The sequence below is a fragment of the Buteo buteo genome, chromosome 2 (assembly GCF_964188355.1).
Source record: "Buteo buteo chromosome 2, bButBut1.hap1.1, whole genome shotgun sequence".
NCBI lineage: Eukaryota > Metazoa > Chordata > Aves > Accipitriformes > Accipitridae > Buteo > Buteo buteo.
The window spans coordinates 16,741,485-16,869,910 of record NC_134172.1 but is presented as its reverse complement, the minus strand read 5'-3'; the positions used below and the strand labels follow the sequence as shown (position 1 = coordinate 16,869,910).

General features: G+C 40.8%; 1 protein-coding gene and 1 long non-coding RNA gene across 15 annotated transcripts; one reads left to right on the top strand and one right to left on the bottom strand.

The window, feature by feature from the left end:
• The first annotated feature begins 3,950 nt into the window (after positions 1-3,950).
• Positions 3,951-10,806, top strand: LOC142028611 (uncharacterized). Of its 3 annotated transcripts, none has more exons than XR_012649642.1 (3): positions 3,951-4,069; positions 6,865-7,046; positions 9,205-10,805. It is a non-coding gene; the product is annotated as an uncharacterized LOC142028611 (long non-coding RNA). The 3 variants fall into 3 exon arrangements; XR_012649640.1 differs by having other exon boundaries at positions 3,961-4,069; positions 6,694-7,046; positions 9,205-10,806; XR_012649641.1 differs by having other exon boundaries at positions 3,963-4,059; positions 6,694-7,046; positions 9,205-10,806.
• Positions 10,807-23,423: 12,617 nt separating this feature from the next.
• On the bottom strand, positions 23,424-103,698 carry ARHGAP12 (Rho GTPase activating protein 12). 12 transcript variants are annotated; one of them, XM_075046341.1, is made up of 19 exons: positions 103,577-103,698; positions 96,710-97,464; positions 68,829-69,092; positions 62,689-62,829; positions 61,014-61,094; positions 52,533-52,658; positions 48,849-48,923; positions 45,949-46,010; positions 44,243-44,324; positions 42,077-42,199; positions 37,134-37,238; positions 36,690-36,788; positions 33,995-34,097; positions 32,860-32,979; positions 29,879-29,977; positions 27,695-27,772; positions 26,703-26,837; positions 26,317-26,419; positions 23,424-25,888 (listed from the first exon to the last, which is right to left on the bottom strand). In XM_075046341.1, exons 2-19 carry the CDS (start codon positions 97,376-97,378, stop codon positions 25,714-25,716), a joined length of 2,640 nt encoding a protein of 879 aa, XP_074902442.1. In that variant the 5' UTR covers positions 97,379-97,464; positions 103,577-103,698; the 3' UTR covers positions 23,424-25,713. The 12 variants fall into 12 exon arrangements, with proteins under 12 accessions (XP_074902442.1, XP_074902433.1, XP_074902446.1 ...); XM_075046332.1 differs by having other exon boundaries at positions 103,573-103,695; XM_075046345.1 differs by having other exon boundaries at positions 32,860-32,976; positions 103,573-103,695.
• Between the last annotated feature and the right edge of the window lie 24,728 nt (positions 103,699-128,426).

The following is a 128,426-nucleotide window of genomic DNA, read 5'->3' as shown; positions in this document are numbered from 1 at the left end:
CCATCCTGAGTGTTTTCTAATTGCTGTGCAGAGTTACTCCTTACCCTGCAGCTTGGTTTTCATCACTCCTTATTCATAGGTGCTTGACTCCCTGCAGTCATACAGCGTGCAGAGAGCTTAGGGACAAAACTCAGGGCGATGGCTTCTAGTTGGCAGATAAGGTCTTAAAAACCTTTTTTGCGAATCTAGCCCTGAGAGATGTGTACCGAGTGCATGGTGTTGGTAGGAGTTTATTTCTCATGCTTAAGCACTCCTGATCCATAGCTGTCTAGCACTCTGCACTAACACACGCTGGGGTCATTTTTAAGCTCCACTGCAATTTTTTGAGAGCTGTTCCAAGGCGTCAGTCCGAGTCTGGGGCGCTCCTTCCAGGCACTGTGCAGAGGCCAGCTGTGTTAGCTGACTTGCCTCCTCTTGTATGCTGTGATTGGGGCACTTTTAGTCCCCAGCCCAAGAGGAGGCTGCCTGAGTCCCTTCCCTGTTCTGCTCACAGGGGAGATGGCACCTCATCTGCTTCTCCATGCACCCACCAGATCGATCAGGTCTCAGAAACTGCTGCCTCAGGTGCAAAGGCAGCTCTCCACCTGCACGGTCACAAACACTCAGATGTAGTATCTTGGTTGGATAGGGCGAAAGATCTTCTAAGTTTAGCACACCCACAGTCCAACTCCCTTCTCTTTAGCTGCTCCAGTAGCTGCTTTGACTTCAGTGGGACTATCTGGAAAGACAAAGTGAGCAGTCTGGCCTTTGACATAAGAGACGGGGGTGTCTTAATCCCAAGCTTTCTCCTGCTGTTCTGTGTGTCCGCTGATTGGGTTCATTTGCATGACACACAATTCCTCTTATAACTGGGTACTAAACCATGCCAATCTCATCGTAAAAAGTAACAGATTCCAGGATCAGTCCCTGCCACCTCTGGCATGAGTTGCAAGGTGTCTAGTGGGCTCCAAGGCGCAGGTCCTGAGCACGGACTGCACGAGAGCGGTTTGTGGGGGAGAAGGTGCGGATTATCTCCCTGCAGCCCCCTGCTCCGGCGTTCCCTGTGCTTAGGTGGGCCTGGGTGTCTGTAGAGGTCCATTAGGCAGTGAGCAAAGAGCCTGAATTTTAATCTGATGTGAGACAAACAAATCACACCTTAGATACTGGAAGTTTCTCTGTTTAAACTAAAAGGACTGTGTGTTGTTATCATGGATTTATACTTTTTCAATACATCAAGAATACCTAGGAATAGTGCAATGGCTGTCCAAGTCCTCACACCTTGAAATACTTTGAGGACGAGATAAAACAGAAAGTCTTGTATTGGCAATAGAATATTTTTATAAGCCAGAAAAATCTTTGGGAGGAAAATGAGGATAATTCTGTGTGTATGTTTACTTTATGAAGAAATTACCTGAGGACAACTCACCTTTGCAAAACTGTTACACTATACTACTGTAATGGATAGTTAAGCTTCAGCCAATTTCTTTCAGTTCTGTAACTTCCAGGCGTGCATTAGGCCGTAGAAATGTCCACCTGCCTTGGCGCCTGGGCTTCGCTCTGTCTTCCAACTGCTTCGGGTTACATTTCTCGTGGTTTTTTTGTGTACGGCTTCATTAAAGGCAAGATACCCTGAATCCCTCTTGATTTTGAAGAACATGTGACATCTTGCTGCCATTTTGCAAACAAGCAGAAGTGTAATACTTCTTCACTATGAGGAGAACTGTAGAAAATTGGGAACATTTGTAAAGCACATGATATTCAGGCTGAATACAATTTCGATGGGTGTTTCTAAATTCAAGTAATGATGACCTAAGTTAATTTGACCCTCATTCTCACCTACAATCATGTCCTGCATTTTTCCAAATGTAGTTTTCTGTGGCTATAGTTTAACAAAAAATTAAGGCCAACATTGGTCAACATGTGTTTGAATACCAGCAAAAAGATACCTAAATGCTAATCCTGAGGAGCTGCAGCTTGTGGGTGCTTTACTGTGTTAGCCTGATGTGATTTACTGGCCTGAGAACAATTTCATGAACCAGGAGTAACCAAGTCTGCTCTTACAGCATCAGTGCGAGTTTAGTAGCAGAGCTTGGCCACTGAACTGCATAGCACCCTCTCGTGGGAACTTGCACTGCTCCTCTGCTCCCTTCAGACAGAGTAGTGCAATCATCATTTTCTTTGCAAACCTGGAGGCTGATTTTTCAACCATAGCATGTCTAATTTCCAAAAATCCATTATGGTGCACCTGCAGATGTCAGTATAGCCTAAAAAATATATCCTTTAAAAGAGGGCTCCTAATTAGTGAAGGTTAAGCCATTCACACAAAGCTCATGACTTCACTCAAGGCTTGAGGTTTTTTGTAAGGGAAAAGACTCCTGCAGTAAGTGTCCATACGTTTCAGTCCACAAAACCACGACAATTGAAAGGAGACAAATGAGGCTGGGGCTGGAGAAACTGGCCTGCACAGCACAGGTAGGAGAGGGTTGGGGCTTTTAAGTTTGTGCAGCACTGGCTGTGGCTCTGGAAAGTGCAGGCTTGACTTCCCTTAGAGGTGAAGCAGTAGTCCATTGGTGCACCTATGATTTCTCTTTTGGCCATATTTCTAATAGGAACATGTGCTGAAATAGTGTTTCAAGATTTGTGATTCGCTTCTAGACCCCACACCCAGCTGGGTCAGCCTGTACTGTCTCAGCCCAATACAACATTTGCAGATAAAATATGGGCATTTTGAATCACCTTTGTGTGTTTGTAGAAGGTTAAAAGTGTGCCTTTGGGTGAGAAGCTGACTCCTTTTTATTTCATATGATTTCTGCCTTGGAGAAGAAGGCAATTACGGAGGTCAGGTTTCCTGCTTCACTCTGAATTTTTAGAAGAATAATGAAAATGGGATGGTTATTCTTATTTTGTAACTCATGAAGTTAATATCTGCTGTGATCGAGGCCACTGCCTGCCTTGTGAGCTGATGGCTGTGCATCAGAAGTGCTTCTTTTACACCCAGCACACGGACAGATTATGGGTGGACATGCAACAGTATCACTAGCTGCAGCGGTTCGGGGAGGACATGGGAAATAGGACTGTGAGGGAGCAGGTGGAGAGGAGGAGAGGGTGACCGTGATGGCCACATGAAAAGGTAGTCAGGATGGCTGTGATCGTGTATCTTGCAGCAAGGAGGTGGTTGTGGCACTGCACCAGCTGTGAAGCATGGGGTTTGATGGCCTGCCAAAATAGCAGTCTTGTTTCTGTCGGGGAGGACAAAGCGCTTTGCAGGAGGGTTGCAGAGGCATTTGCTGGGTTTCCCCTGCAAGATAATATCGGTGGGTTCACAGGCAGGGCTGAGTTAACTCTGTAATGTAAAGCTACATGTATTTACGTCATAACTCTGCAGTCTGTCCAAGGTAACCTTCCGTGGAACTGAGAAGCGGATGAGTGTGAAATAACTTTCTTATAAGGGACTTCACGCTACGCCTTTTAGGAGCCTAGCTTACAGCAAATACCATGGGGATGTAACACAGCAACAAACAGCCTGTGCAAAGAGCTGGGACAATTCAAGCGTGGTGTCTCTGGAGATTACTCAGAGGAAAAAAAAAGACTGTATCTGGCTGAGCCCACACCTGGACAAGAAAGTGCCTATGTGTGTACATGTGTCACTCTTTCCCTCCCCCCCAAAAACAAGGGGGTTCGGGGGTTTTGTTTTGTTTTGTTTTGTTTAAAGGTTGGGGGACTGTAAAAATGAGTGTCAGCCAGCACCCCTGATCCTGCCAGCAGCCCACATGCTAGCACATGGTCTTTGTGCCCAAGTAAATCAGTGCAGGGATGCCTGGTAAGGATTTGCCTCATCCGTAAGCTCTGTCTTGTGCCAATAGTCTGTTGTTGGCTAAATAGGGCTGCAGGAAAATGTGTGAATAACAAATGCCTGCATGTCCTATTTATAGGTTTTCGTGTCACAGGCCCTGGGCTGAGTTTGCCTGAGGCTTTTGCCAGGACAGACATTGCAAGTACTTGGTTGGGGTCTAAAATTATGCCAGGAGATCTCAACGCAGGTGCAGACACAGACCAAATGGGACCACACAAACCTAGAAGGTGAGTCCAGGTGAGTAGGACATGGATGTGTGTGGTGGTGCTTGCCCATGAGTGTGATGGCCCAGCTATGGCTAAGGCAAACCCGCCCCTACACCAACAGTGGCATGCACTGGGAGGACCGATGCTCCCAGGTGTGGAGGCTGAGCTGGCAGTATGCACTGTACCACCATCTGCTCCAGCCTTGCGGAGTTTGATGCCTGTTTGTTGATTAGCTTATCCCCTTAATCTGTGTGTTTTAATCCAATAACCTAGTACATGCAGGAGCCAAAGACAGCAGAGGAGTGAAACAAAAGCTATTTATTCTACCCAAAACAGTGACACTGAGCAGTTTAAAGCTGACAGCACAACAGTAAACAACCAGTGTGTGTGGCTCTGAGAGTTTGCCCTAAACTGAATGGAGCTAACAGAAGTCCCCCAGGACAGGGTTTGTTTTCTGCTTTGGCCATCACCTGTTCATGGGCCAGAGAGGGAAAACCTCTGTGGTTCCTCTTGCTGACCTCTCTACCCTGATGTGGGAGGACACCAGCCTCTGCTGTTCTCAGGCTGAGTTGAAGGATAAAGAAATGACTGTAGAAAAAAGAATCTGAGTATGTTTTGTCTTGCTGATCTACTTCAGATCTCCTGGTTTTGCATATGAATAATATCAAGGTGTATATCAGACTCAGGTCATACCCCAAGCCCCAGGTCTAGACAGAAAAGCAAGCCCTTTGCTCTCTCCTAGGACCTATTGCATCACCACTTGAACTGCTCTTGTCAAGAGTTTCTGAGGTTGTGGGAAATTGGGGACCTGCAGCATCCTTGTGCCTGAGGTTGGGGCAGCAAAGGAGAGGATGTCAGGGGAGGATGAATCACCAGCTGCATAATGCTCTGCAAAGTATCATTTTCCCTCCCTGAGCCCCAGTGGAGCAGCCGGGGCTGTGCCTGCAACTGAAACAATGGCTTTTCAGGAGCCACCTCAAATTTATCCCTTAGGATAAACCCTGTTCGAGTTGCCCAGTTGCCTATGGCTGGTGGGCAATAGTAGATGCTGAGAGGAGGAATATGATGAATCTGTCTATATTGTAAGAGCTCAACATTCATTCCTACCTGTTATTCCCTGTATTTGAAGTCCACCTTGATGTACTCAGTAAACTTCAGTTAAAGGACAGGCCCTGAAATCATCTTTTTTTCTACTAAGGAACACAATTTGATGAACACTGGTGGTGCTTAAAAGCCAGGTTTTGCTGGAAGTGCAGCAAATCAAAGAGGCAAAAGGGTGCTAAGCTGTTGCATGGCCTCGTGTGCCTGGAAAGGGTTGTGTGATGCTGAGCTGCCTCACCCCAGCTGCTCTCTGGTGGCTCAGGTCCTGACTGAACCTCTAGCAGCTCTGGATCCTACTGCTCTTGCAAGCAAGACTTCAACCAGCAAAGCTGCAGACAGGCGAGAGTGAGAGTCCCAGAGGAGCACTTCCCAGCATGGGAAAAATGTGCAAAAGAGGAATTTCCAACTGGAGTGCTTTCCTCCTATTAGGTTTTCGAATAACAGATGTTTCCCTCTGACATTTCACAAAACCTCCTCTGTGAGGTTTTTGTTGCTTTCAAGACAGTTTCCAGTTAAAAGAAACTTATAAAATTGCCTACTGTTTAACACCTGTTCAATATCAAGGCAAGTGGAAACGCATGAAGCCTGTACTAGTGCTAAATGACCACTCTCTAAACATGTCACTTCCAGTTTCAGCTCCTGCTGTGCTGTGAACCAGGACACGGTGGCATCTTTGATCTCAGATAGGGATGGGGGGAGCGTAAGGATGCGTGCAAATACGGAGACTTGCAGGAGGGTGAATTCGCTGTACTGAGTGGTCTGACTATGCCAGTATGTGTCTGTAGCAGCAGTCAGTCAGTCAGAAGTTTTAGAGGAATTTCATAGTAGGTAATTATAGAATAACCTTACTAAGCCTTGTCACTCAAAACCTGTTTAGATCTTGAAATATATAGGCTTAAATGCCATGAATGAAGTGGCCTCTTATTTCTTTAATGATATAAATATACAGCATATTAACTTGAAGGCTTTTGGCACAGCAAGCCTGCGACTTTGTGGCTTATGCCGCAGGGAACAGAAAAACACTGTGTTTTCAAAATACAGTGCTGGCATAAGAGCAAAATGACGATGTAATTGCTATAGTCTGCTTTGCGCTCCGCTCATGCTTATTGACCCTTCCCAGCTCCATTTGGCTTTTGCCTGTTTCCTTCCTTGTAACCAACTCTTGCCCACCGTGATCTCCTTCTATTGCTGCATCTTAGGTACTAATTTCTAAGGTGAAAAAAAAAAAACGCCTTTCTTTAAAACCCTGTGTCTCAATAGAATTCTTTTGCACCAACGTAGTTTCAGGGAGCAGCAGCACATAGGAGAAGACAAAACTGTTCTTTAAATAGTTCAGTGTTAGTAACCCTTTTCTTTGGGCATGTTCATTTCCTTTCAAAGTTGTTGAATCCACAGCCCTACTTTCCCCGCTTGCCCAATGTGATCTTCCTTCCTGAGAGTGTTTTTCGTGTACGTGTAGGGGGTTTGCGGTGTTAGATCATAGTCAATGCAAAATTTCATGGCTTTTGTATTGCCCTTATGCCGACACTTAACTGTCTTCCTTTTATAAATCAGCTAAGAGGCGGTAGAATGCTCCATGGAGGTCTCTCTAGCGAGCCGTTCTTCAGACCCTTCCAAAATGCCCAGAAGAGGCAGTGAGAGAGTAGCAACAGTCCCACGCCTTTCTGCATAAGACTTGTAATGTTGGGTTTGTTTTCAAATTCACTCTGTCTCTCGATACATCAGGAGACCGAAAAACACAGGCCTAAAATCCAACCATGCTTCGCTGAGGTTCCCAGTGAGCTCCAGTCTGCAAGCATCAGCCACGTCTTGCTCAGCTGGGAGCTGAAGAAGTTGGTGTGCTGCATACCCACTCCTAAGGTGCTTAGACACTTCTCTGACAACCTGCGATGTCCAGACATAGCAAGGTGAGCTAAGGGTAGCTTAAGATAAACTTCCATTTTCCTCTTCCCTTATTTGGACTTACAGCACAGTCTTAACTTTGTTAATCACTTTCTTTGGCTTGGCAGATTACTGTGAGCAGCACTGTGCTGAAATGACATTATAATATTAATCTCTCAGTGAAGGACCAGTTTAGGGCTTTATGTATTTTCTGAGATGTTCCCAACATCTGTTAATAATTTGGGCACGAATGTTCATTTTGTTTTGGCTGTGGGTACAGTCACGATTCCAGTAGTCAATAAACTTGTGATGGGAAGGGAGGAGGCTAAAGACTCACCGCCTGCCAGCCGCCAAGGAAGCCCTAGCAAGGTTGGGTTTTATTCCCCTCCGCTGCTGCTTCTTTGCAAGAACCTAAAGTCTAAGTGCTCAAAACGTTTTGGGTGCTGCAATGCCACTCCTTGCAGCACCCTGTCTTTAGCCATCTGTAATGTAAAGCCCTTGTTCAGCTCTGCTTTCCCTATGATGGGTGTGTGGTCCCCATGGAAAAGGATAATCCAAGGGGGGTTGCATGACCTGGCACCCAGGAGGTATACTGCTTAGGGCCATGGGTCCTGCCATCTGGGGCTTTCATTGCCCAGACTTTTTCCTGAAGTAATTGCTGAGGCTGGGCTGAGAGAAAAGGCTTTTCTTTCCAGACCTGGCCAAAGGAAGACAGGATGGCTCCAGCACTGTGCTGCTGGCAGGAGTAACACCTACCAGTTTGAATTGGGGTTTGAATGATAATTGAAGAAGTTGAAGAAGTGGGGTTTGAATAATAATTCCCCCTGTCCTGGGTGGCCATTATTGCTTCCCTGAGCTCTGGTCCATCCCAGGCCAGCAGTGTGGCTGTGCTCTCCTGTCAAGGTGCTCCAATCCCAGAAGAAGAGTATCATGGTTATCTAGAGGAGGGATGAGGAGCAAGCAGAGGTGCTGGGCTGCGTGGCCTGTGATAGAGGATGACTGCTGTCCCTGCAGTTGTGGCCACCGCATGATCAGCAATTGGAAAGCATCCACAGCATGGGGGCCTCTGGTACCTTCTGAGCCAGGCAAGGAGCTGAACGCTGGGCTTGTCCATGCTGCGTGAGTGCCCTGATGGTGAAGCTGGAGGAAAGGAGAGGGGGGTACCAGCAGTACTGATACTGCCATGAAGTGCTTATTTGGTGGGAAAGGGGACTTTCAAACACTGATGTGTTTTCTGTAGGGTCTGAACTGAATATAGAGCAGGCCTCCTAGATCGCATTTCTAAGGAGCAGCAGGTGGAGAGGGGGAATGCCAGGTTTGGGTCTTCAGGTCAGATTATGTATGTGGTCAGATTATGTATGTGTCAGATTATGTCTACGGTTTCAGTTCAGGCCAGCCTGGGGTGTCATGAAGTTCAACAAGGAGAAGTGCAAAATCCTGCCCCTGAGGAGGAACAACCCCATGCACCAGTATATGCTGGGGGCCACCCAGCTGGAAGGCAGCTTGGCAGACAAGGACGTGGGGGTCCTGGTGGTTACCAAGTTGAATATGAGCCAGCAACATGCCCTTGTGTCCTGGGCTGCATTAGACAAAGCATTGCCAGCAGGTCAAGGGCGGTGATCCTTCCCCTCTACTCAGCACTGGTGAGGCCAGACCTGGAGTGCTGTGTCCAGTTCTGGGCTCCTCAGCACCAGACAGATATGGACTGTTGGAGAAAGTCCAACAAAGGGCCACAAAGATGATTAAGGGGCTGGACCATCTCTCCCATGAGGAAAGGCTAAGAGAGGTGGGACTGTTCAGCCTGAAGAAGAGAAGGCTCGGGGTGATCTTATCAATGTATATAAATACCTGAAGGGAGGGTGCAAAGAGGAGAGAGCCAGGCTCTTTTCAGTGGAGGCCAGCAACAGGACCAGAGGCAACAGGCACAGACTGAAACACAGAAGGTTCCCTCTGAATATCAGGGAACACTTTTTCACTGTGAGGGTGATGGAGCACTGGCACAGGTTGCCCAGCAGGGTGGTAGAGTCTCCATCCTTGGAGATATTCAAAAGCCATCTGGACATGGTCCTGGGCAGCCCCTTCTAAGTGTCCCGGCTTGAGCAGGGGGGATGCACCAAATGACCTCCAGAAGTCCCCTCTAACATCAACCCTTCAGTGATTCTGTGATTCTAACTCTGTTTCCAGCGGGGCAAAGCTCCGAAGAACCTAAAGCCACGGATGCTGGTGCCTCCAAAACACGGTGGTACTGCCTGCCTGTTTGGACCACAGGACTCCTGTAATGCTTCCATGGCTCTTCACCAACCTGCTGCTGGAGTTACAGCTGTGGCAGGAATGTTTCGTGATGGCCATCGACGTGGCTGGTGTTTCCAGAGCACCTCGAGTTAAACGTGCCAGCCTGGGGTTAGACACAGGGCGGACGCTCAGGAATGTCCCTCTGGGTCTGTGTGTTTCAGTGCAGCCTGTAATTTTTTGTTCCTTTCCAATTTTTGTAACGTGAAATAAGCAAACATGGAAAATCTTGTTTCAATGCCCAGTTCGTTGTAAAAGATCAGGAATGTCAAGGCTGTGTAGCTGTACTTGTTTGGAGGGCTGTAAACAGCCTGGAGGAATCTGTGCTGGGTTAGAGGTTTGTCCTCTTTCTCCTTAAAGCTTTTCCTTCTGCTCACTGTTGGGATTAAATAGAAAAAAAAAATTAGAAGCACAACAGCCCTTTCTTCCTTTGTAGGCTTTCTATAAGTAACCTTGTGTAACATTTCTTGGTGTTGCTTACGGGCATTTCTTTACCTGGCCTGGCCGGCTCCCGCCTGCCACCTCGCACCGGGAGGCTGCGGACCCTCGTCAGCAGCCGCTCCCCAGCCGCCTTCCGCCGGCTCTGCTCGACGTGCACTTGCCCGACATTTCAGATGATGGCTTCGGCAAAGTTTCGTGCGTTTTGACCCTTTTATAAAAGCAGGCCAATTTCTACAGCAGCCATGGTCTCTGTAAGCTGTAAAAGCAACACAGTGCCCTTTCTTCATCTGGGTTATCTGCGGCTGATGTCACGGTAAATGCAATCCTCCCATGATCAATGCATGAGTTGCAGGGGGGAGGGGTTGGGGTTTTTTTTACTGAAATGTCTTATCTGCAGAAACATTTCCTGAGTTACTCTCTCATCCTGCCTTGGAGATACATTCGTTTCCTGGTGTGGGTATTTTTGTTTTGTTTTCTTTTTTTTTTTGCCTTGTTATTTTTATCCCTTGCTTCACTTTTACAAAGGTTTTTTGCTGAGCCTGGTTTCCAGACTGCTTGCGGGGAGAAACTTGCTTCTGCAGACGCTGTCTCTCACCCTTCTTGGCATTCCCCACCCCCAGCTTTAACCTGCTGGGCTTATCTCCTTTTTACTCCGTATCCCAGTAATTTAATATTATAGACAATCTATGATAGAGCCCAGCCAAGATGAGGTTATGCCAATTACACAAGCTTTTTCTATAAAGACATCATCTCGCTCTTTTAAGCAACTCTGTTACTTGAACAAGCGTGTAAATCTTGGCAATGCAGTGCGGAGTTATAAATAATTAAACAATTATTTTCTTGAACAATAAAGACACACCTCTGATATTTTTGGTGACATGAACATGTTTCTCGCAGAAGCCTTATTTTTTGCATAGTTTAACTCTAAATACATTGAATATTAACTTCTCCAATGGCTCAGTTACAGTGGGAATCTTTACCTTGTCTGCAAAGCTTCAAGTAGGGTTGTTGAGCCAAGCACTGAAATAAAGGGAACTCTAAAATTAAGGTTGCTAAAATATCTTTAATTTGGTCCTTTGCCCCCAGTGCTTGTGACCCACAAGGGGAGGTGTGGAAAGCTCAGCTAGCATCTTCCTTCCCCTCAGCTGGAGCATGTTCAGTGCAAAGATATTTTAGCTGGCAAACTCCAGCTGGCATTTATTGCCTGTGTGCACTCTGAGAGTTTTCAGAGGCTCAAAAATTGGCCAAATTTAGTCAGGCCACATGGAGATGGAAAAGACCCATCACCAACATGAGGGTGATATCTCAGCAGGTTTGTAAATTTCTGCCTCAAACAACAGATGTGCTGAAGTTCCCTAACGAAAGCTCTGTCACCTCAGAGCCTTCCCCTGAGCTCCTTCTGAGGCTTCTCTGGGCAGGTTTTGTGACGGCTCCTCTCAAAGATTACAAACCAAAACAGAAATCCCACATAGCAAACCTTGCCAGACTTTTCCAATTTTGATAGTTTTATAACCCACTGGAAGATGGTCTTGTATTAAGGAATTTGGGACAGCCTGAACTGTTGATAGTTATAAATACTGAGATGCTTCAGGAAAGGGGTAGGGGAAGGTGAGTGATTTTTGCTGAAGAGTGGGAAACACAAAATGCAGGGTGATGAAAAAGAAATGGAAGGAGATGGGGAAAACAAAGAATGGCTAAAAAGAACAAAGGTGAAGGCAAATGGTAGCCTTTTGCATGTATGAAAAAAAAAAAACCAAACTTGTGCCAATGGTTGAGCTTGGACGAAACACCCCTAGGCACCTTGTCTAACCATGTCCCACTCCCTGGTCCTGCAGCACACCCAGCTAGTGCCAGCTGCTGTGATGGTAAAGCAATATTTACCTCTTCTGGTGCAAAGCTCATTTTAAGCTCTGTGTGTGAGTAGAAGCTGCTTTGAACCACCTTCTAACCAGATAGCTGCTCCTTGGCCCAGCCTGGGTACGTCCTTCTGGGAGGGTGAGCTGGGATGCAGGGAAGATGCTCTCTGTGTGAGACGTGAATGTGCTTCACAAGCATGGTCTGTGTCTCTGGCACACTCCTTTTTTCTTCCTTGCTCTTTTGGCTTAGCACGTTCAATGGCACAGAGGTCTTATTTCTTCTTCTTCCCCTCCCTGCAAGCTGCTATTATTTTGGTGTCTCACCAAATACCCCTGTTAAGACTGGGCAGAAGGTGGTAGTGCACTGTGTTGCTGACTGGAGCGGAGGGGGCTATGTGAACAAAGTTATTTTCTGGCCAAAACAGTCAGAGCAGCACTAGTCAAGCCAGTGCTCCCCCCTGTCGCAGACAGAAACCTCGTCTGCTCGGCCCTGCGCAGTGGCAGGGTGTCACCAGAGGCCTCTGTCACGGACAAAGAAGAGGACCAGGAGCTTGTGGCAGCTGTGGCGAGAGGCAGCACAAGCCTCAAGTGATCCTTTTCGAACTTGGTGCAGCATCTAAATGAAATGCCTCTCTATGAGAACCACTTCATACTTCCGATCTGTGCTGACTTGTGGAGCTGGTGCAGTACCTTCTTTCAAGCAGGTCTGCTCTGTTAGGCTGCCTTTCAAACAGATCTTCCCTGCAAAGATAAAAGATGCTAAGAAGTAGGTCTTACGGCTGCCTTTCAGACTCCACTCTCTCCTGTATTAATCCAATAACATGTAAGATGATAAACGGGAGTTCTCAGGAGATGTCATACAAAGAGTTCACTTTAAAACAAACAAAGACCAGTCCAGTTTTCAAAATGAATCTGTTATAACTCACAGCACCTCTGCCCCCGTAGCTCTGGCAAGCCTAACTTCAGTGGAGATTTAAGACTAAACAGTGATTAAATACAAACAGACAAGAGGTGCAAAATGTGGATCCAGATTGCATGGCCACCCAGACCCAGGACCCAGGCTTGGGAGGGATGGAAAAGTCAGAACTAGGTAGCTGCACTGATTTGCATGAGCCTAAAGCTGATTTTCATCCTTCCTGACTTTTGGGGCCTTTTAAATATGCAAGATTTTTAAAATAATGCTTTGGAGTTGTCACACTGTTTTACTAGCTAACCAGTTGAAATAGGTGGCGGTTGTTTATGACCTTAGTGAATCTGTGCTTCAGACCGGGAGGACTGCGTGTGAAGCTTAATGAAAATTTGCAAAGCGCTTTCTGCCCCTGAGTCCCCCCGAGCCTCTGGTGCAAGGTAGGAGGGACGTCGGGGCCTCGCTGCTGAGCGGGGATGGCAGAGAGGAGGTGCGGAGGGTGACACCCATCTAGGAGCGGCAGCACGCTCAAAAGCATTCCCATGGGGCTGTCAATGTGTTAACATCAGAGCCGAGGCTGCATACGAGGGGGGGCAGCTCCCAGGTAGCCAGTCCAACAGAAACCTTTTGGCACCAGCCAAGGGCAACTTCTAAAAAATGTGGTGGTGTCCGTGCGCTGCTTTTATGCACTTGCACATCTTCGTGTGCCAAAAGGAGAAACAGGCGAATTTTTAAAACATTTTCTATTTTCCGTGTTTGCTCTGGGAATGGGCAAATATTTCACATTAACTGTGTTCTGCCAATTTTTGTCATGAGAGCATAGCCTCCAAATTGTAGAGCCTGTGAATTATAGTGGTAAACGCTGTATTGCTTTGACCTTTTGAAATGTCTCTGGCGTGATTGGCTGCCTGTACTCCCCTTCCCCCAGAGGTCAGGCAGGTTGTAAATATAGGCGAAATGGAATAGCCAGATAATCAAATTGAACCTATTTCACTGCAGTGCGGTGCAATCACGGCGCAGTGAAATTCCATCAGCATCAGAGGCTGCATTTTGAGTGCCACGGAAATCGCTTTGTAACTGTCCACACAACTCGAGGAGCAGTGTTTACCATCTGCAACACTCTGGGCTCTGCATTTTTAAGCTTCCTTTAGCAAAGAAAAAAAGAAATCCCAAAGCCACATAAAAAAGAAGGAGGAATAGGCTGCCATTGGAAAAAAGCACCTCATCTGAAAAAAATTACCTTGATATATAGGATGATTGATATGTTTTATTTGCCTTGGGGTTTTTTTCCTTTAAAGACGCTAAAATGATTCCTCTGCTCTGGAGCAGATAACAGAATTGCTTGCTGCATCACCTGAGCTCACCTTCTTCAAAGAATAAGTACTTTAGTCATTATTTTAGCAACAGCATTGAAGTACAGCACATAAGCAGTGGTACAAAAAGCACCATGACTCTAGCTATGCATGAGGATGATATTTAGGAGCAATGTCCTCTGACCAAGCGAGATGAAAATCTGGACGTTGAAAACTGTATAGATGATTTTTCAGTAGTGGGAGCCAAGTGCAGCGCTGTGCTTCTGTTGCTTGCAAGCCCAGCAATGCTAGCAGTAGGGTAGCGGGGCATAATTAATGTTTACTTATAATCAGCTTCTTTCTGTGCCAGCAATCATGGCAGACTGAAACTAAGCAGGGGAACCAGAAACCCTGCTGCTTTCAGCTGTCTGGAACAATAATTACACAGTGCCACGGCACCTCTGGGAGTCTGGCACCATTTATCCTCCCCAACTCTCGGCGTTGGTTACCTGCCACAGAGCAATCCCCAAAGCAACCAATCCTCAGCATCATTTTCATACAAAAGGTGGAGAGAATGATAATGGCTATGCTATTGCTCTGCCTTCAGAAAGCCAGGCTGATGGCTTAATTGAGGTTAAAATAAGCTCCAATCAGAGAGGTAAAAACCTAACAGGGCTACTTAATCTTATATAAATACAAGAGAGATACAAGTGCATGAGGAGAGAATAATAACTGACTCTGGTAGTGTTTCTATGGAGAATAATCATTAGCCAGGCAGTGAACAGATTGGACTGGGAGCAGGCTATTTAGCATTCATGCCCTGGTGGTAAAGGCTTTGAGCTGGAGGCTAATTTGAATTTTAGGGTTGGGTTTTAAAAGAGAAAAAACCCTCTTGTCTGGAGCAAAGCAGCATCATACTCATTTTTGCCCTAGACTGTGCTGAAGAAAATCAACTGACTTTTACTCTGTGACCTAAGTGCAGATTGTCTAATATAAGGGAGGAGTAATTGCAGGACAGAAAGGTGTTTGGTTGACTTGGGAGCCAGGATTTGCCCTGTCCAGGGCAGTGTCCCCTAGCCCTGTTTGTACCCCCAGCCCCCCTGTACTCTTTGTAATGGGGGAAAAGGCAGCCAGCCCGCCTGCCTTCCTTCAGCACCACTGGGAATGCTACCAGAAAAATAAATGAGAAGAGAATTCATTTTTTTGCCTTACAGTTTCATTCTCAGAGCTAATTCCCTTTAAGAGCTTGAAACTAAAATATTTACTCTTTGGCAAATTGCTGGAAAGGTTTGGCAAAACTCAGATGTTTTTATTTTTCAGGCTTGTAGGTGGTTGCTCATCTGTTTTGGTAAGTTCAATTAGACGTTAGATTTCAGAAGTATTTGAAAACACTTCTCGCATGCAACAGCATTTCAAATCTGAACTGAAATTTCAATCCTTTTCTGCTGTGTTTGTTTACCAGCTGCTTGCAAGAGTGGTTTCTGTTACAATTACTTTCTTTTAAACAGACTATGTGAAAAAATGCAATAACTAGCTGAAGATATGCAGATCCTGCCAAAGTATGATTTCTAGGCTCTGTTTTTCTTAGTGTGTATCCCAGAGAAGAAGTGATGTCTTTCCTACACCAACAGCTCAGCTGACACAATCACATACCAGCTTCAGTGGGGATCTGGCCTCTAGATCTGTAGCTGGAGACAGATAAAGTTAGAGGCATATATGATATTGCTGATCGTATTTCAGAGTTTATTTATTTTAATGTAACTTGAGATGCCTTCTTTCCTGCTACTTTTTACTTATAGCTTAGTATTTGGTAAAGCGTATCTGGTTATTGTACAATTTCAAAATCGTGTTACGTCCACCATGAGAGACTCTGTGGTTTGCTACGAGCTTCTGCAATAATTTGCTTAATAGCTTTGCTTACGCCTCCCCATTTTCCCGATCTTAACTGGAAGTCCTTCAGCTTATGTCCATCAAGACGTAAAAATAAACTGTAGGCTGCAGCTCGGTGTAGCTGGATGCTCCATTACTGTTGCGAATTGCAAGAGTCCTCAGGAAAGCAATGAAAAATTACCCCTCTCCAGGCAATGAAAAATGTCAGGAGCCTCGCGGTCTCTGAGGCCTTAACGGAGAATAGTTATGCTGTGAACGGATTGCTGCGTGGCGGAGACCTCGCAGCACTCTCAAAGGGAAGGCTACGAGACCCCTTTAAAAGGGCGATCAGAGCCCTCGCATGGGACTTTGGGGGAGAAAGCAGGTGAGAATAAAAAGACCATATGCCCAGACTGGCTGGCTACATTGAGGTGAGCGGTCCTGTGCCTTCCAGGACCACTTGCAGCCAAGAAAATAAAGGATAAACATGGCCCAACAGCTAATTGGATGGGTATTTTTAACAGACCGAGCTGTGACCTTAATTCTGCCAATAGCCAAGACCTGCAAGACAGTTGAACAAAGGGAAAAGGAGGGTGAGGGCTCAGGCAAGGACAGGATTTGGCCAAAATGTCCCTGAAAAACCCTCCTGTCCGTGGGCTGCCGAGCATCACCTGTCTTCTCCAAGGCACTCTTCAGCGCGAGGATCCAGCCCACCCTTGGCCCAGGCTGTTGCTTCCCACTCGTGCCCAGCGTGGCGAGGGCCTCCGTGGGGTCACCCTCGCCGCAGGTTGTGTCGGCTGGGTTGGCGAGGAGCTGGAGCCCTCCTGCCCACGTGGAGCGGCGTCCCGCGTACTACTCGAGGAGCGGGACAAGAAGGGGGGGTTTCTGCAGCCTGGTAGCATTCACGAGCGCGCTCCGCAGAGGAGAGGTAATGAGGACGACGACCAGGACCAAGGACAACTGATGCGATCAGGTCGAGGCAATTCTGAAGCGGCTTGTGGTTAATGGGTAACAGGGGCCAGGATTTGTTAGATATTTCACCTCCCTAGGAAAGAGTCTGACAGACCCGAGTTCATTATCCCTGGAGAAGGTGACAGCGCTGTTCTGCTGGATTGAACAGGAGCAGGGTTAAGGTTGCAAAAAGAGGACTAGAGTCCTCCTAATTATGTCTTCCCTCTCTTTTCAGCGCTTTAACTATAAAAAGTGACTCTGTGCGATAGTGCGAGATGCTGTCGGCCAGCTTGGTGGGGAATAGAGCTTGGGGGGGGGGGGGGGCAAAAACTTTGCCAGGGTTTGTTTGCAGGGCAGGTAGGAGGGGGCCCAGATGGTGGTATCAAAGGAGCAGTAACTCAATCACTGTGACTCCGCCATCTGCTCTGCCCTGGGTTATAATTACCAGCTTTTCCAACTTCACCCAGAGTTTCATGGCTAGATTGGGGAACACTTTGAGTGAATAAAAAGGAAATCTGCTTTGCAGACCTTGAGCTATCAGTCAGGAAGGGGACTCAGGCACATCTTCCACACAGCAATGCACTGAGGGGAATCATTACTAGCTCCCAAACTACCACTGCATGGCTTTACAACATTTTCTTTTCACAGTTTAAATCACAGTTTCTCAGCAGTGTGCAGCCTTTTCATGGGTGCCTGGAAATGAAAGGAAATTCAGGCTTTGCCATGTTCTTCCCAGTGATGCAACTGTAGCGCTCATCACCAGCTCAGGTGAAATAGTAATACAGAGATACATACTTTTAATTTGTCAGAGAAGTCTGCTAGACTAGGCCAAATCTGCTAGTATCTTATTTCTTCTTTAATCTTGGTTCTTAATGTTCAGAGCCTTGATTTTTTTTTACATAATTATAAGATGCTGAACACCTCTCCAAGTTAAATACTTCATTGTCACAACAAGCTTTGTCTTGAAAATTATAATCAAGCTACAAGCATTCAGTGTTTCTGTCTCCAAAACCCTCTTCCAGCTGCCACAATGTAGCTAACAGCACTGTCCTTCAAGTGTTGGCTTTCCTGGCATAAGTAGAAAAGTAATTCCAGCTTTTCCTTGTCTCCCTGGTGTGCGGCTGGTGGGGCAGCTCTTGCCCAGACAACCTGACTCACAGAAGCCACAGGTTAGGGCAGGACAACGTGGCGGGGGCCATGGGTACCACGGAATCGCTGCGGGAGCCGCAGAGGGATGCAGTGCTGGCGGCAGGCAGGGAGGGGAACCCCCCCCAGGGTCTGTCCCAGCCTGTGGCGCTGGCCCGATCTGGGATGTTAGGGAGGCTTTGCAACGCGCTCTAGGGAGACAGCAGCAGGTTGTGCTGGGGCTGCTGCTTTCGGTGACGGCTTCTGAAAGCTGTTCTTCCCTCTCCAAAGTCTGTATTTTGGGGGTCGGTGCAGTGCCTTTGCAGTGCCCTGGTGACAGCCGGGGAGGCAGCTTGCTAGCGTTGCTTCAGGCTCCATCATCCTTACCCACCGGCCAGCCCTTGGAGCCGCGCTTTCTACCAGTGCTCTGGTCCCTGGTGCTTCAGCAAAGCTTTTGTTCGCGTGGACAGCGAGATTTGTGGTTACCTGGATGTTGATATCACCCAAACCTGTCATTCTGGAAAGGAATAAGAGTAAACACGTCAGCTGCACAGTCCTAGTGCAGCTGCCCATGATGCTTTTCACTTTCCTCCTTGTTACTTAATGCCAGTTTTCCTTGCCAACACTTCTGAGTGGATGCGTACATTTTGGAGCACTTTGATATATGAGCTCTTAATCTGAGCTTTTGCTCCTTGCGAGGATGTGTCCCTACAGATGTCAAGCACACTGATTTGCACACCTTTCTCCCTCAAAACCCTACCAGGGCAGGTAGGGACCTCCAGCCTGCAGCGGGTGCTAGGGCATGGTAGCTACAGCACTTGCCCTTAAGCCACTCTGCTGTATCTCAAACAGGGCATAGGTGCCTAAGTGCTGGCTAATTGCTTCAGGAAGCAAAACGTGCCTTGATTGCTGCATAGCTCCAGGGGTTGTAAGGCCTCTAGTCCCAGAAGTGGCTGGAAATCAGGGATTCAGGGATGGATTCAGGGACACCCAGACCAGAGCTCCTGTGGCAGCCGACAGTGGGATTTTCCAGGACATACCAGTGGGGTTGGACAACCCCATAAAGCAAAGGCTGGGGATGGCCTGGAGGGTGGGTATCAAAGGGTGAAGGGGAAGTGAAGAATATTCTGCAACTTACCTTTATTTGAGCCCCAACGGCCTCTCCTTGAGAGCCTGGCAGTGGCTCACAGCTTTGAGGATTTCTTTGTATCTGATGCAAAGCGTTTTAAAGAGAGAAGCCTTTGAGGCTGCAAGCACCCAACTCTCATATCTCAGGCTGCGATAAAGAAAGAGTAACTTTGCCAGGACTTTATTGAGCTCATGGGGACAGTGGCAGCACCTGGTACCACCACGGCCATCCGCGTCCCCAGGAACGCTCCAGCACAGCAGGGCTGTGGGTGCTGCCGTGGGTGACGAGACAGGTTTGCTCAATTAAGCAGCGTTACTTTAGGAGAGAAACAGGAATGAAGCTTTGGCCAGGAGAAGTGGTTTCATTTGATAAAGGGCATGAATGGTGAAGCAGGAACAAGGAAGCCAATGGCTAAATGGAAGGCTACGTGCCAACTTCATTCATAGATTCTTTAAAACCAGAAAGGACCATTATAATCAAGCTGTCTGGCCTGCAACATGCCACAAGCCTTAGCTCATGACCTAGCAAATTAGAAAGGCAGCAGGAAGGAAGGAAAGGTGCTAGTTCCCACCTCTGGCTCACACAGCACAGGCATCGCTTCTGCCGTCTGAGACAGATGCTGGCAAAATGGAGTTTGCCTTGCCAGCGACAGTGGCACTCAGTGTTCCATTGCACTGCACCCTGCCCTCACATGCTCAGGCTTTCTTTTTATCTCAAGGATGTAAAGAAAGCCCAGAATGCATTAGGACAACCACCTGGGGAGTTAGTTATGATTTTTAAGAGCTAATGATGCCGCCCACTGTTCAATGTTTATAATAAACAGTCTTCTCCCCCTCTTAACTAAATTGTGTATATACAAGGGAAGAAACTGTACCCATGGACACCCTGAGCACTTGGCTGGCTGCACAGAGCTGCTGTACTCCACAAATAGGAAAGGTGGAGAGAAAGTTATGTATTTTCATGCATTTGAATGGGGCAGGCTGGGAAGCTCAGGCAAAAGAAGGGGACATGTATGATCCTGGCCTATAGCCACAGTGTTTTAATGCAAACCTGAAGATTGTGCAGTCCTCTTGACAGCTGGCTCACAGCTCAGCCTGCACAAGCGATATGGTTGGTGATTCAATGGTTGCATGGAATTACATTGCTTTCCCTCAGTCTTTGCCCAAATATAATACCTAATTGCTTAGCTTATGTACATTTCTGCAATACAGGAGAAGAACGGGCACTCTGGGAAACAGGGGAGCAGCATGCAGCCTGCTTTAACTATTACCTGGAAAGGACCATTTTTTTATTCTTCTAGTCTGTGCTTTTCTTTTTGCCCCCCCCCCCTTTTTTTTTTTTTCATTTACGTTACCATTTAGCATTAACGCTGATGACTGCTTTTTAATGAAGCGTCTGTGGCTGAGTGGCCTGTGCCTCAGCCTTTGCAGGCGAAGCAGTGCTCTGGGCAGAGCACATCACATTCCATCCCCCAGGCTCTGGGCTGTTGTACAAATAAGGAAGCAAGAGGTTCAAGTCAGATTGACTTTCAGTGCAGAAGGAATAGCAGGTGGGTGGATGAAGGAAAAGGAGAGATTAATAGGAAAAGAAGTCTTATCTTTAAAACTGCAAAGGCAAAACTTAGAGCAGGACTGGTATATCAGTGAGAACAGTACTTCAGCTAAGAAACAGCTATTTCATAGTGGGAAAATACAGTGGCGTCCTTCATTGTACAAAATGCTTTAAGGGAGTGCTAGAGGAGAGGCTCTCTCTCTTGCACAACCACGTCTCCGTTTTTCTTCACAGCAGAAAGCTAAGTAGAGTGGGTCACACGTGTGCATTGGCAGGGGCCTTGCCAAGGCCAGCACCCACGGAAGATGTGCTCGCTCGGTCCCACGGAGAGCATCCCTGCCACAGGCCGGCGAACCTGGTGGCAGCACTGGGCAGCAGAAGGGACTGTGGACAAAGCGCTGCCCAGCCCAGGCCGATAGGAAAGTTTTCTTGGAAAAAAGGTGGTTTTCAGTTCTGTTTCTAGGTTAGGTACCTCCTTTTACTGAAACAAGTAGCTAGGCAGGACACTCACATGCAGAAAGCCGACAAGCCACCAGCAGCTCAGCATCACCCTCTCGGTGAAGAGCAGGCAGAGAGCACTGCCACCTCGGTGGCCGGGTAACACCCTGCCAGCGGTTTGATTCCAGCCATTTGGCTGCAGCACATGATGAACTAGACAAGCTGACCAACGTTTAACATTTATCTTCTAATGCCTGATGTAAAAAATGACAGCTTTTAATTATGGTATTTATTTTTTTAGAGGACAGCTGTTTCTTTCACACTATGAATTAAGAAACTATTCTGAGCAGATTTGTACCATACATACAAATCTAAACTGGTTGTGAAGATAGTTTAGCTTGGGCTTTTATTTTTTTCCGCATACTCCCACTTTTCATCTTCATGCATTTCTTTCTTCTGGTGTGCTGAGATTGTAACAGAGAGGGCTGCCCTTGCTCTTCAGGATCTGGTGCCACAAGGTTTGGGTCTTGGATGGGGCACTCGGTGCCACCAGAATGCTGCTGCCACACTGAGAACAAGTTTATTTTTGTATGGCACAGATACTGATTGTGAATTCACAGTTACGTTAAAGGAACATAGTTCTTGACTCCCATTAGCACTCTGGTGTTTCTGTCAAGTGAACCTGGACACAAGCGCATCACTGGGGAACCAACACATAGAAGCCACTGTGGAAAAGTCCAGAGAGAGGTGGGCACTGCCATTTTGCAATTTCACTTGAACTCCATCTGTTTACAGAGCAACTTACCCTTACAAAACACAGCCAGGCCTTCATCTGCATTGTATGAAGTGGAAAAAGAAGAAAAATAGAAAAGAAAAGAAAAAAAACCCAAAACCAATCCACACTCTTGGCAGCCTGGCTTTCTCCCAGCTCTCTGGCCTGGATTCCTGCAGATTTTCTAAGTGACTGTTTCTTTGCTATCTCGCTTGTCCATCACACCTGCTTTGTCTGGTTGCCTTCAGTGTTTTGCATTTACTTATTCCCACACTAAGGATCTGCTCTCCCCTTCCCTAGCCAACTACATTTTAGTGCAATAAGCTACAAGATGAGGTTCTATGAGAAATAAACCTGATGCTATCCCTGCTTGTTCCACTTTGCAGTTCTGAGTTTGCCGAGTTTAACACAAATTTCTTCTCTCGAAAGAAAGTAGCAGCTAAGTACCTTAACAAACTCACATCCATTTCAGGAAGTTGTAGGAAAGTAGTATTAGAGCCACCATTTAATTCTCAAGGCAATAAAAAGGACCAAGAGGCCAAGTTGCCTCTGTCTTTCATGTCGGTTTGTTACACAGTGTGATCTTGTTTTACAAGTGCTCTGTTTACAAGAATGCTGGGGGGGAATGTTCATTTAAATCCCACAATCACATAGGGCTACTTTTGTAAAAGTCTGATCCAGTCCTACCAGCTGCTTGCCCACAAAACTTTGCAATTGTGGAGGCTAATTAAGATTCTTCAGAGGAGCTCTCCTCTCCCCGGCAGTTGCAGAAGGCCTCATTAGACATGCTGTACCTCCCCCTTTGCCCAGCAGAATGCCCCACTGTGCTTGGTTTACGTTATGGCTTATGAATTAACCGATTGATTCTGAAAATATCATTACTTTGGGCCTAAATAAAGCAGTTCCCTTTAAGGGGAAGAAGTCAGGGCTCCACATAGGAATAAACTGATACTGTATTACCTACAAACTCCCTTCTCTTTCATGCTGCGAGCCGAGGATTCACTTGCCTGGATACAATGGGTTCAGTACAAAGGGAATTCATCGTGGCTTTCTGTGAAGATGGGGAGGAAAGTCTGGGCCTGGCAGTAAGCGTGACCTATCCACTTGCACGCAGGAAGCTTTATTTACATGCAACTCTGATTTAAAAAAATTAGTTTACGTGAAACGACTGTGTATATTTGTCTTTTTTTTGTGTCTACTTCTCTCTCCAGCTTTAAAGCGAAGAAAGCTGTAACTGGTATAGATCAAGCACATCTGAGAGTTGCTTGCTACTAACACTGTGTAGCAGAACTATAGAGCTAAACACAGCTCTAGTGCTGGAACAAAACTTCAACTGGCACCGATACATAATATTGGACCTCCAGTATCTTTGAGTGGTTATTGCTGCAAGAGCTTACACTCAGTCTTTAAATTGGTTTTAAATCAGAACCAAAGCTGATTTAAAGCCCAAACTGAGGAATACATAAATTTGTTCATCTAATACAAATAGCTTTCCCCTGCTGTTGTGCAAAAATCTGTTTTTGATTTTTTAAAAGAAAGCTAAGTGCAGGAACAAGACAAGGTATTTCAAGGAGCGAAGAAACCCAATGTGCTGACATACACAGTTTCAAGTTGGTCACAAGCAGCATACCGTCAGCCTGGCTGGCCTCCTCTTCCCAAATATTTCGAGTGTTTAGCTACACCTCTTTCAATTAGAAAGAATACTTTCCCCTCCCCAAACTAAAAGTGAGAACATTAAAACATATGACAACTTCACTGCACAAAACCATGCTATATGTTGTAATAACAAAATGCTTTATTTGGGGGAAATACAAGGAAAAGTGTGACATCCTCATTATCAAATTGTTTTAAAAAGGTATTCTTTGAAAAACATAACACTCATACAGAAAAGGTGGCCTCTGGAGAGGCCCTCTCATTTAGCAGTGGGAATTCTTTTTTATGTTACAGCTGAATTTGGGATTTGAATAATCTACAGCAACAGATTTCAACTTTGTTGATATTTTCTAGTAGTTTGGGGCACACCTGCCACTCAGCACTGCTCTGGTTTGACAACCTACCAGGAGATGGAGCTTTCACAATTCTCACCCAGGTTGCTTTGCAACAAACCACAAGACTTCACCATTACCACAAGAAGACAGTGAGAAAGCCACAAAGTAACTCATCTTCTCTTTTATCTCCAAAGACTTTTCATGCAAGCCCTATGCTCATGAAATTCTCGTACCATTCATCTGATTACACCTCAGTACTTCACCACACATCCCCTTTGCTGTAAGCCAGAACTGTGTTGTGAAAGGTATACAACCTTCAGTTAATTAATACAATTAATTCCCCAATGTATCTTTCTGTACAGTAGGTTCTTAAGTTGGGATACATTTTAAAGACCGTAAATTTATATCCATAAATTACTTTTGCCCTCTCTGAATCTTATGGTAGAATTTAAGTTGTTAAAGAAAAGGATTAGGAAGTTCCTAAAATCATCAGGTTGTAAAGTAAGCATCTGTCTTTTAACCCAGCATGACAACTCTCTGCCACAAGTAGTATCCATGCTAAGCGGTAAGATACGTCGGTCGTATTATTTAAAGGGGGTTCATGTTGTCTGAAGCCAGAGTGGCAAACTCTAGAAGAACTAACGGGTTTGTTTATTCAGGTTAGACATAACAAATATGTCAGATACAGCAGTTAGTCTAGAAAAATACATTTAAAAAAATCTTCAGCAGACCATGCTCCCTGTAACAAAATCTTTCAAAACCAATTTTACAAATTATTCTACATTAATGTAAAAAGAAAATCTTAAATTTAGCATCATGGATTCCATCAAACATCTATCTATCAAAACATGAGTTTCACTATTTGTAGATGTTAGAATTCTTAATACATTTTTCTAATGTATCCTGTACATATTAAATAACCTAAAAGGCTCCTCTTGTAGTGCATTAACAATTTAGCAAGCACACTCAGTATTTCTCCAGTACCATTTGCATTACAGTTATTTGTCTGCAAATGTAATTAACATCTAAAAGTGCACACAGTTAGGCCCCCCCCTCCCTCCCCATAACCTGTTTCCCTGCTGAAACCCAGACATCCACTGGAAACATTATGCTACTGTAGCTAATCTACCCATGATTAGAAATGTGTGACTAAAGCATTCTTGAACTATACAGGAACTGAATTATATACAAGAATCAAAAGGACAGCCTGTATTTACATCAAGAAACTTCCACTACCACAGCATTATACCAAGAACTCAAGACAGTGTTACAGTTGGTATTTACTTAGGATTTTAGCTTTAAATCAGTATAACACAAAACTTAGCTCAGGAAATACCCAGAAAAAATGAACATGTTTATTAAATATGACTTCTATTATGCCACAAGACAAATATCCGTTGCTAGATCTTCTCACAAGTTCAGTGTTTGAAGTAGTGTGCTGCTCTATAAAGCAACTAAGAAGTTCCAGAGAGGTTGTTGGGGAAAAAAATGGAAAGAAAAAAAGAAAAAGGGGAGAAAAAAAAAGGAAAAAAAGGATAGCAGATATCAAGTGAAGAATTAGATTTGAATAACTAAACCAAACTGTTAGCACAAGTTTAAGACAGTCACTGCATGCAGAAACCCCTTGGAAAAGTGTCATACAGATCTGAGTAGGTTGTAATACACAAGCTTAAGATGTAACTTCACTGAATTTTTCCATACCAGTTGGTAGGACTTTTCCCTATCAAGTGGAAGAATTTTAAGATTAAATTCCAGATTATCCAGTTTGAGATTAATAGCTTTACTCTCCAAGAAATCCAGTGTATGAACCTATATTACATTTTTCCAATGCTACTTTAAAAAAAGCAAACTATAAACTTTTCAATTCACTTTTTACATTGAACTTTTCAAAGAAATCCAGAGTGTTGTCTTTAATTCGCATTGAAGTGGTCAAACATTTCTCCTGCTTCTCCCCTCCCCAAAAGTGCAAAAAACAAGTTGCTGCTTGGTCCACAAACATAATACATCATGTACAGTGAGAGATTTTCCTTCTGATGGAGTACTGCTGCCAACCCATCACTTCCAGTTTCTACTCCCAGAAAAATGTCAGCGTCCAAAGATGGAATTTAATTCCAGTAGAATTAATTCCACAATCTGATTCTGGTATACTGTGTGGACTGCTATGTTACCAGTCTCTTTCTCTGGTTTTAATAATGTTGGACCAAAAACTATTGCTACACTTTGATAGGTCATTCGGTTCTTTTCTCCATTTTCTACAACTCTGAAAGATAAAAAATAAACAAAAAGAGGCTTATCAGTGTTAGAGTAATAGGATGACAGGAAAAAGACACAGTCCAAAGCAAATGACTATTCACAGTATTTATTTAACGAGTAGTCTTGTTATTAGGACACACAGCCGCTGTGATTCCCCTCTCTGCAGAAAAGTTTTGTTTTGAAATGCTATTCCTGATCCTCTCACAATCCCTCGAACAAAAGGACTTGGCAGTAAATATCAGAACTATTACACATACTGTCTAAAGTCTGTTTTGTGCTCTGCAAGCTTGTATAAATACAGATACACTGTTTTAATCAAGTCCAATATAGGCAAGGAAAATGCAGTGGGAACAGGCACCTAGTACTTTTAATTGGATTATTTAGCTTTAAGGGAAGATCAGCAATACAAAGCCTCTCCTTCTATCTGCTACTTACCTTTTCAGGTGTCTAAAGAGTACCTGCATAGTGTCCTGATTTGGTTTTGGCAACTGTTTGATTAAATCTTTAACAGCATGGACACGCTGCCTTGGTTCTTGTTCTGCAAAAGGATGAGGTGTAGAAGCAAAAATTTAGTAGTTTTGTTTAAAACTTTAGTGTAAAATTTAACAGACTGGGAATAAAAGCAAACGTTTTGCAGTGCTAATATGAGATAAAATACTGCCACCTCCTGACCAGACCGTGCAGTACTGACAGGCAGTGCTTTAGGTAAGCCTTACACATGTTTATAACCAAAATATTCTTTTTACTGTCCAAAATAATTGTGAATTGTACGCATTGAGCAGAACTTACACAAAAAGCACACACATGTTTTCCAGACTTACTAATTGCATTGACAAAGTCATTGAAGTGATTATAAGTGAACAGCGGCTCTGGCAATTCTCTGAAAAACATCTTTAGAGCTCCTGTGATGACATGTATATCTTCCCATTTACTGTCATTCAAGTCTAGTTTCTCATCTGAGAGAGAAAAATGAATAATTACTGTTACTAATTTAACTATCAAAGCTTTTTTTCAAAAAATAAACTTAACTACTCTTCTGTACTTATTGCTTTTAAAGCAGTGAATACTCTTACTCCACTTCAGCCCATTCTGTGCTGGGATACAGAACCACAGCAATATAAAAGGGGATACAAAAACTCAACCACAACAGACAGAGATGGCCAAACTCTGCCTACTGCACTAAATGCAGCTCCCCTATACCAAGGGCATTTTCCAGAGGGGAACAGGAGCTGCTGACATAACGCAGAATTTACTGTTAGACCCTGTCAATCAGGAAATGAGAGGTCAGCTTGTAGATGGGCTACTGTCCTCTTCCTACTTGCAAGCTGCCTATTGATTCCCACTGAACGAAACACTAAGATAAAGCCACATGAAAGGGTTTTATACACAGAGTATGGCGAAGAAGAGGTAACCACCCCTATACTAACAGACAGTGGCAAATCTCGCTAAAAAGCATTAACTTACAATTTTAATGGCGGTGGAAGCTTAACATGCTTACTGTTTTTCCATAAGGTATGAAGTGATTTTGTTTGAAATAATTCACCCCACCCCAGTTCTATTACCACCCTTTAGAATTATGTTCTAGAAATGCCTCTATGCTCCACATAAGACCAAACTTTCAGGATGCTAGGTTTTTCAAATGATGCATATTACACACTAAATTCTGCAATTTTGATGTAAGTTTACTTCAAAGAGGACAGTCATTTCTCATGGAAGACTGCAGTTATACATTAAGAAATTTCTTCCTGAGCTTTCTACGAACTTCAACAATCTGAAAACATAAATAATTGTAATATAGTTAAAGGAAGCTTACCGTGATTGACTGCAAATCTTAGCTTCTGTATCACTGCAAGATTGCCACTAACTCGGTATAAGCCATCAACATCTAATCCTAAAACAAAAGCATAAATCCATTTTAATACCTCACATGTGTATGAATTCTGAAATCATTAGGCTGCTTCTTTATAGGTATACTCAGCAAAATTAAAAACAAAAGAAACCCACCTTGTAACAAAGAACACTTGGTTCAACAACAACAAAGGTTAAACTAGCTTTTTTGATGGGCAGGGCATATCAGAGGAGGTTTAGTTTGCTGACACAGGTTTGGGAGCGTCAAGCTCAGCGTAATCTCTAAAACTTCCTACACAGTAGAATAGTTGTAATGAGGCAACAGCTCCAAGTTTCCCCAATGAGACTAGGTGTGTAGTTTAAGATGCTCTTGGTAGGCCGGCAGAGAGTATACAGGAGTTCAACATGCAAGAACCAAGTATTTTGTGGATGTTCAATTTTTTAATGCATTGTTAAGAAAAATCAAGTCAAGTCATGCATAGAGAGCATCTCAAAGTTGTCAAGTGACCGGGTTTGCATGGAGAAGGAATGATGTGCATGCACACTCATCACTACCCAACAGCCTACAAAACTAAAACGGGTAGCCCTTGCCTTTACTGTATTGCACACTCAACCAGAAAAGAAAACTGTGTCTCTGTGGTTGCTACTGCAGTTACTCAGAAGTGATTAGGAGAGCAACAATTTAATTGAAATGCCACTTGAATGCAGCATGTGAGTCAGTGCCACTGAGAGGATGAGTGTTGCCAGAATACCTGCAAGTCCCTGTAGCTCCTCAAGGAGTTGTCTGATGCAACACAGCACAGTTACCAGCACCATCTGACATATCCCTTTTCCCCATAATCCACTAGTCATTCCTTTACAGAAAGAACTGATTTGAAGTGTATTGGCAGTAGGAAGAAGAGTTGGAGAAGTGGGGAAAAAAAGCTATTCATTTCTGTCAGCTTCCCCTCAGGTATTTAAAAAAGGAAAACTTCACCACTATCTTCACTGCAGTCCTGCCTTTAAAATAAAAAAGAAATTTAAAAAAAAGAACAAAGCAAAATAACCCCTTTCTCACAAACTGCAGATCACAAACGGAATAAAGCCTGCTGTTACAAGCAAGGTGGCACTTTGTCAAACTGGAGTAAGGCAACAGAAGCAGTTATTTTTCCCCTCCCAGGCCATAAAATAGCAGCATTGAGAAAGAGGACTACAGGATGCAACAAAATCCTAAATGAAGTTCCCATGGAAGATGCCTTAAAATTCACACGTAGTATTCCCCTGTAACACTTACCCTGATTCTCAAGAGAATGTTCTCAGATTAACAGACTGGTATATATTTGAATGATGATTATGGAGATTCCATAATCCCCTCTCAGCCATCTTTTCCAAGGACAGGGCAACGACAACAGCAAGAAACAAGCAAGAAAACCAGCACAGACTACAGCCAAGTCAGGAGTCGCAACCAACATCTTTTCAACAAAAATGTGAAGATGTCCTTTACATCAGACAACCCAGAATGTCACATGTAGCTTTCAAACATGATTTTCTCAGTTATTAGGTAAGAGAGACTTATTTTCAATGAAAGCAAACAAAAATTGAGTCAATATGCGGACACTGATAATCTCCAGAATTGCATAAAACTTTGCATAGCCATTGGTGTAGCTGGCTGAAGGGCATCAAACCATAGACTTGGTCTTCTGGCAGTCAACGCATATACAGAGCAGGAACACAACTTTTTCCTAGAAGTTTGTTTCAAGGAAGCTTTAATATAAATGATCGTTAGCATGCTTACACCCTCAAAGAACAAATGGTTGCATTTTGACAGTCACTCTCTTTTCATCTGGAAAAATACGTGATGGGCTGAGCTCTTCTATTACTTCTTGTAACCCCTCTTTCCTTAGAGCCTTGCTGCTAGGAAGCTGTCCTGCCTTCTCCTCAGCTTGAAATATACTGTAGCAGATCAATTTCTCAGATATAAGATTTCCTCCCCTCTCTCCATTTTGGATCCGACCCACCTCCCCACACTTGAAAACTCATTGTTAACTACAGATACAAGTTTCAGATTATTTTCCCCAAATAAATCTACAGCATTTTAAGGATTAAAAAGTTCAAAATTAGATAGTGTGGTGAGCAAGAGAGATTCGGAAACAAAAAACTTCAACCATACCATGTTCCTCAACATGCTCAATGCACAGCTTCACGAACTTTGGCACCGTGCTGTTTTCTCTTTGACACAAGCTGGTGAGATTGGAACCAAACACTTGATCTGGAACCAAGTAAAGAGACTGATTTACAGTGGAACAGGACTCAAGTGACAGAACTAGTTCAGGTTAAAACAAGCCTCTAAAAAGGGCAAAGACTACTGGATACAATTGTCACAGTATTAGAGTGAAAATAGGAAAGTTTTGAACAGAGTTCTCGGCAGCTCCCAGCAAGAAAGAGCGTCAGCAGTTACACAAATGTGAGTCTCTAAGTAAGGAACTTTTGCTACTGAAATAATTTTAATTCACCAGGAGATACTTGGGAGAGTCATATAGTCATTACTGTAATGAGAAATTTAATGGATTCGAATGTCCTGTTACACTCCATTCCTGTTCTGAGTTCAAAATACATTTACTGTAATCTTTGTTAAAAATCTGAACAGAGATAATTAACCACAGTGAAAGCTTTTGGCATTGCTTGCAGAAAAAACCTGTAAAATTTCATCTTTCATTGCACCTACTGTTTAACCCAGCATTACATATTAATTTACTTTAATGTAGAGTCTTTAATTTCTAACATTTTTAAGTTCTGACATGGATTTGTAAATGACAGACCTTTACATCACAGAGCTCTGAATGGGTGCAAGTATGACTATGCATAGGCAACCTGGCTGCAAGGTTGGAATCTAAATAGAGATATTTATGGGCAAAGGTAATTGAGTGTTGTTTTCAAAACTATACAGTCCAGGGGGAGTGTTTTCTACCAAAAACTGGAGCAAAAATGAAAATCAGCTTGGGCAGACAACTGATTCTTGCAATGTCTCAGTGTATTTCAGCAACATGTTAACTCATCTTGTTCAGATTATGTTATTACCAAAATATCTCAGACCCATTTCTATGGTTTTCATCAAAGATGCCCAAATAATAGATGGCCTCCCCTGTTCAGATGCATGATGTTGAAATAGGGTCTTGAGTTAGAGAAGCAAAGCTCACACTCTTAAACGGAAGGAAGTTTTTGGTGTTTTGTTTGTTTGTATTTTTTTAATCTGTTAAATAAGGTATGTAGGTGGCCATCTTCGCAGTACCTAGTAGATCTTACTTCAGAGAGAAACTGCTCTTGCATTTGCATCATGCTTAGCACCTAGCCCATTTTTCATATTTAGTAATTTAAGTAGATTCATTAACAACACTTGCATCTGACCACTGCTTTGGGAAATCCAAACAGCACACCAAACCAATTATACAGTATGAAAACTGGCATGTAATGGTATTATTAGCTGTGTACGTATAATGCCGGTGACCCAAAACACCTCAGTCCTGCTGCTGCTACTCATGCAGCCAGCTGTACAAGCAGAATCAGTAGCAAGGGATTGAAAAAGCTCACACAGTAAGAAAGCAAAGCTAGCATGCAGCTGTAGCAGGTAAAGCAATGCAAATTAGGTAGCACAAGACAATATTAGCATGTAACAAACTGATTTGCTACAATTGCCTCGAACTTTAATAATTTCCACATATACAGGAATCATATTTTTTCCTTTCATCTTAAAGTAACTTCTGTAATTTTGTTTTTCCATGTAACAAAACTTTAGCAAAGTTACTTCTCTGCTTAGTGCATGCTGTTTCAAGTGGTTTTTTTTTCTAGAACTTTTCATTATTTTTTCTGCTTACACTGGGTTTGCCAAGTTTTCTGTTTACTAAGCTTGTTCTGTAGCAGCCACAAAAGTACACTGGGCTTTTACATAAAGGCTTCGGTATTTTTCATTCATACAGTAAATGTAAAACTGTACAGCACAGATCCAACTTTTAAAATTTACACCATGCTTTTAAATAAAAACAAACTCTTCATTCCTTAACATCTTTATTAAAAATCCAATCATCAGCACGCATGTGTACAAATTAAACTTGGCTTAGCATTCACTGTTGCTAATGTCAGAAGTTACGTCACTGAACCATGACATGAATACTAAGCTGTAAAGCAGAGCAGAACGTCAAAGTCTGGGAATAGTGCTTCCTTATCCCAAACAAAAATTCTGTAATTTACAGTTAAATTATATTTGCAGATACACAAATATATCAAATGCCACATGCAACAGAAGCACACCTGTTAAAGTATGTAGTTAGGCAAATCACAGTAGGATTTGGTCTGATATTTGCCTACCCATATGCTATTTTGACCCTAGTAGAGCACCACCTACAAATCCTGCTAAAGCATACAAATAAATAAATAAATGAAGTTTTACAGTGAGTACCAAGTCAATAATTTACACAAACACATTAACTTGAAGCTGTGCAAATACTGTTCTCTCTAAGCTTCTACAAGCGTGACAAATGGAAATCAATTCTTTCATAAGTTTGATTCAAGAATATCTGTAAGACTCATTGTTTGTGAAACAATTAAAAAAACGTATACATTCAAAAAAGGTTAGGAAAAAAAGATGTTTAAGTTAAGATTCCATTAGCCTCATCCTGGTTTGCCTAAACACTTAATTTCTTATGAAATGGCACATGATTGTCTGGTTCCACTTAGACTAAAACACCCTAGTGAAACAGATGAGCACATGCACTCAGCTTTGTACCCAAAGGACTCTTCTTCCCTTGTATGCACAAACAATTATCAGCCATCTGAAGTTTCCAGCTCAGAACAGCAGACCAAATGGACTCTCTAGCCAAGAAGCACTCTAAGTCCAAACAGGCTCCTGGACCCTCAATTTTCACTGCAGTTTTGCCAGTAATGAGCTGAATGAGAGGACATCCTCCATGAAGTTTAGTGGTTAGTAGCAGCGCTCAGAAGAATGACAATCAATTACCAGTTCCACTATACATCCAAGACTTTTGTTAAACCAGCTATTACACGTCTCTAAAACTAGACCACTTTAACCCTACTTTACACATGAACTACTAAATTCAGCTTTTCAAATTATTTCCTTTGTTAAAAAGGTTCATTTACCCTTAATGTATCCTTTTTCACGGACAGCTTGTAACGTAGGGCGCCGTGTAAGAAACTTCTTGAGCTTCGTTTTGGTCTTTTTCTGATCTGTGGTATCTATATTGCTAGGTGCTTTCACTGCTGAAAAGAGAAATGCATTTGGCATGAATATCCACAGAACCGACACAGCATTTATCTGCTAATAAACAAACAAAAAAAATTAAACTCAAAAGCACATTAAAAACCTATCCAAATTTGCAATGCATCCACATATTTTTCCTTACCTTTTTGGAACTCCTTGTAAATTACATCCATTTTTCAAACCACTAAGAGACAACCCAGTCGCAAAAATCTTATAAAACCAAGTATTGCCTGTGAAACTAACTAAATGGTAGCTTACATATGGAATTGATGTGGAATTTAAAAAATATACCCATGTTTCAAAACCGGTCCTGCCTTTCATTAACTATTTTGAAAGAAATAAATACTTTCTTGCAAATTACATATAAGGCCTGCAAGTAAAAGACAATAAATAGTCTTCCTGATTAATATCTTTCTGTGCATGGGAAGAAATTTCTGTGGCTAACAGAAATTTAGCTCTAAAATTCTGAACGTGTAATTAAAACTGTTTAGCTTCTCTAAATGGGCCAATATAACATCATTAGCAACTTAGTGAAATTGCCGTTTAAGTTAATGCAAATATTTACAGATGCTGTACCACAGACAAAAACCAAGTAAAAGAATTCTAATCAGTTTTGAACAAGTGAAAGGACAAAAGAATTCTTATTCAAAACCATTTATAAAAGTCAGAGAAAACAAATGTCTAATTACTTCTGTGCATTTGACAATACCTTGAAAATAATCCATCTCACCACTGCCTAGTTTCTCCTATTTTTCATGTGTCATGCAGCAGGAGCTAAAGACATTTGGTACTTTTTTTTTTTTTTTTTTAAGTATGATTAATAAAACATGGAAGAAAAATCTACTAACTGGCACCAAGATGTAGAATGAACTATACAAAAGCCTGTTTCCAAACTTGAATAGTTTCATTTCTAGCTGTCTTTTTGAACTCTTCTCTATTTACATATAATACTGACGATGCAAAAAATAAGAATTGGCATTGCTAAAATCAATTAATGGAAAATTTTCAACTCACAACGAAGTTTCTTAGAGTCTTTATTCTCTTTCTCTTTGTCTTGTTTTTCCACCCCAGGGGAATCTGGTACATCATCTTCTAATGCTTCATCAGACTCTACTACCTATTAGATTTAAGAAGATACAGTTATCAATTTGACAACTCATAGAATATAGCATGAACAAACACATTTCCTGTAGACAGTTCTACAATATATATTTTTTCCCTATAATAATATTCAGTTGGTTCTTTCCCGAACTCTAGATGCTCCAAGTATCTTCAGAGATGATACCATTCTCACTGTCAGAGTGAATAACTTTGAGAAACACTATTTGATCACAAGACCCAATAAAGAAAGTTTTGCTGGACATTGAACAAAGTAAAACCAGCCTTTCATGAAAACCATTACATTCATTACATCAACCAACAGAAATGTTGGTTGTTGGGTTTTGTGGGTTTTGTTTTGTTTTTTTTAAATCCAGTAGACAAACATCAGCTATTTCATGGTCTGCTACAGAAGCATCTGCTTGATAGAGTCTAAAAAACAGTTCTAGAGCATTTACCCTACTTCTGATCTCTGTAATTAAAATTTTCTTAATAGAAAACAGAACTACCAGTTGGAAAATTTCACCACTGTCAAAACATACACTGAATTCACTCTGAAAAAGTAAATATACCAGCACCTAAAATTCTTGGCCTGTGTTATTGTGCTCTCAGCATATTCTCATTAAACACAGTCAATTGAAAACGTAGATCATGTTGTAGCTGTGGAGACAGATACCAGAGTCTGTTAAACTGCCCACCTGCAGCCTCATACCTATGCTACACCCACAACTGCAGACATATCAGAAAATAGGAAAAGAAACTTCCTCTAGTCTCAGTGCAACATACTCCCTTCCAAAACAACGTATTTCCAGCTTCACTTCTACTGAAGTGACCTTGACTTCTACGCAGTTACAAAAATCTGACTGTAAAGTGTCTTTTGTTACAAGGAAAGACATTTTAAAAATAAGGTAAAGTTGTGCACTCCAGAGCACTGAATGAGCAGAAGCACGACTTCACCAACTAAGTTGCACTTTAACTTGAAGGGTAGATGTTAACACCCTCATTCCTTGTGGCTTTTCAAAAGCTTTGGATAGCCTTTTTACACATCAAAGATCAATATATTCAACTGCCCAATTAATGTCCCCACTAAGGATCCCTCTGCCACTGAGACCATTTAGACAGTGCTCTCTTCAAGAGGCCTCAAAGCTTTTTAGGATTGATAAGTTTTAAAACCATTAACTGCTTTGAGGAAAAAAAAAAATCACCTGCAATCTAGTTTGTATTATGGAACAAGTCTAATCTAGTAACTTGGAAATCTCTGTACATAAAAAAGAGCAGCCACATCCTTCGCAGATAGCTATTCCTCTTGTACAGCATATTGCCACAATAGCAGCATGAAGGAGCAAAGAGACCAGAATCTCATTTGTACCTTCTTTTGAGGAAGATCTCGTCACACTAGAACTAGCGCCTGTCCTGGGAAAGAGATTCACAGCTACTACTACCATAAAGTTCCCAAAATTAAGTTTGCTTCAGACTCGATGGATTTTTGTACCCAAAGGTTCAGTGCTCCAAATTATCGGGTAGTTTAATAACCTACTTTAACTTTTCCCTTGGAATCTTACGTGTCTCAGCTCCCAGCAGTAATACATCACCATTTCCTCCTGAGCGATGATAAACTCTCCCTACTCCACCACCCACTTCCTCAACCTAACACATAATACCTTGCTCTCATCTCAGCATGTCTCAGCCTTTCCATCTTCCTTTATATTTAAGCAGGGAAGAAGTGGCCTCAGTTGCATTACATGGGGCAAACAGGAGATGGGTATTGCCAAGTGACTGCCTTGCCTGGTTAAGAGTCATGACATTTTCACACCAGGAGAGAGCAGAAGATTAGGAGCCTAAACCACAAGCATTCAGGAAGAAATTAAACCATTTATATTAGCCTGCTGTGTTTGTGCAGAAAACACCCATATGTGGAAAACACTATTAGAGCTAGGAGAAATGAAGGCCACTGACTGACATCAAAAGCAACATAAATGCAGCTTGTGGGTAGCAGCCAGGCCTGTAACTATAAAAATTAAGAACACGTGAAGTCAACTTGATAGGAGAGGAGTATTTTCTCCAAGATCTCCTCCAACTTCTTCTGAATTCAAAGATGGTAAACCTTGTTTGGCAATATCAAGAGGAAACGCTTGATCACTTTTCTGTGATTAAATAGTTGGCATTATGCTGTCTGGTAAGAAGAGATAATACAGTATTTTGCCAGGGCTTTTAATTGGTACTTTAGTACAGCCTTAAGTAATCAGCATTTGATACTGCTATTCAATGTATGTCATGAAGCACTCCCTTGGCTGTGCTCCCCCCTTTACTCCCTCTCTGTCAGAACCTTTTAGGTCACCGAGACAGAAGAAATATTTGGCCACAGAAGGAAGCTCATTTCTGAGCTGGAGGTCAGCCCACATCTCCTGGTTCTTAATCCAGTGGACCATCCTTATTCCTTTGCAACTATTAATTATATTTCACATGTCACCACCAGGAACTGCCATATACTCAACCTCCTGCCCACAATCAGGAAATGAAGATGTATGTGAAGCACTAGGAGTCGTTACATCAATTATTTTACTAAATAACATTACCTTAAAAACAGAGCCTTCACAATTCAAACACATACCTGATTGTTGATGGTATAGTTAAGAACTTTATACCATTCGTTAATAAAGCTGTCATTATCAGATTGAATTAAGAGCTCCGTTCCTTGGCGGGTTTTTAGCTTTAAAGAAATAAAAACAGAAATCATCAGAATTGATAAACACACTGGAATTTAAAAGTGAAATTACCTAAATCTTATTAAACTTCTCCCTGGCATAACTTTTAGATAATATATAGCCACTCAAGAACACTTACTAATGAAAACAGTAAATAACAGCCTGCTTAAAATTTAAAAGCATATCCCATACAGACATATTAAAAATGGGCATTTCTTGCAGGTACTAAGATATATCTACATTTGAGCAGTAAGAAATATGAAAAACTCAAAGTTTTTATTTTAAGTTTAGAGAAAATTTCTTAATTCATTAAATTACCTATAATTCTGCACTTAAATAAAATAATTCACCTCAATAACATTCTTTTTGCTGGATTTGTCCTTTGAGGCCCAGTCAATCAACGCCCCTTTGAGATCCACTGTAAATTCTGGCTTAGACTGATTGACACCAAACTTCTGGAAAAAAAGGAACAATGATGACAAACTTAAAAACAAACTCACTCCTAACAGGTATACAGTCTTGCAATCCTCTAAATATAACACATGTTATTTAGACTCTATACAACTTAACCCAAATACAGTACTTTGCCACAAATCAACAGGCACGATACCAGGAAAACAAAACCCGAACAAAAAACACACACAAAACACCCTTTAAGAATGACTATTAAAAGCTGCTCAGCTTAAAGCCCTTAAAATTCCATAATTTCAAATGCCAACCAGATTCCAGCTGAGCTTTTTTTCCTATCACAAATGGTAGAATTCCACACAACATTTGATTGTAACTTGATTTTAGTAAAGATAGTCCCAAGCTTTAAACAAAACTGGCTAATAAGTAAGTGAACAACAACAACAAAAAAAAACAACACACCAACCCCCCCCCACCCCCCCAAACCACCACATGCTGTCAGTTAATCAATGGTTGTATATAAAACCAAAAATCAAACCAGAAATAGTAGTTTTGCAGATAGGAATCACATCCCTCCTGCACTGAAAGAGCACTTTCAGTTTTCACATCTTCATGAGAGAGATATAGATACATATATATTTCCAACAATGCTTTTCACATTATTTTATATTTTTCTGTAGTGCTTCTATTGCAATACTAGAGCATATACTAGCAAGCAAACAGAACTCAATTTCACTGTCTATCTACTAAACAAACAGCAAATAACTGAAGTGATAAAAAAAGGCATTTAACCCACAAGTAACCCTGCAAACAATTTGGAGGAAAACATCAGGGAGCTATTTTTACCTACTACTTTTACATTTATACTAGGTATCACAATTTTTTAAAATAAAGTACTTTTACTGGGGTTTCAACCTACACCACATAGCTTTGAAATGTCATTCCTCAAGGAAACCAGTTCAGTGACCCATACAAACAAAGAGCTCTAATTGTGAGTAAAGTAAGTAAAACATGGAACAGGGAAAGCTGCAAGTCACTTGGTTGTAGCACAGAAGTTGAATGCTGTAGAGTTCTAGAGGAGCCTTGCAGCATCTGATCTATCAGAAAGGTTCTTTTCTATTTCTTTAAAAAGTCTTTGATGTGCGAATGCTGTTTGTGTGACAGCTCTGGGGGACGTAAGCCCCAAGACGAGCTCCTTGCTGCGAACACAAGTTTCCAGCCTGTACAAGAACAGCCATATCCAAGGGGAGAAAAAACAGTACAGAAAACACAACTAATCTGCTGCTCCTGATTAAATTCCCAGCATGGATGTTAATTAATGCTAATCATGTTTTAGAAAGGCTGTTTACCACTGGAAAATCTCCCTGCCTTGAGTCCTAAGGGCAATTAGTGTTGAATGGAAAGTAGCATCTTAACTTCTTTATTTTGCCTGTGAAATATCATAATAGGGGAATATTTCTAATTTACCGAATGCCAATTAGCACTTGGGAAGAAAACCACCAACAACAAAAAAAACCCTTCCGCTTTCTAACTTAATTCTCAGATACATCCAAGAACGTTTCTTATTAATTACAGTAGAGGTTTTGAGAGGGGCCCAGCTCGGCAGTGGAGTCCACAGGAACAATCTCTGGGCCATTATGGCTCTTGCAGTTGTGGGCAGCTATGCAGCAGCTGCCTATTTAAGAGAGATTCACATAACTGCTTCACATACAACCAAAGTGTCCCAGCCATACAATTCCTGACAGCCTAGATCAATCTTGCTCTGTGTTGGGGGTGGAAATCAATTTATAGAGTTTGGCACTGGAGAGAGCAGGAGACTTGTGCCAAAGTCCTCTGCAGGATTGGGGGGAATTCGTTAAAAACACTGCCCAGATGATGCTGAGGAGCACAGGAGATGACCTGCTACAGGTGAAATCAACAAACAACAACAACAACAAAAAAAATGTAACAATGACCACTGCTTTGACCAAAAGGAAAGCCCTCTAATAGATCACCTTGCTGAACTCCCCACCTGACAGACTGCAGTACTACCTCAAAACACCTTTGCACTCTACCCATCTTCTTGACCTGACTCCCTTCAGCATTTCAGAGAAGCACAGAACAACCTGAAAACTAGAAGCTAAATTTCTCAGAGGGGAAAAAAGAAGTCTTCCCTCGCTCGTTCACACAAGCAGTGCCCAAACTGCTGTGTGAGATCCAAGGATGGGGAAACCTATGCAAATAATCCAGCCTCTCTGCAAAGCTCCTCTGACATACCGACATGTTATATACTCATCACAAACTTTATTTCTTTATTCAAGGAAATTTTAAGTTTACCATGCAGGCTCTCCTATAAGCTTTCCTGTCAAGGTTCTTTTCTGCTCCTGGGTGTATGAAAACAAGATGCCAACAGCCATTTCCCTCCTTGAAAGCTTCCAGGAGCAAATCCTGTACAAGGCTGCTCAGATGCCCTGCATACAAGGGTTAGCTAAAGGCAATCAAACCCTCCTGAAGCAAGCAGGTTCTGTTGAGAGCAGTAAAAAGAAAACCTTTCTCTTTAGCACCTGCTGCCACCTAAACATAAAGTCTGCCTTCTCAAAACAGAGTGCGCTACCAAGTCAGCACTAGTAGGGTTAAATTCCACCCTTACCGAGCAGCACCTTTTTCTTACTGGATTTCTCTTTTGAGCCATCTGGGAAGTTTGGAAAGGGCAGCAGTGCAAGACAAAGAGGGAGAGGTCTATACATGGTGCTGCCAGCTGTCCTAGATATGAAGCTGTCCTAGAGTCACTTTCTAGGAAAAAAAAGCATAGTGATGAGATGTGCTTATGGTAGTTATATGGCAGAAATAACTTCCACTTTTTGGAAAGAAGGGGGCAGGGGGCGAGGGTGCCATAGACAGAGTAGATGTTGTGTAGTTTAAGGACTGCCTTGATGTGTGCTGACACTAATAAATAGAAGTGCTTTTCAGTCTTTTCAGGAGTTTTCTCCAACTCCTGGAAGCCTCCACAGGACAAGCCACACAGTCTGTACTGTGATATATTCCAGCATTCTTTGGAAACAGAACTGGGTGTTATTTGTGGGAAGACTTTGGATGTACAAATGACACCTGCCATTCTCATAATTCTGTTTCTAATCAGAGTCAGGTAGAATGTTTTAATTTCAAGTCCTCCTCACCCGCAGACAGACTGCAGAAATAGAGCTGAGGAGACAGATGCTCCTTTGTGGCTGGTAGGGAAGCTTCAGAACTTACAGCTTTAACAAAAAAAAGAAAAATATAAAAGATATTCTTTATCGTCATAGCAAAATGATGGAAGTTTTTTGAAACCAGACTGATAGTTGTGTTTGCCTTCCAAATAGTTTTCATGATAATCATCTGAGCCCCCATATAATCAGCTGTGCAATACTAATGAACTGTAGTAATATACATACAACATCCTTGGCTATAAACAGTGGTATAACACAGTAAACAAGAGTTTGCCAGATGAACCTTGAAGAGCATTTATTTCCTTGATGTTTGAGAAGTTTACCACCACTGTACTTGACACTGAGGACGTGTGCCTATTATAGAAGGCTGACAGATGAATCCTTCCAAGCAGTCATCAGTTGCTGTATTTTTGAAGCCCCATTGCTAAAATTTGGCAATAGCTATTACAACCCATTCACGCCATAAGTTGAGAGACACCTTCTTCCAACAGTTGAAAATTTAAAATTTCTGTGAAAAGACACGTTAAAAACTCCAGATTTCCTTACAGAAAGTAACATTTTAAAGGATACCAAACTGTGTACAAATTATCTGTTCCAGGCTTCCACATACATAGCAATGAATTTGACAAAGAAAAAGCATAATTTGCATCATTTTTAGCACAAGGTTAATGGAACAAGCCTACAGTTACTCCCCATGACAGGGGAAAAAAAAAAATTAAAGGACTGGTCATCAAAACAGTCATTCTAGAAGCCTCAGGAATCTTAAATGATCTCAAAATACATAGCTCTCTCGTCACTCTTCAGGAAATACAAGTCAAGATACCAAAATAGTTTTAAACATCACTGACACTTTCAAATTGTCAAGAAGTCACATTATTGAAACATTGCTTTTAATGTCGTCACATATGATTTTTTCCATGAAAGCTTTAGTTTGATAAGAGTGCTGAGAAAGCAATATTAAAAACCAATTATTCAACCCATCAAGCCTGTTTGTTTCTTCTAACACTAGTATCATTAAAAATTCCTCCTCATCCACCTTGAGCAACAAGCTACCATATCAGCCACCAACATTTTATCAGTTTCTCATAAGCAGCGCTTCTATGCTTGACATCTACACTTCAAAACATGACTAACTACAGATGCTTAAATTATATATGGAGTCCTACAAATTTCCATCAGCTTTCTGTATGTGGCATATAGCCAGAACATCCTTGATCTCTTTTCCTTTCAGCTTTTTATGCGTAACATTTACATTTTTGGGGTATTCCAATTATAGCTAGAATTAACCAATAACATGTACATCATTGTATCAAAGGCATCATAGGCACCTTACAAACATCCTAAATTAGTTATGTTAGAAAGAATTAGACATAAAATATCTGTTAAGAAACCGACCACCATATCATGCTGTTTATTAGTCAAGACGCTACTGGTTCAAAAAGTAGGCAAATTTGGGATTATAACTCTGGCACTCATGAACCAGATACTCTTTCTACTTCCTTCCATTAGAACAATTACAGGATTATTGCAATCACTTGTGTTAATTCACATCTTGGATGACTTTCAGAAAACAGCAAACAGGATACACAAGGTGTTATATGAAGTGACAAAACTTAAATCTTGGGAAAATTCAGATTTACTTTCAAGATTAGTGGTAAATAGCCGTACAGTGACAAGAGGCATGCAACAAGAACACATACAGTGATAGCTGAAACTTGGTCAGAGTTTACATAGGTGACAGCAGGTCGACGACTGAGAGCATTTTTCCAAGAAGAAAGCAGCGAGAGCAAGAGCTCAGGAATTGAGCCCCCTTGGCAAAATGACTTGATGAGAAAAAGGAAGAAAAGTGATGAAGTCACAAAACAATGCACCAAAAAAAATATGGTTATATCAATCGCTAGACAAATGCTAAACAAATGTTCTTCTCCTAAGATGAAGAAGAAATGTAATTCTCATTTTATGTCAAACTGTTAAGTCTTAACTTCACCTTATTAAAATACTGACACAGATCAAAGTTTGAGAAGGGAGGTGGAATTTTTAACACCCCCCCCCCCAAATTTCCTACACAGAAAGCAAAAAGAGTGTGTGCTGAATATTACATATTTACAAAGCCAACCTCACGTATGCAGGTATACAACACAAAGTCCTTGAAAGAGCTTCTCCCTCAATATTTCCAGCTTCAGTGTATTCTGTTCATGCTGTTGATATTTATTTTGCTGACCTTACTCCAATACTTGACAGTACACATACCCAAAAGTGTCACATAGAAATATCATCACTATGATACTTTTGCTCCACTTAAATTTCAAAAGCATTTATGCCTTTTTTTTTTTTCCTAATGACTGTATTTGGAAGGTGTAACATAACTTACACCTAGTATCCCTAAGCAATAAGCAGAGTTGCATGATTACCTTTTATGGATAATTCATTTAGACACACATTCATTCATAACAGTATCATACATTCATAAACAGTATCTTAGTTTAGCACTGTGTCTTTTAACTATACCACTGTATAGATAAAATAATGTGGTTTTTGAACTACAGCTACATTTGGAGTATTAGTAGCTGTAATTGAGATTTTGGAACTTGATTAGTTACTCAGGTGAAATGTTATACTTTCCAGACATGCATATTTATACCTGTAAAACTACAGTACTTTTTGGATCCTATACTATAAAAGTAAGTTGCAGGAGTCACCAAGTCCAATTCCTACCAGAGAGCATACTTTACCTTATCTCATGCCTTTAATTTCTATTCTTTTTCCTTCCCTTCTCTTTTCCTTCTGCTTGACCAACTTGCCCAACTTCACTCTTTCCATTCTCTTCTACCCTAAATGTTATTTATCCATCCTCACCTATTTTTTTCCAACCACCCTTTCTACAGCAACAGAAGGGCAAAAAGGATGATTACAGCTCTGAAATGAACTTAATGTTTTAGAATAGTCAATATCAATTCACTACCCAAAAAGAAGCACAGCCGGAGAAAGTGAGCCAAGTAGAAAGATCAGCAAAGAGAAGCAAGATAGCATATATATGTAAGATGCAATTTTGCTGGAATTTGCATGATAATACACTGGAATAACAAATACTGAATCTGACCTCTCTTTAGTTATTATAGGAGATCCACAGAGTTTAATGTCAGATCTCCAAAAGTAGGTAAGCAAGGTGTAGATAAAGAACCATTTCTATATGTATTAATGTAGGAATGCAGCTGGATAAATATAGCCAATTTAATTATAGTACTAATAAACTAGAGGTGATATAAAAATTGAATAATCTTCATCATCTTCAGTGTGATGTTTCTCTTTAGGTCTTCATCAGACATCAAAATAGATACAAATATTTGTCATGCACTATGCAGATTTAAAACAAAATATGGAATCCAGAAAGGCAAAGACTAAGCCAACAATACTACATTATTCAAATAGTCCAACACAACAAGCCAAGTTTCAGATGATTTTCTTTATTACGTGTATCACATTCAAAATTACCTTAAGTTTATGAAAAAAATAACCAAGAATGGTAAAACAAACAAACTGTTTAGACAAACGCATTAGTAAGGAACACAAAAATATTTGGCCTGGAACAAAAATTTCAAGCTTACAGGGCACCTGAATACCTCTTTATCAGTTTCTTTCTTATCACATATAAAATGTTTCTGAAATATAAGAAAGTAGAACTGGTTTTCTTCTCATTCTACATCATAATTGTTACATTAAACTACCCTCCTGCTAACTTACACACATTCATCTTTCCTAAATTATGCATGCATATCAGTAGTTAAGCCCTACAAATAAGAAGGCTTTAATATATTGTGCTTTGTGGTTAACACTTATATGAGGGTGGGGGTTGTTCCTGAGCTTACCCAGCCAGTTCCACTTCCTTGGGTTTTAGTGAACAGCAGTGATGAACCTTGTAACACTGCCCATGATGACATCCAATTCTTTCTGTAAATATTTGTAAACAAACATAGGATAAATTGACTTTGAAAGTAGATATTTAAGCTGTTGATCATTGTTGCCCAGCTGACCCGTATGTTAATATACTTAACTATATATATGGTCATTAGTGCCATCAGTAAGTCTTAATTGCTATCATATTTGTAGAAGGGAACATATGTTAACAGTCCCAGCCTGACCATCAAAGACTAAATCAAAGAGAGCTAATTAGTAGTGAAAGCAGTTCACCAGGAGAAACACCATACAATTATAATTTCAAAGGGGCTAATCTGGAACACTCAGCCTACTGTTTACTTAGTAGATTATGTCAAAGTACTGCATAATTCTGAAACTGATTAATCACCTCTAACTGGGATGCAAGCATCCCACGTTTATGTGATAAACTCATTTATATTGGCAATAAAACATTTGCTACACATCTAAAAAATGCAGAAAAAGAACAAATGAGTTGTTCCAGCTGTCTATTTGCTTTTATGCCTGGGTACCCATCTTCCTGAGGTTAAAAAAAATAAAAGTCTGGACAAGCCCTGACAATCTATTCCCATTGCTCAAACATGAATTATTATTCAACAGCTCTTAAAGTGATAGGATGGCCACGTTGCATCTTCCTGTACAGTAATCCAAATCAATGACTCCAACAGATGCAACATAAATGGTGACAGTATATTGTGCCAGTAGCAGCTTACATGAGCCACTGTCCACTCTTTCCTACCAAGCTCTTAGGAACAGCTCTAAGGAACCAAAGTGGGGGTCATATACGCTGCCAAGCTGCACTGTACTAGGTCAGGGTGGCTCTAGAATATCAGCTGGGTGCTGACTATTTAATCTTGAGGAAAAGCATGCTACATATATCAAAAATCTGGGAAACACTGAGCTAGATATAACACAGTATTAGACCTAAAAGATTAAATTTTAAAAAGTTTAAAAAAAAGTAAAAAGTAAACCTAAATTAAATCTGAGGATGTGCCACACTTATGCAGTATTTAACACTGACTCTTAGCAAAACACCAGAAATGTAAGTTAGACAGCATTACTTGATTATACATTATGATTTATAATGTAAATGCCTGCCTGTGAGGCAGAAAAAAGAAGTTAGAAATGAGGTCATTTGTCTCCTCCAGGGAGACCAACATTGGGTGATACATTCTGCTTCAAACCCTTCACAAGCAGAGTGAAGGAAGAATTAGGGAGCACATGACATGTACACTCCTTGGAAATTAAAGGAGATGAAGTGAAAGTCTGAAAGCCCCTCCTACACCAATTCTATCCAAGGAACAAGACAGGCTATAACCTATACAGGTTTTCTCTTAAATAAATACATCAATCCCATTTTTAAAAGCTGTCTCTCATCAGTACACTTCCACAAAATCACTGCCCTGTGTGGAGCCCTGGCATACACAAGCCTCTGGCTCTCTAAAGTCCGTTATCTTTAGCACACTGGGAGAAACACATACTTTGGGATAAGGAAACGCTGTGTCCTACAGGAAAACCTCTAAGGCAAAATCGGACAGAAAGTAAGAAATTGCAACACCCAGTATGCTGTCCCAATATAAAAGTCAGATACCTTACACAGACGCTTATGCACATGTAATTCTAGAAGTCTAAGACTTACCGAACTTTTTTCCCATTTTCTGTAATTTTTGTCACATTCAACAGCCCATACTTCTCTTGACCCTGTAAGATACAGTAAGACAGAACAAATATAAAAGAAAATCTGCTTCTATTGCCATCACAGCACTGAATTCAATCCCCCAAATAATCCATTTCTGGCAATCAGTCATCTTTCCCCATGTTATAACTTCAAGAAACTGTCTTAAGTATATTTAAATAAGCAGAGATCAACAAAATCAAAATTCCTCTGGGAAAGTACTCATTACCATTCATAGGGTAAAAAGCTTTCATTCTTCAAGGCCTATGTTTTTTGGACAAGCCAAACTAAATCATTTGTGGTACTAGACAGTAGAAATTTTAAACATAAATTTATAATAATTTGTGTAATAGCACATTTGTGTTTGTGTTCTTTACTAAAAAAGGAGATGGATGACAAACAGCCAGCCTAAACTCTCTGACAAAATTCTTCCAAGTTATTTTAACATAATTGCATATTTTAATACAACGTGGTTGAAATGCATAAGAATATTAACATATTCATTTCAAAAAAACAGATGAGTGAAACATTTCTTTGATGTCCTATTTTTTCCTACCCCCAAGCAAAATATTAGAATTTTAAACTACTTAGTTCTGTCTTGCTGATGAAAATCATTTATATTGGTATGCCTGTGGACAAATTTGGAGATCACTCAGAAATGGTGGAAAACATACCACTGAACAAGAAGTGTATTTGCACGTTTCAAATATTTAGAATGAATATTTCTAGTTTCTACACAAAAATAATAAAATATAAAGGAATGTTTGAAAAACCATTCTGAGATAAAAAGGAAAACCATTGATTTATACCATTTGTGACTCTCAATACGAGTAACAAATTCTATCATTTTCTCCTGTCCTTGTCCTACCAACAAATGGTGCTAAAGAAATGTTAAATTTTTTTTTTTAAATGAATTCCTTTTCAGTATCAGCTTGTAACAGTTCCTAATTTAAGAACTAAGCTATTAGTTGAAACAATCAACTAGGGAAAGGATCCAAATTAGTTTTATCATAACGAAAACGTCCTCAATTCTAGATCCAATCAAATAGAAGATATATTCTCTTCAGCATTCTCCTCTAAATCTCAAATTTAAGTGGACCATAACTGCAAAACACAGTATCAAATAGAATTTTTTTGCTGGGATACTGTGACAACACTCTTACCAAAGACACAGATCTGTTTTTCATGAACCTTAAAAATTCTACCTGCATGTTTCAAGCACAGCACATAAAATAGAAAAAAGACATGTTTTCAAGGATGATAGTATATAGCTGGTGGTTCAGATGCTATTTCAGTCCAATGGTAACTGCTACTCTTTTGTTTCAGTCCAATGGTAACTGCTACTCTTACTCAATTTAATCTCTCCATTGTGCTGGAATGTTTTCCCAAGCCAGTGATAAATACATTATTTTACAAAACTGATACATTCAATAGAAAAAATGAGTCACTTCCCTGCTCCCCCCTGCCAAAAAAAGAAAGAAAAAAAGCACCCATTCCTTAGATTTCTTTATTTGTGATCCACGCAGACCACCTCTAACAGTCCTATGCATTGCACCCTTGTAACAAACCTTTGGCTTTAGTAAGTAGAACAGCCTGTCACCATCTTTCACAGTGACTGAGCAACCCATGCCTAGTCTCTCAAATAAATTATGGTTTTAATAAATTACTCATGGAGGAACCGGTGGGAATGCTCCAAAGAATTATTCAGACAAAGCATCGTAATGCCCTACTTTGCAGCAACACTAGGGGGTACTAATGGGAAAATTAATGTAATTGGGGAAAAGGAAGCGGAAAGCAGGTTAAGGACCAAAATACACAAAAATTCACCAGCTTGCTTTCTAATATTTAAATCTCAGGGGATAGCTAAAGAAATATTAAAAAATAAGCTGCATTTATCTAAAGCAGCAGTGAGCTCTTCTACAAAATACAATTTTAATAATGCAAAGTTTGAGCCATATTTAAAGAAATTAGAATACATGCAGCAATAATTGCTTGTGTGTAAGGCTATCAACTATGCTTGCTTAATAAACAATGTTTATTTTATTGTGGAAAACCATTTGAAGAGTTGTAAGAATGGATTAGCATGAATAAGCCAGAGAACCATTCCTCTGTGTGCAGAATAAGAATGAAATAGGAGAAGTTGTGCCTTTGATGCCCTGAGCTACCTACTAAAGGGCTGCTAAAACTGATCAAGGCACATATTTCAATGCTACTGTAGTACATTTCCAAAATTAAAAAAAAAAAAAAAAAAGATAAAAGCTTCATTTTTTGAATTATTTCCCACTGTTTAGAAAGCAATGATCACATTTAAAGTATAAACTGAAGCAAAAAAATCTGTTAAACATTCATAACAAGTTTAACAAGCTTAAGTTTTCTTCCCAGTAGTTATTCTACTAAATCAAAAAGACATAGTTTATTTATGTCAGGTCCTCCATGTCTTTCAGTCTCCTTGAAAAGACAAGTAAAAAATAAAGATATGAAATACTACAAACTATTACTGACAGTGAGAGATTCTGCAGAGAATGGGGAGTTTGTTTCTGTTTTTACCTTCCAATTTGCTAGGTGAGAAGACATGACTGTTGGAGGAAGTAGGTCAAATTATGTAGAATTTGGTTTAACTTTATTCCGTTGTGAATTTTTAACTTAATCTCCTATTGCCAAGCTGTATTTAAACCAAAGACATTTACCTGTTTTCTGAAAGCACAGTTGGATACAATGCATTCCTTTTAAAATGTAATACCTTCATAATAGTTTTATCCCATTATTTTTCTCAATAACAAGCAGGCTTACCCTCAATTCTCTAATCATGAATAGCCCAGTTTCTACAACATCTACTTATCTATTTAAACACATTGCATACTGACTGTGGCTTGATGCTTTGGTGAAGAAGGAGAGGACTCATTTTCAGGAAAACTGGCCTTAGAAGCAGTTGATGATTCCTATAAAATTCAAATAGGCAACATAAGTTATTACCCTTCTTATAATTCTTGTACTTTTTTTACCCCTAAAGATATTTTCTCTCTCTCTCTATGCACATTCACACATTACCAAAAAAAAGTACTTTTTTTTAAGCATTCATTATATTCTCAGATAGTTATATTATAAACCTGCTTACTAAACAGTGTTCTTACAAGGTTTACAGACAACACTCAAACTGGGTTAATTAGCACATATCCATTTGAAAAACAAATGTTAATACATACAGTATCAGCTTAAAGCAAAGCTTTCATCCTTATTGAGGGACAGATTTTTTTTGTATGACATTGCTATCAAATTATGAAACACATTTATAATACTAACTTATTACAGGGCACCATATATAATTACCAAGACTTTAAAGAACAGATTATGCCTCTGTGTGGTTAGTAAATATAAAATTAATACAATAAATTGTTATACATGTAGAAAATCATATACCAACTCTATTAATTTTTGTGAGTCATGATCATTAATTTCCTTATAATCAAGCACTGACAATTTCTAGAGATTCAGGTTTTTGTCTTAAACTAGACATTAACTATGGACCAAAAGAGAGTAGTAAATCTCTGAAAACTGGAAAAATTGCCCATCTGGAACAAAAAAAGGCATGTGCGTTTCCTCTGATGTAACGATTGCTTTGCACAAATACACTGCTTAAAAATCTGGCAAAGAATTTCAAACAGAAGAAAAACATCATTTGTTCTCTGTTACTGTTAACACTTTTCTCCCCCTCCCTCTTTTTAATCCCCTTGATACCTCTCCCAAATTCAGTTTGCTTTTCCTGCATTACATAATGCTCTGCACACCCATGCTTTAAAATTCACTTGTAAATCTACCTACAGAAGTGGCCCACTAGTTCTTTTAGTAGCATAGTAACAGACAATATTAGCAATCCTAAGAACAGCCTAAATGTTCCATATTTTCAGATGTTGGCGCGGGGGGGAGATATGTTCAAAATTCAGAAAGTCAATGTTGTCACTCCCAGGAGGGTATTTTTTCCTCTACTTATCAAATTTTTTAGCTGATGGCTACATACAGATAAGTGCTACAGCCGATAAACAGTTAACAAGTACATTTGGTATCATCAAATTCTCATCAGCCATGGCAACCCATACTTTCACTGACACATTTCCAGTACTCTTTTGACTGGTCTATTTTCACAGAATTCAGTTGTGTTGTTTTTCCAGGAAAAACAAATAAGGAAAATAAAAAGAAAATAGCTTCCCTAGGAGTCAGCTAAAAAGCTAACTTGGGGTTGATGTGCCTATCCAGACAAATACCAGTTGTTTTTCTCTCTATTTCATTCTGAATTTGAGATAGCTTTCACACACTAAGCAACTCTGAAACAAGAAATCCAGTATTTATGGTCATCAACTATTCCCTTTCCACACACTAATTTAAAGCAGAATACATAACAGTGTACCTGCCAGTGGTAATAAAATGGGTACATCAATGCAGTAAACAAATTTTCTTTCCACAAAACACTAGTTTATTGCTGCACTACACATTTTTAATTTTCTCCAAGCATTAACATTGTGCTTTACATGAGCTACATAGTCTCCTTACCATTAAAAAAATGCATGCTGCATCTTTTGAAGCTGTTAAAGGAACTTTAAGCTACTGACTTAGACTGTACAAATGTGGCTTATATATACAGTTTCTTTTGGTTATCACACTAGGCATTTGTACACTTCCATGTTTGCTTCACTAGGTTTAAGGTCTTGGTATTTGAACATTGGGTCTTGAAGAAAAGTAAACAGCCCACGTATTCAATGTTCTACAAGAGCTTCTTCATTCAGTGCAGCACTACATAGAGGTTGTTTCAAAACAGAAGTAAATCTTACACCAAAAAATAAAAAGATAAGTCTTCTTTTAAAAGTGAGGCCAAAACTTTAAGCTATCTCCAACAGAATTGTTCATACCTGTGAAGCATAAATCGCACATGAGGCTAGAAGTGTCCACTCAGCTTTGATTTATTAGGAGTCCATCTAGGCTCTCTCTCATGCAGTGCCACAACACACTCAGTACAGAAGGATGCGTAAGAAGGAGTTGGGAGGGGAAAGGAGCAGTAGAGGGACCTCAGAATCGCTCAGGCTAAACTAATGTATACAGGTGCAAGGTTTCCAGCCAAGCATGGTCCACTGCCTCCTCAGCACCACTTATGATATATTCTAAACTGACAGCTCAAAAGCTTAACATCAAATCCAATAAATCCTACCCTGAGGAACTAAGTCAACTCATGACAACCCACTCTCCTATACTCCATTTCAACAAGGAAAGCCATTAAAACATACTGGAAACAAAAGCTCAAGCAAGTAACATTCTGGGCAGCAGATCCATTTTCATTACAACTACTGTGTTTTGTCCATTTAAGTTTGTCTTTAACATACGCAATTACACAGGCTCACTTATAGGCTTTTCTCCATACTTCCAAACCTACATTCATTTCATTTTTCCCTGTATCTTTAGAAAAAGGGAGCTTACAATGCCGTTTCCTGGTATATCATTCTCAGTAGTCTGTGCTAAGATTTCAGCATTACAAAGTATTTCAGTTTCCATGAATCTTGGGGTGGACTGCTGCAAAGTTACAGAAACCAGCAAGTCACTACATTACAACACCCGTTTCAGTTCTCCCCACTCAGCTCACATCAAGTCTCCTCACCCACAGGCAGCACAAGCAGAAATGGCTGGGACAAAAATCAACCCAGAGAGACGGGCAGAAGGGAGAGCAAGGGAGAGGCTGTGCCTCCTTGTTGGCCTAAACAGCATCCATTACTGTACAGTCCAAAACAGACTATCAAGAACATGCCCTAAGAACAGGCAGAAAACAGCTTTCGTTGTTACTGACCTGCAGCTCTTTTCAGACTAAACACCCAGCTCAGCTCTGGACAGGATCAAAGCCCAGCATTTCAGCACTTTCAGTACTGTCCTCTGTCCTTCAATAATAACAAGATTACAACCCTGCTGTAACCACACACAGCTTTTCGTCTTTCCTTGACATATTAAAGTGGAGATCAATGGAATAGCCATTAAAGGGATAAATCCACTATATAAAATCTACTATTTACATCTTTAAGTCATAGTTTTTACTTTAGCAAGTGCAACTTTTATTTTATTTCAATTCTGTATTTCAGTTATTCATCTGAAATCTTTCAGGTGTATTCCTACTTGGTGTTTCCTACAGCTAAAAACATCTGGCCATGAAACATCACTATACCTTATATGAGAACCTCACCCACATCTGTAATTCTTGAATTCATACCCTAATTACACTCCATAGCCTAAACTGAATTGGGAGATTCCCAATTATAAGTGAAATGGCTGTACACGCCAAACCCTGAACTAACACTAGTTAAAATACTTCAAGGATAACAAGAAAAGAGCTACTACTCACAAAAGAACAGTAGTAAAGTTACCAAACAGCCCTTGGTTTCACTGAATGTTACACACAATGATACAACAGAAGAAAAATGATATTTCAGTAATTCATGCATACTCATTTGTTAGATCAAATACTTCACACATCAGAAAGAGTTAGTATTCCAGCATGCTGTTTAACTTGCTCCTACCTTATCATTGGTGTCCAACACAATTGTGCTGTGCCTCCATTTTGTTAAAACTATTGGTTCTTGTAGCCTCCTGTCCAGACTCCTACTCTTTATTATATCTCTCTGCTGCTGTGGTGAAGCATTATACTAAAGAAGAGAAAAATCAAACTATAAGTAGAATCTAATTCATGCAAACAAGTCTTGGACATACCACTCATACACCTTAACAGTGCAAGCTTTCAGATTCCTGATATCATCAAGGGCGTGAAAATAGCCTTGGTTTTATTCTGCGTTTAGTCTTCAGAACTGTTCTTTTTGCTGTAGTCCTCTCCGAGGCAGTAACTAAGACTGGCCTATTGTGATAATGCTTTCCATTGGCAGATAGATATTTGATTTCTTGTGCAACAGCTTAATGCTGGTTTTGCAACCAACCAGCATATTGAGAGCCACCAAGGAATTAGAATAAATACAAGATGCAAACATTTGCTCTTCATATTGCACTGACAGTACTATACCACCTGTCCAGCTCTTGTGTAAGAAAAGGAAAACCCTATTATCCTGCGGTAAGGTATTTAGATTGAGAGTTATGATTGCCTGGATAAGATTCTCTCTAACCCAAATGGTTTGGGATGCCTAGAAGAGGAGACAGGAGGGTGAGGACTTGCTTTTTCAAAATAATCACATTAAATTACTTATAAAAGGATTTGCTGGTGTGGAATGTACATAAGCACAGAAAAGAAATATTTAGCAGAAAATAATTTTAAGACTCAGCAGAGCTGTAATAGCCAAGGAGAGAATGCATTTATCATAACATAGGTTTTCTAATAACTCAATAGCATCCAAAGATGTACAGGCTAAGAAAATGTGAAGGTCATGAGAAGGACCCAGCATTTAATTAGATCTCAGCATTGCAGCATACTTACCTGCCATTTTAAATCATCACCACCAACACTAAGGTAGCATTATAAAGAATTATAAAAATATTTCAACCAAAGTTTAATACTGAAAATACAAACAAGAAAAGACAACATCAACATATGGGGGTTTTAAGTCATTAAAAATCTCATTCTTTCTATTCCACATCAGAAGACTGAAGTCTGCATGTAGAAAGAATAAGGCAGCATTTGCGGAGTCATGTAAAGGACTAGAATCCACTGGGTAAGAAGTAACAAAGGAAAGTCAAGTGTCCTTTTTATTTAAAAAGGCTAAAGCAATAATCTTTGCAAGTACACTGAATTCTATAGTTTTGCTACCAATTCCTACTGTAAGCTCAGAGCCTCAGGACTTCAAAGACAGAATAACTACACCTACACATTCCAATGAAGCATGACAAGGTTTAACCTAAATAACATAAAAGCTAAGTTTAAGCTAAATTGCATAATGCAGTTACATTTATTGCCCAAATAAAGAACCAGCCTTACTACTGCCATGGCAGACACCATGTTTGTGTTAGCTTTGTATTTTACTATGAATAGAGTTAATGCTCCAATAAGTCAATAGATGCTTAAAGGTAAATAACTTAGTGTTTCATTAGATTATTTCAATATCCACAAGAGTCGTAAAATACTCCCAGGTGAATGGATCTTGCACTATTGAGGATAAAATTTGGTAGTTCACATACAGAGAGAAGCATATTTGTTGTCACTGGAGAAATTAACTTTCAAGATTGCACTGACTTTGTACTGGGTTCAGCACATTTACACTCACATGACAACAATGGTGAGGTTTAAGGAACTCTCAGTTTGTCCCCTTGTTAAATCAAAAGCTGAACCATCATTCATGCTGCAAGGAATCTAATACTAGCTTACTTTCTTGTGATGGGAATATCCACTCTGCAGATGTTCCTACAACTCAAAACTGCAGCAGCAAGATAATCAATATGCAGCAAAACTGCGCACCATACCACAACTAAAATCTAAACAATTTTCAACGAAACTATGTCTAAATTGAAGAAGGTTGCCAGAAACAGCATTCCTTGCAGCAGTTCCAACTCATTTAAGTGGGCAATTCAAACATATTTCTTGCTATGAAACAGAAATGTTTATTTCAGAAATAGATTTACAATTCAGTGACACTGGTGAGTATTATTTATGGAAATCCTCCATGCACTTTCCATTTAAGTAACTTGAGGAATTTAAGTTTAAGCAGTCAAAGACTTCAAGTAATTTATCTTGAATTTAAGTCTATGTTAAGAGTTAGAGTATGATCTATAGGTGATCTACATTTAAAAAGGTGCCTTTGATACCATCACAAGCCATAAGGAGTTAAACTTATCTAACAGACAACCCCCATCTTGAAGGGGAAAGGACCTGTAAAATAATATGAAATTCTAGTTTTACAAAACATTTAACAAGAAAGCAAAACAACAGTATATGGAGTTCATTAAACAAAACACTGCTAACAACTCAGGAACACTGATCTATATGCATCTTAGCAGCTTAAATAATTTGCATTGGTGATACAAGCAGTGTTAGTAAACTGGCAAAGTCTCTAATGGGAACATTTGACATTTTTGCCCCATTTTGTCACAACAGAGGTGTCAAGTAAGCATTTTTCACTCAGGTGTTTATGGGGTTTTTTTTGGTGGTTTGCTGGGGAGGGTTGAGGTGTTTTTGGGGTTTTGTTTGTTTTATTCATTACAACTAGTAGAACACACTACTAAGGGTAAAAAAGACAAAGCTTATATATTTCTGGGCTCAAGACAAGCCTCCACTTCTAAAATAAATGGATTGATCTGTGACTTCCAAAAAGAATCACAGTGAGATACAGATACTGTTTCAGATTCTGCATTATCCAGCTGAACTAGCCATCCTCTAGATCAGGTAGAGTCCACTGGCTAGAGAGAAGCAGCCAGAGCTAGTAGCCTAGCCAAGTCAGATGACACCACCCCTGCTACTCTTTGGTCTCCGCCGACCCAATCTTCTCTAGTTCAAAAAGCCTTGCAGAACCATTTCAGGTCAGATTCACTTACTGACACTCTATAGGACTCCTACCTGCAAAGCTGTTGCCTCTCCTACAAGCTTTTACAATGATACTTCCCCTGTTTATCAGCCACAATAAGCAACTAGGCTGGACTCTCCTTGCCTCATGCAAAAATCTTATTTTTATACAACTCAAGCAGGCTTTCTATGCCTAAGCCTTGGTGTAATCTTGAAGACTGATATCTGGCAAGGGCTGTACATTGCAATAAAACTGGCCCATTCAAGACTACACATTGCCTGGTAGGACAATCTCTGCTACACCACGTGCCTTAATACCATCTACTTAGGGTGCGATGTTATTTTCTTAATTCTAAAGCTTTTGATAATGTAGCACACAACTACAAATATACACACTACTGCTCCTTGAAAATCCTCCACAAACTCAAATTTATCCCATTACATTAACCCCTCCAGCACATCACCTAGGTTTGTTCCCCATTCCATTGGGAGCACCTCCTATACAAAGGGAGGACAGGAGCAAGTTGCTCATACTCTGACTGTGTGCACCAAGTAACCCAGACTTCTTGTAACAGCTCTTGGTGTAGGGTAAGGACACCAGTAGTGTAAATTTAGGTCATACAGGGTTACGTTCACTGCTGAATTTGTTCAATGCCTTCATCAGCTACTTAAAATCTTTCTTTGCCTCAGTATAAAATTTCCTAACCCTCTCAACTGGCCAAGTGATTTGTATTTCATTTTAACCTGATACATGGCATGGCTCAAGGCTCTGTCCTAGCCTAATTGTGACTGAAATAAATGTAACACCTCTGAGTTATTTGTAGCAGTTGTCCCCGTTTTTATGGGGATGACACAGATCTGTCAGCTTTAAGAAACAGAAAAAAATTGTTCTTGGTTTGCGTTAACAACATCCTCAGCCAAATGAAAGGAACTGGGTGGTTGAAGGGAGAAAAGAGTGGGAAGCAACAAACAATGAGAGTTAGTAAAGACCCAAAGTTAAGCGTTTTACTCTACCTTCTTGCAATCAGAGATCAAAACAGCAGCATTTAAAAATATTCTGATATCCTAGTACCCTTTAGCACCTTATGTACTCTACCATGTTATTTGTAGTTGTTCCAACAGACTGTCTGAAATGGAAGATTTTTAAAAAAAAAATTTAAATTTTGCCTCAGAACAAAACCACTCTTTAGTGCTACTACTGTCATTGGCTTTGAATAAACTTTTTTGGTGCTGTAACAGACATAACACCTATGTTATAGCTTTTGCTTTTCTTCTCAGCTAAATCAGTAACACATTTTTCTTAAACCTACATTAAAAAAAATCATTTTTGTCTTCTTAAAGACTTCATTCCCTTTCTTTCTCTAGGAAAGAAGATTCCTCACTCTCTGCCATAGGATGCCTGGGTGGCAGCAGTTGGAGGCACCAGCCGCACTAAAGGAACAGAATCTACACAAAACGAGGAGGCCGCTGGAACAAGCAGCTCTATCTCAAATGTACAAGTGACTGAAAGACACCTCTGGATAACCCACTTTATTCACTTTGCTACGACATCCATTGCCTCACCGAACCCTCACTGAGATCACTAAGACTGCTCCAAGTCAGCACTGATTGCCACAGGTCCTGCTGCTTGCCCAAGCAAAAGCTGGGGGCACTTTCCCCCCGCTCCTCATCTTACTTGGAAGGAGGGGAAGAAGGTGGGAACCACCAAACACCAGGACAAATGAGAAAGCCCAGACCAGGCCTCTTGAGTACAAATATACACATACATATCTCAGGTTTGTCATATCACTTGCGCTTTTGTCCTTAAAAAAACATCTAGATCCTCACATCAGCTGAGACTATCTCAACTTTTGCCAAGCAATCCCAAATTTTATGACGAGAATATGAAGATGATTCACTACTGCTAATGATACTGTTTAGTGCATTGACTTACAGTAGATATGAATGCCAACACACACAGTATGTTACCTCAAATCGAGTAGCACAGCTCAGAACAAGACAAATTTACCATAAGACAACCAGGCCCTATTTACATGTTCTCATCTTTATTTTCTTTCACCATTTCATTGCATGATATCTTCCTGATATTGCCTGCATCGTGTTTTATTGTAATTTTTCAGCATTCGGGTCTCCAGCAGGAAAAATCATTCACCTCAGTATCGGAATTGAGGCCCAACGTTGACAGTGCACAGAGAGTGAATTAACAGACTGCTGGTCTATTAAGACTGCCAAAAATGAAGCTCCTCCACCTAGCACATTCTCTGTGGATACAGCAAGGGCACCTAATGCTGCAGGAACTTCTGAGAAGAGAAAGTGCAACTGCAATATCACAGTCTGTAAATATTAACACCAAAGCTATGAGTTCACTCCAGAGGCTTACAGTGTACACATTTTCTTTCAAAGTCTACTCTTGGATCAGAGAGCTCAGTCAGAGGATGGCCAAGCATCATGCTATTATGCCAGATATCAACCTAAGAACGCATTTTGAAAATCTGAGACACCATTAATCTCTAATTCTTATTAGGTTGTCCTCTCTACTTCCCCTTTGAGCTCCTTATTCATTATTTATTACATAGTTTTCCTCACTTTTTTGTCATTTTGATAATTACCTTTTTTAAACTTTAGAAGTTATAAAGTTCTTATTCCTGAGATGAAGTTAACTTTTTTCCCCACTTAATACAAATGATTTCTCATTTGCTTAAATTATAAAACTCATATTAGAAAACTAGGTTTCTGGAATAGGGTTGTAGCCTTTTTCAACACAATTTAGATATTATTCATTCACTACACAGGAAATAAACATTTTTATCACAGTGATCTACACAGGAATGAACTTTTATTTGCTGGGGGTTTTGGGGGTTTGTTGTTGTTGTTTTAATAATTGGCAAGAACCAACAACTGAATGCAGCAGAATGCATAGGCATAGCAGAAAACTCAAAGTCTTTTGCAAGATATAGTACAAATTATGGTTAAAGATTATTATCCATTTTAAAGAATAATTCAGTATGTTCTTCTTTTCCACTGCAAAAAGCTGGGTCACACTCATCATGAGCCTTAATAGACCTTTCAGCAGTTGTCAAAGCTACTCCACCTGAGATGTCATTTTTAAGCAGAGGCATTCAGCTGTTCCTAGATGTTATTCAAATATACATGACTGGAGGGCTTTCTGTGAGACTGTCTGAAGTAATTTGTTTTGTAACTGCTCTCCCTCCCCAACACATACCCTCACAATTTTTAACACACAGACAAGAATACTGGAAGTGTTATTCCCAAGCATGCTCACATTTACAGTTAATGCTGTAACAGTGAAGATTTTTAATGTTATAGCATTAGCTCAGCTCATGTGCTATTCCCAGAAACCTTCAGATGATACCTAGTTCTAATGAAGTCCAGATTATTAAGAACCATCTAACAAAAGGATTCTCCTCTTTTTCTGGTTTAACAGCACTACATGACCATGCTATGCCATCACCTTATTTCACAACAAATTTTGGAAAAAACTGACCCAGAGTAGGGTTTTTTTCCTAGGAACTTAATTTTCATTTAAGCAAGAGTTACAATGCTGAAGTCTTTTTACAGTTTTCTCACCATTCATGAGAGTTTTCAATATAGATTATTTTTCTTCAAAGCAGTTCTGCAGTCTACATTGTCTTTCCAATTCATTTGTTTCTAAGCTCTTTTGGAACCAGCTTCAGTAAGATTTTCAAGAGACTAATCTTCAATCATGCTTCAATTACTCACAAGTGTAACATCTCTGCTGCATGCTCTTCAGATATACAGTTACATAAACCAGGTAAATCTTTTGCTGAAATATTTAATCTATTCCACAGTATTTAAAGATAAAAGCTAAGGATTTCTGGAAATACATAGGCTCTTGGATCATGAATACAAGAGTCAATTGCTCATTTACTTCTGTTAACCTTACATTTGCTGCCACCCAAGATTTACTAGTTTCAAGAAGGAATTAAAGAGTACATTCGGCCCAAATGGCTTATAAGAAAATTTTCAAGGAACATTTGTAACAGCAATAGGTGATGATTTTCACATAAACAAGAACTAAGGCATATCAGATCACAAACTCTGAAATGGATGCTATATTTCATTCTGTAGGTGGCTGTTAGTACAACAGAGCTCAGATATCTATTTAGAACCACTAGAATATCATGGACTAACACACAAATACTAGACCAAATCCCTGTATGTTTAGAACCACTAGGATATCATGGACTAACACACAAATACTAGACCCAATCCCTGTATGCTAATATGCCTCACGTAGCAGTTCTGGATTATCTTTGTGACTTATTGCAGTTGGATTAAAGCCAACTTAAATTGCTATTTAGTTCAAATCCAAATCCATTCTGTTTTAGTGGAAAGCAACTTCTTCACAGTCAAAACTTTCTGCATTGCAGAAGTCACAGAATGAAGTATGCAAGACATTATTTCCCAAAATTCACTTCCATTATACATACTGAACTAACAATTGCTTCTGGTAAAACCTGGTCTAGCAGATTTTCAGACTTCCAATTAATCTAATCACTAAGTAGCTTTTTAAAACCAATAGTTACAGATTATATTGTTAGGTTTATGTATGTTACAAAATTTATCTAACACAATCAGACCAACATACGAGAATTCACAAAGCTAACTCAACTCTTCAGTGACTCAGATACAATTCTTTTACCAACATAAGAAAACAGTCTAGTATATAGATCAGTTCATAAATTTCAGTGTAAATATTTTCTCACAAGTATTATGAAAGCACTATCTATTAGGGTTGCTCCTTTATAAGTGGAAGTGACTTCAGACACCAGGTTTTTGGACTGATGAAACAATAGAGAAACATGCTCTTTCATACACTTATGTACACAATTCTGTGTGAAACTTTTTTTTTTAATGCTGAACTTACTATGTAGGATTGAACAAACATCCTAACGGCAGGGAAGACATATACAACTACATCATTATGACAAATGTTCTATAGTTTTTTCAAAGTGAAAATGAGAATTACATAGTATTAGACCTCAGACCACCAACTGTCCCTAGCTCTGGCACTTTCATACAAATTCCCATTTTCATTATGAAATTAATAAATACCAGAACACACTTTTGGTAAAACTGTGTCATCCTCAAAGATACCACAAAACTCTGCTGAAACTTTTGTTTTTCAACACTTGTTTGTATAAGCATTTTGGAGGGTACTAAAAATAGACTACAGTTTCTCAGGAACATTTTGTAGTTAAAAAAAATTCTTTTTTCCTATAGAGGTTTTCTTTATCACAGCAAAATCACAGATACTATTCTTCTGCCTTGCATGAAAAGCTCAGTTCAGTAAAGATACAAGATCTTCTCTGACATCTGAATAGTTACATCTATTTTTCATGTCCTTGAGCATATTTTTTTCTCTTCACAATCAGAAATTCCACAAAAATGCAAGAAATAACCAAGTGCAATACATAAGTCCTCTTGTTGTGAATAACTCCCATTAAAGACCCCATAGAACTTTTATTGAGGAGGAGGGGAAAGCCCCAAGTTGTCAAAGTTTCTTTTTTAGGTCACTCACCTTAGGTAACTCCCATTCTGATCGGGAACCATCAGCACTGTAGTAGTATGGTCTACCTTGTTCATCTGCGTGTTTTATCCACTGTAGGGAAAATGCGATGATAGGAAATGTAATCAGAGTGACAGTCATAACAGTAACTCTCTCATACTTGCAATTTGAAGTTAAATTTTTAATAAAGTGCCATCCACTGCAGCAGCGTCTAGTGCACAGCCTCCATTAACTAACCAAGGTTAGTTAGCAACGAGAGCAACACAGTTTTCAGCTTCCTGAATTGGGTTAACTAATATTTTTTCCTTCTGTAACACCTCAGAACATAGTGCTGTAAAATCACACAAGAGATTGTGATAAACAGATATTTTTGAAGATGGCATATCTCACTCTTATTGACATTACAGTGTCAGTTTAAGGAAGCACAATCTTTGCATCATATCTGTGTAAGGATTTTATACATAAGATTACAGAATTACAAGAAGCTCAACCAGCAACTGCTGATAATTTAAGAGATAATTGCACTTGAACAACTCTGTTTTTAAAACATCAACAGAATATGAGATGCAGTTCCTAAATAAATTAAGAAGATAATATAATTTCTGTAACCTCTATAAGCAAGTCCCGCAATCAAAGAGGTAAAACTATGACAACTGTGACTTGTTATGCAGAAAGGAAAGAATCATAATGAGCAAAAGTCTACAAGATCACACAAAAATATGCACAGAAGCACTCACAGTAAGGCTCTTGGGTCAAGCAGGTTTCACGAGATTGCCTTCCAATGAACTGTTTGTGATAGGAAACACTGTTTCCTATCAATCCCAGTGTAATTAAAAAAAAGTTTGCATATTTGCCAAACCATAAGTATGTGCTCTACAGATGTTTAGCAGAAATAGAAAGCAGGATAAAGTTCCAAAACTGACATGAAACTCAATTATTTAAAGACTTCTTTCAAAAAAACTTGCATACATCAACTGGAAAAAAAAAGTAGTGCTATAATAGGATAGACAAACTACTGTTTCAATGAACACTAAGTTAAAAAAAAAATGCAACTTTAGTAAACAAGTAGAAAAAGGGACTGCTTTACAAATATAAACAAATATTGTCACTTATCCTATGTGGGAGAAATTTTTATTATGTGCTCAGAATCACAGTAAGTTGTCCGTAGCAATTAGATGATTAAAATAGAACATAAATCTGCTGATACAGCTGTAGTTAAATTAAGAAGTTTGTCTACATCTGAAAGCAGTACTGAAAATCTCTAGTAAACGATGAAACTGATAAAGCAGCATTATTTTCATTTCGAAACCATCCTAACTGGAATGCCTACGTAGACAAGAACAGCTCTTAAAAGACAGTAAGAAAAACACTATATTGGTATGAAGTTCTTTCCTGAAATGTAACTAAGAGGATAGGGGAGGGCAGGATTTTAAAAAAATTATACATTATATGTTCATTTAACATAACCTGATACCCAACTGGAAATAAGAAAACTTCTTCTAAATAACGAAGACCACACATAAGGAAAAAAAAAGTCAGGTCAGTTGCTAAATTTTCGTGCATATTTAAAAAACAAAAGAAGGTACTGCTGCGGTATGCTTTCCACTTCTAGAAACAAAATCTACATTTCTAACAGTGAATTAGTGGAAAAGATTTTGAACATGTGATGAGAAGAAGGAAAAAGTACCTTTTCATTAGTATAGTCATTGGTATATAAGGTTTGACCATGTTCATCCAACTCTTCTGACCAACCCTTTGGAGGAGAACCATACTGACTATCTGACTGGCTGTAACAAGAACTGTGGTCGTTTTCTTCTGATGAAAGATGCTACAAGTAGTCAGAAACATACAAGGCAGTTTTAAGAAAGAAAGTGCTTTAAAATCTGAAAGATCAAAGATTATTTGACTAGAAAGAGAATAGTATTAAATTCAGGAAGTTCATATTTTTATATCTTACATCAGAGAATAAGAGATGCATTTTTATAGTACAGAAATATTTGACAATTGCTAGGCAGTTTTCAAAGTATTTTCAGAACAACTGGTTTATACTGATAATTTTTTTTTTTAATTCTACTATACCAGATTTCAGCTACTCAAATTTAAATGCCTTTTTTTTTTCCAATCTAAATTTTATTTCCCACAAATTTACAGTACTGAATGATGAAGAGAGTTAGCTTTAGTAATCCGCATTGCCTCAAAAAACTTGGGAGACCTGCTACCTTGTTTTTCTGGCAACATCCCAACTTTCATACCTAAATCCTTTTCTCCCCTTCCCAAATAGTATCTGGAAACACAATAATCATTAAGGATAACTTGAAACTCCAGTTGCACCTTTGTAGGTCCCAGCACTTTAAAGTACTTATGCAAGGCATCCTAAAATATTAGGAATTTCCACTCTCCTCTTCCCAACTCTGAAGCGTGTGACAACGAGCAATGCAAAAGCAACACTTTCTACCAGGCACAGCTAGCTGAGGTGTAAGATCATTTTCTGAAGGTAGAAGTGAATTATAATGTAAGGAACAAGTTTGACGTGTAAAGCAGAAAAAAGATTTTGCACACACACGTCAAACAATTGTCAAACAATTTCTGTTCCCTCATACACCTTGTTCATCTCCTTGCTAATTTATTGTAGTATTATTCAAAGCATCCATTACATGCATAAAAAAAAACATCTCTCTGCATTTATCTCCCACAACAATATCTCTATGCCACAGTCTCCTGAGGAGTTCAGTGCAGATTTCCTTTCACGCTATCTTGGATCCTTGGCTAGTAGGAAGCATAACACTTAAGAGGGAACACATCCTGCTATTCAGAAATTACAATAGTTAACTATTGACTAAGGTTCAATAACACAAGTATAAGGGTTTTAAGGAAAACTATAAAGCAGAAGAAAGGCAGAATTTCAATTTTAAACTAGAAAAAACCTCCCCGGAACAACTTAAATCTTACCAAAAAATATCCAGGTATCAGAAACTCACTAGTTTTAAAGAGTCAGTGGTTTTAGAGACAACATGTTTAGTGACGTTTCCAAATGATTATTACATAGGTTTTGGGTGTTACCTTTCTGAGTACCTTACCACTTGTGTGACACAAACTGCCTATGCTGACATGAGCCAGCCTACCAAACATAGCAAAATCCATGGGAAATTTTCAGATCATTAATAAAGTAACATGAAAAAAAATGTAAGCATCCTCTGCAGCCTACAGAAGGCAAGAATGTAAACTACAGATTAAACAATGCTGCCTCTCTTGCTACCTCTCTAGCACATGGGGTAACATGAAATTCTGAAGTGCCAATTCCTAACCACTGGGGGAAAAAAAAAAGTTTTCAGTCCCATTTTTTATGCTTGAAGAATTAAGACTGAGGAGTCGATAAGAGTGCTATTGGCCCCATTTGAACTACTGTTTTATAAGATAGCTATATTGTATACACATATTTAAGTTTACATCATGTTTTAATGGTTAAATATTAAGTGCATTGACATATGTTCAAACAAAGTAGTAGACTTTGCACATTATTAACAGGAATTACGGCCAAATAACATAATGCATTTGTATTTGCCTCTTCCAAGCAACTCCTGATACTGAGGAAACACTGTAGACATGTAAAACTAAACAGAAGACTTCAAAATGAAAATTCTCCTAGGAAGAACACTGTTGTTCAGTAAGAATGACTGTTAATGCGTCTATCTGTAAGGCAACCATATAACAATAGTCTTGATGCTTCCAGACTTAACTACTATCACCTACCTTTGCAGACCTAAACTTAAACAAAATTCCTGAGTTGTTACAAAGTTTGCCAAGCCAAGGCATTCCTTGTCCTTCAGCTAGTAGGAACAACTGCTCAAGCTGCATCAACAGGGGTTAGAGAACACTGGCCAAACCACATTCAACAACTTTCAATTTAACTTTCAACACTTTTTCAGTATTAAGTGCCTACATGCTTTTTATGTAGCATCCATGCTTTCCTGTGTCCCATCCCCAATTATACTATATCACATTTAAATAAAGCCATCTTAAGCAGGCAGCTGCCCAACCTTACACCTTCTAAGAACTTTGCTATGACACTAAAGAGAATTACAGAAAAGGTCCCCCACATCATCACTTCTACTGTCTGTCTTGGCTTTTTTCCATTTACATGGAAAATTCTTGAGGGCAGACACCAGTTCATCACCATGCATTTAATAAAAAAAGGAACAGTTACAGTCTCTCTTCTATCACTTAACCAGTCTAGTTGTGAAAGTTACTACTACTTCTAAAAATCAAAATAATAAGAAAGAATACTTACTAATTAAAGGAGCTAGCATCCCTTTATCACCCTTTGTTTACTTTGAAACAAGAAAATGGGGAACAAAATTGCATCTTAGCCACATGTTTTAAATGTAGTTTTCAATTTAAATGAAATCCTGTTGCTTTTCTACAGCTTGCTGGTTAATTTGTTGGTCTCTACTTCACATTATGGTCTCCTAGCTAGGTATTAGAATTTTGCCCTTCCCTGATATGATAACATCTCATTCCTTTTACAGTACATCTTAATTAAATCACTTTACTGACAAATTTCTCCCAGTTACAGTTAAGCACTCCTTCCTCAAATACATTAACAAGTCACTACCTCTGATAAATTTTACCTGTAATTCCAAAATCTTATACACTTTCCTAGAGGCCCTGTTGACAGGATTTTACGGCTTCCCCCTACCCCATCCAAATAACTCCCATAACCTACAACTGTTTTCTTTGTGCCGTATCTGTTAACAACAACTTTGACAAATTAGGTACAATTTTGCCCCTTCCTAATTATCCAATAAAATTCAATTTCTTAATCACATAGTTCTAAGACCAACTATAAGCTATTTCATGTTCTAATATATTACACATATATTAGAATATATGATCATTCACAGTTCTCATTTTTACATCATCTTGCCATTTTGCCACCTAATACAATACAAGCTACTCTGAGGACAAATCAGTAGAGATACAACTAGCATTTAACTTTCCTGCATATGCTCTTTTATTACTAAATCTGAAGGGAAGGAGCATAACTCAGACTAGCGTATAAAAGCCAACTTAACTTCATTCTAATAAATTAATCTGTTTTTACTAATTATTAAGGCATATTTGCTCTAAGTCTTCACAAAACAAAATTTGGGATGTCCTATATTTTACTATAGCTTAGGCTAGGATCTCAACCTTTACTCTAAATATTTTGGTTTAAGTACTCAGAGGTCAAACAAAAGGGTGAACACAAACAGTGGAGTATGAAGTACACTCCCAAATGCAGAACAGAAAAGAAAGGAAGGGGAAAAAAAAGGCAGCTTCAAAAACAACACAACTGCTTGAAAGTGGATTGACATGACCGTGCAACATATATCTCCCTAGACTCAAACTTTGATAACCCAGTCAGAGAGGACACAAATTACTTAAGGAACTTGTGCTACTGGAAATGCAAACTTATGTCAAGTTAAAAATTAACCAAAACATGCATCATCCATTGGTCTTACTAAGACTGAAATCTTGATAGATCTAACTGTCTGAAGGCCAATCTGTGATACCTCAAGCATCACAAATAAACAGAAGAACTGACCTGAAATAATTTATGGGCAATAAAATAAATTAAAAAAAAATATCAAACTTTCCAAACATGCAACCATGTGGTGAAGTTGTGGTACAGCTATGAGAGAGTCAGAGCTATCATTTGCAGATGGGGAAGGAGAAAGAACTATTGGAAGTCCTTCCACGAAAAGAAGGAAGAATGACAACAGAAAATCAGTTACACTTGCTACAGGGAAAGTTACTACTGAAAAAATCAATCACTTTATCCAGACTAAAAACAGAACCTCATCCAGCAAAAGAACAGCCAGTGAGAAAATAATAGAACATTGGCAGAGATACCAAAGTGACAACCACAAACATTTCACCAGTTTACCTGTTGCTGCCACTAGCCTGTGGCAAGAAAATTTGGCTGTTTAAATGCCTGCGGATGTCACAGCTGCTATGAAGGTCACTGCCAAAGGCAATGAAAGGGTCCCTTTTTCCTTTGTCTCCTGTTTCTGGCACTACCATCCCAGAGGTAGACTTCTGTGACAGGGATTCCAGCAATCTAAAATTTCTGAGCAGTCCACAACTAAATTTTAAAACTAAACATTCTGATAGGCTCAGGAGGAAATCCACCTAAACTATACATATTTGAAGAGGGTATATAAAAGTGAAATATGTAGAAGATTTCTTGATAAATGTTTGCTTTTTCTTTCAATCAGGAAACTGATTAACCCAAGTACTGTTTGAACACAAGAGCACTATTTTAAGTGTATTTAAATAGTAATATCCATCTCCCACTGCAGTTCAGATAAACACACACCACTGTCTGGCTCTCCCTAGCAACTGGCTGCACAGAATATATCTGCACCTCAAATATTAGCCCAAATCATCTTTTAACATAAATAACTCCATGATAAACTTCAACTCTCTTAAGCAAGGTCTGCAGCAAAGCTTTGCCAAAAAGTTTTGCAAAAGCAACAAAAAAAATCCATTGTGATACCTAAAGAATATGTTTATGGCCTGAATGTAATTTAGTCAAAAGCTCCTACAGCTAATTGCCAAAAGCTAGGGTGGATTTCCTCCCCCATCAGTATTTGCTACCCTTGCACCTAGACACTTGGCTAGGCAGAGCTTCTAACACAGTAATTTTAATGTTCTCCTCTTCTCTAGAATATCATTCACAGAACGAAGAAAAGGATTTTCTCAAAGTTAACACAAGTTGATAACAAAATATTTCTCCTTTAACTGCCCTTTCTCCTAGATTGTTCTACAGCAACCCAAGGCAGAAATCATTGACAAGTGTGTAAATTCAAATCTCTTCAGCAAATGGTTAAATAAATTGCTGCAACAAGTTATCCAGCTAAACTTGCTTTTTATATTCACTATAATTATTCCACCTCTTCAAGAATTCATTAAATAAAACTCAAGTTTGAACAGTCACATATGCCACTTAAAAAAAAATAAAATTTTAAAAGAATCATAGAATATATAAATTTTTAATAGTATAAATCTAAGTATGAAAATAAAAATCAATATATTTTAATTTGATAGAAGCTTCAATTACGCCAATATTTTTGATGCAGATGGAAACTGCTGTGAACTCCATTAAGTCTGGTTTTGAGTCCAGAACTCTGGAGTTCTCTACATCCATCTTAACCTCTAAATCCATCTTAATTCCTCCCTCAAAAATATTTTCCTCTATAAGAAAAGCATCTCATATTCAAATTTACTGCCACAGCATTAACCAAGCAGTAGCAAACACCTGTATATCCCCTGCCTTTGTTTTACTGTGTATTTAACTGATATTGATAACAATAAAAAATTCCCCTTGCCTTTTTCAATGCATCCCCATAAATCCTGCTGCTAGAAGCACTGTCACATTCCCCCTCCTTCTCCCCCCCAAAAATGTGGCAAATACACTGGGAAAGAGAACGCACTCCATGTCAGAGAACTTAGAATGGTTGTCTTACTCTATCATCATTTATAGTCCTATTAGTTTCAAAATATCTTAGTTTTCCTTTACCTTTAAAGGAAAAGCTGCAATACCTGCTGAGGGACTGTAAGGCATTTTTACAACTCACTCCTCTTGTACACAGTTCGTGTATGCATTCTTCTATACAAAAGCGACTGAAAAGCTAAACTGTTTACTGCTTCATACCAAGACACATGACCAGAAAGACAAATGAAGACACTCCTTGACACCTTGAAACTCAGCGATACCAAATTCCATAGCAAAACAGCATTCATATGCATTACAATCTCATTGCTTGTGATCTCAGAAGGAACTACCTCATGATCTGCATGGCTCTGGGAATCCCCTTTATTAATGCTTGCATCTCGGGCCCACCGTGGAGGTTTCCAGGTTCGTTCCTGTGATCCTCTGTTGTAGTAATAACAGCGTCCTGTCGTATCTTTATGAGTTTCCCATTCCCCATTTATTTGGACCGGAGCACTTGTAGGTAGTGGTGGAAGTGCAGACTGAGATATTTTCAGTTCTTGTAAATTAGCATAAACTGGTGAATCAGGCCTCCCTTGGCTTGGTGGAGTAGTTGGCTATTGAGAGAAGAAATGTATTGTTAAAGAGCAAATGAGTTTTAGAATGCTCCCTTGCAAATCAGAATATATTACAGTAGTTAAACAAACCAACAAACTCCCTTTTTTGTTGTTAAGTACAAAAGCACAAAGGACAGCCACAAGATGCTGGGACGTGAAAAAATGAGATTATTAACTATAAGGTAGATAGCACAAGCTATATTTATTTAATACTGAAACAATTTTTCAGCATATCTCCAGACGACAGCTGATAATTATGTCTTACGGTGGATTTGAAATACACTGGCATCATCACGAAAATAATTATATCCTTGCCTTATTGAAAAACTTCAGCTTTACAGTTCAGGTATTGCTCAGGAACTGTGAGTAATGTGATCTTGTTGAAGACAAAACATAGCATTTCTGAGATGCCACTTGTTAAGCAAAGATGGTTCCCCAACCTTTCTCCCTCACTGCTAGTACAGATGATGGTGAATGTAAAGCAGCACTTCTATCTTCTCAGGCAGATCTAAACAGACAGTTCAGTTAGAAAGATGAGCACAATGTTGTGACTATGAGACTCTGGAAAACACCTGGACAGTTTACCTGTAGGCCCTTCCAAACAGATGCTTATTTAAATATTTTAGGCAACATCACCGAGTGTTCTAACTACCACTCTCTTCTTGTAACAATTAAGTGGATATTCTTATCCACCTAATTTTATTCATATACATGTACACAAGTAGAACAACAAATACCAACAAGAAAACAAACCCCTGATTTCTCATTAATAAATAGTTTGCTAACATGAAGGCCAGCAGAAAGCATGGTTAAAAGTCCATGGCACTCACTGAAACCACAAGTACTTTCAAATAAGCCACTGAAGTGTTTAGGAGAGAAATAGACTTTCAGATGTTCCACTTTTAAGGTATAATACAAGTATATAAAACACACCAGGTAGAATATAAGAGCTGTGATTATGAGATTGGGAAAGCAGCTTGTTATTAAACCAAATCGAATAGTTTCCTGGTAAGGCACTGCCATCTCTGTATTTTAGGACACAATATTTAGGCACTCTAAAGGAAGGAACTATATAATTTATACCATCCCTTCCCCCTGCTTTGTTTTAATTCAGCAGCTTTGCTGTAGGCAATTTCTTGTGCCTCTTGTTGCATCTTTCACAGGAAAAAATAACATATTGCATTACATAAAAGATCTTTTATAATGTACTTTTAAACATTAAAATCATAAGCTGCTAATCTAGGCCACATCTAATCATAAATTATCAGGGTTTGCTCAGGCAAGACAGCTTAGCATACCACACAATCAGATATAAACTGATTGCACCATAGCTAGAACCAAATATGGGCAATACGCACAACCAAAAGGGAAATGGCTAGAGAGGAACTTAATGAGATTAAAACAGGCATGGACTTGTTTTGTGTGCCTTTAAAAGAGAAAACACAGCTTACTAGATATAGCAAGTACAGTATGTTTAAGGCAAACCACAAGAGGGAAAAAAAAAATTGCAGCACTGGCAAAATAAGAGAGCCAAAACCAATTAGTATCCTCCTCTACCTAATTCAAAGGAAAAAAAAAAAAACAGCTGTTACAAAACTTGATGAGCAGTAAGAGGCTATTTTTCTACTATCCAGGACTCCAACCCCCAGGTTTGGTTTTTTTTGTTTTTTGTTTTTTTTTTTTTTTTTGAGGAGGAGGGTAGAATGGCCACCTTTGGTGGAGTTGCTCCTGAAAGCAGTAACACCATACAAAATGCTACTATGAATGAAACATCACTCCACTGTCTTCAGGGATGAACCTCGATTCCCTGGGATGCTGCGAGAGCAGCCTAGAGGTTCTCCTCTTTCAAGAGGCAGTTTCTGCATTCATCTCCCAACCGGCCTGCAGAGCTGCATTTCCCACATAAATCATCCTGCCATTAAACCCCTGAGCTTGTCATTTGAAGCCACAACATACACCTGCACCTGCAAATGCACAAACCTTCAGGTTCTTCCTCTGTTTCAAGGAATTGGCAAAAGCAGCACCACCAGACACCCTGGCTGCTGCAGTGGGAGGCTGGTGGCTTGCACAACACTCCCGTCCTCCTACAATTGCTCTTCCACACAAGGCAATAAGAAGGATTTGCTGTCTGGCCTGCATTTGCCAGTTGCTTTTTTGTTTTAATTAAGACATTAAGTGCCATTATTAAAAGAACAGTTCTGTGTATTAATAAAAGTGTTTTCCAAATAGAAAGCCTATGACACAGAATGCTCAATATAGTTTTTAGAACAGTTCCTCAAGCAACACATAGGAATATGGCTCAAAGGTTTCACACTGAGGTTTTCAACAGTTTTAGCATTATACCCAGCACAACTCCAGATGAAACTGCAGGACATGTATGTGCTAAGCCAATACTGGAAGCTAACAGCCAGCGTACTGCCACATAATTCAAGCAGCATAGTAGTTAAGTTTAAAACAGTAACATGATATGAAAGCATAATGAGGGGTTTTCTTCTGAATGCTCAGTACTTCCAAACTCAATATACCATTTTCTGGTTTTCAAGGGAAGCCAGAACTTTTGTCCTGAACAACAAACAAGACAGCTAACTGACCTGCCAACCAAGCCTCCAGCTACTTCCATTCCCTGCTGCACTCTCTTCTGACAGATTCTTTGGGGAGAATTGCAGGACTTTTGAAAGGCACCTGTAAGTTACTGCTTTCAGCGAAGCATAAGAAAACGCAAAGCCATCAATCTAACTACAACACGCAGCTTAGCTTATAAGTACGTCTTTGAGGGATACAACTTTCTTACCAGGAACTATTTTAAATAACCACGTAACAAAATAATACTTCCTCATACCTTGAGCCACACAAGGAGGTACGTTGTTACGTCTACAATAATGCTCAGTTCAACAGCACCCAACCTTATCAAGGGTAATTCTGTGAAGAATTTCTCATTTATTGATGAGAAAAACAGCTTTTAGAAAGCTCAAAAGTTTCCTGTAATTAACTTTAGTGTACTTTCTACGTCAGTGTCGACAGGAAGGTCAATCCTCTCCCCCTAGCAGCTTGGGAAGGAGAGTCCTGCAGAGAGGCAGGTCCCACTAGATGTCCCTATAGAGCTCCCCGGCCCTCCACCATCTCCTTTCATTTCAGATGCCTGTTTTAAATTCCAAGGCGGTGTTCTGCAAAAACCTTTAATAGTTTCAAGCCAAAAAGCATATTAATTTAACTGTATTCCTTTCATTTACCAAACCCATTACTCATTACCAATGTATAAATCCGAACAGAGAAAGCATTATTTAGACCAAAATAGTTTCTGACCACTTCCATGAGCGTTTTCCCAAAACCAGACATACACCGTTAAGGGAAACTTAAATATATGCTAAACACTAAACAGCTCTGTATGTACCTGAGGACTTCCAGATAGAACTTCACTCCCTGAGCTTCACTTTTGCACTAACAAGCTCCAAATGCTCATAAACATGGAATTAAATCTATCAAAAGAGACTCTTTGTTTTCTCACTATCAGAATCACAAGAACACGTCCTTCAACAGGCCCATACACGCACACACAAAATGCCTTATACTCAAAACATTTCAACATTCATTTGCTATTTGATATGGATTTCACAGTTTTTCGTGTTGCTTTCTCCTGCTAAGAACAGTGAAGGACTCTTGCTAGAAATGTGATAAAGAAAAATTAGAAAGCAGAAATACTTCTATGATGCTACAACTTGAATGAAAATGGTACATCCTATTAAGCACTATAACAACTTTATGAATATAAGGACCTCTCCCTGAGCTCAGTAATGCTCTGTGTTTTAATACTTTAGAAATCTGCCATATATAAGTTCAGTTTCACAGAAAAGTCTGCTGGCACTAAATCCTTGCAAATTGATAAGGAAGACAGTTTCATGCAGTCAGGACAAGGTTTCTAGGATCAACACACAACATTCTTCAAACAGAGACTGTACACACAGCTTTTTCAGAACATAGTTTTTATACTGGCACAGTAGGAAGCAGATATGTGCCTTTAAATAAAACAACCTGTTAATCATTCATGAACGAACAGTCAACATTTTCAACAAAGGCCACAGACACACTATCAGGCCTCTGAGCACTTGAACGCACTGCAATGAAAAGCAAACGTACTATACTTCACAAGGTACTTTTAATTACCAAAATGCGTATCAGCTTCCCAGAGGACACCTTAAATTTTAATGTTACCTTATACAAATGGCTTTTTTCAGATGGCAGTATTTATGTGTTCAAAATTAAAGGAAACTTAAAAAAAAAAAGGGGGGGGGGGGTGTCAGTGCACTCCAACAGGGTAAGACTGCAGTGCTGGGATAAGCAAGGACTACAGAACTCTTCCCTATCCACCACCTAAAAATGCTTTTGGTTTATTTTCATGCAATGAGAACACACTGCATCGAGGATGCCCGCAATTAAAAGAAAACATAGTTTCCTCGAAACTGGCAATTACCTCTTTCCTTTTATAGCACTTAAATCCAAGACAAAAACTTCTAGAACATAACTGCAATACTAGCCTGCAAAATGACCTACCACACGTGATTTTCCCTCCTTTACAAATAAATTGCTTTAGTGTCGTGCCTCCGTTTGCAGCTTTTCTTAGTGTTATGAACTTAAAATCAAAAGCTTCCATTTCAGTAGCAGCATTCCAATTGCTGAAATCAGCTGCTAAAAATAATTTTAAAAAAATTTAAAAAAGCAAATCTCATCTTAATACTCTTTATGAAGTTACAAGCAACAGATGGTCCATACTCATACAAAAGAACAGCATTACGCTGAAGGAAAACAAGTGAATACTGGCTCTCTGCAGCAGCAAGCTGAAGAAAGGATAACAGGCACATCCCACAGCATCCCAAGACAGGCAATGAAGCATCCCAGTTCCCTCAACAACCGAGCTTCTTGCCAAGGAATCGCCACTGTCCTTTTAGGAAGGCCTGCGACTTCAATACCAGCTTTTATATCATTCCTGTTGAATAAAGAAATCTCAAAAACTCTACAGTTTCATTTTCACAAAGTGACAGCTTCAACTAGAATAATTAGCTCATCTCCTCCTTCCTCTTTCTGCTCTTGGCTTATGTTTTCACAAACATGTTCTGGACGCTACTTACTTTCTGACATATTCAGGCACATTTAAAACTTGCTGTAATACCCAAAAATCCATGAGGGAGACTTTTCAGCAAGTCCTCTACTATGTCAGAGGTGAAGAGAGCAAACTAATTTAACGAGCCAAATTGAAATGGGAACCCAAACAATTTTTTAATGCACTAACCTTCTCCAACCTCAATGGGATAATTCACTCTCTAAGTTCTAAAGGAATGCATAAAAAGACGACAGTAAATATTATAAGCCTGTTACTAGTTGACTATAAGCTATAGTAATGCAAATATTTAAATACATTTAAGTTCTCGTGTTCAGTTGATTTGCCATTATAAAGTGGTAGGAAAAAATAAATAACATTACAAAGCAATGCAGAATTAAAATCATCCCATACCAAGCATTCAAATAAATTTGCCTAGTAAAGTCCATTCAACAGTTAAATGTTTAAAATGTCCAATTTAAATATTAAGCAGGTACACTCAAAGTGATTGTTTCAAATGGCTAGTCAATCACTTTTCATCAGATTGAAAACAGGAAAATTAAGCATCTGATTTACTTTCCTTAATTCTATCTTTTGGTCAATTTTGCAAATTACTTACACTGAATTACAGGCTGAGCTATTACTTTCTTCTATTTCTGGAGATATTTACATACAAGGCATTTTAATATAAATAAATCTATTAATATTTTGTTTTATGAAACTAGATTATGAAACAAAGAGTCTTAGTACATGGGATGTCGTGTTCTGCCAGAATGTGCTTGTGTTATTTCAGCCGCTTAAGTTCCCTTCTGCTTTAGCTCTCCCATAACAAAAAAGAAATCCCAAAGTTGCCGAAAACGTAAGTCTTCATCTGGTGATATTGTAATGCCTTATCAATTAAAAAAAAATAAATCTAGATGCATACCAAAAAGCCTGTAAAACTAGAAACATTCCCTTTTCTCAGTAGCCCAAAAGAAGTGCCTTAAATTATTTTCATACTCATCAAGACAATGATTTATTAAATTGACCTGCAAAAATCCCGCAGCACGGAAAAGCCAAGAGGTGGCTGCTTCTGTCACATTCACAAGCACTTACAAACAGCAGCGGAAAGCTGCTGCAGCAGGAGGGCTCTCTGGCACGCCGTGGCTTGCTACAGAGGGGAGCACTTGGCTGTGTCTCCGAGTACCAGAGACAACACTCCCAGATCATCCATCATAAACGGACCGATGAAAGAAAATCAATGGGAAACCTTTTCTTCCTGTACACCCTACAGATTTCCCATTCACATTTCTGTAGTGCTCATAACCATCTCGGTGAGCAAAACTATTACATATGAACTTCAGAAGTTTATAGCAATAAAAGAAAGTGTATAATTGATTGAAAGATTGCAACAGTGATGTCAAATATTTTAAAAAACGGAAATAAGATCTTACAATGGGATCCTTTGTAAAACATGCACAAAGATGACAGTGTTTACCATGCTTGTACTTCACCACTTGCACAATCTAGCTTCTCCCTTCCATAATAAAGCTTTTGTCCAAGGATATATACAAAGCTGCTTTTCCTATAGTAGAAAATTTAAATACCATATGAAACACTTTGCTTCATACGTGCTTACACAGCAAGCTTACCCCAATTAGGAAAGTGGCCGAATTTAACAATGTTGAAAAGTCAGCCAGTAGATTTCCTTCACTCCCTTTTTACCCTGTCCACTTCACCATATAAAACACTGATGCTTTCAACAGACATAATGTAGTATCTGTAACCTATTTCAGAAATGTAGCCAGCATCTTGAACAACCTGGACATGCCATACAGTAGTAGATTTACACATTTATTCTTCCTCAACCTTCATGGAAGTGGTATCAAGTTGGTTCTGTAATAGGGATGTCTCAACAATACTAGCAGAAATACCAAGTTTATTCTGTGTTTTAGTTTAACTGCTGTCAATTCTTGACCGCTGGGGAACCCGCAGTACATGTCTGAATGCAGATTTGTAAAGAATAAAGCCATGGGGAATCATTTGTGATATCTCTCAAGGATTATTTTCTATAAAAACTAAGATAGTACACTAAGAACACACAAAAAAACCCCAAAACTTGCTTTCTCCAGTGGAAAACTGTCCTATAATATGCCAACAGCTACTGCTTTTCAGAAGGGCAGTATCAGAAGAGCACAACAAGTTCTTCAGTTGTTTTAGAAGTGTTACAGCAGAATAACTGATACAGCAGAATGATCTCTTAAGTTTCGGGAATACTGGAAAGCCCTTGCTTAACAAGCCATTTACTGTTTTAACTGATCTAATGTATAGCCATACATCTCATTTGCCTCAGAGAGATCAAAGTATTTTTTAAGACAGATTAGATTATTAACATCTTCATGGAACACCTCTATGTGTCACCATTATAGTACCATAGCACATCTAAAAAGTTAGCTCATATGAAATATAATTGGGGGGATAGAATGGTGTTATTTGAACTCATAATAGCTTAAAGGTCAAGAAAGTTTCCATTAGTTTAAGTCACTTCAAACTGAATAGCAATTTTTTCTGCACTTTACATTTTCCAAAGTACAGATCCCATAGCATTTAAGCGTACTTTTGAGGGTCCAGTGCTTACACAAAGCAGTGTAAAGCCACACACCCATGGAAAGTGCAGATGGGAAAGTAAACATCACCTCTGATAATATTCCCAAGTTACTCAAAAGTTACTGAAGTTGTATTACTGGGCAAGCTCAAAAGCCTTGAGTACCATTTGATCAAACAGAATGAAGTCTAACTACTACCATGCAAGTTACCAAAAACCCATGACTCAGTAGAACAAAAAATTGTAATATTCTACTATTTGAAACAGAAGGAAGCCAGAGCCGTTAAGAATTTAAAACCTGTGTATGTGTATATTAATGGCTTACTTTCCAAATATTAAGGGTTGGTTTGCCTTTTTTAAATAGAGAAAAGAACAATTTGCAAAAGACAGTTCTAAAACACAGCAGCGACCAAATCTGTGTTCTGTCAGAAAGGGTATTTAATGCCAAACATTTGACAAGAAAATGCAGAACTCCCACACAATTTACAGCTGTTGTCCTTTTACTCTGCTGTAAAAGCAGATTTCACTTGTGTGAAACTCTGCTTCACTAAATGTTGCTTGTAGCAGCAAATTCTGCAAGCATTTGTTATGCTAGTATTTCTTTGTTATGTGTTAGAACAATTTCAAAATATCTTATTGAGCTTATGAACTGCAACGCTTTAAAGTTTTTAATAACATATGCAGCTGCAGAACATCACCTGTATTCAAACAGGATGAACAATGCTAATGTATCAGCACACTTACCGATATACTGGAAATATGTTATAGGAATAACTTGAGGCAGCAAACCCCAGTGAATAACACAGCTAACTGGCCTAAGAAGCAACCATGGTGTAGTATGAAATCAGATACTAGAGTAATTTCTGTTGGCTTGCCTTACTAATATATTAACAATAATATATTCTGTTGTGCAACTGGTAGGCTCTACCTTTCCTGAACACCCAGGCAGCTGCTACCCTCCACATCTGCTTCTCAGAGCTTTCCCTGAGTTTATTACTTGCAACTACTACTCCCAAGGTACTGCACTACTCACATGCCCCAAATCTCCAGTAGGTAGTTTCCTTGATTAGAATGTCCCACTTGGGACTAAACAGGCAATCCCTTCAGAAAACAGCCAGTGTAGCTATTTACACTAACTTTCATAAACATATTAAAAACCTGAGAAACAAGTTTCAATACCACCCAATTTATAAACTAAGAGCAACATCTGAAAAGTATGTTCGAGGGATCCTGACTGGCTATAAGGTTTCAGAATATATGATTTGAAGAACCACATTTTACATAGTGTCATGCTAGCTCTATACCTCTACAAACCAAAAATCAAATTATATACCCAAAGCCTAGAAAAATTATGACAAAACCTGTTCATCAAGTAATTTATTCATACTCTAACATAAAACAGACCTGGGTTAGGGAAATATGAATCTCAGGATATAATTGTTCTTAAGTCTGTATACCCAAAGTCCTGATTGTTTCCATACTTCTAATTTCAGGCAAATTTTTCAACAGCTGTCTTTAACACATCAGAATATCTACTATTAAAAAAAAATAAAAAAATCTCTTTTTTGCTCTTTTTCCTTTTGGAAAAACTGGATTGCTCACCTTAGCAGAAAGAGAAGCCAAGAGAAAAGTAATTTGCCATTTCAAATTAGTTAGTTACCCTAACTCCCCATGCACACAAGCAAAGAATTTCCTTTGTGCAGAAAAGCAGAAGCCACACTGACACTTCTGCTTATACCAGAAGTTCAGCAAATTCTTTTGCTAATTCAGTTCATGTCACCAAATTAATACAGTACACAGTTCAAAGGACTCAGCCAACAACTTGATGTTTAGAAAACAAGAAAAAACACAAATTTCTTTCAGAAAATAAAAGACCACTGATACAGTTTTAAGATATAGCTAAGCTGGTCTACTGGTCAACTGCAACCAAGAGGACCAATGCCATCTCCCTTCCTCTCCGCAATGTTGATGTGACCCCTTCAGCAAGCTGACGGAAGAAACTAGAATGGCAGTAAATTAATCCCGTTGAGACTTTGAAAATCAAAAACCAAACAAAAACATATTTAAAGTTGTCTTTGAAGTATCTGAATGACTTAGGAGACAGGAGAGCGAGACCCCATCTTTCAGAACCTGTTAGCTCTTAAGGGGGGTTAGCTGCATCATTAAACTCCAAAAGGTGGCTGGAAAAAGGCATTACCTTCAAACGCCTAAAACAGAATCAGTTATAGAAACAATAAGTCAAGAGGTGTCTATTTCTGCCAGGGACGGGGGGGGAGGAGGGGGGAACAACAGGCTACATTAAGAAAAAAGTTAACTTCGGTATGGAGGAATGAAACCTTGCAACAGTCTGATCGGGAAAATAGGAAATTCTCCTTGAGTGCAGGTTAGTCGACAACTTTCAAGAGCACTTTTGGGATTCTTGCTTCTGTCCCTCTGCAGTGAGAAAGAACCACATTGGGGGGGTTCTCTATTTTCATTCCTCTCACAAGGTTTTGTATAGCTTCACATATTTGTAACCCTCATCCTGAAAGGCAGCACATTCACATCTGAAGTTAGAAACAAATAGAGCAAGCTATTAAAAAAGTACAGTAAGAAGCTGTTTTATTGTACAACTATGCACAACTAAAATGTTAGGCTTAAATCCTTGCTTTTTGGTAGGAAAAATCAACAGCCTATAAGAACGAGCAATATAGTACCATAGTGATCGGAGCATTAAAGAACATACCTGAAGTAGAAGATGCCATGTGCCAAAGGAAGAAAGTAGTACCCCAAGTAGCTCAGATGGATAATAACAAAGATTTTTAAGCTGAGTAAGGACAGCTCTTCCTGTCACCTCAGAGTACAGAGCACAGTAGTACTATGAATGGTAAGAGTGAAGAGAGAAATACAATTTTGCTCACTAGCTTAAGTCCTCCACTTGGAGCAAAAAAACATCTCTGAAGAAAGTTTTTTTGTTAGTAGTTTGAGAAAAACTATTTTAACACAAAATATAACACATGTGATACTTTATATATGCAATATAAACCAAAACATTTTCCTCACAGCCACCCAAGCCCCTCCAACTGCAGGAAAAAGGGTATCATACTGATGCCTGATGCACCTACAAGATAAAACTTGGTGGTAAGCTTTACTCATTATGACTATCTCAGGCAACAGGTAAACTGAGGTAACTGCAAAATAAGCACATCTAGGGAACTCAGCTGTTGCACAGACTATGGTGTGAGTTGCCCACTTACCAGTGAGGCAATTGCCAATTCTGGCAATGCTCAAGGTCTTCCACCAGTCTGCATGGACAGGCACAAAAAAAAAGCCTATCACTCTGTATCTACTATATTACCTTACAGAATTAGGCAGAAAAGGGATACTTTTGCCACAGTTGTCATCAAATGAGATGGAATGAAAAGTTTAGCAAGGCAAAGGTCTAACATATAGTCTCAGCTATGCCGGACTGCCATGTCTCTCAATTTTTATTTTATTTTTCTTTAAGAAAAATAGGAACAGTACATTGTTCAGAGTGCTTATAGTCACTTCTTGCAAAACTTAATTAAAAATCCATATTACTAATATTAATTTTTAGTAGAAAAACCTGGGTCAGGTATGGTGGGAATATCTTAATCAATTAAAGCAAGAAAAGATGCTATATTTTCCTCTCCTCTGCAAACCTCCAGGGTATATCGATACTTAAAATAAGTTACAACCCAGACGAGTTATAACATTCAGAAACATACCAGCAAGGAAAGGGGAGATTCCTCCCTGCTCCCACCACCCCCCCAAAAAAACCCAAAGGCTGAGGACAATAGCAAAACTGACATGGATAAAGCAAGACGTTTCCACCGGATCTAGTCATGCTTCCAATTTCAGACATTCCCACAGGTCCAGGAGATGAGTTTTAGAGAATTGAGCTTCTCAGATTTCAGAAAAATAAGGACATGCCGCCATTCACTCAGTCACATCAACCCCATAGTGGTTCCTGTCCTGTTCACTGAGGTGGTTAACACAAAAAAATTAGTAAGATGCAAAATAAACCAGATAGGAAGATATACACAATGCTATACTTTGTGGGATTAATACATAGTTTTTTTTCAGAGCAGGCAAGTTCAACATTGGCCAAACCCACTACTGTGTTCAGAGACAATCACAAAGGCAGTGAAATCATCTCTAGACTAAAAAGCTTTCCAGCACTGAATTTAAGTCACCCAAAGCAACATCCTGAAATGCTCCAAATGCTTGTGCTTCAATTATTCTTCCTTGACTATGAATTATCACTTCACAGTCCTCAGAAATGGAGCTGGTAAGTCAATTCCAGGTGCAATTTGGAAAAAAAAAATAAAAATTATTTAAGTTAGATGGCAAGCCCCACATGTTTAATGAAGAGCAGTTTTACTGAGACCTGTGGCCATTTCCCCCTAGTTTGCTTTCACAGCTGCAGCACTTACAGGAAACTTCAAGTCACTTGTGTTCCCTCAAAAGTTGCAAATAAGCAAATGATGAAACAAGCTGCATTTTGTAATACAAAATAGAGGTCTTGCAAACTAAGTGAACTGAGCTTTGGGACTTTTGCTTGGCTTTTTTTAGCTTCTGAGTAACTGCAGTGCAATCTAAACTTCAATATTTATTTGTTCAGAAGCAGTCAGTTGTAATTTTTGCAGCTCAAATATAATTTCAATGTGGCCATTAGGATAAAAAAAGTCTGTGGATTGTATGCTACTGTAATTGAGAAAGAACCACAAACTAGCATCAGTGCATACAGTCTATGGTATGCCTATTGTATCTTAAATAAAAGAACTGGTGAGGAGACTAAGGCAGCATCACATGGTCTAGAAACTTACTCTAAAAAAAAAGTGTATGCCAGAATATTCAAATAATAATAAATGGGTTCCTCAACAAAAGACTAAGCCTATCCCCAGAAGGTTAGCACAGCCATCCACCCTCAAAAGCCAAAACTAAATCTAAGTATCTCCCCTCCTCCAACAATCATCTTTAAACATAACAGTTACAGGTTTCACACAGAAAATTATTGTACGATGTTCGCTGGTACACATTACAAAAGAGGTGTTAGAACAGGTTCTAATGGTCCCTTATGTCCTACCTAAACTATTGAGCAATTCAAATTAAAAAAATTAAAAATAAAAATAAATCAAACCTTAACATTCACCTAAAATTATGACAAAGGAAAAAAACATAAACAAAACACTGAAAGTACCTCCACTGCCAGGCTAGTATGATTACTGTTGAACAGGCACCCATATGGATTAGTGGTTAAGCACCATGAGAATATCAGGAGGTTACAGGCCCACTCCATAGAAAAGCTACCTGATTTTAAATAAGAAATTAGGTGCTCTGAGAACTAACATCTCATCAAGCTTTCAGTAATCAAATTAAAATATATAATATATTTTCTGACTCCTCAGATTTACTTTATAGGAAGCAGCTCCCCTTCAGTACTTCCAAATATACACAGGTACAAAAACTGAAACAAGGGATGGTTAAACAGCACAGCATGTCAGCCAAGTTCCCCGTAACATAGTTCAGAATATTTATTTTAAGCACCCATTTTAGGGGGGTATATTGAGGTGAAAACACTTGTAGATTAGATGGATAATTAACATGATCAACAGAAATATTTCCTCTGCTTCACTGTAACTTTTTCTACAACTTTTGGTATAAATCAGACAATGAAGTCACTACAATTATCCCTCACTGTGATATCTTTGAGTTCTTTGACAACTCAAAAAGAAGAAAAATATTAGCCCATTACCTAACATTTGACATCCTAAGTTGAAATTTCTTACTTAAAAGGCTTGGAACTATATGTTCAACATAAAATACTGTGTTTTCTGTAGAAGCCAACTGTGTAAGTAACAGGACACACAAAAAAAAACCCCAAACCACACACTCCAGCTTTCTGTACTGATTTCATTCCTTCAGACAAGTATCAACAATTAATCATAATTAAATGTTTAACAGAAAGCCCCCCACTTGTTCGCAGGTCCTTCTCAAACAAAATTTTACATAGGATGAAAGACCTCTTATGAAAAGCTGAAACAAAGAGGTGCAGCCTGCCAGAAATAAAAGGGGGGGGGGGGGGGCAGCCAAGTATTTTGATATTTCAAGTACAGGCTCCATCTCCAAAGGCCTGCTGTCATAGTTAGATCAGTCAGGACAAGGTCTGCCAAAGATGCACTGATCATAAAGATGGCATCTGGTCTTCCCATGTGTGGTACTACATTTAAACTAGAGCCATTCTGACTATGAGCAGCACTGCTGGATTAATACTGTAGAATTGCATGCCCCAGGTGACAAAGCACATCCTAAAATAATGGGGGGTGGGGGGGATGTAATTTAAAAAAAAAAAAAGACAAAAACAACCCTTACAAAAGTTGGTTTGGGGTTTTTTTGACTGAAGTAAGATTTACAAATTCTTCTGACAAAAACATAATCTTTTGACAAAATTAAGAGAGTACATTAAAATGGACTAATTATACAGATGCTTTCATTGCCAAGAATCTTATTTTATATATAATGGAATGTAAAATTGCATCAAAAGCATTCACATAAGAAAACTTTTGTTAGGAAAAGACACAGATAAGTTACCAGCACTTAGTAACAGGAACGCATTTATGGTACTCTTGTCATACAGTGTGAGGGAGTTTAGAAAATGCTGTCAAACTTCGTTAAGAGGAATGTTATGCTACTTAAAGTTACTAAAACATTCCAGGCTTTTTCGACTATCCTATGCAATAAAGCAAACCTATTAGCAGTACATTATAGCTGAGATGGCAAGAATTTGCTAATAGTTTCATGCTGATTAAGCAACATCCAGTGAGCAGCTACGGCAAACATGGCCCTCCCCCATGCTGCTGAATTACAATTCTGTGCTCAGCATTCAGCGGATCAGCTGGAGCCACCAGCCTTTAGAGAACATTCTCATTGAAAGTACAAGTATAATAAAGTATTGCAGCACTATCTGCCCAGCTATTGAAAAAAATGCTTTTAAGGACATGTATGCATTAAAAAATCTCTATGCGGAAGTATATAGCAAAGCTCAGCACATAAAGCTGTTCTTGAAAGCTGACGGAAAGCAGCTTTCAGCCGCAGAAAACACAGGTTGAATGGAAGCTGAATTTTCTGGGACTCTCCAAGAAAAATATGTACTAGGGTAAAGGGCATGTTATTCTTCTACTGTGGTCATCAGTAAATGATGCACCTTTAGATGTCTGCTGCATTTGTTTGGTGATTTAGCTAAAGCAGAGTATCACAAACAAGTGACATTTAAAGCCTTACTATTTCTGGAAAAACAATAATTTGCCATGAATAAAGCAGACCAAAAACCAAGGTTTTCTATGAACTTAAAATTACTGTATACAAGTGTTCACAAGAATACTTTGCCATTGATTTCTATGCCATTTTCTACCGAAAAAAAACGCTCTCTATGCTCATTTCCACCGAGCTTCTCTAAAGAGCTGAATTACAGGCAACTGCAGACATTGCAGAAGCTCCAGGTCCCACAAGGGTCTGTAAAGTAACAGTGCTGCAAGCTGATCAGCCAGCTGCCCAGAAAGCTTCCTGCAATACTGCTGTCAATGAATAGAACCTATTCTGCTTGGTGACTGTTAAGACTTTGCTGTTCAGTCACATCTAGTACAACAGCTATATTAGAAATATTAAAGCTTATTGGGAAACTTTAAATACCTGAATAGGGTTTAGGCTAACATTACTCCAAATGCTTTTGTCTTCAGAAGAGCAGCAATTGAGTATATAGGGGGATTAGCTGTATCTTCTGAATAACACTTACTGGAGATATTAATAGCTGTGCTTTTTAGATTGCCATTGAAATGGGGGATTAGAGGATGGGCAAACAATCTGGCATGGTGACAGTACAGCAACCATAACAAAACCTACAATGAAGCCTCAAGGTATGATGAGCCTCGCAGCCCTCGTTCCTCTCAGGAGAAAAGCAGGACAAGAGTTACAGGAAGATGTTAAACTGCTAAACTCTAAGAGCACATGGGCATGCTTTACATTGTAGCATACATCTATATTGAACAGAAACTTAACTTTTATGCCACTGTTCTCCAAGGCAGCACGGAGCTTTTGGCCATACTGGCAAACCATAACAAAATGGATCTAATAGCAGCAAGAAGTTACAAATCAATTTAAAAAAAAAAAGTCACTCTTGTCATAAAGCATGTCTTTGAGACGCTTAGCACAATAAGTTAATATGAAAAGATCCCCCAGCTTGAAAAGGATTTAGAACAAGCAGCTGTTTGATATGGTTTTGATAGCTTGTTTCTGGAGGCTTCTTTCTCCACATAAACCTTCCCTCAAGCACCACTGAAGCTTATAGATGATACAAATGCCATTTTCACGCACTATTCATCATTTTTCACATATGTAAACATAATTTCAACTAACAACTAATCTTTTAAATGGTTAAATTAAAATGAGATGTTAAGCTCCCACTTACTCATTTAGCTCATTAAAACATATTATCTAAAATTTCATTATTTTAACATCAAAATTTATCTTCACCTGGCAGGTTTCAACCAACAGTGAACAGATTAGACTTGGCTGCCTTTAAAAACCACCAGTCACTGTACTGGATTATCCTTTACTAAATCTGCATTCAGATCCAGTATTCTCTCACATGTTTACTGTGTAACGCTGAATATAATTAGTGGATTCCATGACAGACAGAAAGCTTTTGTACAAGGTGCAAGACAAAGTCACTGTACAACAACTTAGAGCAGAGAGTGCAATTTAATTTTCAAAGGAGTCTGGTATTTTAGGATACTGCATTTCGTTGACAACCTTACTGTCTCCCTACTACTATCTGAATGGGATATTGACCAGGCTGCCTGAAGCAAACAAACCTTCAGGCAAAAAGCTAAAGAGGGAAAAAAATTTTGGCATTAAAATGAATATTTTTTTTTTTCCAATACTGTAGATGTGTTTTGTGTTTAAAACCCCTCTGACCAGGAAAAATACTTCTGGTTTTGGCACTTAGAGAAATGAAGTTCACAGCTCCACTGGAAAATCATTTTAAAATTAATTCCCCATTATAAATTGGGCTCTTAACAGGACCAGAAGCTGGCTGTTTATGTATTGTCACCTCCAGTATATATACCTACTCAGCTGTTTAGTTTGTATGTTAAAAGTTTCCAAATAAACCATAAAAATCCCACATATATTAGCACCCATCATTTATATTGGAGAGGAGATATGAAGAATTAAGACAAAATGTCACAAGTCCTTCTAAATTCAGAAGATGCTGCCTCCACAATATATGTGCTCCAGCACACAATCAAAACTTCAAAGTTTTCTTAGGGCTACTTGAACCCCTCAAACTCACATATTTTAATGACTTAAGACAAAGAACATCTACTATTACACCATGCATAACATTTTTTTCTGGTAGTGAAGGATAAAATAGAAAGCCAAGTGTCATGACAGACAAGACACACACAACAGTTTAAGTCAAGAGTTCAGTTTAAAATTCTGCCTTAAAAGACATAGTAGGATGAACAAAATAAGTGTTACTAGTTGGCACATTTATATAAGAGTTATTTCAAAATTTGATCAAAGTAGGAATATTTCTTTTAGTGGCTGTTTAAGACCACACAAAAAAGGCTGTAAGTAATTATGCCATGGTACTTACTTCTAAGATTTGTTTTTTTAATTCTCAACTTAAACTGAGCTAGAATAGGCTACAGTCACTCAAATTTTAACATCATTACTCTGTTTTGCAAAAGTGTACCAAATCATACGGTGAATTAATATTTTTAGAAATACATTCAACCCACCGTGCCTAACTTCAAGTTTTGGGTTTGGTTTTTTGTTTGTTTGTTTTTAAGATCACTTCTGAGGTTTTTTAAAAATGCTAAAGGCAAGCACACAATTGTACTGTTAAAGACTATCTCGAAATCCCAGAAATACACAGCAATAGGCTATATGGACTGCTTACAGAAGAACTAAGCAAAGCAATAAAATTCTCATGGGAATCTCAACCAGGTTGCATCTTTCCCCCCGCTTACAACAACTAAAAATAGATATATTTGTCCTTTAACTGTATTTCTTAGTTTGTTTCTCTCTACTTGCAGACAGTTTGTTGGCACCCAGTTTCAGGGCAGAAAGCATGAAACCCTCAGCCATGCATATCTGCGCTCTTTCTTCCCCTTTATTTTCCTTACACTAGCAAGAATTTCTTTCACTTTTAAGAACAGCTATTTCTGCAATTCAGTATCCAGAATAAATAAGTATACTTTTGTCACTTAATTTTGTGTTTCAACATTAAAACAGATGTTAAAGTAAGTCTGCAACTACTGCTTCAATAAAATTAGATATTAAACTAGCATTTTTTTTCAGATGACAGTTAAGAAGATATAAAAAGATTTAGTATTCGTGGAATTTTATTTACTTTACAACAATTCTGAGGCTGCACTCAAGCCCAGATCCAGCCATACCAAGGACAACACAGAAGCCTGGTCTTCAGTGCTCAAATCACAGTTTAACATAATACATGGTGAAGCAAAGCAGCAGTTTCTGGACAGACAGTAAGGAGGCACTGTGAGATGAAGTGAGAGCAGGATAAGGGTATGGAATTCCTGAGATCACCTATGGACACAGTATTTAAATACAGCCCTTCAAGCTACAATCACAAACTTTCCTCAGAAAATCAACTGCAAAGAAAGAAATTGTCAGTGTAACATTTTCTTATCCCACAACGTCCTCTTTATTTGCTTTAATAAACAGCATGCCAGAGACATGCAGCAGCTAGAAATCACTGTCTTACAGCCCTGACAAATGCTGTACGGGGTATCATCACACCATAAGTTTGGACAAAATCTGCTGAGGGTTTAGAGCTTTATAAAGCAAGAAAAGAATGAAAAAAACAATTTAGAGCTAGATTTTAGCAAAGCACTTGGGATTTGGGTTTCTCCAGTTCTCCATAAAAGATTAAAAAAAAAAATTGAGCAGAAGCACATATTCAAGTTTTGCTCAACTGATGGTTACAATAGCAACTTATGAACTAGGAAAAAGCAAAAAGGGATGCAATACAGGTTTTACATATACAGTTACCCAAAAAGTAAACAAAGGAAAATTTATACCTTGGTACATCATAACCCACAACCTGCTATAGGAACAAGTGCTCTCAAACTTGGGAAGAACAGGAACTGAGACAGGTCTGTCCTTGTGAGAAGAGCATGAAAAACCAACAAGAAAAAATATCTCTAGAGTTTTACTTCCCTCACCCTAAATGTCCTCTCTTCTCAGGCAGTCACATGAAGTATGTTACCCTTCAGGTTGGCAAAGGCAAGAGGAAGCAAAGCAAGTAAAGCGAAGGCTGTAGCTGGCTACTGCTAAGGCTGCAGCGGACAACCGATTAGGATCTGCCACGGGCACAAGGGCGAGTGGCGGAGCTCAGCAAGTGAACGATGATGAGCAAAGGGCTGGAAGGACAGAGCTGCGGGACAGCTGGGCCACGCTGCAGCTTCTCCAGGGAGCCCAGGCTCCAGCTCCCTGCCTAAAGCAAGGCAGCCACAGAGCCTGGCTGTGAAAAGCATGCCTGGGAGGAAGTAATGAAGTCCTCTGGCATAGCTTGTGGCCATGAGTACTAAAGAGTAACACACATTATGCTACGAAAAGTACAGGGCCTTAGGGTAGCGTGAAGATGCCATTAAAAGTTAGAGTGTGGTACCTGGGAGGGAGGATAAGGACCAAGTCACAGCCAGGACAAATGGACTTATTTAGAGGATTAAAATAAGAGGGGAGGAAAAAAAAAAGAAAAAAAAAGGACAATACTGATGAGTACATCTCATGAAGTTTTTGTGAAGGAGTGTAAAGTTGGTAGTTGCACTATATGTGGTGCAAATCAAGATCAAAGTGCTATCATGAAACAGAACAGTGGCCCCTGTTTTTTTTTTTATAGCTTTATATATATAATTATATATAGAGAAGATATGTATATACATACATACACACATATATAGTCCCCTGTGTCTAAAGCACAATGCAGTTATGCATGACAGCCATCTATTAGCTCTTTGAATCAGATGCAGATAACCAGAAATTGATATGGATAGTGCCAAGCATGTTGATAGATCATCAGCAGGGGTGGGGTGGGAAACACCTTTATTCAATTTCAACAGGAAAAGCAGTCCAATCAAAGTCACTCAAGAACCTCATATTTAGTGTTACAACACTTTACCACAGGATAAAGCTGCTTCTAAATACTTCAAGAACAACAATAGTTATGTGCAACACGGTATAGACTTTCTGTTGTAGCACGAATCATTTCTAAACAATATCTTGGCAATCTATCAAGCTGTCTAGAAAAAGAGATGTGTATATAACACTATTAGATATGTTGAACAACCAGTTGAGAGTCCAGAAAGTTTGTTAACAGTATTTTTGGGTTTATCAGATATTTTATTAGAATATTTCTTTACATTAGGACATTTGTTGCAGAAGTCCCATCACATCAATGACACTAAAAAGGCAAGTGTGTCCTCCAATCCATCAGATCTGCAGACTTCGCACTGGACTATTTATGACTGCCCAAAATTGTAGTAAAGGGGTATGTATGGGCTGTTGACATACTGGATCACAACACTGCTTAAGCCAGCACCACTCCATCTCAGTGCCGTACTAGCAATAAATATTCATAGAGCCCCTGGTGACTACAGCAGCAAAGTGATTCAACGGAACAATAATCCACAAAAGCAAGAGAAAGATGGCAACTGCATACACTAGACACCACCAGAAAACATACACAAAACTCTGCTCTTCAGCACTAAACACAGGGAAGCTACTTAATTTAACTGAATGATCCAAAGATCATCCAGAAGCCCCAGGCAAACCATTAAAAAAGGGAACAATTAAAACTATGTTAATGTAATTCAAAATGTAATATGTAATTTCAGATTTAAGATAGGAGCCAGTAAGTTCTAATCATGAATTTGATTACAAACAGAAGTTGAAGCCAAATAATGTAACATCAAAACCCAACATAAGCAATAAGCTCAATTCATTCAGAGAGCTCCTCAACTTTCAGCTTTCATGTACAAAACTGTTTTATGAGACGGAGAACTAGAATTAATTGAAACACAGACTCTAAACATCTATGCCACTCTTCAGAGCATCATTGTACACAAGCTCTAAGTCTCTGTCAAAAGATTTTACAAAAGACAAGACAGGACAAGCAGATAAAAACTGTTGAAAAATGGGGAAAAAAAAACCACCAAAATTTAGGCTGCTTTACTCTCAGCCATTTCAGCATCAATAATCACAATACCAACTTAAAAATCAGGAGTCCTCTGTATGCAGTACTAAGTGTACACCCACTAGCATGTAAGGTTTTTGCAAAGCCTTCATACAGGAACTATTCCATGTCTCTGCTCATACTCTTCACCTCTTCTATGCTATTTTCAGCACTACTATCTACTTTTCAAGATGAGAGGGGCCAGCAAATGCACACTATTTAAAAATACAGAAATACCATGGAATTAGAGTTCTGCAGTTTTGTTTTGTTGTTTCCTACTGCTGACATTTTCCATGCTTGTTTGATTGCTCCTCTGCATTAACCTAGCACTTTCATAAAACAATCTACTGAAAAGTTACTGTCTTTCCCAAGAACTAGCTCAGAAGCCACATTAAGATAGACTAAATTCAAAATTGTTAAGTGTAAGCTAACCCTATGTTGCCCAATTACTTACCATCACAAAAGTCTTGAAAGATTGTTTTGTCCAAAAGCACTGTCCTTTAGCATTAGAACAAACCCCACATAAGGGCAAAACCTGTTTCTCTCCATCATTTTTAAATCAAACATATCTGGCAAGGCACGTCAGAGAAATATCAGCTGTTTGGGTACTAGATACACATAGATTTTACTTTCCTTTTTTTAAGCACAAATGTCTACTATTCTAGAGAACTGCCTAAAAAAAAAAAAGAAAAAAGTGTTCTGCATTTTATTCTACCGAGTCATACGTTCCGTTTTGTCACACTGCTGTGAAACAAATGATACTTTCTTTAGAATTCTACAATATAACAGCACATTTATTCCACAGGCAAGCACTGCAATATTAAACAACTGCCTAAATAGTAACTAGGTAAAGACATACCAAATACAATCGTTTATATTCAATTACGTGCAAAAACAAGATATGATCAAATATTCTCAAATGTGTTTTTGTTTATCACAAAGCAATTTAAGTTCGTTCTATGTCTGGAGATTCCCCACTTAAAATTGACAGAAGCACTGCCAAGGGAGAACAAGCAATTCCCCAGTATCTCCAGTTGATTTCAGTTTAGGCAGCAGTCAGACAAAACATCCATTCCTTTTCCTAGGGCTGCTTTTCTGTTTAAGCATTTACTCCACCGCCCCTAAAGATTCTGCCATCACCCCTGCCGAGGGTGGTATTTTGTGCTACTTCAAAAGAAAAGGCAGGTGACCAAAATTCATATTGCACACTAGAAATTACACTCTTCTAGATGAAAAAAAAAAAAAGGAAAACCAATTCCATATTATGGCTTTTATTCCTTAAGCACTGCAACTTCAGTTTCATTTGAGCTAGTAAGTAGTTCTACCAGGATGAAAGGCACAGGTTTATTAATGTAAGCTGATGCCTTGGAAGTTCCACTTTATCATTTTCTGCATGAAATTAAGGTAAATAGGGGTGAAAAGTCAGACGACTGTGTTGGCACTTGCAGAATTTTAACAGTGCTCTAGATGTTTGTTTCAATTCTGAAATCACAACACAAAACTGCATGTACCAAGCAGACCTGTAGCTTGCTCAGCTGAGTATTCAGACACCAGTGTTAGAACAAGCCAAGCAACTAAAACCAACTTGTCTCCCAGGTTATGGTTTTTTGACAATTGTGTCACATAGATAATACTTGTGCATTTTTTTTATTTTTTTTTTTTTTTTTTAAAGAAGGTCAATCTGATTTGCAGCAGGGAAGTTCAGAGGAGCGTATGGGCTGTAGGCAGTGTTAAGTGGGACACAGAGCCTTCTCATTCCAGGGCACCTAAATCCAGAATTACTCACTCAGACCAAGAGGGACAGCTATCTGCTAGCTGACTTATGTATTAAAAATACTGAGACAGAGCTGATCACAAACAGCACCACTGTAAAGTGAAACTATCGAGACCTGCTGTCACTAAGTAGGGGAAAAAAAAAAAGCCAGGAAAAATATTCCTTAAAGTTTCTGGACCAACAACATTCAGAATTACTGATGTAACTTTGTAAACAGCTTGAAATGTTTTCTAAGTTCTAACAGCAGTTACTGGAATTTAAAAAAAAAAAATGTGCCAATGTTCTACAAAATTCTTTAAATTATAAAGCTTTTAGTTCCTTGTCATTGAAACTTATTCTTCACCTCATTATAATGGGCATATTTCAGCATTTAACATCATTAGAATAACAAATGCTGATTTTGAGGAGTTAAGAGATTAGAAAGATGGTACTTAAAATACAATTCAGAATATTGCATTATACATGCCACCATGAATCTGCAAACATGCTCATTTTCATTAAGGAAAAAAAAAACTCTTTGTATATAGCATGCTTCCTTCATACTGTCAAATTGTTTATTCCTTGGGCAAATGAATGAAAAAAAAATAGCATGAAATTTCTTATAATAGAAGCAAATTAATTCTGGGCCCCACAAAACTAGTAATAGCCATTTATTTTAGAGGTTTAATGTTTGACCCACAAGGCAGTCTAACACTAATGATTTGCCACTAGTCTTTCAACTAAGTGACGAAGTCAAGAATGCTAAGATCTCCAGAAGACGCACCCTCGCATCTTCTACAGAAACACAAAAAAAATTGTTTTCTTAATTTAAAAAAAGTTACAGCAATGCCACAGAAATTGCAGAGGTAAAACAGAAAGATGTCTTTGCAAGATCTTTACTACTCAGAATTAATCAAAGCAAAACAGCCATCCTAGTGATAATCCCCTTTAGTGCTTCACAGTTTATGCAATAGTCAATTACTAAAGAGGATGAAAGACAGAACAATCTTTGCAAATAGGTCACTGTCTATATTTATAATGATTAAAACTGTCTGCTACTAAAAGTAACTTTTAATAAGCATAAAAAGTAACATTAAGACAGTGCATGTATTTTAAATGTATTCTATGTCTTCCTACGACAGAAGAGGAGGTAACACTCACCAGAAACAAAGTTATTTCACATAGGTTATGCATTAGCATTGCTGAAAGCACATTTTAATCTTTGTCTGTAACTATTTTATTCCAAAGTATCATCCTCATAGATAACACCTAACCATTCTAGACATGATCTCTGAACTTAACCAACTCTTTCCCCATCTGCACACCTTCTCTCTCAAGACTTGGCAGTAGATTTTACCTGCAAACACTGCCCAAAGCTCCTTTTCAAGACCACTTTTAATGTCTTCCACTTTTGCTTCAACTTTTCTTTCCTGTTTAGGCATGCCTAAACATGTAATTTTTTTCTTCAGAACAATTACTCGGGGCTCTACTGCATACTGCTGGGACCTCCCATCTGCTTCTTTCAAGATTGTCCATCTTCTGCTACAGAATTCTCCTCTTCCAAAATTTTCCTTTCCCCCCCATCCCTGGCCTCTCTGAGAAGTATTTTCTGCCCCTCACTGTGGAATCAGGACATCACACCTGACACCATTTTCCTAAAATTCTATTGAATTTCATTGATTCTCACAGCTTCAAGTGCCACCACCATGTCAGTGAGTCTTATGCCCAGCTGTGCACTCCTGAACCATTTCATTCAATTCCAATGCTACCTACAGTTACTGTGTCCACCAGAGATTTAAATTTGGTTAAGTTGGAGCTTGTTTCCTCCCAAGCCCTACTTCCTCCAGTTACCTCCAGCCTTCCTGCAGTTCAAGTCCATGAAGTAACATCCAATTCTTACAATGCCTTATGCACCAGAGTTGCACTCAATAGTTGGAATTTCTTTGCATGAAATGTCAAGAATATTCATTACCCAGTCTGATCTTTCTCTTGAGCAGATCATTTGCTCATATCTTCATTAGCAAGGTCTTCTGCTCACACTGTCACCTCTATCCTTCATTTCATGTAATATTTCAGCTGCTAAAAAAATCCTTCCTTTATGCAGTACTTTGCAGACACTGGATCTTCCAGTATTTCCACAGCCAGCAAGCCTATGAGCTCAAGACTGTACAGCCACAGAACCTGCACTCCATTACTGGAAAGGAGAAGGAGGATAATGTAACCACCTCTTAGAAGAATCTCATAACAGCAGCATTCCTCTGCATCTCATACATTTGTACTCAGGATACTAAAAACACACTAAAAGTTGGGCTAGGGCTGAATACTATCACCTCAACCCCCTCCAAAAAATCACCTACACAAAGGTATTATTATTAAGGTCATTCTAGCTTCTAATCTTACAACTTTAAGAGAAAACACCCGTAGCTTAGTTTATTATAATGCAGACTGCATAAAATTGAACTCCACAGCAGGCAGAGGAGGGAGAACCACAGTCAGTCTTGTGAAGTGAAATCCTGTTTGTGCGTGAAAGCTGGGAACTTGATGTTCTCACTACAGACTAAGAGCAATAAAAACAGCTTTCTGAGCCATTAATTTCTGCACAGCTGATTTCTACTGAACAATGCTCATTATTGAAAGAATTCTAAAAAAAATGCGAGGCTGTTCCAGTGAGAAGGCTGACACTCTGAATATCTAGACTGAGCTAACAGTGACATCAGTGCTACTACTGCTTTAATCCCTACGGCTACTAAATGTCAAACATTTTCATCGTATTTAAAGAGCTTGTGATCGCACACAATGAGATTAAGTTACTTCACAGTTTTAAACTAAGACAACTGCAAGGCACAGTGAACATCTGCATTCTTGTCACCCAAGACCACAATAATGGCAAGTTCTTCGGTAACAGTAGTCAGAAACTGCCGCGCTTTTTCCACAGCCAGTATGTAGCATTTTTAGGATTTGTAATTTTTAAACATTGTGAAAACTCCCATCTTCAGACCTTCCATAACCCAGTGAAGTCTACAAATATGTGCATAGCTTTCCCACTCATATCCAAACTCACAAATAGCTTGTAGCATTGAGTCAAGTATATTTGGGGGTGTGGGAGGGGGGAGAAAGGTGGGAAGACTAAGTGTCACTGCATCAACAGTCACAAAGTCCAGTGGAAACTGAGCAGCAGGCCACGTATTTCTTATTGTTTGACAAGACACCCATGTAACGTTAATTTCATCTACTTCAGAGAATGAGATGCATCAAACTATAGTCAACACAGTAGAAGGCACTCTTAACATACAATATAAACTTTAGTGTGGTAAACTATTTAAAGTAGCATATACTTTCTAAACATTCCTTAGTATTTTCATAATTTGTTTGGCAATCGATTACTATGGCAGCAGATGGGCTACTACACATGCTTCCAAAATAAGCATCTTATAACTATTTTATCCTTCCAAGTTCTAAGTAGCTCATATCAACTACAGTGAGCTAGGACACTGCTGTAAAGAACGTGCAAGAAAACTGATCAATCTTCACTGCCTAAGCAAGAAATTATTAAAAAAAAAAGAAACTAAATTAAGTAATCCTATTTATTCCTTATTATTAGGGGGGAGTTAAAATAAAACTGTCGTAGAAGTCCCATAACTAAAGAAACTCTGAATTTCAAGAATGAGGCCAAGAGTAGAGTAGGATATTGAAAAAAACACTGATTCTGAATATTTCAATAAATATATGTATATGAGCTCATATAGTTCAAGAGTACATAAATCACCCAATCAATCTTGTATCTTTAAGATCTTCCCACACTCACTCAGCAGCTTTGTCTTAATTGTGTCTTATTAGCAAAGTACTGATTCACAGCTCTCCATGATAAGATTTTTATTTCTAAAGTTAGCATCAACTTTTATTTTAATACTACACTTGAGTGAATTCCTTTGGTACTCTGAATGCATGCTGCTAAGTGGAATTTACTATAATGATCAGTTTGTACCCAAGCAACAACAGTTTCACATTACAGAGTTAAAGTTGAAGACTAGGGAGCTTTTAACCTTACAATTAAAAAAAAAAAATTTTAACATCTCCCTACAGAAAGATGGGGGTGGTGGTGGCAGGGAAGCAGGGGAATTGTCTATACACACACATACATAATTATGTGTGGGTACACATACACCACTGGTTCAAGAAAAAAAACTGGATTACAATAGACCAATTAACTTGGCTACCCGTACCAGAAGTGACCTGATTACCTAAGAGTGCTAATCTTTTGTTGGGGGTGGGGAAAGCCTGTTTAAAAAAAAAAGTGAGAGAAACCACTTTACTAAGGAAAAAGGCCATCAATGCTCAGTTTTCGCCTGAAGTGGGAGTACATCATTCCTGAGATTCTTCCATACTAATTAACAAACTCACATGTTTTGAGTTTTAATCCAGAGTAAAGTTGTGAGAAGCAGAATTGGCAAGGCTGACTCATTACAAAAGCCTACAAATAAAATAATCAAGCCTGAAATTAAACTCCATATAAATCTTAAGTGTACCATTTTTAAAGTATTAAACCCACTAACACATCAATTTAAAGCTCTTATGCCATCTATTCACATAGTTAGGAAAAGCTGACAGTTGCTAGCACTATTATTTCAACAAGCCAAGTAGTAAGGAGGTTACTGCAGTAGGCTCCCTTCCTCTGGAAGAAAATATAACCCAAATTCAGTGTCATTTCAAAACAATCTTAAAAAAAACCCTGCGTCTCTGTAACATTCAATCACAGGATAATGTAAATGGAATTAATTCATGCTGAGATAAGACATTTTTACTTAAACAACCTGAGTTTATTAGGAATAAATCTCAAAACAATAGTAAGCAATTATGGCAATAAGGAAACAAAAAAAAAAAACAACAAAACAACAGACAAATCTACTGGGATCATTTTTTAGCTTACCTGCACTTGCTCTGTGGAGCTACTGCTGAGTTCATCTCCAGACTCTGAATCTTGGTGAATTTTTTCTGAGCCTTCTCCTGCTGAATCACAAGATTGTTCATGCAAAAAGCTGGTCTTCTCTATTTCCAAGAACTCTGGACATGGGAAATGACCCATGGAGACAGTTCTATACTGATTGGAAACCTTGGGAGATTGCAACTCATTGTTAAGTTTTCCATTGTTTTGGGTAAGGTCCAGACTCAAACCAAGAGTTTGACCAGGGCTATTGTTCGGTCCCAGATTTTGATTGGCATCTCGAACTAAGCAAGACACTTGAACTGGAGAAGATTTTCCAAAACTAGAAAGCTCTGGTGACTTATTCACATTTTCTGTTGATCTCTGTAATCCATGTGTCAACTTCAAAGCATTATTTGGCAGCATGCTTGCCTGCTTAACAGGTGGCATCAGCGCTTTTCGGGGTATTTCCTTCACATACTGTGCTGGCACATAAAAGGGTTTGGAATTTTCATCTCTTTTGACTTGCCACCAATCATCGTTAGTCTTTTTCACCAAGATGTATTTCTCCCCTTGCTTAATCACAATTTTCTTGTCCTTGGCCTCATACTCATAGTCGTATTCCACTTCAATGTACAATTGTCCTGGAAGGATCTTCCCACCTTTATCAGCCATTTCTATTTAAAAAGACTTCACCTTTTCAGGCAAAAGGTAAGCCGCATTCTGTTTCAGAAGCGTTATTTTCCAGTTAATAATCAGAGCTGTAAGGGAAAAAAACAACATATCATGTAATAAAGTAATTATTTAAGAGCATTTCAGAGGAAAATCATTTTAAAAATAACCCTGCCTATTCAATTTATGTCAACCTCAGACTAATTAATTGACGGAAGAATGCAAGACTTTCAAATACCTTTCTCAGTGACAAAACAGAAACCCAGTAGAACAACTTAGTTACCGATTTAACTCTCCTATTCACACAAGCCTCCTGCTATCAAGTGGCTCATTAAGCCTGTTTCTATTACTAAGTAATGTTGACTGATCATCAGGGGCTTGGTGGGGGGAATAGTCTGAGTCAACCTCTTGCTTACACACAGGGTTAATTTCTTCATGGAGCTGTGTTACTACCCTGCTTTTAATAAAAATATTCAAAGGGAGAAGATTACTATTTGCTTATTTTGATTCCTATTTCAGTTCAAGAGTCCCTTCAGAGTGCTCAAAATTCCTTACAAAATCCCTTAAATCTTCCTCCAATGCTACATACCAGTCATCAGGTTCGGCATGGGCTGACAATCCTTGACCCACATGTGCTGCATGCCCTACAGAGCCTGCTAACCTTCACCTAACTGCAGAAGGAGATGACATGGGGACTATGTGACCCACGCTGTCTGAGGCTGCACGTCATGTTGGCTCTGCATCTAGCTGTTTTCTATAAAACAGGTGGTATGAAGACTATTTTATTTATTTCTTTAAATTGCTAGTATAACTGCAACATAGAATTTCATCTATAACCATGGTAGTGTTAGATAAAAGTATTCAACGTTTCCAAGATACTTTGGTTTCAGTGGTTTAAATTCTGTATATTTACTTTGCTCTTAAGAGAGCTTTTTGTGGTACTTATCTTACAGAAAACTTGATCCAACTAAAAGTTTAAGGACTAAAACAGAAAACACGAACAAAAAACCCAAACAACAATGAAAAAGGACTATGAACCAAAACCAAAAAAGGATAATAAATGAAAAGATAATACATGAAAATACTGAAAAGGACTTTCAGCATCTTATAATCCAGACAACCACCTCTGTATCTGCACCCATGAACTAGAAGTTCTCTCTATTTAATCATGTAGCATCAATATCACAGTTCATGAGTGGATAAGCATCATTCTTGCCAACTTACACTGAACACAACATAGTAAATCAACATGAAAGATACGATTTCTTAATCTTGAAAATCAAAGCATGTAAGGGGAAGATCTCTAGCATTCAAATAGAACGTAGGAGAATTCAAGTAAAATGGTACCACCTTTAATCTTATAAAGATGAACAAATAAGTCTTTTTTTTAAAAAGCATGTTTCATGAATGAGAAAAATTATGTAGAAACTTGCAGCTCTGCAAGTTAAGACTTTGTGATGAGATTCATAGCATTCACCCTGCCACAGAGTAGAACTAATGCAATTCCATGCAGGCAGACAAATGTAGAGTGAATTCAGCTACCCTAAATGGGACTAAGGACAGAAACAACAACAACAAAGGACTTCTGGGGATAGCTGAAGCAGAAACCCCTAACAGTTCTTTAATTTTTCTTTCACCATTTCTGCTATTTGGTCTCAGCCTTGGAAAAAAAAAAAAAAAAAAGATACATTTCCCACATCACTCGGTAGGAAAAGAAGCAGCTAAAAAGCTTAAGTATGATGCCAAGACAGAAATGTCCATCTGTGGCAAATTGTGTCTTTCTCTCACCCACAGCCCATCTTCTTTTACTTCCAGGAAGCATTTCTTACAGGTAACTTGAAAGCCACCATCCTTTACAAGACTCCAAATTGAATCACCAGATCAGACTTACAATTTAATCGAGGACTTGCTAGAAGGCATGATGGTACCACATTCAACAAAGCTGACAGTAAGAACACAAAGCAGTAGAAAAGAATGCTATGATTCTGGTGTTTACTCTCTCTACCATAAAACGGGTACATTGAAATTCACAGCATTATAGTCTACTTACAGCCTCTGTACAAAACAACTTGCTTACCTGCTGTTCTACATAAATAGGTATTTTTAAGTGCAGCTTTGCAGTTGTTTAGCAACTGTAGCAGAAGGTAAACATGAACTAATTGCAAGCCATTCCCACTCTCTTCCTAGTTTTGGAAGCTCTGCCATACAAATGTAATTTTTTCCTTGTTACTAAACCTGACTCCTCCCAACACTTCTTCAAAGCCGCTACCAAACCCTTTCACTGCTTCAAGGTCATATACCAGAAAAATACAAGTGTTTCCAAGTTACAGGCTACCTCTAAGGTCTGCTACCTTGTAAATTGAGATGTAGGACGAGCACCCATTCACACTGTTTGTCCTTCTCCCATACAGAAACCAAAAAGAGAACATAAGCCTAGGGTTTCCCACGGGGCTACCAAGTGTTTAAAAGCTTGGATTTTTCATTTCTCTTTTGCCAATTCCATATAACTATTGAGAATGCATGCTCAACATTTTTTTCAAGACATACAGGTTCACTAAGTTGCATTTTATGCTTTAAAAAACAGAATTTTGAGAAATACAAGGTAAATAAAATACAGCAGCTACAAAAACAGCTCTATCCACTTTTGAAATCAGTGTTGCAGCCTCACCCCTTTCCAAAAAAAAAAAAAAAAAAAAAAAAAAACAAACAGAAAAAAACACCAACAAAAGTAAGCAGCACAATTTTTTGTTCTTTCATCCAAGCTGCAAAATTATCAAGTCAATAGCAAACATTTGGTAATGTTGAACATATGATCAAAAAGAGACAGGCTGTGTTCTGCGTTTGGCCAGAACACTAAAACAGTTTTATAAACAGATCACATCATCAGGATCAAGCAAGGCTCCAATTCTCTGCCTCAACAGAGAGAAGCAAGAGATACCTATGGCATAGGTGGGAAATCTTTCCCAGCATGTTTAACAAATACCAACATTAACCCTGTAGGTCTGCAAACTATCATGGCCTTGATTCCACAGATTCAAATGCATTTAGTTTTATTTGTTTGAATTTTTTTAATGCAGCTGTTGTGCCACAGAAGGTAGACTGCCTGTACCCTATGCGCAGCCCAGGGGATAGCCAACTGTAATATCCTTTCAAGGGTCCATGTATCTGTCTCGTAGAACTCAGGTTAAAGAGCCATGGAAGCCTTGGCCAAACCTCTACTGTATGTAAAGGGCTTAGAATAATTCAGATGTGAATGTACAATATTGACATTTGGAGTACTGACTTCATTGTGCTACTAGTCAATAACTGAAGCGATACGGCAGGTCAGACCTTGTAACCTCACTGTATTTTTTTTTTCTTTGCCATTACCTATAATGCTGGATGGCACCCATTTTGGTGAAGAAGGTTGAAGAACCCTAATTAGGGGATGATACTCATGAAAAACCATTTACTTCCACAGAGGACATCTGTAAGCTTTAATACCCTCAATAAAGTCTCAATACCCGATTAAGAGATTAATAACAACGAATGGCCCCACTGACAACAAAGACCTAAGAAAACTTTATTCTTGAATACCAAAAAACAGACTCGGGCCACACTTTTCTTCTGGTGAAGAAAAAACCCGACTCCTACAGGGTAACTAATGTAAGGCGGGCCTCATCCCCACCTGGAAACGCATTCCGCCCTTTCACAGAGCGCTCCCCTTGTCCGAAGCGAGGACACGGGTGACGGCACGCAGGACCCCGGCCGCGCTGAGGAAGGCAGCGGCGAGCGCCGGCCGCTCCGCTCGGTACCCACGCACGAACTTTTCGGGCTCCGGCTGCCGACGGGAACCGTTCCCACCTCTTACTCAGCTAAGGCTGAGTCAGGCTGGCAACCCTCGGTGTTCGCAGAGGTCGGCTCCTCCTCCTCCTCCTCCTCCTCCTCCCCCCCGCCGCGCCCCGGCCGTGGGGCGGCACAGCCCGCTGCTCCCCGGGGCCGGGCCCGCACCGCGCCCCGCCGCAGCCACGGCCCGGGGCGTGGAGGGGGGGGGGGCTCTCCCCACGGGGGGGACGCACACATTTGCCTCTAGCTAAATTTTATGCACGTCCACCCAAGGCGAGACACCTCTTCTAGTTAGACGCCAACGTGACAGCTTCGGCCACCCTTAGGCCGGTGGGGGCTGGAGAGCTTTAGGTTTGCTCCCAGGTGAGCATCTCCTCCGGCAACCTAAACCCTGCAGCAACACCGTCACCTCCGGACAGCACTCGGTCCCAGCTGCAGAGCGACGCTCACTAAACGGAGCTTGAAGCACATGTAAATGGTCTTGGAAGAAGCGTGGTCCTCACATGCGCATAGAATCACAAGTATGAGTATATATGATATGTAGATAATATGATCATATATTGTACTGGATATGGTCGTCCCTAACTTCAGCATTATCCTAGAACTCAAGACACCCCCCCCCCAAAAAAAACCAACAAAAAAAACCCAGGAGGTACACAATAAGTGTTTCATACCTCTCCTTCGAAATTATCAGGCACAGAGTATTTTCTTTGGATCTTCTAGAACCAAGTAATTGAGACTTGAGATAGCAAAAAGTCTCTTTTTAGTGTATTTCTTTTATTCTCCTCTTGGAAAAAGCCTTACTCACTGTGGCTATGGAACTGTTACTTAGTTTATAATACAAAGAGGTGATGAGTTATTAAAAACGCCACTGAGGATATTAACCAATCGCCTTAAAATTCTTCGTGTGACCTTGTTCACGGTGTCCTACAAAGCAGCAGCAGTTGACTTGTGTAATCTTTTTCCATTTTCAGCATCAAACTTCACCCACTTCTGAAATGAACCCTTCCGCAGTGCTGATACAGAAATAAACTCAATTACTGAAGCTAAATTAGGATAAATTCTTACCAGTTCAGGCCAGATGAGATACCCTGGCTACAGCTCCCTAGGTTGTCCTTCTACCTGGGCAGTTTTCTTAGGGGTTCGGGCTATGCTGCATGACTGCTGCTTGTGAGACTGGTCCCACAATAACTTTTGTCAGAATTCGACCCTATTCACATACCCTTCTTCCCAAGGGGCACCACTCTTTACCCAGCACAACTAACCCCTCAGCTAGTATTTTTCACGCAGACAACCAGCCCTCACCAGCGCCTGTAAAAACCACCATCTGCAAAGAGCACATCCAGAGCATGCAGAAGTTGTATAAAAATAGATGCAAAGATGCAAATGCAAACAACAGATACAGAGAACTTACGAGCTCTGTGAAAGCAAGCTTGATCCCTCACCGTTTCCTCAGAGTTTACTAACACGGGTTAGAAATCCAGCACCACTTCCAAATAAACTAGCTTCCCAGAGCTCACACGTCCTTAAAATTTAAAGGCATACTAAAGCAACCGCTTAATAACTGCCCGTGACTCAGAGCACTGAACAAGCGATGCCTTTCCAACAACTGTCAGGACAACTTTTCAAGCCGCGCCGCAGCACCCCACGCCTCAGCCCACCACCAGCCCCCTTGCTCCTCGTTGCGGGCTTTTGCCGAGCTGCTAACTCCGACCACCGGCCACCACCGACAGCGCGGCAAACCCGCGCCGGCTCGCCCCAGCCACAGCACGGCAGGCTGCCGCGCTCGAGTTAACGGAGGGGCGTCCGACCCCCCGGCCCCGGGCCAGGCCGCCGAGGCGCCGCTGCCCGCCGCCTCCCTTTGTTTCCCGCCGGCCGCGGCCCCAGCAGGTGAGCGGCGGTTGCACAAGGCGGGTCGGGCGGCCCTGCCCGGCCTCCGCCCGGGCCCCGGCCCCGCGGGCCCACCGGCAGCGCCCAGGTGCGCAGCTGCCTCCCGACGACGACTCGACTCGGCGCTGCCGGCGGCGCCCGGGGGAACGAAGCCGCCGCCGCCAACGGGGGCACGGCGGGGCGGCGCCGCCCAGACCCCCCGCCGGCCGCCTGGCACACGGCAGGCGCTTCCCGACGGCGCCCCGGGAGAGGAGAGGGCGGCGCCGGGGGGGGGTGGGTGAGGCTGGTGCCGGCGCCGCCGTGAGCCGGCCCCGGCCCGGGCGCGGACGTGCCCTCCGCCCGCCGCAGGGCCACCCTGCCGTGCCCGATTGTCCCGGCGCCGCCGCCGCCGCCGCGCTCCTCTCCTCTCCTCTCCTCCCCGCCCTCTTTCTCCTCCTCCTCCTCCTTTCCCCCCCGCCGGGCCGAGAGGCGCGGCCCCTCACCTGCCTCGGCGGCGCGGCCGGTCCCGGTCCCCGCTCCGGTGGCGGCTACCCTGGCTCACGGCTCACCGCTCCCCCTCCCCACCAGCGCCCCGCGCCGAGTGTCAGCTCCGGGGCACGGCGGCGTCACCGCTCCCCCGTCACGTGCCGGGGGCGGGGCGCGAGGGGCGGGGCCAGGCGGAGGTGGGGGGGTGTGGCGGCAGGGGGGAGGGGCAGGGCAGCGGCCGCTCCGCTTCCCGCCGCTCCGGTGCGGTCCGGTCCGGTCCGGTCCGGTCCGGTCCGGCCCGGCCCGGTCGTGCCAGCGCAGCGGCGGCGGTCGGGCCTCTCCTGCCCCGCGGAGCGCTGCGGTGGGTGCGCGGCGGGGGCCGGGGTCTTGGGTGGCCTGAGGCTGGGCCTGCAGCGGGGCGCGCGGGGCCTGGGCCGGGCCGGCGGCCTGTGAGGCAGCGCCCAGCGGCAGGGCCGGCCCGCGGGCGGGGGTTGCCTCGGCCGCCCCTCTGCCCCAGAGAAGGGGCGGCAGCCCGAGGAGGAGTGCGGGCCCCGGCTCCCGAGGGGGTGTCGCTCAGGAGCGCGGGTTAGCCCGGCCGTCCCGCCGTCAGTACAGTCTGCTAAAGGAGCCCGCTGCGACCGCCGGAGTGACGAGATCGTTTTCTAATTGACATGGTAACGTGGAATACCTAGGCCTTTCTGTCCGCAATAAAAAGAACAGGTGGAAGACAAAAACCGCGCCCCTTCCTCGCTGCAGCCAGGGGCCTGTCTGCGTGTTTAATAGCTGGTAACTGAAGAAACCACAGTTTTTTAATAGTCTGACCAAAAAGAAATAATAAGAAGTAGCCCTATTCGGTTATGCCAAGTTAACTGGCTTGGTATTTCCTACTGTGTTAGTAAAAGTTGTCAAACCTCCAGTCTGGGAACCTTTATGTGGCCTTCACAGCATTTTCAAACTTTAAGTAATCTTATCTTTCTCTTTAAAAAAAGTGGCATCTCGTGCTCCTGGTGGCAGAGATAACCTTGAAAGCATGAACTGACTGTAACTGATACAGTGGCATCTGAATGAATCTGCAAACATCCTGAAACAATGGCACTGAGACGTGTAAACTGTCCGCACTCTATTCATCTAATCAAGACTAATGTTGGCCCTAACTTTTTCTTTGATTATTTTAACACATGGAAGTAGGAAGGAGAGGGTAAAATCCTCAAAAGGTGGGAAGAACACGGTTGCTGAGGGGAAAGAAAGGCAATGGGAAGAGACCTGAGGAGTGCAAGCAAGAGAAAAACAGAGATGCTATTTGAGGAAAAGATAAAAATAGCATCAACAGGTGTAACTGAACACGTGGACACATTTTCACATTGAATGATGTTTCCAATATCGATATTTCTTTGATGCCTTGTATCAGGTGGTATGTGACAACATGCAAGACAAGTAGTAAACACTGCAAATATCTTAAAGCTTTGCTTCTGTGTATCTTAACCTGAATACCTGTGAAAATGTCCCCTTGACACCAAGGATCATTTGACCTTGAGCTGTCTGTCCACAAAACATATTATTAAAACTCTGTCGATGTTGTCAGGCTGATACTACTGTCGCACCTACTCGTTCAGCAGTTATTCACAGAGTCCGGAAAAACAGACTAGAGACTAGTGTTTCTATTGTAAGGGAAACAACATCTTGTGTATAGATGTCCATTATTTATCACTAAAAAACAAAAGAAGCCTGTGAAAGGACAGTAGTTTTATATTCATACTTATTCTTTTGTAAATTACATGTATGTGAAAAAGATATAGAATAATTCAGGGTGTCGTGTTCAGCTGGATGTTTTTGTCTGATAGGATTCTGTCTGTTTGTCCAGTTTTGTGGTAGAAAATAATATACTTGGATATTTCTGAGCAAGCTGACTGCATTTTACCTACTGACATGCCTGAGGTATACATAAAAGCATCTAAAAAATCAGTCATAGTAACCACATTGTAATTATCCTCCCTTGCTGCCAAGGCTTCACTAGAGTGCTGCAGGATATGGCATTAGTGATTCAGTCTGAGGCACTCTTCCCTCTGAGTCAGTGTTGAAAACCAATGGTCCCACATAATATCAACATGCATAATAGAGTCAAAAGGTGCCAGAAGATATGTAATTTTGAGTCCCTGCCCAAGCGCAGTCATGAAAGATTCCACATTACAAATAAACTAAACTGTCCAGCCCAAGTTCCAATTTTAGCATCTGTTACGTATTCCGCCTGTGAAGGATTTCTCTACCATTTCACTGGAGCAGAAAGAGCTAGAGTTTGCAACCTTTCCTCACTGCGACTTGTTTTCCCTGGAGATGTAGGATGGCTGTCATACTGACACCTCAGATGGGACTATATGTACATGTTAGTTGGAAAGATCCAGTACACGTAGTGACCTCACGAAACTCAGACTGAAAGAATCGCCGACTACAATTGCTTTATGTAGTATGTGTGAGCTATGGTAGAACCTATGGGACTCTTAATTCATGTATCTATTGCGTTCTGAATGTTTTGTCATAACTCACACACAAAGACGTCAATCTCTGTCTTTGTAAACTGATACCTTATGAAAAGTCAATGTTTGAACTGTGTCCGTCTGTCCTGTTACGCCAAACTTTCAAAACCTTTGTTCAAATTTAACTATGTTTGCCAAAAGGGAGTTGTCTCAAAAGTAATTAAGCTCTCGGAAGTTTTCTGAAAGCAGGCAGCCATATAGAGGTGCAGGAAATGCCACATAAGAAAGTGACATTATAAATGCTGCAACTGTGGAGGAAAAGTTGACCCAATACTTACTATCTATCATAAAACACAAATCCATAGAAAACAAGTTTCATAGTTCTGAAAATCCAGTCTTGGAAAAGTCCATTTTTGGTGTTTGAATTAGATGCAGAAAGGATGCTTTCTCTCCTTAGATTCAAAGTTCTGAAATACCAGGGTCATGTATATAAAAATCTGAGCCTATTAAATTTGAAGGGCAAATTCCCATTTTACTTTTTTGCTATTTTTTTCCTTCTGAGTCCTCTATTTCAAATCTCTACAAGTTCAGCTGTCCATTATTTTATGCCCCAGTCGCAGTAATTCTAGATGCATGTCATGATTTAATTAATTTGAAATGCGTATCTGAGATTGGACGTTGCTGTCCTGTTACTCATAATGCCAGGACTGATGTTAGGTAACCAACAGAAATGTGCTGCTTAAAACATGATCGGTATTAAATCTGGGTTGTTTATTCATTGTTTGCCACCCCCCGTTACCAAACAGACTAATCTCATTATGAACGATGTTGATTCTTTCTTTCAGAAATGACTGAGAAGGCAAATACAAAAAGCTTTCTCACATCCAACAGGCAGATACAGCAACTATCCACCTTGCCCTTTTTGCTGTTTTCTTGGGTTTTCCCTCATTTTTTCAGAGACTTTTTCTCTGTGTTTGGTCTTATAACCTCAGTAGTGATATGCACTAGAGAAACCATTCTGAATTTAGACAAAGAAATGCGCTTAATTAAGCAAACAGTTCTGATATAAATAGAAAATATTTTTATTTTACTTCAAATACTACTTACAAGTGTATTTTATAGAATAGTTCAACTTGCCTGATATAAAGCATATCACCTGGGGCATCTCCTGTCTACTCTGCTTCTACTCTCAGTTTTTTGACAGCTTCTAGCCTCTCACCTCCATCTAAAAATTCTTTTACCACCTACACATATACATACAATCAATTCCTCCTTTCTGTTCTTTCTCACTACTACAAAAGCACTTTTTAACAAAGTGCAGATACTGTGGGCTTTTTGCATGAACTTGTCAATTTAATCCCCATCTCCTGACTCAACTAACAGATGAGCCATTTTTATTTACATAACTGTGCATTATAAGGAAAATCAATTGAAAAGGGAACAAGGAAAGTGAAGAATGCAGAAAAAGGAGCCCAGATTTCTCAGTTCAGTGAAGAAGTTCTTTCACCATCACACTACAAAGGGATGTTCTCTGCCTGAAGGAGGAACTTTTATCCACAGTTCAGAGAAGGTAATTTGTTTTACTGTGAAAAATCAGGGAGGAATTTGTAAGATTTTTCCATCTTGCCAGCAGATTGTTTTTGTAAATTGCATTAGCCAGAATGAACTGTGGTCAACGCATGCTTTTCTACTTTGCTCTGTTCATTTGCCACATGGTCATTGTGGGGTTCACTATTTGTATCTCGTTCTGAGATCATCCAATGGAAGCTGTGACAAAAATTCAAATGTGCCTATTGTTTGTATTAGCAGTCTCAGTTTGCAAATAAAGAACAATTTTTTACAACTATCTGATTGTCAGCATTACTGAAGATCAAAGTGAGATTTGTTTTGGTCAAATTGATCCTTTAATTATGCTCTTGCCAAGACCAGGCTCACTACTTACCTGTGAAGTTAAACTGTTTGTCGCTTTTCTCCTCCTGAGCATAGTATTCCAAACTGTATCACTTCTATGTTGAGCATGAAAATGTACCTCCTGAGTCACAGCACAGAATTAAAAGTGGTGAAAGGTATTGAATAATGTTCTGACAGAACTGCTGAAGCAGACAATGGGTGAAGGAGGATATTTCTTTGTGCTACCTTGACTTAAGACCTTCACCTAAGCTAAATCTTAGTCAGCTCTGCACAACTAGTCATGTCTTGATCTAGCCATGGTTTGAGCTAACAGGCAAAACATACAAAAGACACAATTAATCCTTTAAATAATAGTATCTCTTTCCTGGGATAGACCTATAATGAAAGGTATTGATATTCAAAAAGCACAATGTAAATGTCCATTTTATACCTTGGAGAATTAAGAAGAGTCCTGCACCAGTGTCTTTAATTTCTAATTAGCTTATTTTTTGTCTATTAAGAAGGAAGGAATTGTGTTTATGAATCACTGATAAGCAGAATCAAAATAAATATAAAGATATTACAGAGCTGTGCAAAAAGAAGGAAATAAAACATCGTGGGTTAAATGTTTTATTTGTAACGAAGTTCATTTCATTATACTGCACAAAATTCAGGCTTAGAGAAGATACACAAGGCAGTTTCTGGTTCCCCAAGTCACTCAAGTTCAGAATTTGCTCCAGTGCAAGGGCCCGGCGTGGCTCAGCGAGCAACGTGCTTGCTTCTGGGCACTTTGGAACTGGAAGTTCAAACTCGCACTGCGCGTTGCTAATCCCATGCAACCGCAGAGGCTTCTCACGGTCCAGTGAAGTTCCCAGTGGACGGTCAAAGTGAAGTTATATGAGATTGTCCAGTTTATACTGAATGCTATTTCTGAGGAACAGCAGAAATTGATAGACTGGATGGGATTCATCTCAGTTCACCAGGCATAGCTAAAAGTCAGGCGAGAGGTTCATCCTGCCGACGATTTTTGAGTGTCTATTAGTATGTATCTACACCAACGGTAGATGTCTAAGCTCCCTTGAGAATCAGTGGAGTTGTATTTGTTACAGTCAAAGGAGTCTGGAGAATAATTCATCTCATCTTAAAGTAGGTGCCCGTATGTGATCAGAACAATTGCACGCTAGAGCCTGTTGATGTAGTTAAAACAGTGGAAATAGCTGCTACTGGAGCTGGTGAATGCCAAAAGATTTCATGTTCAAAAAGAACTAGACAAATTCGTGAGAAAAAAATTGTGTGACTTAGAATTTTAATTTTCAGCTGCCTGAAGTTAATTTAATCCTAGCTATTCTCAGAAAAAAATAGACATACATGTGTTATATTTCAGGTTTTCTCTGAAATCTTTGGTTCTATAAGCATGATGTTTTCTCTTAAAGATGTTGCTTGGTCACCATGGGGTTGGTCTTGAAGAAAACAGAGCTAGAGAGCAATCCTGATGGAAGAGGTTTCATTCTACAGATCCCAGTGATTCAGAAAAACATTTCATCTAGTAACTGTGATATTCAACTCAGTAAACATTCTTGCAAATCACAGTCTAAGGCTATGGCTGTACTGGTCACAAATGGGGCCACCCACCGTGTTAAATTGTTAGCGTGCTCCCTGGCATGGTTTTGGCACATGGTTTTGGCTGAACTGAATCTCTCCATGTTCAAGCAGTTTGAGAATTAGCACGGACCAGTGACTGTTCCCATTAGGCACTTTGGATGCCTCCTCTCTGGTTTTGAGGGTGAAAGAGTTTAGCTGATGGGTGCTGCCAGTTCATCAGGGCCAGAGGACAGCCTTAGCCTGTTTTATTTACTAGTACAGGCACAGCTTTAGTGTCCAGGGCTGTCTATGTGACTGGCCAAGCTGCCGCTGCATGAAATACTGTATGTGCAGGGTGGCTCTCCTATCTGAGCTGTGAATAGATGTGAGTTGGAAGTTAGGAGGTGCTTTCTACCCATAAGAACTAGGACAGCCAGTAGTAGCAAGGGTAAAAAAACCTGAACACAACAAAGATGAAGAGGGATTTTGATTCCTCCCTGTAAATAGAGGAATGTCAGGGGAAACACCAACAGAAGCTTTTCTCTCTAAGCAAAACAGATGCTAATTGGCCTTTTTTTTGTTCGTTTCTTTTAAAGCCCCCTGCCATCAGGAGGGTAGAGATTTTGAATGGCTTCAGAGAGCCCACTAGAATCAGGAAAAATATTAACTTGTTTCAAGACGCTGTTTAGACATTTAAACATTGGTTGCTTATGTCAAAGGAAGAAGAATGTGAAGGTCCCTGATTTCTCTATGGCTGTGCTTATACCAGTGAGCTAAACAGGCCTGAACATCTCTCAAGACAGTGAGGCCAGCCAGCCCAGAAGGGCCCACAGTCATAGAGCTCTTACTCTTCAAAATCTGGTGTTTACATCTAAACTACCTATTGGGAAAGGTCTCATCCCAGGACACGTGCTGGAGACGGCAAGCTAGCCTCTGACCAAACCATGGGAAGGACTGTTCTAACAATTTCACAGTACAGATGATCAAATTCCAGTGCCTGTGACCATGTTTAATTTACTAGTACAGATGCCACCTTTTATTCTTCCTTCTCCAGTTCCTCTGTTTCATTATAGCCCCTGCACCAACCCTTCTCTATTTAATTCTTCTTTATAAAAGAGAAAACAAACCTTCTGTGCCAATAGCTACTGCAGAAAGAGTCAGGTAGAAGGTTATGACATTTCCATGACATGCTGTGTTTCTTTTAGTTCTGTGTTTTGCTTCTGACAAAAAAGTTATTTCAAGTCCCTGAGTGGGCTGGTATGAAGGAAACTATGTGCTGGCTCAGAGTTCTTAGTAATTTCAGCATATCATAGCCATTCCCAAGGAGTCACTGGAGTTCAGGGACCAAACCCTTTCCAATCCTGTCATTCCTTCAAAGAGAGATATCTCCAGGAATCCAAGTCCCCATTTTGTATTATGTTTGCTTTACTGCAAGTTTTTCTGCTGGTTTTCCTTGCCCTTTCTGTTTGCCCAATTGTTTTCCATTGAAAAAGGAAAAGAAACCCTTACAAAGTCTGTCATTGCTCTAAGGCTGGCATAGCAATAATGCTGTAGGTGATGCAGTCAATGCTGCCATTAGTCCTGTTGTCTCAGCTGCTTCTAGCCAGAAATGAGTCGTTCAAATTTTTCACTAGAGAGCAAAACACGGGAGAAACTCATAAAAAGGGATTGGCTGGGCCTTCGTTATTTGTATGTGGTTTTTAAATAGTAAAATTGATTTGTCTTTAGAAAGAATGGGAATTTGTAGTATTTTGGCAGTACCAGCGTAGGTTTTCACCCCAGGCTGATGTGAAGGATCCCCTGGAACATTTCGGGTAGATCATAACTTGACTTTACAATTGCTCCGTGCTAAAGAAAGGGGGGAAAGAAAGACTGTGTTGGCTTGACACTGCACTGCACCTCTTCACCATAGCTGTTGTCTAATGCCTTTTCCCCCAGGCTCAGCCATTCACTGTGCTGGCACTCCCTAAACTGTTCATGAAAACTTCTTACCCATACCACTGTCGTTCAGCCAATCCCCAAACTCTCTTATTTTCATCAAACCCATTGATTCATGTGACCACAGACTTAATTTTAAAAGTCAGGTTTCAATTTAATGAATGCTAAACCTTTTAGTGACAATGTTGATGGCAAATATAAACATTTTTGGAAGGGGGAGATACTTATATGTCTTTTGAACCTTGTGAAATAGAAATATGTCCAATATATGGACATTTTAGCCGGTTCTCATTAGCTCAGTCCCTAATTAGAAAGTCTAGAAGCCTTGTGCATACTAGATCATGACTTTAGCAGTATATAATATGTATGCTCCATACGCTCTTTTACATAACTGAGGTCATGATCTCTTCCTGCAGAGCGGGAAGAAATATGGTGCAGCACCTGTCTGCCCTAACGAGAGAGCAACGCTGTGTAGGATGCCGGTTTCGGTCAGGATGAAACTATGTCCTGGAAGGGAGGAGCCCCAGAGCTGCTGCAAACAGCTGAGCCAAGATAAAAGCTCTTAACACCAAGGCAGCTTCACAAGGAAGTAATAGCAGAGCTGTAGGAATCCATTATACTACTGATAAAAGAATACCTAGAAGGTGCTTCCAATTACGAAATAATAGCTATACCTTAGGGATGAATAAACTCCAAAGCCAAGTGAGAGGTGTTCACTGGCTCAGAGTTTTGTTATCATTATGTTTGCAATTAATGAAAAGAGAGGGAGAGTTCTCAGGCTTCCTGCCGAGACAAAAAAAGGAAGGGGGGAGACGAGATTAGAAACAGGCCCCAACTTGGGTCAAAACAAATTTAAATGTGAGAGTTTTTACAGCACAACAAAGACCTTGTAGTTTAGTTCAAATGAAGCAGAAACTGGATTTAAAATCATGTTTACCATCTCTTTCAGATTAGCATCCTAACCAGTCTAAAGTGGGCCACCTTCAGTCCCTCTGGCTGGCACAGTTTTGGTGTGTGGAAAATATATGAGCAGTCATTTCAACAAAGGACATGAATGCTTCTCAGCCTGGAGTGCTCCTCGAGGATGGAAGATATCTGAAGCTCAGTCCCTCTACCAGTGACGATTTAATTATTAATGCTAAGTGGAACAGCAGCAACAGGATTGCAAGCACCCCAGAATATTTAATGGTGTGGCGGTTAGCACTGATGGACTAAGATAGAGGGCGGGGGGGGAGCTTAAATCCCCTCAAGCAGACAGTGAACCTGCATCTTTCATGCTGAGAGTGAATGTTCAAAGAGAGGCGGCCCCCTCCCCCAGCTCCGTGATGGGAATACAGTGACATTGCTTTTCCTTTGCTCTCCCTAGGCAGCATCATTCAAATGAATTCAGATCCAATCTATGAAGTTTTTGAATGAATGAGACCATATTTGTTGTGATATTACTGTTCACTGGGAAATATATCATCCATTCCTACTCTTGTTTAATGGAAATTGTTTAGTGCATTAATAACCACAAGTTATCACCAAAAGAAACACGGTTTCTATAGGCATGTTGTCTCTTGGTCCGCAAGTAAAGCACAAGACAGTTACTTCTGAGCAGGTCTCAAATGGCAGTTATCTGTGCCAGTCCATCTGGCACTGAATGGTATGCTAGCGCTCACCTCCCTGCATCAGCTTTGTCATAACAGAATAGTAAAATAAACACAGAGCTGGTAATCTGGACCGCATACTCCATGCATGCCACAAACTGAGTGTCTCATTAGGTGCTGAACACACAGGAATTCAAAAATAAGCATGAAGCAGATTGTTGCTGTGGAGGCTGAAAAGCTGTCATGCCAGCAGAAGTTAAAACAGGTCCACTGATACAGTGGTGGGTAAATAATAAATAGTTACTAACTTTTAACAGATACAGGTCTTCAACTATCGCTCTTGCAATTACATTTTTATTAGGATCTCAATCACATACCCACCCAAAACAATTATCTTCCTCAGCCCTTTTAATGTGCTTCTTGGAAGAGAGTGAGGGAGACATAAAAATGGAAGGATTGCCTTTTCTTATAAGAGTAGCTCAGTATTTTTCTGCATGTTTTATGAGTGGGCATTACCCATTCTTCCCACTTCATTATGCCTTTTTTTAAGAGATTGAAAAAAAATTTATCTTTGGAAGAGACCAGTACAAGGAAACACTATAAGAAAAAATATAACATCATGGTAAGAAGAAAGCAGATCAAAAGTTTCTAAGTGCGCCCTTTCATAAAAAGAAAAGAAAAAAGAAGGGAACATTCAGTGATCTTGAAATGTTACAAAGTAGAAACTGAGAAAGGTTTTCACACAAACTAGAACATGGAACTTGTTGCCAAAGTTTTTCACTGAGGCCGAGAGTGTAGCAAAATGAGAAAACAAAAGGAGCTTTACACAGGTAGCAGTGGAACAGCGGTGGTTACAAATGCTCAGGTTTTACAGCATAGACCAGCCTTTTGTACCTCCCCCTGGTGAATAGGAAACCAGGGCATGTTGTCTCATTTGCTATTCCTCCAGAAGAACTTGATTTTTTTGACTTTCAGAGGCAGGGTGTTGGCACAAACAGACCTCTGAGCTGAGAGCATGGGTCTATATTTATGTTGCTTTCTGTAATGCCAGTAAGAATTTTGAGGTGTTTAATCTTGACAAATGCAGGGTGTAAGTTTATCACATAAAATCATCACTTCTAGACATGAACATGCTCGATTCCCGGGGAAGCATCCTTTATAGACTCCAGGTTAGCCAACCTGTCTTGTTCTCTCCTGTTCCCTTGTTTATTCTGGAGAAACACAAGAAAGTTAAAAAGGTTTCCATTTGCTGTGACAAAGGCCAACCTCACATAAATTTGGTGCTTTGCAAAGTGAGCAGGATGATTAATGGTGAATCACAAGACGGAAATTCCTCCAGAGTATTTTCAGGAGCTATGAAATAGCCATTGTCCAGATAGTACCAGGATTTTGTCCCTGTCTTTTTAAAGATATCCTCTACGCTCACCACTTTTTGCCTGCAGTATTACAGGCAACAGTCATTTTTAGGTCATGCTTCAGTCACGCCTTGGCACCCTGTATGTGACCAGCCACACCACCTGACAGAATGGCAGGATGGTAGCTGGGTCACCTTTGAGCCCTAAGGCCAAGACGGGTGAATAAAAGCACGTTTCCACCGCTGGAAAACTTAAAAAAGGAACAAAGGAAATGTGCAAGTCGTCTCTTTTCTTTATTTAAAATCCCCCCCTGAGCAATTATAGTTGAATTATGCACTCTTCCCCTCTCCTGTGTATGCACTTTCTAGCTGGCTAGATTTTAGTAATCTATTATTCATTGGCTTGCTCTCTCTTCCCTGCTTTTCCCCTCTCTCCCTGCCACGGGGATTTGGCAGGGCTGCTGGGGAGGCTCCTGTCCCACCAGTGCGCAGCCCCCCGCTCCTCCCGCTCACCCATTATGGGTTATTGCCATCTGCTGGAAAACCAGGGTGGGCTGCCGGAGAAACTCGTCCCAGTTCCTGGAAGTTAACTCAGGCCCCTTAAATTGGGTGGCTGAGCTGTGGGCTGGGGCTGGCTGCAGCGCAAGTGGCATCTTCAGGGGCGCTGGGGGAACAAGTTGTCCCTGGGGCTCCGGGCGAACCCCAAAGCAACCGCTGCGCAGCAGCGACAGGAGTGTTACGCAGAACTGGGCTGTCACGCAATTGGTAGGCTTTCCTTTAAATACAGAGCTTTTCAGGTCACTTCGTTAAACATACAAGACGACTTTTCTCCCAAGGGTTAAGTAATCCCAAACACAAGTGAGAAGACATTTAAAATTCCCCTAAGCAAGCAGGTATTTTAGGAACAGTAAGATCTTCAACATCTTACAAAACCAAAAAAACACTCTGCAAGCAGGGATGCACTCCGATTTCAGGAGCTCCTGAGCCTTTCTGTGGTCTCTGACGAACCACCTAATGGTCCTACTGGGCCAAATGTGGGGGAAAAAAATCTACTGTGCTTTGTAGGATCCCAGGCAGATGACTATCAATATGCATTTTTAAAAGAAGCTTTTATGCTTTTGTATCATATGTCATTATGTTGAAGCTCAACTGCTATCACTGTCAAAAGAAAATTAATTAATCTCTTATGAAGAGGAGATGAAATGACAGCTCCAATTTGCTGTGTTACCTTTTATTCCTGACTGTACATCGCAGTCATTTAATATCCCCAAGATGGGTGCTTTTATAGAAGTATACAGATTACTTTTTATAGTTCTAAATCTTCTTTTACTTCTTTACTTGCAACGTCAAATAACTTTTTAATTGGCTTGTCAGATAGCAAAAGGCTAAGTAAGGTACTCAAGGGGGTAATAATCTTGATCAAGGAAAATACAATGTAGAGGGGAGACAATTGCATTTACTAGACAAGCCTATGGTGTATCACAAAGATTTAGTTCATACTACAGAAAAAAAATGCAAAACAATTCCAAATAATAATTTAAAAGAGGATGGATCTGAGAATCCAAGCACTTGCTCTGGAATAATTTTTCATTAAAATCACATCTTTAAATATCTTCATTTTAGTATCCTGAATATTTGTCTCGGTGCGAGTGCTGGGAACTTTAGCAAAATTACTAGACCATAGACAGTGTTCAGATTACCTTCCTATGATGAGGAAATCTGGCAGTCATTCATTTCCAGACAAATCATAGTCTGACAAGATGATGTGCTCGTGACTGTCTATTTTCTGTAAATTCTGCAATTTTTCATTCTGTGATTGCACGGCAAGAGAAAGACAAATGACCTTGTTAAAATCAATGCTCCCTAAAGTAAAAGAAACCTTTGATTTGGTCAAGATATTCTCTTACTATCTGGCACTAACATGTGAAGGTTGTTGAACTTTACTATACATTGATTTTTGAGCATCAGAAAGAGAAACAGGAAATGGATTGGCGGAGTCTGCAGGGCCTTCTCACACTGGGCTTTTGTCACATGCATTTCATCCACAGTTTTATTCTTGTTAATTGGCCACAAGATGCAGAATATTATTTTATTATCCACCTGTATCCTGAAGAGTGTATAACTAAGGAAGTGCTCAGAGTTGTTCGCATTTACAATCTATACTGCCATGAAGAAGTAATAGATATAATACAGTAAGAAGGTGGCTTCTGTGCTGAAGAATTAATACCAGATAAAAGTGGTACAGGGAGAGAGTAAGATGCCGTGGGAACTGGACAGCCTTACTGCTGCAACCATAGTGCGTGACAAAGAAACCCATGGCAAAGTGCTCGGAGCTGCGGGAGGGCACTACGCTTCCCCACTCCCCTCTTCTCCTTGGGAAATCTATGGCTCTGGGCACCACATTTAATACTGCGGTTGAATGGCAGCATTGGTCTTACTGCTTGATTTGGGGGATGCTTCACTGGAGTGTTTTGTTGAGTTTTAGCATGAATTAATCAACTGATGTACCAAAAGCACACCAAGCCTATCCTGCTGGTGGTCCATTTAGTGGTATGATTTAATTATTTTTTTTGGAGTTACTGATTTTAGAAATGCTTTAGGGTAGGAGGTAAGGGAATGTAATCCGTGTAGCTGATCCTCAGAGTATTATTTGTGTTCATTTGATTTAGGGGCTGGCTTGGCTGGTGCAGAACTCTCCAATACCAGGGCCATGCGCAGGCGAGTTTCTCCTTCCCCCCTGGCCCACCAGGTGCCTTCCTTGGCCCCACTTACCACGCAAGGGAGTGTTTCTGTCCTCCCACGTGATGCCCAGGGCTGGGGGGGGTGGCGGGTGCCCTTCAAGCCTCTTCCCAAACCTGAAGGGAGATCCCTGCAGGAACCCACCCAGAAGCCAGAGCAGGGGGTCCTTAAGCCCACTGCCCCATGGTGCCGACACCCGGGAGGAGGTCAGAGAAAGGCTTGGCAGGGAAGGGCTGGGGACAGCAGAAGAGTCTCAGCTGGGACCAGTTTCCCTGCAGGGAAGGGGAAGCAGCAGACAGCGCTGGTGGTCACCTCCTGTCAGGGGTTTCTCTACCCCTAACCCAGGAGACCACCCAAGTTTCCATTCACTCTTCAACGTGTGAGCCTTAGCAGTGCGAGGCTGCTGTAGGACACGGGTTTAAGACAGTGAGGACCTTTTGTTTACAGGTGTCCGTTTCAAAACCTGCAAGGTTTTATATAGCAGGGTAGAGATTTTTCTGTCAAGTCTAATCCAGGCCAATGCCACGCCATAATCTCCTAATTATACTATGCAGTAGGATCAGTCTCTCTAATCCCTAATTATATCTTTGCTTGGAAAATGTTCTGTCTCACTTCTGTCTCTTCTACACGGTCTCCACCTGCCCAAAGGATCCTCAGAGCTGCTAATAGTAATTAACAGGTAGCTCTCAGCAGTTTCTTAGAAGGAAATTGCAAATTCTCCCCCAAAAGCAATTTGATCATCCCAAAACTGTTCACAAATTTGACCTAAGTAGTTATTTCTAGGAAAAAAACGCAGCAACAAAGAAAAATGTGATTAATTGTTGGTGACAATTCTCCCCGCTATGGAGGGGGGATGCTGCAGGATGCTCTTGCCCCTGCTCGCTCAGAGGCTCTTCCAGTTTGCAGCACTGAAAAACACTCACCCCTGGGCATCGGAGACTCACATCTACTCCAAATGAAACCTCACCCATTAGGGAGCATTTAGCCAGCAAACCGCGATTACCCAGCTATTCAGGAGAGCATCCCCAAACAAGACATGATTTATTGGTCAATTGGACACAGCGGCAACGTTTTGGGTCAGCGTGACATCCTGGCAGAGCCTTGTCATTCACCCAGCACAATGGGAGCACAGCTGCTTTCTGAGGGAGGACTTGTCAGCATGGCGCTGGCTGGCATCGTCCTCTCCAGCTTGTCTCCGTGACCCTCTCTCCTTTCTCCTTACAAAGGCTTTTATTCACATGATTTCCTGGAAACCTGCTGTGGGGGAGGAGAAGAGCCGGAGGAACAACTGTCTCTCCCAAGGCATTTGGTCCCCAAATATATGGCTGTCCCCAACCCCTCTGGGCCAGCCCACTCCAGGGAAGTCTCCACTGACCCTAAATGGCAGATACGGGTTTAATTTTCCCTTATTTTACCATCTGTTCCACCTGCTATGTGAGGTACTATTGGTGAGGGATAAACCTGGGTGTCTAGAAACAGAGCTGTGTACGGAGCATCTCCTTATTTTTGTTTTTATAAATGCAAGGAAAGAAAATGTTTTGCTTTGGGTCAGATGGGATGGTTTATGTGGACGAAGCTTTTTTAACCTAAAAGAAACACCTGCAAATTTTACATACTGCTCACTCAGATCTTTGTTTCTTTGTTTCTTTTATTAACATTTTGGTTCAGATGCTGAACTGAAAAAAATCGGTAATTTTCTCAAACCAGTTCATAATGTTGGAATGGGGCTGCCTCCCTGTTCAAAATAATAATGGCAGTTTAGTGCAGGCATCAGTTTAGTGACCTGTGGAAACTCTGCAGTGAAAATAATATTTGGTTCTTCTTGAGTCCTGTACAACTCAAAATACTACACCAGGATTCAGAGATTTAATAACAATTATTATATGAAAAAGATGCAGCACTAAATTAATCTCCCATTATTCAAAGTGGGAACAGTAAATATTGTAAAAGGACCATTAAGGGGCGTAAGGTTAAAAAAGCTGATCCAGCAGTACCAGCAGGGCTGGGGGACAGGTTTGAAAGCAGCATTTAGTTCAAAATGTTTCAGGAAAACCAGTAACGGGCCATGAAGAATTTGGGGTATAGAGGCAGGAGGCATTTGGTGAAAAAACAAGTTTGCTTTCTTGAAAATCAAAAAGAAAGAGCAGGGATGGTGCTAATGGGGAAACTGGGGAGCTCACTGTCCCCCTCCCTCTGACAGGCACAGGGCGCTACGCTGTCTGCACCGGCACCAAGCTCCCTCTTTTATGAAGTGCCTTAGCACATTAAAAGGATCGTAATTTTAAATTACAGCTTCAGTGGGGACACCACTTGTTCGTCCCTCCATTGTTCGGTAGGCAGCTAGCCCAGCCTTTCCCTGCATTCAGAGGTGACCATGAAAATGCCCCAACATTCACCGTGACTGAGAAAACCCTAACACTGGGAAATCCCAGGTTGGGTCCCCAAACCAAACACGTCTGGCAGTGCCTCTGTGATGCTGGAAGCCTTCGACAGGACCAGGCGACAAATGTGGTGCCATCAGCCAGGCAGAGCCGTCTGTCGGGATGTCTTTTGCAATGGCAAATGTTATTGGTAGGCGACTCAGGAGCTTAGTCATTGCAAAGGTGTCTCAAATCCAGGACAGGTGTTTTGGATGTGTAACAATGAAGGTAGGACACCCATGGACAAGCTGTGTAACCCGGTGGTTTCAGCAGACAGCATTGCTGAGCCGCAGGCACAGATCAGGTTTGTTCACACATCTCCGATGGCATGGGCAAGTCTGAGATCTGTTCCCCAAACCGGTAGGTGGCAGGGAAGGGATGCTGGCAGCTGTAAAACCGGCTTGTTTGCCTCCAAGAGCAAGAAAACATGATTTTGTGAAGCTCTCAGGCTTCTAGCCCTTCCAGCACGGCAGAGCACAGGACCTGCGGGGCTCCCCATGCTCCACGTTTGTAGGACAGGTGAGGAGGTCCCTCCCCAGGCACAGTCAGGGAGAGACACTCACCGTCAGTCGTGTGTGTGCAATACTCACATAACCTGGTGGTGACTGTGGTGGAGGGAAGCTCTGCTCGGGCGCTGCCATCACCGTGCCCCTGCTCTTCGATGGGTCAGTGGGCTGGAGCCCTGGGCTGCCTGTTGCCCGTCCACTCCCTATTCTCCGTGAAAGGGGAGAAGCTCATGAGGGAGGGAGGGGGCTCTTGGAGTTCGCATAGGAGGAGACTTCAAGCAAAGAAAGGTGAGCAGGAGGACCTTCAATATTCACTGACTGTTTTTTGCAGGGAGAGAGCTGGCTCTCAGCTGGGCGCAGGGTTACTTTATCACCCAGAGGGGTGCTCCAGGACAGAGGAACTGCCATCACTTTGGAGATCGGGTTGCAAGAGACTTACCGTGAGATGCAAACAGTCCCTCTGCCTGATGCTGCACAATGAACAAATACTGCCCAGGACCACTTGTACAAGCTGAGTGGGATTTTTGGCACAGCAATTGCCCTAAAACTCTGGAATTCCTAATTGCCATCACAACCCTCTCATTGCATGACTGATGCTCGGTATGTGACACAGCATTAATTGTGCATTGCGATTCAGAAGCTGCAACTAATTACTGTTGTCCTGACGAGTGCGCCTATACTTCCTCCTGTTGGCACACACAGGGTTGGAAGGAACACATCAAAGATTTGATCTATCCAAGCCAGTCATTCAAGAAGTGTAAAATCGCAATCAATCTTAGGCAGGGAGAGCCAGCAAAAGGCTGAGGGCCAGCTGGAGGTACATCCCCCTGTCACGGTGTGAGAGTGAAATTCATACATGCGTTTGTCAAGTAGGAAGAGCAGATTCTGACGCCCTGACTCGTTAACCTCGCACCTTTCCCGGCATCACGCCCAACCTGGAGGTTTGTGTAGCGAAACATGACTATGCGTAACACTGCTCCGAAGAAGCTAATTTCCTAATTTTTAAAGAGGAACAGAGGCAGAGACTCCATCCAGGAAGGAGCGTGGTGCCTCGGGGCCGGCAGCACGCTCCGCTGAGTCACCGCGCCTCGTAGCACCCCGGTGCCGTGGGGTCCTCCCTGCCGAACACCTCCTCCCGCACGCCGCCTCCCGCGCCTCCGGAGTTACCCAGCCATCGGGCAATTAAGGTTACGGCTCTCCCACAGGTGACACGCCGGTCGCTGTCGTAAACAGCCAGGAGCGCTGAAAAAGCGCCCGCGAAGCAAACGCAGCATCCGTAAGTGCCGGTGCCAAGTCTGGTACGTGCCTGTTTTGTGACAGGAACGGCGATGTGAGCCACAGCCTTGCTACCCGAGACCCGAACCTCCCGTTTAGTCTAAACATGCCCACGGCCGCCCGTGGCATCCATCAACATCCTGATTCAGGTTCGTGCCGCGGCTGCTGCTCACAGCCACCAAGGACGTGAGTCACCGGGGAGCGGGTGAGCCGGCCGGCTCCCTTCAAAGCACAGTGCCCTTTCCTGAGGTTTGGGGGTTGTTGTTTTTTCTTTTAATATTCTCTTTCCTGTGGGCAAAGGCCTGCCCTCCTTTGCAAGGGGAAATAGGGAGGGCCGGGACACAGGTCAGCTAGCGCAGCTGAATCGTACAGGTAGAGGCAAGATGTCGTGTCAGTCTGTTTCAGAGCAGTGTAAGAGGCAGACTAAGAGCGAGGTGCTTTAGCCTGAACACAGCCCTACCACCCCGTCCCCTCCATCAGCATCTTAATTGTTTAATGCCTAATTAATAACAGATATTCTACCTCTGCTACTAACTTACTATGAGAGTTTCAGAAAATCATTCTGTACCCCCATGTGCGATCTTTACACAGAAAAGAAGTCTGACCCCTGTGAAGTGTTTCATAAAGTGAGAGCAATAAAAATGGCTTTCCCCCAGGAGCTGTTTTCCCTGTCTCGAGCAAGACTTTCCCAATATTTGTCTGCTTTTCATTTTTAAAAAACAGTTTAAAATGTTTAGCAGTAAGAAGTGCCATTATAGAAACAAGCTGTACAGAGTCTCCAGCATGTGACAGTCTGTGGTAATCTCAGTGACAGTATTGCACACACATTAGCATACACATCAAATGAAAATAACATTTGAGAGAGGAACATACTCCACGTCACTCCCCCACAAGAATATTTCAGAGGGTGGGAGAGACCTGCAGCTGTTTGGAAAGTATTAGTCTCATTGCAAAGAGTCAATATTTAGTGACATATCTTTTTCCAAGTAAATTGGAGTACAGGACAACATCTTCCACTTTACTGCTGCTCTGGGGATGCTCGTGCAGAAAGAGAGGTGGCAGCGAGCAGCTCCCCACCACCATCACGCCTGGTGCAGAAGTGGCAGCAACCGCCGATGCTACCTGACAGCGAGGTGCCTGAATTGCCAGCTGCCCCCTCTGTCTGCCCTGGCACGAGCAGCCGGTGCGGTGCTGCTGCCAGCAATGGCGGTACGACCAGCCGCAGCGTGAGGATGGCACGCTGCATCTCCAGGGTGCTGTGTGCTCCTCAGCGAACGCTCACTGTGCTCCGTGGAGTGGGCAGCAAGTTCACAGCAGGGAGCCCGCAACGCAGGACTGTTGCAAACTCAGGCTCTGCCTTGGAAGTGGCCGTATTAAATAAACCATGAGCTTTTCTGACACTTGGCACCAGGCCCAATCTGCGCCGAGTTGGTTTATGCAGCTAATGCCCTGCTGCGGCAGGGGAGCTGCTCCCTTCCCGCCGGCCAGAGGGATGCTCGCCCCTGGCTGCGCTGCTCCCTGGAGCGGGGGGATCTCCGGCCACAGCCTCCTGGGCGCTGGTGGGGCTGCTGCTGACTTCAGGCTGTGTGGGCTGAGGCTGCATGTGCAGCGGAGAACGACCTTGCCTAACCCCACACTCATGGCGTAAACTGAATTAGCTCATTTCAGCTGGAGAGCATCCACAAGACTGCCTCTGTATCAAAGGATCAGCAGAATGTAACTGTCTCGAGGAATAAGAAATCCAAACATATATATACATGCATACATTCACACACGTATGTGTACATACATATGCATTTTACCTATATACCTGAATAAATACTGCATACATTGTGCAGTGCTGTGAGTAGCCTGAGTTATTTGGTGTATCAGACAGCAGTCAGCTTCCATCTGACTTTAACGAGTATTTGTTAATGCATGTGTATTAAATTAACACTGACTGAGTCAAATACATATGATCGTATCAGTAATATATACAGAAGATAAACCTAACTCCTCAGCTAAATGCATTGCCCTGCTCTCCTTCTCTGGCATTTTTAGGCTCCAAGCCTAGAAAACAATCCTGTTACAATCATCACACATGACTAGCTGCAAATATTGACTAGAGTCACAGGGATGATTTAGGCTGCAATGGCACCCTGTGATATTTAACTTTTCAGCTAGCATTCATAACATCCCAATTACAGAGAGGACACAGAAGAGATAGGTACCTACCCGCAAGATGAAAAGCCAGTGCAGGGAGCACGGCGTGCCCCAGGCAGCCGCTGGAATAGCTGCTGGGGAGGGTAGAGCCCAGTCCCGCTCCCCATGAGGGCTGAAACACTTCTTTGCAAATACTCTTTCTAATCCCATCTTCAAAAAAAAAAAAAAGAAAGGGGAGGCTTTTCAGCTCTTTGAAGGAATATAGGAAGTGGGAGTAGGGAATCCTCTCTGTAGACCCATACATGAATCATGACTTTCTGTTTTGGTTCATCTAGGAGCTGGGTTTGGTCTTCTTCACTGCTCCTACTTTCACCCACTGGTTTAGTGGTTAAAATAGTCAGCCAAGATGTGGGAAACCCTGGTCCAGCCCCTTCCTCCACCCAAGGGCAATTGCATGCTCTCGCTGCCTTCTCAGCTCCACCTGTGGAAGCTCTCCCTTTTTTATACGGAGTCCATAAATATTTATTGGGTCAAGACAGAGTGAGTCTCTAGCCTAGAGGTCACCACTCATCATCAGAGGCAGAAAAGCCCTTTCCCATCCTCGCTCCTATAATTATTGAATACCAAATACTGAAATGTTCCCTGCAGCACGTTGCCTGCCACTAAGATTTCCTAATCTGGGTGTAAGAGGGGTCAGCACCTCCCCTCTCCCTGGCTGCAGTGGCCTGGGAGGGGACAGACATGTAGGGACTTTGATGACTGTGCGTGTGGAAAAGCAGGATGTAACAGAACTAGATCTTTACAGGGTCTGGGCAGGTTGCTGTGAATACACCTAAATGTTGGGTTATGATGTTGTCTGAGGCTCCTCTTAGATGTGTGCGGTGGTACATAATCACCACCAAGTCACTGCTGTAAAGATACAACATGAATTAAAATAAAAGCTGGTCTCATTAATCTTTTCTAAAATATCTGAGGTCTGTATGAGTCCAAAACTTCCCAGTGGACACTGAATTTTCTCTTGATGATCCTGCCAATGACACTGCCCATTGCTAGTAGCAGCACCAGGCAAACTGTTCTAGCTCTGCTCTGTTAGAGGCCCTAAGCTATGCTAATACAAGAAAATATTTGCTTAAGGTGAAAGGCTTTTCCCAGGATAGCGTTCAGGAAATGTGGGGGGAGGGGAAGAAATGAAATTGAGGAAAGAAAAGCTCTATACACCTTTATTCTTTTCCAGCCCCACACAACACCCACTTCTCTGAAGAAGTCCCCTTGACTTTCCCCCAACCACATGAGTCATTTTGTCTTTGAAATTCTCTCCAGGCACACTGGTCTTGTGTACTCTTATGGACATACTTTACTCTTCCATTTCTGCTCTCACTATATAAAATTGCACTCTTCACAACAATGCACTTGACCGGCTGAACTCCAAGCAAAGCATCACGAAGCCCATCCTTAACCACACGGCAGACTGGTCCTTCCCGCTGATGTTGTACCCACCACCTCGCCTCCCTAAATTTCTAAGCATTAAAGCAGCGAGGGACCTGCCCCGGCAGGGATGGGCGCTTCAACCAGCAGAAACCGATAACAGCAGAAGTATTTTGCTGCGTCAAATCCCTGGCAGCACCGTAGCTCCATATTTTCCTGATGGTTATCTCCTTTCCCGGGGTGCTCTGTGGGTGCAGCACAGGAGAAACGTGTTTCACCAAGTCAGCGCCAACCCGCGCCAACTCACCCTTTTATTCAGCAGCAAGAAGGTCTTCGCATATCTTCCAGCATCTCTTCCAGCAACCAGCCCTTGGTTTTACCCAGGGCGAAACGGAGACACAATTCACCCTCTGCCGCTGTCTGGGATGAGGCGGCGCGTCTTTCCTCTCCCCTCCCCGTGCCTTGCGTTCCCGCTTTCCCCTGGGCTCCAGAGGAACAATCCTCGCCTTGTTCCCGCTCAGTGACCTGGCGCTGGGATTAACACGCATGAGCGGCTGCATCATCTGCACAGGGAAAAAATGCCGGGGCTGCAGCCGGGCGTAAGTGGCCGGGGCATGCCTTTGCCTCGGCCACTTATGTCCAGCCGCAGCCATCCGCTGGATGGGTGGACATTTAACATAACTCAGGAAAGACATTGCAAAAAAAGCCCCAATCCACCCTGGGTTTTGAGCAGGACGAAAAGAACAGGCTGATCTATGGGGTGTCTTGGGTGGAAAGGGCATCTGCAGGGAAAGCCTTGCACTGCATTGCTGGTGGGGCTGCAGGGAGGACTGCACAGAAGTGGGTCTCAAATAGGTGATATTTAGAGCAGCAGAGCCCCCAGATGACTTGCCCTCCAGCTGCGAGCTTGATTTCAATAATTAATAATAATAAATATAGGCCCTTTGTGGGGTATTGCCAAGAACCTCAGCCCTGCCTGAGGCTGTGTGCCCCAGGGAGACCTTCCCACGCCGGGAGTGGGACTTGGGGAAGGCAAGCATCAACTGAGGAAACACGTCAAGGCCACCGAAGCATTCTGCATGGATCACCAACCGGGGAGCTGATGGGAACATTTTCCAGCCCCTACCTGGGGAGCTGTGAGGGGCCTCAGGGAAGGAGCCTGCCCTCTGCAATTTTCTCAGGGCTGTGCTCTCCAGCACTTCCAAAGGGCTATTTTTTTCAGCTGCTGAAAAGATGATGTCAAGGGTTGAATCTCTAGGAATTTTTTAGAAATACAGTTTATACCCATATGTAGTTTCTTGCAAACCTGAAAAAGGCAGGCAGCCACAGCTGGATCTGACTTTCTGCTCTGGCTGGAGGCTGAGGGCGGTTCTCCACTTGCCTTGCTGGAAAACCCTAAGGGAAAGCAAGGAAGGCAACAGCACCCACCCACTGCTTCATTTGACTGTCCCAGCATCACCATTTTCAAGTGCTAGCAGGATGCCGCTATTAGGCAGGATGAAGAAACACTGCTCCGAATGCTCTCGGAGCCAAACATTGGAGCTGGAAGCGGAGGAAAGAGCCATCCTGCAATGAAGGCCAGGTTACCTGCTGGTCCTCTGGTTCAGAGGTAACTTCTGCCTGAGTAGACATACCTGAGAAAATCTCTGATAAGAACAACTTGGCAGTGCCAACCTCACAGGGGTCTTTAGGCATCAGAATGCACTTATAGAAAGTTATAATTTCAGTCTATATCATTTCACCTTAACCCTTAGGCGCATTTCAGGAGTGCCTCTTGCCCCCAAGAGCTGGAGCAACCCCTGTTGCCTTGGGCAGTGTTTGAGACCCCTGCCTGGCTGGGTAGCAGAGGGAGGGCTGTGAATACGTGCTCTGTGGTGCCGCTCCTCCAGGGTCCATGCCCTCAGCCTGCCCATGATGCCTGCAGCCCAGCGGAGGATGGGAGCAATGCACAACCAGCAAAAAGGACTCTCGAGACACCATGTGCATCCATGTTATTCTCTTTCATGAGCTTCCACAGCAGATGTAAGCTGTCAAAAGACTTTGTTCCTATCCATTATTTACTGTATCAAATTAGAAAACTCGGAATTGGTTACAGAAAAAAGAGTTATTAGCTGCTCAGTAATTTAAATGATCTGCTCCCCCTACTCCACTTCTTGTGGAGTTATGTTGACATTTGAAAAAACAAGTTCTGTTGCTATAGCTACCGAGATGAGCTTCCAGCCATGAGATTATGATCAATAAAACATGCCAGATGTGGCTCCAAGAGCTTTCATTAATAAAAAAAACCCAAGTGCGATGAGAATCTTTAGAATAATTCTAGGGGACATGAATGAGATGTTTTTAAATAACTAATCTGATGAAAAGAAAAAAAGCAACTAGCACCCATAAGATTTTATCCCAAGCACCAACTGAAGCATTGCTCTCACTGAGAACACATGCAGCAAAATAGCCTTTCAGAAACATGCAGGACATACAGCTGAGCGCAAATGAAAGGGGAACCCTATGTTCTAAGAGGCGGCTGCTGGTCCTTCCTCTCCTGAAGAACTGCTGATGTGCAGAACAAAACCCTGGGGCAAGTCATAATAATGAAGGCTGAATTCCCTGTCCTTGCAAAATCTCTCTTTCTTTGCAAGTTGTCTCAAGAGCTCAGTATCTTGTTCCCTCTAGAGTATCTACCCACACGTATTATAAATTCAAAAGAAAGGTGCATTCACTGTTGGGCCTAATGAAGGCCCACCAGGTATGCATCCAGCAGGAGGGGACAAAAGCGGCAGAGAAGCAGAGAGAGGAACCTCAGAGCCAGGTCTTGCCTGAATGCCAGCAGCTCCCTTCCCAGCAGCATGGCAGGGTGCTGAAGGGCTCCGGTCACCCTTCAGGCTTCAACAGCCCTTCGAATCTCTTTGCTGTGGATATCTGCTCTTGTCCGTTGGAGCTCTTTCACATAACAGTTTCCAAACACCTCTGGGTCTGGTTCTCTGCAGCTTTGCCTTAACCTAGGTTGCCAAACCCTGACCAAAGAACACGACAAAGCCAAACTCCACAGTTCGCCAGGCTGGCAGCCCAATCTCTACCAGCTTCATCAACCAAGCACATGAACCAAGGATCCTCTTTATCTCCACACATACTTACACTTCTGCACAGGCTCCAGTTAGAGCCAGATGAAGAGCAGAATGAAAATTTTTATTAAAATTGATTCATGCTTTTATACTTATTTTTATGTGCTTCGGATCTTTTTGTAATGTATATTCTCTCATTTCCCAGTTTCCAGCCAATTTTCAACAACATGTCTCCAGGTTAATAAACTCATTCCAAGCTTTGATGGTGGATGCTTTGAGTCCCATTCGAATACTCTGCATCTCTGATTAGCTCATAACAGGCAAGGTACTTGTTTGCTGCCATATTGTCACTGAATTATCCTGCGCTGGAACTGGATGCCACTGTTTGTCACCATGGGAATGAAACATTAATTTAATGCTATCTGCATTTATTAGAGAGCAGGGCCATTGTACGGGCTGCCAAGGGAAACTGACAGTCCTCTACA

Coding starts and splice junctions, on each gene's coding strand:
- ARHGAP12 (XM_075046341.1), bottom strand. CDS start 97,378: ATGGCTGATAAAGGTGGGAAGATCCTTCCAGGACAATTGTACATTGAA. Junction 29,978..32,859: donor TGAAAAAGGATACATTAAGG/GTAAATGAACCT, acceptor ACTTGGTTCCAG/ATCAAGTGTTTGGTTCCAAT. Junction 27,773..29,878: donor TGAGCATGTTGAGGAACATG/GTATGGTTGAAG, acceptor CTTTTGTTTTAG/GATTAGATGTTGATGGCTTA.